General features: G+C 46.2%; 1 protein-coding gene and 1 long non-coding RNA gene across 5 annotated transcripts; one reads left to right on the top strand and one right to left on the bottom strand.

The window, feature by feature from the left end:
* Window positions 1-8,114: 8,114 nt before the first annotated feature.
* LOC146194377 (uncharacterized) lies at window positions 8,115-9,821 on the bottom strand. The gene is made up of 4 exons (XR_014705444.1): window positions 9,738-9,821; window positions 9,426-9,521; window positions 8,764-8,919; window positions 8,115-8,157 (listed from the first exon to the last, which is right to left on the bottom strand). It is a non-coding gene; the product is annotated as an uncharacterized LOC146194377 (long non-coding RNA).
* Window positions 9,822-40,473: 30,652 nt separating this feature from the next.
* Nab2 (Nuclear polyadenosine RNA-binding 2) lies at window positions 40,474-130,332 on the top strand. 4 transcript variants are annotated; one of them, XM_084597385.1, is made up of 21 exons: window positions 40,474-40,686; window positions 44,174-44,216; window positions 53,838-53,952; window positions 55,395-55,435; window positions 59,184-59,399; window positions 60,836-60,987; window positions 71,870-72,030; window positions 73,954-74,057; window positions 80,409-80,543; window positions 84,966-85,013; window positions 87,181-87,228; window positions 92,613-92,729; window positions 92,869-92,913; window positions 98,002-98,110; window positions 105,125-105,354; window positions 110,564-110,711; window positions 112,621-112,757; window positions 120,925-121,004; window positions 125,478-125,599; window positions 126,786-126,845; window positions 130,158-130,332. In XM_084597385.1, the coding sequence occupies exons 1-20, from the start codon at window positions 40,654-40,656 to the stop codon at window positions 126,799-126,801; spliced, it is 2,100 nt and encodes a 699-aa protein (XP_084453511.1). In that variant the 5' UTR covers window positions 40,474-40,653; the 3' UTR covers window positions 126,802-126,845; window positions 130,158-130,332. The 4 variants fall into 4 exon arrangements, with proteins under 4 accessions (XP_084453511.1, XP_084453510.1, XP_084453509.1 ...); XM_084597384.1 differs by having other exon boundaries at window positions 87,178-87,228; XM_084597383.1 differs by having other exon boundaries at window positions 87,175-87,228.
* Window positions 130,333-144,179: the final 13,847 nt, after the last annotated feature.

The raw sequence follows: 144,179 nt of genomic DNA, 5'->3' as shown, positions 1-144,179 counted from the left end.
ACAAAAAATGCCGATTTTATTTCATTTTGCAATATGCAGGACGTCACAGCTAACATCGACTTCCGATCGATATTATCGGTATTATTTCAATCGGTGCCAGTTTAACTTGATTTTTAAATGCTTGTATCATAACCATCTTGCCATGTCGCGAACAATTGTTTTATTGATAGAATAGTTAATTATGTTCTCTTTGATTGTGCTGATTGTGAAGAATAATGTTATTGGAGTAAGCATAATTTTCTGCGGTTTAATACATGGTTTGCTATAATTATACTCATTTGTCTTGGCACAGTACGCGTGGTCTTTGTGCCGTTACCGAAGCTGAGATGAAAACGCGTTATAGCTCCAAACTGCTGCTAGAGCACGTAAGACAGCACGCTTCTTCTTTTTTTTTTTTTTTTATATATACAGCCGCGAAGCACCAGACTTTCACCGCTGCAGGAAGGGCAGCCACCAACTCCGCATATTTTTTTTTTTTCCTTGCAGGTGAAAAAAAAAAAAAAAAAGGCACTCTGACGTAAAGTCACAAGGGAGCGGCGAGGCCCCGCCCGAACAGGTTTCACGGTGTCCGGCGCCCCTTTCTGTTAGAACATCGCGTCGCTCCAACCGTCGTGCGGTGTCTCCCGCCGGTGCCGCTGCGACGGAGAGGAGCACCGGCTGTGAGAATGAGACCTTACTAACAGCCGGTTTTTCCCTCCTCCGTCGCCTCCGTCGCGCCGGCGTTTGACGGAGGAGGTAGAGAGATTTAGCTTACTGGAGACGTATGACGTTTACCGGAGACGTACAGACGTAGACGTATCGGACGCCTACTGTGCATGCGTGCAAATTGATGTAGGCGTATTCGGCTGACACCGGGCAAAACACGTTTTAGCTGTACGTATCGCCCATACGTCGAACGTATCGGCAGACGTACATGCAGATGATGATGATGGCTATCCAATAAAAAAGATAGAAGCTATTTGTAATAAATACTTCAAATAATGTTACAAAAATGTCACATGCAGATCCCCCGAAGTCATCATGTTAGCGTGTTAGTAGTGCTTTGAATAATTATTAATTTGAGCTCACTTTTAACCACTTTGCCCCCTGCAGCAAGCCTGAACAGTCCGAGCATAATTGCATTAAATCCGTTTGTTTTGGTGCTCGCATGGAGGAAGGAAACAACTGCTCGTGTTTGCTGGTGTTCGGTCGTGTGCTAGAGTTTGCTCTTGCTATCGGTGCAACCTGCCCACGTTACGTTACATCATGCCGCCAGCGTCCTTCACCCTTCACGAAAGGCAGCTTTTAAGCACCCTATCATGGGATGAAATTACCAGTACTCCCCGAAATTGGGTGGCCGGCGCCGTGGGGTTTTTGAAAATTGAAAACTTGAAAAAAAAAATATATTTACAGTAATATACAGGAAATGGGCCTCGGGCGAAAAGCTACAACGATAGCTTGAGAGATGCCCGAGGCCCAGTAATGGCACAGCAAAAATGCGTGTGACATTAAGGCGAAGATATACATACTATATAACATGAAAATTATCAAGCACAGAAAGAGCACATATATACAAATGAAACAGCAAGTGAAAAACCAGCACAGTAATTTAACGGCCCACAATAATGTAACAGTATGCACAAAACATGGCAAAACGTAATGAAAATGAAGTGACTATTCTTATAATAATCTTTAAGGCAAGGAACGGAAAGTACAGAGAAACAGTGCGGAATTGATAAATTATAGCTTAAATTCCTTAATTGAGGCGGTAAATATGTTTGGGTTGCGTATGCTATAAATGAAGTGACTATTCTTATAATAATGTTTAAGGCAAGGAACGGAAAGTACAGAGAAACAGTGCGGAATTGGTAAATTATAGCTTAAATTCCTTAATTGAGGCGGTAAATATGTTTGGGTTGTGTATGCTATAATGATTTAATATGCATGGTAAAGTAAAAAGAAGGCTCTGGTTACCGTATAGTGTCCTCGTTCGAGGAATGTCTCATATTTGTTTACTTCTGGTGTGAAAGGGTTTTTCTTAAGGCTTAAGTCCAGATATATTCTTCAAGAAGTCAGTTAAGCATTAAGGTGACAATTTAAGGCTGTAAAGTAGACGATACTCAAACATGGTATGCACACTATGAATCCTATATTGCGGAAATAATGTTTCCGTGTGGGCAGTGTAGCATGCACCAGCGATCGGTCTAATTGCCTTCTTTTGAAGACCGAGTATGATGTTTAGATTTGTTTTGGATGTTGTGCCCCAAACGAGGTGACAGTATTTTATGTGTGATTGAATTATAGCGTGATAAATAAGGAGCTTATGCTTTGGGGAAATCTCGTTACGCAGTCTCGAGAGGAAACCAACAGATCTAGTAAGCTTGCTTTCAATATACATTATATGGTCAGACCACCTCATGAGAGAGTCGAATACAACACCGAGCGATTTGAACTTGTCTACAATTTCAATAATGTTATTTTCTAGATGCAGAGTATTGTTTACTGTGATATCCAGGCTAAGTCGACGAAAAAAGACTGCTTTGGTCTTGGCAGAGTTAACTACCAAACCATTAGCTGTGGACCATTTGTGGAGAGCACAAAGAACCAGATTTGCACTATTAATTAGTTCATCGGCAGAAGATCCCCTAAGAAAACAACTTGTGTCGTTAACGTACTGAATACAACTTCTATGATAAGCTATGCTCGCAAGGTCATTAGCATAGACATTAAAGAGGAACGGTCCAAGACGACTACCTTGCGGGACACCACATTCAATGAAAAGAGAGCTAGACTTGTGATTATCGACCGAAACGACCTGCTGGCGCATGTTTAAATAAGAACGAAAGAGTTGGAGGGGAAGACCACCATAGCTTTCAAGTTTACAGAGTAGTGTTTCATGCTTAAGAAGGTCGAAAGCTTTTGTAAAGTCGATGAAACTACCAAGCGTCATACTTTTAGCTTCGATATTATTTAAAATTATTTCTCTTGTAAGAGTAAAGCAGATTCCATGGACTTGCACTTTCGAAATCCAAACGACTGGCATTTATTAGGGCATGTTTAGAAAAGAACCCATCGATTCTCTCGAGCATTACTTTTTCAAGCGCCTTTGAAAAAACAGGGAGAATAGAAATTGGCCTATAGTTTGTCATCTTGTTTCTATCGCCTCCTTTTAAAATAACAGTTACATTTGCATATTTCATTCGTGCAGGAAATATTTTTGATGTGAGCGACAAGGTAAAGATGTAGCTTAAGCATGGTGCTAAGTGATCCGCAACAAATTCAACTGTTTTAATTTGGAAGCCATCAAAATTGGTGCAAACTTGTAGCTTTTAGGTTCATTATAACGCTAAAAACTTCCTCGCGGGTCGTTAAATGAAAAGCAAAAGTCTCTAAACCTGTATTTTGGAGAAACCGAAGAGCTTCGACCGCGGAACCACTCGGTCTAAAGCTTGTGGAGAAGTCATTGAATTTTTCTGCCTGCCAGCAAAGAGTGGGAATAGGGCAAGCCATCGATCAAAGCTGACCTAAGTGCGTATTTTTATTTTTGTTCAGAAACGATTCATTTAAAAGTTTCCAAAATGATTTCGGACCTTTCCTGCTAGTGAGGATACGCTGTACTGATAGGCAGCTTTAGATCTTCGCAGTTCGTTAGGTAACTTGTTGCGGTATTTTTTGAAAGCTGTAAGGTACTCAGGGTTCCGAGTGGACATAAAGCGTTTGAAGAACCTAGACTTATGATTCATCATTTTGACGTGTTGGAGTCACCAAAGGTTTACGGAGTTTGATTTGTTTGATTTCCAGGGAAAACACTTATTGTAAATGTCTTTCAAAGTACTTAAAAAGAGCTCATAAGATTCATCAACAGAAGAACAGGCAAGAACACAGTTCCATTCCGCAACGCGCACAGATTCGCGAAACCCTTCCCCTTGTCCTGCCAAGCGCCCAGCAGCAGTTCCTCCGACAGAGGCCTCTTGTCTAAACGTTTCAAGGAAGCGGCTAGCACACTTCTTTCGCGCGCATACGCTGGGCACACCAATAATATATGGTCCACAGTATCTGGGAAGCCACAAGTTGAACATTCCGGCGTATCCATCCGTCCAATTAAATGTAAGTATTTGTGCGTGAAAGCCACGTTTAAGCGGTCTGTAGTAAGCATGCTGATGACGCGGAATATCACACGGAACATAAAATTTTAATGTAGTAAGCTGCTGTAGCATTATTCATACAACTCGTAAGAAGGCACGTCGTGTCCGCTCTTGAAAAAAATTGGAGGACGCTTAAGCTTCGCCTTCAAGAGTAGAACGCGATAGCGTTATTGCACCTCGTTCGCACCGCCCAGCGCTACCGGCACTGGTATAGACGGCGTCGCTTCCATCACACGCGTCTCAAGAGCGAGCGCGCAAGGCCCTGCAATACAACACCCGTCGACCTGCCAAGGAGTGTAAGACAATGCGCTACGGCGCAGCAATCACTGATGAGGCGCCCCGCGTCGACTTTGCACTCACGAATCACGCGGTGAGCACCGAGCAACGCAGCGTTCGGCACGGCAACGAAACGTGTGCCTGAGCAAGCGGAACTATAGCGGAACGAACCAAAGAACTCGGTGTCTCGGAGGGAGAAAGCCGGGCAGCGACGCGCCATGAAGGCGGACGCGATCATGGGGCTGACGCCTTGATGGGATCGTCCTCTATCTCGCTTGGGAGCACCACGCAGAAGCATGATTCCTCGGAAGCAGCTCGGCACACATCGCATGGGACGCTTTCCCAGCAGAAGCGCTACGGCGCAGCGATCAAGTCAGAGGCGTCCGGCATCAGACGCTGCACCCAGCAATCGCGCTGTGAGCGGAAAGAGGAGCCGCTTCGCCTAAACACCACTGTTCGAGTGACGCACGCTGGATGTTGGAAGGGGAGAGAGCGAGAAAACTTGTTAAACGCAAGGGTATTGGGGCATCCTCGCACCGGTACCCGCGCGGCCCGAAGGGCAGAAGCGGGTGAGCGAAGATAGTGATCTAAAAAAAGGAAAGACGCTTGATTCTACAACCCGTGATGGTGCACGGCGAAACGTCAGGGGCGAGGGGCGCACCACGTGTCGGGGCAGCGCCGCACATTGCGAGGAGGGGTTCTTCTGTGTTTGCCGCAAGATGGCTCTGCATGTGCGCAGAGCGCAGAAGAAATGTAGTGGAAACGTACTTCGCTACTCGTGTAACTGCGACTTCTGTAAGTAACATGCTCATAATTACCGATATACACCGCAGTATAACGTTCTACGGCACGTTTCTAAGGCAACACCGCATTCACTAGAAGCGCTTTTGTACCGCTTTCAAGCATCGAACTCGTGGCTGTGTGGTAGCGTCTCCATCTCACATTCCGGAGACCCTAGTTCGATTCCCAACCAGCCGATCTTGGAAGTTGCTTTTTATTTATGAAGTGCATGACGGGATTTATCGCTCACGGCCAACGCCGCCGACGCCGACGACACCGGCTTTTCTGCGACACGAGCTCCTTAACGCTGTAGCGTTAAAAGGCACAGCTGTTTGGAGGCCATTTGGAGGCCAAGGGGAGGATATTTTTGCAGATCCTGAACGCGCAATCACGTAACACGTGAACAGTGAGGCTGCCAGCAAAATATAAAAATAAAAGATATAGAACAGGCAACAAGCGAGGGCTAGAAGGCGGCCCCTCCAGCTCGGACCTGGAGGCTTAGCGTGCCCTGGTCCAGAGCTCGGGTAGCGGGGGCGGCCAATGGCGTCTCTGAATAGGGTCTGCCACTCAGCTCCACAACCTCTCTTTCAAAAGTTTTCGGTTCCTCCTCCTAGCCTCTTGTCGGCGTTCGTTGCAGTGGTACATATAATTGGTTGTATATGTGTGTTGTTTCGATGGTACACCATCGCTCTTGCGTGGCGTTCCTTGGCGCGATGTTTTCTCCTCCTCCTCCCAGCCTCTTGTCGGCGTTCGTTGCAGTGCTACATATAATTATAATTGGTTTACAGGAAAGGTAACACTTTCTCCGGCAAGTGTTGTTTCGATGGTACACCATCGCTCTTGCGTGGCATTCCTTGGCGCGATGTTTTCTCCTCCTCCTCCTCCCAGCCTCTTGTCGGCGTTCGTTGCAGTGCTACATATAATTATAATTGGTTTACAGGAAAGGTAAGGCGCAGTATCTATCACACTTTCTCCGGCAAGTGTTGTTTCGATGGTACACCATCGCTCTTGCATGGCGTTCCTTGGCGCGCGTTCATGTGCGGCGTTGCAGATGGCAGGGACGCATCCCGCCTCGGCCAATCAGAACACCGCAAAAGCGGGACACACTTTGTCCACGACAGCATGAGCCGTTGGCTTTCGCCTTAAAAGCACTCTTGTACACGCCGCACCCGCGCACGTAAATCCCTGCGGGCTGGCACGCGACGCAAACACGCATCCACACTGGGTAGAGTTCGGCACTTGGTGGCGACTCTGCTCGAGAAAAAAAGGGTAGAGGGGTAGGTATGGTGATACAGCAGGGAACAAATTGGTAAAGAATTAAGTAGGCGCTTAGATGATAGCCTGTTCTTGCTTACGCACTGCATCGAAATATCTAGAGTGGAAAATAGACCTTTGTATTTGGCCTTCCTGGACATAAACGGGGCGTACGACAACGTAAGCAGGGAGCTCCTGTGGAACATATTGTAACATGAAATGGTTTTAATACAGGTGAACTTCCTATGAAGGACGGACGCACACGGCTCAGAAAAATTTGGAGGACGCTTAAGCTTCGCCTTCAAGAGTGGAACGCGATAGCGTTATTGCACCTCGTCGAGAAAACTTATTAAACCCAAGGGTATTGGGGCATCCTCGCACCGGTACCCGCGCGGCCCGAAGGGGAGAAGCGGGTGAGCGAAGATAGTGATCTAAAGAAAGGAAAGACTTGATTCTACAACCTGTGAGGGTGCACGGCGAAACGTCAGGGGCGAGTGGCGCGCCACGTGTCGGGGCAGCGCCGCACATTGCGAGGAGGGGTTCTGTGTTTGCCGCAAGATGGCTCTGCATGTGCGCAGAGCGCAGAAGAAATGTAGCGGAAACGTACTTCGCTACTCGTGTAACTGCGACTTCTGTAAGTAACATTTTCATAATTACCGATATTAGCCCCGAGAAGTTTGAGTGGCGCACTCTGGCGGTCAGCCCGACGTGACGTCACGGCAAGGACTGCCTGCGCCGATGGCTCTGGCTTCTCCGGGTTGCCGCGTAGCTTCGAATCTGCGGCCTCGGTAGTTCTCATAACAACAGCGTTATGAACAACGCAGACAGCACCCATCGAGTGTCAGGCAAAAAAAAAATATTTAATCATGATTCCTCTTGCTTTCAAAACAAGAAACATGGGCTCGTCGCGGTGAGCGCAAGTCTCGCCGTGACGGGCGCAGCTGGTGCCGTCGCCGCGGCAGGAGCCTTTCGAGTGTCGTCCCTTGAAACTGATGATGTGCGTGGAGTCACTATCTTCATGATTGTATTACGAATGTAATACAACCATGAAGATAGGTCTATATGCCTGCGACGCGATAAATTTGTACCGTTTTGCTGTGGACCTTGCTTAGAGCGCGCATTATGGACTGCGCGCTGTGAAATTTGTGCACGGATTTTTATTTAAAAGAGGCTACTGATTAAAACTTTATTAGAATCATCTTACCTGTCGAGCATTTTTGAGAAGCAATTACGCATGATTTGCCAAGAGCAAAGTGCATTTTGATGGCCAGAATTATGAATTATTAACCATGTCATAAACATTTCCGTCATTCCGTTCGCCTCTGCCTATTGCGCCGCTGCCGTGCGCGCATGGGATGTCTTGGAGGCACTGCTAATTTGCAAATTTCTTTCCAGTCTCCCTTTCACTGAGGAGCATAAATTCCTATGAGGACAAAGCGTGCGAAACAAGTCGCTGCCTTAGTGAAGCAGAGAAACCACTTTCATCAATGATTTTTGCAACCGTTATTAGCTGTTTTTGCTTGAAGATGTAATTCGCGCTGAGCTGAATCCCAGCGTCCTTGAAAAGCTTCTGAACCTTCACGGTAACTCCTGAAAAAAAAAAAAGCGCAAGCTCTGTCAAAAAAAAAAAAAACAGCTGCAGGTGAAACAGGCAAACAGTGTATAAAACTGTATTACATACCTTCAGAACTTCCTGTGCGTTGGTTAGCGCTGTGTGTTGGTCCTTGAGAAAAAAAAAACGACAGAATTATTATGCCATCTAAACCACTCTTTACAGATACAGAGATATCACTAAATTTCCGTCACGCATTGAAAACTTTTTCGTTTTGTTAAATACTACAAACAGCTCATTAAATCCATATGTGAAGAGGATGAAAAATGGGTCTTGTTTAAACAGGTCAGTCCTTCTCTGTTCTTAGGGTAACATTATGCTTAGAGTGATAAGGTTGAAATGCAGTATTTTCATGTACATTTTGTGACGTGGCTAGATAAAAGAATATTCCTCGTGTATCTACGGATGACTTGTGGTTTCATTACTTCATTTTTATGTTGTAACAAGCTCTCCACTCGAATTAACTGCAGTAATATAGAGATTGTTTAAGATATTAATTGTTTGTTTTGATCAAGAGTAGTGGTGAGGAAGCAAAAGCTGATAATTTATCACGATTCTAGTTTACTCATGTATTTCAGTTTCATGATCAGAACTAAAGGCAATGCGGGATATATAAATGTTTTTCTTTTTCCTGAATGCTTGATAAAAATCATGCACGACAATTTGAATCATCACAAAGGAATAGTGGCCGCATAGTGTATCCATAGGTAAACATACCGTCTCAATCTATAACTTCCACCTCCTCTTCTAGTCGTGCAGCATCGTCCATGAGAACGGCGCTCGAATTTTCACTACTGTCCCCATTCTTGTGTGTTGTCAAAGCCTCTGCGTGTGCGCAGAACTGGTACGACTTTGCGGGAACGCCTCTTTCACCTGGAATCAGATAGAGTGATTCAGGCTACAACCTCAAAAAACACTGAAACAAGGCCTTAACGAAGTTTGGGCATTACCTCAGAAAAGCGCAGAGCAGCTGCACATCACGTGCACTTTAAAGCCACGCTTGTTGCATAGCACACAAGTCTGAGACGTAGCTAAGGCAGGGCTTCACGGAGCCCGGAAAAAAACATTCCCTATCACAACCCTTACTGAAGTGCTGTTTTTAGGGACGCGTTGCATTGAATCTGCGCCCCATGTCTTGGAAAATTTGGAAAATATCAGCATTCAAACAAAAAGACCAGCACAGCTGTGCGGGCTGTGTCAAATTTCGCGGCATGAATGAACACGAGAACACCACTGCCGTGAGACACATTTTAAACAAAAACTTAAGCAGGGTCCCAGTTGACTCAGCTTGGACATTCCGCTACTGAGCAAAATGTCTGAGCACTCACTGACACAAAGATCGAGGAAACGAAAGTTTGAGCAATGGCTGATTTACTTACGCCGTCGCTTCGTCGATCCCGGGAGCGATCGCCTTGCATCGCTAGGAAGGTTGACGGATGGAACAGCGTCTGGCAATAGCTTTCTGTTCTTGTACACTGATAATTAAAAAAAAAAAAAAGACTAGTTGACGCCCGTAAAAGCGTCGCTACACGTACGGCTCACCTATTATCTTGTACACCGGCTACACAAAGTCTTCCTTTTTGAAGTGCTTACTGCACACTAGTGGCAATGCCGACGTTTGCTTCCCCATTCTTAACTTTAACAATCTAACCTCCTTCATTTGAACAACTTTGGGTAAAGTGGAAGCTTACACCGGCTTTCTTCCGTGATTTTCACTGCGCACTGAGCCGGCATCGGCCGGGAGGCTAGCAGCAGCCCGGCTGGCGGAGTCCTTGCCGTGACGTCAGACTGCGGCGATCGCAGCGGCGCCAGTGTTCGCTCTCGGGGCTAATACACTGCAGTATAACGTTCTACAGCATGTTTCTAAGGCAACACCGCATTCACTAGAAGCGCTTTTCTACCGCTTTCAAGCATCGAACTCGTGGCTGAGAGTTCGATGCTTGAAAGCGGTAGAAAGTAGTAGAAAGCGGTAGCAAAGTCGTATCTCGGCGGCGGACAACGACCACATCAAAGCAGCGTTCAACGCCCATTACCAAACCCTCTTCGCATCCCACACGGTAGACGCTATCACTTTTAAGAATAAGTTTCTGGCGACGATACCGCGTCTGGACGATGAAGTGAAAGAGAGATTAGAACTAAAGATAACTGAAACAGAAGTGGAGCACGCTATTGACAGTTTAAATGCCGGTAAATCGCCGGGACCGGATGGGTTCAGCGCGGGTTTTTACAAAGAATTTAAGTACGAAATCACACCTATTTTGAACGCAATTTATAACGATGCCTACACAGTAAATGCCCTGCCTCCGTCATATGGGTCATCCCACACCGTACTCATTCCTAAAACTGATGAAATAGACAAATTACGCCTGGTAACATCTTACAGACCCATAGCACTTACAAACGTTGAATATAAAATTTTTATGAAGGTTTTGGCCCGAAGGTTGCAAACGGTTATTAAGGATATAGTAGGACCACACCAAACGTGTGGGATAAAAGGGAGGTCAATAGTGACCAACATTCAAAAGGCGCGAAGTGTCCTTGAGTGTTGTGATGACTGGGATGGTCGGGTCGCCATGCTTCAGATCGACCTCGAAAAAGCATTCGACTGCGTCGATCACGAAATTTTGTTTTCCCTTTTAGAACATGTGAATGTTGGTTCAGTTATATATAAGGGTGTGGCCCTGGCGTACCGTAACTGCACGGCGAGAGTGATTATTAATAAGAGTCTGGGAGCCCCCATTCGACTGCAGCGTTCGGTGCGACAGGGCTGTCCCCTCAGACCTCTTTTGTTTTGCATTTATATTGAAACATTGTGCATGAAACTTATGAATAATGTCAACATTAGTGCGTTTAGGTTACAAGCAGCCGAAGTGAAGCTGCTCGCGTATGCAGACGACATCGTTATTTTTACGGTTGACCAGGGGAGTATCACCGAGGCTGTCAAATGTATCCGTGAGTTCTCTCAAGTTACCGGTAGCGGGGTGAACTGGGCCAAGTGCCTTGGGCTCTGGCATGGACAGTGGCCGTCGAAACCAGATCGCTTTGCCAATGTTACGTGGACAGACACACCGACCAAGTACTTGGGCGTCGAGCTGGATGCCTACCGCGAAAGCGAGCATTATTGGAAAGGGCAAATGACCGAACTACGGGAGAGAGCCGAGAAGTGGAAAGGCGCCAACATGTCGATTTTTGCCAGAGCTACTGTATGCAATCTTTTTTTTATCAGCAAACTTTGGTTTGCAATGCAAGTTTTGAGTTGTTCGCGCGTAAACGTACAGAAGTTACACAGGATTTTCGCCGTTTTTGTTTGGGCAGGTAAATGGGAACGCTGCAGCAGGACGAATTTGTTCCGTCGGGTAAAAGACGGCGGTTTGGGACTCGGCCATCGGTTTTTACGGCAGGTGGTCAACCGGTTTTTGTTTTTTCGGGATGCTTCGGACCCTTTCTTACGCACCGTCTGCCAAGTTAGGCTACGGCGCCTACTGCCGGAGTTTGTTGTCTCCACCGAAGAAGCTACGGGTGGGATTTTTGGTTATTACAGGGAGGTCGTCGCTAGTGTAAGATTTCTTTCAGTGCGTTTTTCTAATGAATATTTGTCCACTGTAAAACGAAAAAATCTGTATCGCGATTTATGTGACATTGTTTTGCCACAACCCTTGTACAGAACCTTATACAGTGGAGGTCCGGGCAGAGATGTCTTGAAGAGAGTAAAGAAAATGCAGGTGTCGCCAGGAGCTAAGACATTTTTCTTTAAATTACACACCGGAACATTATCAGTAAAGAAGTTTTTGGAGGAAAGGGATTTTTTTTTACCGTGGGGGGCGCACTGTTTAATCTGCAAGCAGCCGGAAACAATAGACCATGTTTTTTTGCATTGTTGGGAAGGGGTTTATTTCTGGGATGTTTTGCAACGTACGATAAAGAAAGAATTTCCACTAGACTCCCACGGCATCCGGTATTTAAGCATTGATAATGAAGATGGCGTCCCGTATGATTTAATCATGCTCATGGGCCTCCACTCTATATGGCGCTCCAGAATGGCGGGCTATCACTGCGACAGGGATGCTCGACCCGCTAGAATATACTTTCGAGAAAGTGTGAATTGGTTTATTGCCATACAGAAAGTGGCTGCTGAACCTCCCGAATGGCTCTCAAGGGTAGAGCCTTTGCTGTCGTTGCGGGAGTTTTAATGTACTTAGACGAAGCCAGCCTGACATTGGCTGATGATGACCTTCCAATATGTACTTTGTTTTGTGTTATTCGTGTTGTGTTCTTGTGAAATGGTATGAACCAAAGCCAGGAAATAAAGAAAAAAAAAAGAACTCGTGGCTGAGTGGTAGCATCTCCGTCTCACACTCTGGAGACCCTGGTTCGATTCCCACCCAGCCCATCTTGGAACTTGCTTTTTATTTATGAAGTGCATGTTTATGAAGTGCATGCCGGGATTTATCGCTCACTGGACGCCGACGACACCGGCTTTTCTGCGACACGAGCTCCTTAACGCTGCCGCGTTAAAACCCGGATCAGTCTGCACGCGCCTCGCTTCCTCCGCCTCTTCTTCTGCTGCTTCTGCAGCTTGTCAGTGCGCCGCTACGTGGCGTAACAATTCCCCCCGGGCTAAAACCCCTTGATACTTTGAAAGTTACGCCAACGATTGAACTTTGCCGCCGCCGCGCTACCTCCTCGCCTCCTCCTCGCCCCTTGCGCGCCCCTTCGCTGAAGGCCGGCTCTCCGCCCGATTTCCTGAGCGACGATTGGTCTCCCTGCCGTTGCCATTGGAAACCGACGCGCGTCCGGCGTTTTCCTTGTGTTTTCTTTTTCCTTCGCGCCATTTTTCCCCCAGTCTCGGCGAGCGAATATTGCGCGCTGTGCTTTTATTGCAGCGTGCAAGCTCTATGCCGTGCTGTTGCGCGTACAACTGCAGCAAGCGACCTGAAGATGGTTATGCGGTATTCATGATATCTCAAGGCAAGCGTGACGGCTCGCGCACGAGTCAATGGATTCACAAGATTAGTCGAAAGACGTTTATTCCTAGAAACAACAGAGTTGTTTGCGACGTCGAGTGCCTTTCTCACTCCCCGTAATAACGCGTCACCTGACGCTGCGTTTTTTATTCCTGCTTGCTGCTCAATATTTTTGCGGCGGCAGCATGTTCATTGTATAAAAATAAGGTTGTCCTCTGCAGCATGCTGAATATTCTGCGAGGCTCCAAGGCTCCATCATTTAACACGCTTCGACTTCTGTACAGTGAGAAACAGGGCGCTATAATCTGCTTTTTGCTGTCAGAAATAACTGGAAAATTACAGTCTCTCGATTGCATTTGTCGCGATTATGCTAGGATCCCTGGCCTCCTTCACTAAAAATCAAAATTCGGGCTTGTAGAGGAGCTAGCCTTTCCAGCTTTTACTTGTAGTGTGCGTCGGTTACTCGGGAGCATTGAATGCTGGCCCTGAAAAACTGTTTGGCAAGTAAACCCAAGGTATTGCGGGTAATCTGCACTAGTTAGGTCGTATGGCATTTTTTTTTCAATTCTTGAATGTGTCTTGCCATGCTTCGACGCACGCGTGGGTTAAAAAATATGCGTTCGTTTTATCAGGGATACGGCCAATGTGCAGTAGGTGTTCATATGATCACACACTTCTCTTTGACCATGACTACAAGGCGTTGGCAGGTTACCTTCGCTTTGAAAGCTGGAGCTCTAAAAGCGCGATTCCGCGTATTCATTTATTGCGAGAAAAGTTATCCCATCGATGTCAAATCAGCCGGAATCATTGCATCAATTTTCTGTATTTACGAAACTTAAACAATCAATGATGATTATAGTTATTATGTAAAAATAGGGGAACATTTTGCGAGCAACAATTCTTAACACTGTAACATATTACTCATTTCAATTGTATGCAAGATTTTTTTTTTCACCTAGCCTGAGTAATTATCTCATCGCTCTATGTTCTAGCTACATTTCACTGAAGACCAGTTTGAGCCGCCAATATTACACGAACTCGAAAAAAAAAAACAACAGACCAAACGCAGTTCCATCAATTTTCTCTCACCGACCTGTCCTGAAGTAAAGGAAGCCTCCTCGACAGAGACATGAACCTCGCGCTGATAGTAGTCAGTTATTTCTGTGGCTTGCTCTTTTCCCACCTCCATTTATGAGAAAACAAGAAAGTATACGAATTAAAAGTCAATGTATAGTTGTCTCGTCAGATATTATGAGATAATAGAGATATGACTGACAACGTAAGTCAATGAAAATTGAAGTATATCAATGGGTCATGGGACGGCATCAGATTAAATAGTGATGGTTATGAATAGTGATAAGTAATGATGGTGACTGTTACGGATAATAATAGTAAATTATAGTAATAGGCCCGGATAGTGAGGTGATAGTGTTCGTTGCGGATAGTGACAGTTACGATAGGTCTCTGGCATTAGTAGATATAGTGATAGATAGGATAGCGATAGTTAATGAATTGGCAGTTATATGCTTTCTCATTTCCGCACGTTGAAGACCTATGTGCACCTTGTAATTTTTTTATTTGATTGTTGCGTTCAATGAAATCAAGCTCTTTTACACAGCGCATGAGACCACAGCATGCTTGCCCCAGAACTTCAGTGTATCGGCAATAGGGCCCACCACTTATCCCAGTGTACCCTGCTGTCTTTTAACCACACGCGAAGTCAGTGAGTGGCCGCGTACTCATAAAATTATTTAATCCCTCCATCAGCATCATATCAAGACTGCCGTGGCTAACCTGTTCCTTGCCTCGAAGCAGCAAGGAGCAGCTCAAAATTTCGTTTTATACGAAATTAACTAATGAACGCAGATTATCGCGGATCGCTAACTAGCACAGTGCCATTACACTTGGCCTAAGCTTTCCAACGGTATACGGTTCGGTGTTGCAGCTAAAATTTAGATTTTAATTGCAATTTACTAACTATCAATTAATTTGGCCCAGTAATTGATTGAAATACATGTACAATTAACCAATAATCCAATATCATGGTTGATCACGTGACATATACTATGCTTAGAGAGATAGCTTGACAGTAGCGAAATAGACTAAGTCCTGCTTTAACCTTCTCTAATCTTGAAGCTCAAAGCACCAGCCTGGATCGTTTTCTGAAGTTTTACCGCGGTGACAGATTTCACGCTCTAAAAAAACAAACATAAGGTCAGAGGCAGTACTAGATTAAGTGCACAAAGTAAAACCTTATCATGAGACTTAAAAAGTGTCTGTAGCACAGAACTCGCCTGAAAGCTTTGTTTATCAGTATTCCCCATTCAAACAGTTCTAAGAAGAAACCAATCAATTCATGAACTTTACTTTCGGCATTCTCAATGCTTTTCTCTCAATTTTTCAAAAATTTTGTGCACTCCTGGAGCGCAGACCTGGCCCGAAAGCTCGCGCTTCACTCACTGCTGCGGCCGGCCGGCGGGCGTCAAGGAGGAAAAGCGTGTCGTGCGCAGCGCTCGCCGCCGCCGCGCGAGGAGAATCGAGGAGGAAAGCGCGGCGCGGAGGAGAGTGTCGCTACTTTCAAATTATCAAGGGACTTTACCCCGGGCAAGCGACTCGTCCTCTAGAAAATTAGTTAGATCGAAGATGGCAGCGCTTCAGGCGACCCACGTGAACAACTTGTCTCTTGCGGGATCGGCGGTTATCCGTCGTGACTTTGGCGATAACGTAATTCACGTCATTCAGTCCTTCCACCTTCATTCCTACCTTCCTCCCTTCCCTTACGGCGCGGTTCAGGTATCCACAGAGCAAGTGTGACAGATATTGCGCCTTTCCCTTCCTGTGAATCAATTATCTATCAGTTGGTCCAGCACTACGAAGGGTCCGTCGCACTTGCAGAGAAACTTCTCATACAATCCTCGCTTGCGAATAGGTGTCCAAAGCCAGACGTAGTCTCCAGAGGAGTAAGCCACTGCACGACGATGCAGATCGTAGTTTCTTTCGAGCGGCTTTGAGAAGCTAGTGTGCGTAAGCGGGCTATACGACGGGCCTCTACGGCACGGCATAGTATCTGGGAAACAGATGCATCGTCGTTGGGGGAAAATGGGAAGATGGTATCTAAGGAAACTTGGGGAGTTCTTGCATAGAGTAAATAGAAAGGAGAATAGCTGGTAACTTCATGATTTGCAGTGCTATAAGCGTACGTCGCATACGGTAGCACTGAATCCCAGTTGCGATGGTCAGACGAGACGTACATGGACAGCATGGTTGTCAAGGAGCGGTTGGTGCGCTCGGTGAGACCGTTGGTCTGCAGATGGTACGGTGTCGAGTGTCGGTAGTGTTAACCACAAACTCGGAGCATTTCTTCCACGAAATCAGCAGTGAATGGCCGACCACGAACATTTGTAATACCACGAGGTGCGCCATGGCGAAGAATAACGGAAGGCAAAAGAAACGACGAAACATCAGCAGCCTTTGCGGTAGTGGGTGCAGCGGTCTCCGCGTATCTGGTAAGATAGTCAAAGCAGACGATAACCCAGCGGCAGCCCTCTACAGTCTTTGGGAAAGGACCGAGCAGGTCAATTCCAATCTTTTCAAAAGGTGAGGTAGGTTACTTGACTGGTTGTAAAGGTCCGGCCAGCGTGGTGGTGCGTGCCTTAAGTCGTTGGCATTTTTCACATATCGCAACGTATTGCTTGGTGGTCTTATACATTTGTGGCCAATAAAAACACTGGCGAATTCTTTGCAGGGTACGACAGAAGCCTAGATGTCCAGAGGTAATATCATCGTGCATGGCATGCAAAACTCGTGCACGGAGACTTTTTGGGACGACCAAAAGGAGGGCAGCACCGTCAATTCAGTAGTTCTTGAACAAAACACCATCTTCGATAGTAAACTCCACTGACTCTGCTCTTCCTTCTGCCTCTTGTATAAGAGGCCGTAAGGACCGGTCGTTGCATTGTTCTCGCCTAAAGGTCGCCATACTAGGAAACGTCGACGCGATTGAGGCCCGTCGAAGCCGTCTTCATCGTTAACGGAAGTCGGCAATGGGTGCCGTGACAAGCAGTCTGCATCACTGTGATGTCGTCCACTCTTGTACGTGACACCAAAGTTGTATTCTTGTAGGCGTAATGCCCAGCGCGTCAGACGACCAGATGGATCGCGAAGTCCGATGAGCCAACATGGTGAATGGTGGTCAGTAACTATGGTGAAGTCGCGTCCATATAGGTATGGTCGAAACTTGTGCACAGCGAACACAATTGCGAGACACTCCAATTTGGTAACTGTGTAGTTCCGTTCACATTTTGTCAACGTGCGGCTGGCATATGCAACAACGTGTTCAGCCCCACTATGCAGCTGCACAAGGACCGCCCCAAAACCGACGCCACTGGCGTCAGTGCAGACCTCCGTCACAGCAGAAGGGTCGAAGTGGCGCAGCAGCGGTACTGAAGTTAGAGACGACTTGAGCAGATTGAAAGAGGATTCGCACTCTGTGGGTGCACACAAATGGCGAATCATTGTGCAGTAGGGAAATAAGGGGGTGGGCAAGTTGCGTAAAACCAGCAATGAAGCGACGAAAATAAGAAGAGAGGCAAAGAAAGCTCCGAAGACTTTTCAGGGTGCGTGGAGTTTCAAAGTCGCGTACTGCAGCAATCTTCTGCGGACCCGGCCTGATACCATCCTCATTGACGAGGAACCCAAGAACTAAAGTTTGTCGCTCTCCAAAATGGCACTTCTTCAAATTCAAAATCAGGCCCGCTTTGCCAATGCATTCAATAACTTTATGGAGCCTCCCATTGTGCTCTTGGAAGGTCTTTCCAAAAATAATAACATCATCAAGGTAACACATGCATATTTCCTATTAGAGGTCACGAAGGATAGTGTTCATAAATCGCTTGAACGTCGCGGGAGCGTTCATAATCCAAAGGGCATTACATTAAATTCGTATAACCATCTGGTGTTACAAAAGCAGTCTTCTCACGGTCGGATGGATGTAGAGGAATTTGCCAATAGCCTGATCGCAAATCCACAGAGGAGAGATATGACGCCGAATGCAGACAGTCCACAGCGTCATCAATGAGAGGTAACGGGTATACGCCTTTCTTTGTTACCGCATTCAGTCGACGGTAGTCCACACAAAATCGCCAAGAATTGTCTTTTTTTTCGCATCAGGATCACAGGTGCGGCCCACGGACTGAAAGATTCTCGGATGATTCCTTTGTGCAGCATTTCGTCCACCTGTTCTTGAATTATCTTGCGCTCTGCCGGGGAGACTCTGTAAGGTTTCTGGCGAATGGGTGCGCTTCCTGTGTTAATTTTGTGCTGCAGCCGAGAAGCTGGGAAATGGCTACCCGATCCATTTGAGGCAGTCGAACACTTGGGCATGAGTTGTCAAAATGTCTTGCAGAATACGACGTTCACTAGATGGGAGCGATTTGTTGACCATGCCCTCAAACTCAGCACAATATCCAGACTTGTCTTTCGCGGCTCCTCTGCAATCGGAAGTAATTCCAACGGTATGAGTCACATAATTCTCAAATCTCGCGAGTGTCAAACCAGAAGAAAGAAGAACAGGCTCTTCTGACACAACCCAGAGGTATGCGCGACCATCCTCCGCCTCCACGATGGAGCGTGGCACCAAAATATTTTTTTTCGCTCCATTCGAGACATCTTGCTCGACGACTATTGAATGTTTACCTATGAAGGATTGAGATGACTTCACAGGGAGAAACGTCGCCGTCATCGCAGGCAGCAGCACATCTTCCTTCAAGGCGAGAACTCCTTGATGACTCGGAGACATGTTATCTACTAATACGGGAATATTGTTCGGCTGCAAACAGATTTCACCGGCATTAAAGTCTAAAGTCGCACCATACTCGCGCAAAAAGTCAACACCCAAGATAATGTCATGCGTGGAACGTCTCAATACAACGAATTCTGTCCTATAGCACTCGTCACAAAACGGAACTAAAGTTCCTATAACTAAAGTGTCCTATAGCACTCGTCACAAAACGGAACTAAAGTTCCTATAACTAAAGTGTCCTATAGCACAGGCAAAACGGAACTAAAGTTTCACCCCAACTCCAGAAAATGTAGTGTTTTTGTCCCACACAAACATAACTTTCTGTCGAAGGCGTTTCTTAAATGAAAGGCTCATAACTGACACAGCGGCACCAGTGTCTACCAAAGCATCCGTTTTAACATTGTCTACACACACTGACACTTTGTTCTTTGGCATGACGATAGGTAGAGGTATGCGTGAAATTGACCGTCCGGCGACTTTACCTCCATCGGTCGCACCACCTAGTTTCCCAGCGGTGGAGAAACAAAGCGGAGGCATGGGGATGGCGAACGGGGTCGTCGCTGCGGTGGGGGAGTGATGCTGTGATCGGACACAGGGGAGTCATTCCGTGCATGGCGTTGAGGGGAAGAGGGCCGATAGAAGGTAGCGGGTGGCTGCTGCTCCCACTGGGCATCATTCGTGAAGCGCGGTGCTCGTTGGACAGGGGGTCGGGAAATTTGACGACGCGGGAAAAAGCGGAAGATATGTCCGCTGCCCCCACAGCCGTGACATACAGGTGGCTGGCGGCTCTGGTAGTTCACTTCAGGGTCCCTTCGAGGCCGAGATCGGGCGACAGAAGCGCGACGAGGAGCAACACGAGGCACTTCATCCGGATGGGCTGGACGCTGCTGAAAATAAGGGTGCGATATTGGTTGCAGAGTCCGCTCCACGCCGTTGTTGTAAGATGGTTCGCCGTTATTTTGTGCAACCCACGGCGTGCGTTGTTCCCATGTTGATACGGACCTCGATGTCGGGTGGTAGGGTACATTGAAATTTGTAAGTTGCCGCTGAATATCCAGCTCCTCGCGTATAATGCTCCTGACCATAGAAGCGATGTCTTCAGCCTCCGGAATGCCGATACCGGCAACAGTTGTCACATTTGAAAGACGGCCAAATTTGGGCGCTATCCGACGTGCCTTTAACGCCTGAAATGCCCGGCACTGCTTGATGACATCTGCAACTGTGGCAAGGGTGTCCCACGAAATAAGGAAGTTGTACACATCCTCAGCAATCCCCTTGAGAAGTTGCCCTACCCCTTCTTCTTCTCACATCTGCCGGTTTACAACGCGACAAAGTTTCAATATTTCTTCGATATAACATGTGCATGTCTCACCGGGCAGCTGGGCTCTATGGGAAAGCTGATGCTCAGCGCGTTCCTTCTTCGCAAAGGTATCCCCAAAGGACTTCGTAATTTCTTCAATAAATCAGTCCCGGGTCGTCAGAATTTCTTCGTGGTTATCAAACCAGAGCCGTGCCGGCGAGGAAGAAAACAACATTGTACAGACGTGCGATTGAGTTCCATCGGTAGTACTTGCTGCATCTTTCGTAATGTCGGAGCCATTCCTCAACGTCGTCTTCGGGCTCACCGTGGAACTTACGCGGCTCTCGCTGGTGGGGAAAGGCCGTCGTCTCTTCAGGTCGCTGTTCATGAGTCTGCGTCGTGCGGGTGGTAGCCATTGAAAGGTACCGTTGAGGATATAAAGGTGGCAAACCCATGCTGCACGACGGCTGCGACGAGGTACTGGCGGATCCACAACGTTTTTACCCAGCGCCTAGCCCCAAATGTAACAGATGAAATGGTTTTAATACAGGTGAACTTCGTATGAAGGACGGACGCACACGGCTCAGAAAAATCCGGATCAGTCTGCACGCGCCTCGTTTCTTCCGCCTCTTCTTCTGCTGCTTCTGCAGCTTGTCAGTGCGCCGCTACACGGCGTAACAATATTGAAAGAAGAAGGTATCGGTTATGAGATAATAGGGTTTCTACAGGAAATATACCGGGATAACAAAGTAGAAATTACATTGGAAGGGATAAGAAGTACGGAAGATGTCAAAGTATGCAAAGGCCAAAGTATGATTTGGCCGTCTTTCAAATTTGACACAAGACTGTCCTCTATCACCGCTGCTGTTCATGCTTTATTTGATAAACCTGGAACGGAGGATACAAGACAGTGGCCTAGGTTTAAACCTGGCATACAGATTAGGTGGAAAGGCGGTAGAGCAGCGCCTCCCCGGTTTGATGTATGCAGACGATGTTGTGCTGCTAGCTGAGAGTCTGGAAGAATTGTAAACTCTAGTTAAGTATTGCGGAGACGAAGTCGACACTCTAGGCTTCAGTTTTAGCGCCGTTAATTCGGGTCTGATGATTTTCAATGGCTCAACTGATCAGGGTCTTAAATTACAAGGCCATGAAAAACCCAGAGTAGCAGAATATAAATATCTGGGGGTATGGGTAAACGAAAGATTGGCATACATTGGAAAGCATGAGCAATCACTTAAGGCCAAAGGTCGAAGAAATGCCGGGATAATGAAGCCTAGGGCATTGTGGGGATACAACAGGTATGAGGTTTTGAGGGGTATTTGGAAAGGAATTATGGTGCCCAGACTTACTTTCGGAAATGCGGTTTTATGTCTAAAATCAGAGGTACAGTCGACATTAGAAATAAATCAGATCCGTTGGACGATTAGCACTAGGTTCTCACGGCAAAACTACAAATGAGGCGATACAGGGAGATATGGGCTGGGCATCTTTCGAAGTACGGGAAGCTCAGAGTAAAATATTATGTGAGGAACGCCTGAGAAAATTGGGAAGTAATAGATGGGCAGCTAAAGTATTTAAATACCTGTACTTAAAAAGCGTTGACTCACAATGGAGGAAAAGTACTAGGAAACTAACTAGTAAGTATGCTAGTCACAAGGACGGAGAAATAAAGAGCATTAAGCAACAGGTGAAAAACACAGAAGGTAAAAATTGGATAAATTCGATGGAAAAGAAACAGAGTGTGGAATTATACCAAAAGTGGAAAATACAGATCAGGAAGGAAGCTTTCTTTGATAACTCAAGAGGCAGTGCCCTGCTTTTTGAAGCTAGATCCCGGTGCCTTAGAACACGCAACTACAAAAAGAAATTTAACAATGAAGATGACGCGTGTGCTGTATGTGGTAACTCCAGTGAAACAATTGACCATATTATACTCGAATGTAAAGGTATGCATCCGGAAGTTGATGCAGGCGCAGTCACTGTTCCTGAAGCTCTGGGGTTTAGAGATACCAGTGGCCGGGTGAATAAACCGGCGGTGGAAACTATCAAAAAACGACTGAAAGATTTGTGGCTTTAAAGCAGAGAGGTGACATAATGTTAGTAATTTAGAAACAAAAATTTAATAAATAGAATGATGGCTTAGTTAACCAATCTAAATCAATTATTAAGATATAGGGAGAAAAATGAGCATGCTAGCTACTGCTACCACCCCGTTTCAAAGGGGACGCTCCTATATTCCATCCATTCCATCCATCGAGGGGGAGGATATTAACGCGGTAGCGTTAAAGGCCCCCTTGTCGCAGAAAAGTCGGTGTCGTCGTCGGCGGCCGTCGTCCCGCGTCGTCCGGCGTTGGCCGTGAGCGAAAAATCCCAGAGGCATTGATAAATAAAAACGATTAGGAAAAATAGCCGACCTGAAGAATCGAACGTGGGCCTCCGGGATGCGAGACGAGCGAGAGGAGCACGGTAACCACTCCGCCATGTCAGCTAGATGGCTTGAAATGGACAAAGGTGCGTCTATTGATTGCGGTGTTGTCTCAGAAATGTCCCTTAGAGAAGCGTATTGTGGCGTATAATGATAATTATGAGCATGTATATTATAGAATTACAGAACACGCAGTTAAGCGAGTGGCAAATTACTTTTCCGCTGTAGTTCCTCTTCGCTTGGCGTGCACGTAGCGCCATCATGCGTGTGGCGCACGGAATAAGATAGACAGGGCATGGCCTCCGAGATCTTCATCGCGCCGACTAGGATCGGCAACGATGTTGCCGACGAACTACGACTGCAACTTGAGGCCCGCGCGTTTCGGCAAGGTGGCTGGCAGCGCTTCTACGTTCCGGAAGGATTAATGAATAAAAATGAGTATAGCAAAAAGCGCGACAAGCAAATGAGTAGACGGTGCGAACGGGGCGCGATAACGCTATCGCGTTCCATTCTTAAAGGCGAACCTTAAGCGTCCTCCATATTTTTTTTTTGTGGACCCTGAAAGCGCTATCACGTAACACAAAAGTGACGTAGAGCTACGCCACTTCTGCGTGTCCTATCGACGCTTTCTCTTTTTATTGTTATTCTATTGGGGTAGTGAGAAAAGCGCTAGGTTGGAGCGCGGCTTCGAGCGGGAGGAGTGAAAGCATCATAGCCGTCCGCACTCAACAGCACGCACGCTTTCTTCTGTATTTTTCCCCTATTACTGGGGAAAGGTTGAAAGGAGGGGCGCGTGTTTTCAAACGAGTGACGGCTTGGAGCTGCCGGAGGGCCTGCAGATTACCAATTCGGAACAGTGGGAGGCCGTAGTGCTTAGCTCTGATCCAGGCCGGCAGCACGCCATCACGGCCTGGGCCTAGGAGGTCGTCGAGCGCCATCGAGCGGCGACCACCCCTGGGGAGGCTTGAGGAGTAGCGTCCTCCTCATTTAGACACATTACTAGTCGTAAAGGCTATGGGTCCAACCAACTGTCCGTGTACAGTTTTTTAGAACAAATAAAGAAAATAAAGGCAAAAAAAAAAAGAACACATCAATTTCTACTCAATAAAGATTTCTGCTCCTCCTCCTCGGCAATGCAGTATGCACGCCTGCTGCCTTTCTTCACTATTTTTCCCTAGCTGTGAAGTATGGGCTGGTTTGGCTTGAGCGGCTGCGGAGGCATTGGTGAAGATTTCCTGTGCGCGTGTACTTGGTTCCATCGGCCGCTTTTGCACCTTAAAAGTTAGGCCGCAATTTTTTTTTTTTTTTTTTTTGTACGCAAACTTGCCATAAGGCATATTATATAAACTCATGTAAATGGTTTTCCGTGAGGAACCGGAGCAGGCTCCCGCTCTTAGCGTTGTCGGTGAGCCATTTAGAAAAGTCATCTTCCCTTGTTGTGGTTAGACCCACTTCGCGCAGAATCTGTGTCCTTGATTCCCTTGTCCCTGCACAAGTCCATAGCAGGTGGCGAACATCCACTTCTGCAGCTGGTGTGGAACACTTTGGGCATGTGGTTGGTCCGATTTCAGCTTGCGATTCCCATCGGCATTTTACCGACGGGGTAAGGGCCGCCCCAGCTCTTATCCTTCTAAGGGAAACCTCCTCCAATCTCGTTAAGTTACGAGGGAGTGGGAATGTACACGGGGGAATGAGGGCACGTGTACTTTTCCTTAAAGAGGATGCTAAAATGGAAACAGCGGAGCGGGCATCGAAAGGGAGCCTGGTGGGGGGCGCATTAGTGTGTGGAACTTCGTGTGTGAGGTGGTCAACTTTTCTCTGCTCAGCGTTCTCAGCATTGTCTTGTGTCCAATGTATCTGGATGCTTATCTTCGTTTTTTTATTGAGTGCGTGGATTTCCTGGGTAACAAATAGCGTCTTCGTCACTTTCTTTAGTTGTTTTATGGCGGCTAAGGAGTCTGTATAGATGTGGGCTTCTGTTATCGAATCTATTTTATTTAGGCCGCAATTATGTGAAACTACATATATATACATATATGTGTGTGTGTGTGTGTGTGTGTGTGTGTGTGTGTGTGTGTGTGTGTGTGTGTGTGTGTGTGTGTGTGTGTGTGTGTGTGTGTGTGTGTGTGTGTGTGTGTGTGTGTGTGTGTGTGTGTGTGTGTGTGTGTGTGTGTGTGTGTGTGTGTGTGTGTGTGTGTGTGTGTGTGTGTGTGTGTGTGTGTGTGTGTGTGTGTGTGACGTAAAATTGTTTGTCCATAAGCTAATTATCTTGTATAATTTCACAGCTTAATTCAACACATCAACGTTTACGCGCAAGATGCTCTCGTGCAGCTAAAGTTATTTGGTTTTTGACACTACAAAACTGCATGTTTGTGGGCGCGCGTGTGTGCAAATGGTGGTGGTGATAAAACATTTATTGTGGGAACCAGAGTACATTACAAGATTGAGGTGGTTCCTGATCCCGGCTGGTGTCTGTCAGGCCGTGCCTGGCAGCGACCGCTTCAGCCCAGTTCACCAGCATCTTTAGCGCTGCTGGGTCCGAGCTGGAGACCGCGATCTCCCAACCCTCTTGGCCTGTGAGGCCCCGTTGAGGCGGTGGCTTGAAATCTTCGCATAGAAACATTGTGATTGAAGGTGGCTCTAGGTGCGCCACATAGAGAGCATGTTAGGTCGTACCGGCCAGTGTGTGTCAAGGCCAATCAAGCTGGGGAGGAAAAGATTTGGCTTGTAGCTGTCGCCAGATTATTTGATGGAGTTTTGATAGGGAGGTGTGAGGTAGGGGATATAAGAGTCGTTGTTCTCGGTAGTGAACATATGTCATGATAGGTGAGAAGTCTGTCCCGTGTGCTTCCCCAGTATTCGGTATGCCCCGCTCGGTTGACGCGCGCTCGAGCAGTTGAGTGGGCTGCCTCATTACCGGGGTTGCCTGCCAGACGATGTGAATGGGTCGGGGAGCTGTGAAACCAGAGGTTAAGATTTCATGGGCGATTGGGTGTATTTTCCCTCTTGCGAAATTTTGAATGGCCGGTTTAGAATCGCTGAAAATGAGTGTGGCACTGGAAGAGGAGATGGCTAGCGCTATAGCTGCCTCTTCGGCTTCGGTCGACGTTCTTGCTTTGACAGAGGCAGAAACTGTGATTGAAGTTATAATAAATCACACTGATGACATATGCCGTGAGGTAATTGTATTCTGCCGCGTCTACGTAGGTAGCTTCGGTGCAGTCGCGTGGGCTTTCTGTAACGCCTTGGTTCAAGCTTCTCGTCGTGGCTTGTGGTGAGCAGGGCGCATATATTTAGGTAGGGGTTGTACGGTAAGGTTGTCCTGGATGTGTTGAGGCTCTAGGTGGCTGTTTTCAGTGGATGGACCAGATGATTGGAGTTTTAGCGCTGCGAGATTGAACCTGCCCGTCTCTGTGGAGGAGAGTCTGTTGAAATGGGCAGTACGATGAGCTTCCTCTAGTTCTTGGATTGTGTTGTATACTCCCGTGTTTAGGAGGCGTGTAGTAGGAGTTTGCTTCGGGAGGTGAAGTGCTGTTTTGTATGCCTAACGAATGAGTGCGTCCACTTTCTCCGTTTCTGCCTTTGTAAGATAGAGACGGGAGTGAATAGACCATTCGACTGATGACGAATGCCTGTTCGAGGCGCCGGAGGTTGTACTCTCGCATGCCTCTGTGCCTGTTCGCTATTCGTTTGATGAGTCTGATAGTTTGATGGGTGGTGATAGTAAGTTTCAGGATAGTTTCTGTGTTGAGTCCATTGTTTTGCAGGAACATTCCCAGAACTCGAAGTTTGCTAACCTCGGGTAATTGGAGCCCATCTATGGTTATGTGTATGGAGGCATGTTTTTGCTTGGTAAGGCGGGGATTTGGGCGGAGAAACAGGAGTTCGGATTTGGTGGGGGAGCACGCTAGGCCGATCGATGCTGCGTGCGTTGCCACTACGTCCGCTCCTGCTTGAAGAGTGTCCTCTATGTTTCCTACGTTTCCCGTGGTCGTACACAGGGCAATGCCGTCCGCATAGAAGGTGTGCGATGGGGGTTTGGAATTTGTGTTAGTTTGAGGACCATCGGGATGAGGGTGATGTTAATAGTAGGGGGGAGAGGACTGATCCCTAGGGTGCTCTGCGATTGTCTAGAGAGAAAGAGGGGGAGAGGACTGATCCCTGGGGTGCTCCGCGATTCTCTAGAGAGAAAGCGGGGGATTCTATAGGACCGAGGTTGAGTTCCGCAGTGCGGTCGCGGAGAAAGGCTTTCATATATGAGTGGGTGCGTTCTCCTACCTCTAGGCTAAAGAGGGCGTCAAGGTATAATAAAAATTGCTTTGGTGAGGCCCTAAGCCAGTGTAGCTCTCGTGCGGTCTCGATGCTGCGGATGTAGAATTTCTTCGGAAATTTGAAGCATGATGTCTTGTGTGGATAACCAAGATTCTTTGTTGGGCGAGTTGGTAAACATCCATTATTAATTTTAACAGCGCGAACAAGAAGACACAGGACAAGATAAAAGGAAGCCACAGTACAAGCGCTGACTCACAACTATGCCCAGCCTTTACTCTAAAGCCCAGATAAAAACAAATATAACGAAAACTAAACAATCACGTGAAACAAACCCTGGGTTCACCTGCTGCACAAAAAGTCACTCAAAAAAGGCATCTCTGCTTGAAACAGCGAGAGAAGTCTTGCTGACACACTTATTGTCCGTTGAAAAAAAAATACGATTCAGCTATCTCTCTCGTCATCTTTTCTTTGTGGCGATACAAAACCCTAACCTCGTCAAACACAGGAGTACACTTGTTCTTCTTCATTGTTTCACATGAGTGCCAATGTGACATAAGGACAAATAGGACGCTGTATAACAAAAGAGACTACTGAACACCGGAACAACTTGGAAAGTGGCAAGGACAAAACATTTCTGGTCTTACATTGCCATTCATGTGAAACAATGAAGAAGGAGGACGCAACGCCAACACCTTGGCTCTCGGACGATGGTGTCCTGTCATTTTGCCACTTCGCCTTCGTGGCCGCTCCTGATGTCGCAGAGCTGCCCGCGGAAGCGGTGCGGTGGCGAATTCGTGGCTGATGATTCTGTGATTTTTGAATTTTGGGGAGGGACGCGTTCTAGGGGGGGGGGGGGGGGGGGGGGGGGGGGGGGGGAGCGGGGGGGGGGGGAGTGGCTGCGGCCTGCCTCGCTTCCTACGGGTGACGGGAGTGAACTCTTCGTCTTCGGATTGGTCGAGGCTGCCGCTTGTCTGCCTCTCTGATTGGTCGGCTGCGTCCTGCGTAGGCGCCTCGTGCTGCGGGCTCTCGACCAATGGTGGCGCTTGCTGCTCGACAGGGTCAGCGGAGCCATGGTGGTCGCTCCGAGGAGCAGTGGAGATCGACGCGGCAGATGCACTCACCGGGACTGCGTCGCTGATGGTAGTCTCCACATAGTCCACGGTGCCCTCCGGCGGCCGCTTGGAAGACAACGTGTCGGCCGGCTCGCTGGCAGCAGGCTGGGCGGGTGACGGCAAAGCTGCGGCTGCAGCGGCCACCACCATGGCATGCTTGGCCACGGACGCGAACGTCCGCGCACCACACTTGATCAGCGCGTGGTCCGCGCCGCACTGAGGGCAGGGGAGGGCACATGAAGCGTGGCCGAAGGCCCCGCAGCGCGCGCACAAGGGGACGTCGCACGTAGCTCGCACGTGGTCGCGAGCGCCGCAGCGCCGGCAAACACATGCGACCCCCTCGTACTCGCACTGCAAGGTGAACTCGGCCACCTACAGGAAGTTCGGCAGCTCGCCGCAGGTCCATCTTCACGCGGCGGTTGCCGCTCGGGATGCCCTCAAACTCCGGCACGAACGTGGTGATGGACTCCACGGGCCCGTACCGCTCCAGCGCCTCCCACAGCTCCTTCACGTCCAGGTCGTTCGGGAATCCAAACACACACACACAGTTGTGCTAAGCTTGTCGCGGCTCCTCGCACGGTCACAACCGGGTCCGAGAGGAAAGCTTGCACCGCCCTCTTATTCTTCAAAGAGATTTCAAAGCGGCCCGAATGAAGCGCTAGCCGCATGAGGCGAAGGCTGAGGGCAGCCAAAACATTGCCGTTCGTCGCTGTAGGTCGCTCGGTTTCTGGGTTTTTAGAAAATGTCGCCTGTCGCCCAGAAGCAGCTCGCGAGGCAGCCAATCGCAGAAGGCTTTGGGGTGCTCAAGTTCTGTTCTGGCTTTTTTGTTTGTTTTTGCGCGCGAAGTTGGCTTTCCTAGTCCGGTTCGGGCGAAGAACCTGGTACCTGCACGCTCTGAATTCGTCTGATGAGTGCATCGAGACAATTCAGTAAAAGCTTGTAAGGGTAGTAAATAAGAAAAAAAAAAGGATAGTGGGGCTATATATTGTTAATTTTCGAAAGGAGCAGGAAAAAGTCACTGCAGGAGAGCACCGCTGCGCTACTACACATAAATTTCATCAGTGTTATATCGTTACTTCATTCTGTTTAGTGCTAGAAATGGAATATAGCGTGATTGCACATCCCCTTGACCGAATGACAAAGCGGCGGTAACAGAGCAACGCTGAAAACGCGCCTCTCTGTCGCTGAGCCCCGTCGCTCCGTGAGGTATGCACCAGCAACAACTACAGGCGGCGGCGTCGCGCGACGGATCGCTAGGGGTTGTCGCCTCATGCGGTTACCGCTTGAAAATCTTGAACACCTCCAATCTCTGACTTACTGAAGCGTTTTACAAGCTCCTTGCTTATCTCGGCGTTGTTCACCCCCTTCGGGACGCGGCCGAAAAAGGTGAACGGGCGCAATGTAAGCTGCGGCGGGGCCATCACTACAGCTTGCGAGTGGCCTCGCTAGCGCTATACCTAGCCTAACCACGTGCGGGCCATAGCAGCGGCAGACTCGCCGCAGAGGCAGACTCATTACTTATGGAAATGCCCACATCCCATTCGCGTTCCTCTTGTCAAACACCCGACCCCCTCCTCCTGGGAGGCTGCCCTTCTAATCGCGCAACCTGCAGATCAGTGTTGGCTGGTCGAGCGCGCTAAGCTAGAAGGAACAGCTAGCCAAAGGGCTCCTGGACTAAGAGGTCCTCCTGGGAGCGTTTACATTTTTTTTTATTTAAACAAAGTTTTTTCCTCCTCCTCCTCCCGTTCTCACTCGCAAGCGGCATCAGTCAGTCGCTGCTATCTGTTCGTCGCGCAACGTTCCTATGGGCGCGCTGCCTCCCACAACCTCCTGATGACTTAATTGCTCTCTTCATTTCTCCGACCACAAAGTTTTTTTCGTGGCAGCCAAGAACTGTTAGTGGAGTGTTTCTTGAAGGAATACCTGTGAAATGTTTTTGAAAAAGTTGTCTGTAATTGTACATACGCGTGTCTTGCTCGAAATCTTTGCCTCAATCTATCGAAAGGGTGAAACAGCTGATGAGCTGCGCTCAAATTTCGCATTAGGAAGTAACGTAATCGTTGGCAATTTTTTGAGCTTGCTAATTGTCGCGTTACTCAGCCTACGATTAATATTTCACCGAAACATCGTGATTACAAAACTGTTTTATGGTCACTGCACTTTTCGTCAAAATGTTTTGAAAAAGAATTTAACGATGAAACACGCGCAAGATAAATGGAAAGCTTTCTATCGCATCGATTCGCTCTGGCATCATATAATACAGGTTCGACGTCAATACTGATTTATATGCAGTTCCGACGATACTACAAACTATATCATAGCTGTGTAAAAGCGAACCCAGTGACGGACGTACGGCGGCTGTCCGCTGGGCGTACAGATCCGACCATCCGTTTTCGTATACGTACGCTGCGTACGGCCTCATTCTCACAGCCGGTGCTCCTCTCCGTCGCGGCGGCACCGGCGGGGGACACCGCACGACGGATGGAGCGGCGCGATGTTCAAACATGAAGGGCCGCCGGACGCCGTCAAACCTGTTCGGGCGGGGCTTCGCCGCTCCCACGCGACTCTACGTCAGAGCGTTTTTTTTTCCTCCTGCGAAAAGAAAAAAAAAAAAACATGCGGAGGGCGGCTGCCCTCCCTGCAGCGGTGGAAGTCATGTGCTCCGCGTCTGTACGAAAAAAAAAAAAAAAAAGAAGCGTGCTGTCTCACCTGCTCTAACAGCAGTTTGGAGCTAGAACGCGTTTTCATCTCAGCTTCGGTAATGGTACAAACACCACGCGCACTGCGCCAAAGCAAATGAGTATAATTATAGCAACCATGTATTAAACCGCAGAAAATTATGATCACTTCAATAACATTATTCTTCACAATCAGCGCAATTATTCTTCTCAGTCAGCACAATCACAGAAAGCATAATGAACTATTCTATCAATAAACGAATTGTTCACGACAGCATGGCAATATGGTTTTGATACAGGCATTAAAAGTCAAGTAGAATGGCACCGACTGAAATAATATTTCACGCAAATCTGTCGGAAGTCGAGGTTAGCTGTGCCGTCCTGCATATTGCAAAATTAAATAAAATCGGCATTTTTTGTTAGCCTCTTGTGCTTTGGGGCTGGAAGGCATTGCCATCTTAGCTTCAGTAGCTGTACGCAACTCCACAGTTTACTGCAAAGCGCCGCGCGTACAGCACGGAAGCAAATGGGTACGAATATAAGCAGCGAGTACTAAAACGTGGTGTAAATGCGCACTCTAGTTATATTACTCTTGATAAGCAGTTTCGTCTCAACTTTCATAAAAGGGGTTCTCTGTCTGGGGCAGGTAGGCTGCGGCCTTTTCTTGCATTTTTTTTCCCCTATTGGTATGGTTTTTCTTTATTTCTTTCCTAAGACCTCCTCCCATTCATGTTTTCTTGCCGCGCCATTCATCCACTGTTTGCTTTTTTTTTTCTCTTTTCTTTGTTCCGTTTTCTCCTCTGCTCCTTTCCTCACCTCACCCATTACATCTTTTCTTTTCCTTCACCTGTGCGGCAGTCATTTTGACTTCTTCGCCTGCCTAGCCAATAGATTTTCCGCCCGTCCGAATCTTTACTGTCCCGAACCTTGTTTGCTACGCCGTACTTGTTTTTGTTTCTGGTTGTGTCTATATAATGGATTTTAGCTCAAATTATGAGCCACATGCTTTATATGATTTAAGTTTGCCAAGCAGCTGTTCTGCGTTTGGATCGGCTTAGGTTTGCGAGAAAAACTACCCGCTTAACTGTTTGCAACGAGGTATCGTTTGCGTAGCTCCGGAATGGAAGTGAGTGAAATTCCAAATCTACTTTTTGAGAATAGTACTGTTACTTCAGCACCCCTGATAAAAAAAGAAAATCCCCGTCTCTTATATTCCACATTTAGTGTCGCGACTTCTCGCAGCAGTTCGGAGTTGGAACGCCTTCTTATCTCAGCCTCAGTACAAACACCGCGCGTACTACGAAACAACAAATGGGTGCGAATATATTCATTCTGTTATTTTGTGCAAAAAAACACGACACAAAAGAAACGCGGTAGACAGGACAAGCTCTTGTCCTGTCTACCTCGTTTCTTTTGTGTCGTGTTTTTTGCGCAAAATAACAGAATGCTTAGGCACCAACTAGCCTGCAAAAGCGCACTCGCAAGTTGTACGAATATATATCAAGGCAGTATCCAAGCTCAGCATAAATGCGCACTCCTATAATATTTATAATATAATTAATGGCAGTCAGCGAAATCGAAGTCTATAGGAACATATATAATAACTCTGTCATCAATAAAGGAATGGGTCGCCAGAACTTGCAAGATTTCTTTTGATAAACCCATTCAAATATACAACTGAAACATCCTAAGGTTTTGCAGGAGGTCATGTTTAGCTGCGACACCCGGTGCATTGAGAAATGAAAAAAAAAAGGAACAGCATTTGCTGTCTCTTGTCAGCGCGCGCTTCGCGGGACACCAGAGAGGAGAGCAACCCCCGCTTTTTCTCTCTCTCTCTCTCTCTCTCTGTGCTCGCGCACAGCCGTCTGCATGCGAGCCCGCGATGGCCGCGCGGCCGCTCCGCCGGCGCTCGCTTGGTCGCGACACGCAAGCCGTGACGTAGTGTCACGTGAGAGAAGCGAGCGCGCTCACTGGTCCGTCTTTCGTGGGGCGGAGTCCGCCGCTCGCCGGACCGGCGGCGCCTTGGAGCTAAACTCCACGGCGCCGGCCACCCGATTTCGGGGAGTACTGGCACCATTAACTCCCCTTCTCGGGCGAGCGCCGGCGCGACGGAGGCGACGGAGGAGAGAAAAACCGGCTGTGAGAATGAGGCCTACGCCGGAACTCCGGCGGACGTCCGAACTCAGCCGCCGAGTTGTGGCCGAGTTCGGTCGTCCGTCGTCGGTCAGTGGTCGTCTGGGATCACTTCTGCGGACAACACCTGAACCGCGCCTTAAGAGCAGGGAGGAAGATTGGAGCGAAAGCGGAAAGAGAAAATTTGCCATTTACATATTTTAGCAAGCACGTGCGTGTCCCGTGACACATATGATATGACACATGGGATAAAATCGGAAGTGTACAAATACGTTTTGCCGCGAACGCATCAGAAATTAACTTCATAATAAATAATATTTGGTTCTCAGGAAGGAAAAGGCGCAGTATCTGTCACAATTGTTTCTGTGGACACCTGACCGCGCCGTAAGGTAAGGGAGGAAGGTAGGAGTGAAAGTGGAGAGAAAGAGAAGCAGGTAGTTGTGGGCTACAGAGTAATTTGACCACCTAGTGATCTTTAAAGTGCGCTTACATCGCACAGTACGCAGACGCCTTTGACCTGAGGAGGAGGAGGAGGAAAAACTTTATTTAGCCCTATATTGGCGGCTTTTGGGACGTCTTCAGAGATGTCTGCTTGTTGAATCCACAAGTCTTCTCCGTCGACCTCGTCCACTTCTGCACAATGGTCAGTTTCTCTCAGTCCAGGGCTCCGCTGGCTACTGCCGCCCGTTGGGCTCTCTGTACCAGACCTTGCTGGTCTTCGCAGCGGTCGCTGGACAGCATGGTCTCCCATTGCTCCGTACTCGGGTTTCGAATTTTGGGGACCACATGTAAGTTTTGACAGGCCCATGTGATGTGATATAGTTTATCATCGTGATGTGATAAAGTGATGTGATGCGGTTTTTCATCGCACCACGGACATCTGTCCGCGTATATGGTAGGGTGCATTTTGTTTAGTATGTGAAGGTTTGGGTATGAACCCGTATGTAATTGTCTCCATATGACAGCTTCCTCTCTGGTGAGAGAACTGTGCGGTGGGGGATATCGCATTCTTCTTCCTCTATAGTTTTCTAGTATGGCCGAGTATGCCTTAGGTGCTGGCAAAAGTTCCGTGGACTCGTCGGATGCTCGGAAAGCAGTGTATGCTCGAGCTATTCTGTCGGCCTCTTGGTTCCCTGCCACCCCCATGTGCCCCGGTACCCACATAATTTTGTGTCTGGTCTTGTTTCCTGCGTGGTTTTTAATTCTGTCGCTCGCTTCGAGGAGTATACAGAGCGCGTGACGACCAATCCTACCATTCATGAAATTTCGACAGGCTGTTTGAGAGTCCGTGAGTATTGTTAGCGACCGCCCAGTTCTATAGCCCTAGCTCTGCCACCGCTAGAGCAACGGCTACTTCCTCGGCCTCTGCTACTGTGCAGTGTCGGATAGAAGCGCTTGTCACTTCGCGTAGAGACGAATCGACCACCGTGGCCACTGCAATTTTGTTGTCCTCCTCTCGAGGACGTGTCTGGATACACGGTCGTGTCTTGAGGAGCGTATGTTTTTTTTTAATAAAATCGCCCCTTGCTTCCCTTCTACCTTGGTGGAGGTTAGGCTCCATGTTTCTCGGGATTGAAGCTACCCTGAGGGATTTGCGAAGTTCGTCGGGGATCGTTTCCGTCCTCGCTATTTCTCGCATTTGCTCACAGTATCCGAGTCTCTGTAAGAGCGCTCTTCCAGTCGTTGTCTGCAGCAGCCTGAGTTTTTGCGACTCAAGCTGAGCCTCGCGTAGTTCTTCGAATGTGTTTTGCAATCCAAGCGCCATGAGCTTCTCTGTAGACGTGTTGCGCTGTAATCGGAGCGCCGTCTTATACGCTTTGCGTAGCAGGGCATCTGCTTGTTGTATTTCACTCTTGTTGAGGCACTGGTAGGGCAGGGTGTACATAATTCGGCTCACTACCAGGCTTCTAACTAGTTTTAGTGTGTCCTCTTCGCGCATGCCATGCCGCCTGTTGGTGATGCGGATGATCATGCGTGTCACTTGTATCGTTGTTGTTTTGAGCTTGGTAAAAGTGTTACTACTGCGTTGGTTCGATTGAACCCACATACCTAATATTCTTATTGTTGTCTTTTCCGGGATGGGCATTCCTTCCAGGTAGATGTTGAGTTTCAGGTCCTCACTGGTTGGGACGGTCCGGTTTTGTTTGCCTCTCCACAGTCGAAGCAGTTCCGATTTCTCGGTCGAGCATGCGAGCACGTGCATGCGAGTCCTCTTTCTTCGAGATATTTCTGTACTCAGGAGATCGCTTCCTGTAGTTTTTCTCCCTTCTTCCCGAGGGAACCGGTGTTCGTCCAGACTGTTTTGTCGTCTGCGTATGGCGTGCCTGATGCCTTCGATCTTCTCTAGTTTTCGTGCTAGACCTATCATAGCTATATTGAAGAGGATAGGTGAGATGACTGATCCTTGGGGTGTTCCTTTGTTTGGCGCGTGAATTTTGTTCGATCGAAGGTCTCCCATGCCCATGGTTGCAGTTCTATCTGACAGGAAGGTTTTGACGTACCCGTGGATTCTGCGTCCGCAGTCCAGGTCGTCTAGGCCTCTAAGGATCGCTTCGTGACTGACGTTATCAAATGCTCCCTTGATGTCGAGGGCCATTATGACATTTTCACCCGTTCGGGGTACGTTGCAGAGCACATCTTTTATTTGAAGCAGCACGTCCTGCGTCGAGAGTTTTGCTCTGAAGACGAACATGGTATGGGGTACATGGTCATTATCTTCCATGAAATTTTGAAGTCTAAGCATCACCACCCGCTCTTAAAGCTTGCCGAGGCACGACGTGAGCGAGATGGGCCTGAGATTTTCATTTTGGAGCTGTTTGCCAGGTTTTGGAATCATAATTACTTCGGCGTACGTTTCCAGTCTTCGGGAACCGTATCCGCCTCCCAGTGTTTGTTTAGAAAGCTTACGAACTCCTTGTATGAGGTCGTCACTTAGGTTTCGGATCAGGGCGTTGTCGATTCTGTCGGCTGCTGCTTCCGTGTTTCTGGTCGTATTCCTCATGGCCGCGTAAACTTCTTCCACAGTTATTGGGCGGTCGAGTCCCTCGTTTTCGGCTCCGCGATAGGTTCCAATTGGTATCGTGAGGGGTTGTGATCACCGAAACATTTTTTTCGTGCCTTCTCTAAAAGGTCGGTGTCCGAACCCTCGAAGGAGTGGATGAATCTGTGGATGCTTTTATTGTTTTCTGATTTTGTTTTGGTCGGATCGATTAGTGCTCTTAGGCGATTCCATGTTCTGGCCGTACCTGTCGCTGAATTGTTCCCAATTTTGTCTCGCGAGTTGCGCTGCGTATTCTTCAGCTTTTGCCGTAACTTCTGCTATCTTTAGTTTTAGTTTCCTGTTGTGTTTTTGCTTCCGCCATTTTTTGGTGAGACTGCGTCTGGCTTCCCATAGTCGCAGAAGGTGCCCGTCTACTTCGGGCGTTGTTGTTGTTCGTCTTACACTTTTTGTGCATTTGTCTCGCGTTTCTGTCAACATGCCGCTCCATTATTCTAGTGATTGGATGCCGCCTTCAGATTTTTTGCCAGCCCCGCGGAACGCGTTCCAGTCCGTGAGTTTTGCGTCCGATCCGGCATCTTACCCTTTCCGATGCTATTCGCGTCCGGAGGATAAAGTGATCGCTGCCTAGGTTTTCCATCATGTTTTCCCACTGTGAGTCCCTGCTCTTCCTTACGAACGTGAGGTCCGGGCAAGTGTCCGTGCTCACACTATTACGATTCTCGTGGGGGTCGCGATTAGCCTGCAGCCAAAATATTCAGCTACCTCCAATAATGTTCTTCCCTTGATATCTTGTTTCCGCGGTATCCCCAACTTCTGTCCATGGCGTTGAAATCTCCTACGACAATGAGTGCATTTTCTTTGCTTGTGCGCTCCTTGGAAGAGTTCGAAGAATTTGGCTTTTCTTTGTCTTCGCGGGCTGTACGCGTTCAGTACGAATGTCTTCCCTTTCGCTTTTTCGGAATAATTTCGACAAGCGCGTGCTCGATGTCTGTGTCGGCAATGATATCGTGCCTGACTGCGGTGATGGCTTTGGTGACTAGAACGGCTGCTTTACCTCCGTTTTGGCTCTCGTAAACATCGTACCCTTGTAAAGAGGGCCTGGTTCCAGTCTCTTGGAGCGCAATATCACATCGGGGGGTGGTGTAAGCTATGTGTTTATATACCGTAAAATGAGGTTACTTTGTGACTGCAGGGGTTACTTTGTGACACGCGCTCGGTTTTCTGTATTTTACATCTCGCGCCATGACCAGGCGCTGCCGAAAAGCTACGAGCCACTCAACAAGCTCGCCTGATATGCCGTGCCACCTACCGGCAGCCGGCCGAAGTTCCCGCGCTCCAGAGCCACAGAGACGTCGACAGGTTGAATCGTGTTTAAGCGCCCATCTGGTGAAGCACCGTAAACTTTGTGTGCTCGACCCGTCCGCATGAGAAAACCAGTGAAAACAGCTATGTACTTCTGATTGCTAATATCTAGGCTAAAATAAACTGTAATATAAATTTAATCAAGTCATGTTTGTATAAGGTTGTAGAAAGGAAACTGAAATATTATACTTCGCGGGGTAACTTTGTGACACGCCAACAAAGAAGCCAGCAGGACGGGAAAAGCGACAACCGGAAAGAAGGGCAGCTCTTCCTCCGGTATCAGAGCTAGACGACCTAGGAAGAGGTCTTCTCTTGAGCACGACCGCGCAGAAGAAAGCAGTGACAGCGAATCGTCTTCAGATGGTCAGCATGGAGACAACAAAAAGTGGTCGCAAGGAGATACAAGTGATTCCGTGGTACTGTCCGGAAGTCTTGACAACCTATCGGAAACGGACACTCCTACCACTTCCGTGGTTCCAAATACTAGCAACGTCCCGAGGGTCCACGGTACGGTTTTCGTAGAAAGCACCTTCAAGGGGGATGACTTTGTCGTAGTAAACTTCGAAGGACGACTTTTCTCGGGAAGAGTGACGGAAGTGAAACCTGAGGGGTACATCGTCAGCACTATGGAGAGGACCAAAAAGAATTGGAGATGGCCGGACCACGAGGACGCTATTTTGTACTCAAAATAAGAAATTTTGTACACAATTGAATATCTAGGCCAGTAGGCAACCGATGCATCTTTGAAGTAAAAGATCTTGATTGAGGAGCTACATGTATCAATCATTTGTAATACAATTCTAACGCTGCCGGAGCAGAAACCAATTGTAGACAACGCAAATAAACTTTTGATGGGGTAACTTTATGTCAGCCCTTTTTTTCCCAATCATATTCAGCCAAAACCAACGTTGTCACAAAGTTGCCCCACACGGCGGGGCAACTTTGTGACAGCTTTTAACCTGAATGTTGCCGTTTGTATTAAAGATGCGGATTTGTAGAACATACCGTCGTGTGAGGGAAGACTTTAGCAGGGTTATGCCACTATTCATTCGTCTTTATGTTGATAATTGTTCAGCGAGAGAATGAAAACGTATGAAATCTGTCACAAAGTAACCCCATTTTACGGTATTGTTTTAGTAGGGCCTGTTTTTTGCGGTAGCCTCTGCAGTTCCATTGCCAAATTTCTAAGTTTTCTTGGTCTTGCTGACGCGTCTTGGTCATGCATTTACGTGTTAACGCTGGACTGTTGTACGCTCTTTCCCTAATGTTTTCGTTAGGTATGTCTTTGTTTTCGAAAAGCACTTTGTGTTTCTGAGATCTGCCCCTGAAATTGGGCTTGCATATATATTTGAGATTGAATTTGCCGCATCATATCCTGCATCATCTGTTGCATTCGTGTTTCAAGTTCTCCATTGCTGGATGCTTGTGGCTGTCTTGGAAGGGCTCTAGTGATTTCAAGCTCCCGCTGTTGTGCCTGTAGTGTTTTGTTAGTTCCTCGACCTTGCGTTCGAGCTCATTTTGTTTGAGTCGAACGAGTTCAAGCACGCGTCTGAGTGCAGCGCTGCTCGCGTCTTTAGCTTCTTTGACAGGAATATTTTTGTTGTTTGTATTGTCACGTTGTGGTGACAAGGCCGTTGACACCAAAAAGAAGACACAGGCTTGATGGGACTGAAATTAACTTTTTATTGGGCTGACTTGCGCCCGCAAATTTAAAGAACTAAGCAACTCGATCGGCGGCGGCGATAGCAACAAACGTGCTGCTTTGTCTTGTCCACCTGCTTTGACAGCCTGGAGTGAAACTGTTAGAGTACATTTTTGAACATTTAACGCGTTTCTGAAGGCGTTGCTTTCAACTACGGGGCCCACAAAAAGCAGCTGAATGTCAAAAGCCGCCTAGGTAGGCTTTCTAGCAAGACAGCGGTGTAGCATGGTAAAACGCTCCGCCGGTCCATCGCTGGCGCCGCTCATTTGAAAGGTGAACTGTTCAAACTTATAGCTACTGACCACACCTGAAACACTGAATTGTGCATGGTCAAGGCAGAATTTTTCTAACACTGAGCACCGGTAGCTATCGATTTCGCACCCAATATTATGGAAATCCGTCCTCTCTCCGATCATTGATACGTCCACGCGGTTGAATATTTATGCGCCTAGGGGTAGGCCAGCTGTGGGAACATGGATGCGTGGTGGTAGCAACGATCACTAGCATGGCACACTCTGCAAAATTCCAAGAGTCAGATTCTGCAACCAAATGTGCAGTGTACATTTTCTACCGCGTACCTAAGTCCGGCGACACATGCATATTTCCCGCTCGTTTCAAAGCTGTGCGGCCGTTCAGTCGGGTCATGCTAACCTCGAGCATGTGGGAGTTTAAACTACATGTACGCAAAATTCAACGACAAGAAAAAGATGCAGGCTGAACACTTGTCTAGTCTTCCCCTAAATATCAAACAAATTGCTGTTCGTAGGAAATTCGGATCATTCGCGCTTCCGGCTTTCCGGCTATGCACTCATGTATTGCGGTGCAGCAGGTCTTCGCCTCGACGAGTCGACGTGCAGCTCGCCGCAGTAGCAGCGAAGGCATCTGTCGGCACGTCTTTTACCATGGCTTTGAGGTAGAATTTAAACGAAGAATTTAACTAGAAATATCCTGTTTCCTCTGTCTGCATGTGAGGAACAAGCATATTGCCATTTCACATACAGCGTATATATACATACTTTGGACGGCCGAATATGTTCTGCACGGCGCGGTGTGTTTGTGTTGTGCCGGCGCTCGATCTTTGGAGGTCGATGCAGGACCTAAGACAGCGTAAATGCTAGGAATAGCTCGCTTGCATTACGGGCAGATCGAGGTGATAGTTTAGTGCGAAGCGAAAGCTGCCCGTGAATGTGCGTATCTCGATGCCAGCTGGCGGAGTGCAGTACGTCGCATCGCCTGCAGCTATGTGCGTGACAAGCGATGCTTGCCGTACACAATACTGAGTAAAGAGCGTGATCTATGTTAGAACGAATGAACTCTTCGTAGCACCTCATCGGGAGTCGCGGATAATAGCGTAGCAAGCGGAATGCGAACATACGCGTTTGACGTGCATATAGCCATAAGTCTGTATATCGACGTCCGTCGTATCTTTTCGAGAATCGAATGGTTACGTCGAACGTACCTTTAGACACTTCGATAAATCAATCAAAAATGTGGAGAAGGTTAGGTTCGAATTAGATATTTTCAAGTGCGCAAAGTGTTCATGCTCTTGAGACGGCTGCCTCAGCATGCAGTGATAATTTTCCCAGAGACTCAGAAATTCTACGCCATGTGGTGTGCGCCCACGGTGGATTCATACCGTGCCATACATAGTGCCATAGAACTATAATAGAACTAGAACTTTGTTACGCCAAGGTAGCCAGACACCGCCTCATTCATCTGGCAACCACGATTGTTTGCGCTGCTGTTGGTGCTGTTGGCTCCTGTGAATCTGTGGTCGGTTGTCGTGTGACTGTGCTCCTTGTGATGTTACTTTATTCGTCATCTGGAAGACGGTGCAGCTGCTAATATCTTCACTGACATGGACGGGAACGAGGTCACCCAAAAGATACGGGTAAGCCTGAGGTCTGCTCCCCTCCGATCGGTTAACCGTGGCGGGTTAAAGTCGGCTGCTTTGTGCGTGCGTGCCCCAGTTGCCCGCTCCATAAACCAACTGGTTCAGGAACCTACGTCTGTCGGCGTTTGATTCGTGACCAGCGACAGAAATATATATTTAATTACGATCCGCGCTAACGAGCAGCACTGAATAACAACAGGGCTTGGGGCTCTCTACGTATGTTTTGTGCCGAGTGCCTGTACAGCGGTGCCTCGTCCAACGTCTTCGGAACTTACTGGGTCGTTACTGGGGCTGTTTTCTTAGGGGTCTAATAAAAGCCGCAACTTCATATATGTCGTAAACTTGGCGTGGTGGCCTCTTCACTTTGTTATTTGTCGTGTAAGTTATTGGTAAATAGGACCTAGTGAAACGCCAGGTAAACTCCTGTGGATGCCTTGAATATCTCTTCGTCCTTCTTCCTTCCCAATTCAGCGTTTCAATTGCGCAGCTGCTACGGATCTTTAAGCGCTAGATCGATGTACTTATGATCCTCAACTTATCATTTTCGCTTTTGGTAGCTCGAAAACCTTTGCTGCGTTTTTTTCACATGAGGTCAGATCTTGCAGAATGCATGAATCGAAAGATGGGAGATCAAGTGAAGAAAAAGCGTGCCTGCTGATAGACAAGTGTGGATCCCAAACTGTGGCGCACGTAACAAGCTACGCCACTGGTTGTTATGAGTAAACAGAGTACTTATGATGCAGTCAGTTATGGTTCTTAGTTGTACACTCTTCCATATGTGTCACTTCTGCTATTGTCAGGAACTTAAGGGTGTTCAAGGCAGGTACTTTATTGTTAAAAAGGCTGTTCATTACTTTTTTTTTTTCCAGCTACGACAAGACAATGCTCTTTGGAAAATGACCATGGAGCAGCGAGTTAGAGCTGTCTTAGATTACTAAAACTGGCAGTGCTGAAGGAGTTCGGTTGATCGCTCTGCTAGGCTCTTTTGTGGGGCTGCTTCTGGCAGAGGCGTATCTAGGGAGGAAGGAGGTACTTTGCTCCTAAAGCAAGAAATAGACTACAGGAAGGCCCACAGATGTCTTTCTTCTTTGCAAATGTTTTAAAGCTGAAGAAGAAAAATGCATTCTGGTGGCAGCTGTTTTTCACTGTAACTGGTTCTTTCCTGAACTGCTGTCCATAAATCGGCCCACTTTGTTTTTATCTTTTTGTTCCTATGAATAATGCAGATTCCTTTATTGCAGTGGCAGAAAAGTGATAACATCCTTATGCCATGTCTCTGTGCGTGGTGTAATAACAGGCTTTTTGAAGAATTCGCACGGTCAGCTACTGTGCATAGTGAAACCTTTTCCACCATGGTTGCACAACCCTTCCTTGGGACAGATATAGGGTGCAAAAATAGGAAAATGATAAAACCAGAGTAACTAATGCAATGGTGCAGTGTACAAAGCGTGTCTGCTCGGTCGTGTTGCATTTCTTCCACCTGTTTTATTGTGTATATTGTGGTGAAGTGTTCAAGCAGTGCTATGCCTAACTGCTGCTTGGTGGTTGTGTCAAACCTGCAGAAGGTGAACTTGGTGCAGATATTTTGTAGGAAAATATTGGAGCATAAATGCACCAGTGTTTTGCTGAATGGTTGTTGCATAGTTTGAATATGTGTTCCAGAACGGTTGCTTGGCGGGCTAGTTGGTTCATATCTAAGTTGGTTCATATCTATAATTGAGGCGGTAAACATAGCTCGTACAGAGGAAAGGTGTGTAAGCATGCCATCAGTTGCACTAACCAAGAAAGCACTGAAGTTTCTGGATCGATGGTGATTAGGGCCTTGTCCTATCGCCTATGCCTTTCATGCTGATTGCTTTTCCTGCTCTTTCCTGCTGAAGCTTCAAATGTGTATAAATGCGTGGAATATCAGAGAAATAAATAGTTGGAAGTCAGCGCTCTTTTCACTCGGTCTGTCGTCGTCCCTTCTAGTGGTTCGCGCTGCAATACAAGTTAGTTGAACATGTGGTTTAGTCGAACTGGTGCTTTCCTGCAGTCAATGACATCATGGACATTCAAGAGGCTCTCTGAACTACAGGTGCTGCATAGTTGACCGCATGAACAATAGGGAACACGGAAAAAGGATGTCCACACCAGTGATGTCCGAACACTAAACATTAAGTGCTAGTGTGACATATAAAAAAAGGCCTTTCAGGACCCACCAAAAAAGAGTGGAGAAAGATTGGTATGGGGTGGTTCTGTGTTCTGTATTGTGCATGTGATCAACTATACAGCACCAGCAGTTCAGAGAATTGGGTCACCAACTAGCCCGCATGCAAGTTTTTCTGAGTATTCGTTCAAGAGATGCCTCATATTTTGAATGAATTGCTGGGGCCTTCAAGTTTAAATAATTGAGACTTGACTGCAGCCACGTTCGCACTTGATGTGTTGTAATTAAGTGCGCTGGTCTGATTTTAGTGGAGCTTTTCGAAAATGCAGATACTTGCACCGCACTGTACATGCGCTGCTGCACTAGACAGATACTCAGATACTAAAAACCTGATCCATTTGGTCCTTCAATGTCACTACATCAGTTCATATACCTACACGCTAGTGGCAGTAAATTAACTCAGATTCGGTTGAAAAAAGATGGCCTTATGTTTTATTTTGTTCTGCCAGTATTTTATCTTTTTAACCCTTTCCAGTCTTTCCTTGGTGGGACCGAAAAGTGCTTCCATTACCTCACAATACTGAATGTTTAATGTTTTGGAGTCCCCTTGATTAAGTGAGTTATTTGAGACATTCTGCAGGAATTTTACATTTTTCTAAGCCTGCCTGTTATTATACTGATGCTATCTGGGACTCCATGTCGCATGTTTTAGACCTTGCATTAAGGTGTTTAAACCTTTTTTTGTTTTTTTAGTACAACTGAAATTTGGCATTCCCTTCAAGATGTCACTGTTGCTTTTCAAGGAGTTCTCAGATTCTGCTGATTGTTTGCCATCTGTTTTTAATTAGTGCTTCGTTTTGAGCTGTCATGGGATGACTACATGCAGAGCTGCTGTCTTTTCAGTTACCCATGTGATAATCTGCTTTTTGTTCGACTCTTAAGCATTCGTGATTTGATAGTCACCTTCCATGAAAGCTCATTTCTGTTGAAGCTATGTACAGGCATTCTCAGTATGTCCCACTATGTGCTTGCACAGATTGCCAATGTTCAGCCTTGCTCTGCTCTTCTGATTGGCTGCTGTGGGCACATCTTAAGAGCATTCCTACTGGACTTACAGTGCTGTGTACTGAGCTCTTGCCACACCTTGTAATTTGTAATTAATGCTGAGTGGGTCAGTATCTTGTTGGGAGGCTTGAAGCGGCATAGTTTTCATTTCATGTGACTTGAATTTTTAAAATGCTGAAGACAAGAAAAGAGCACCCCGAAGTTTGACCTACATATGTGAACTATTGTTGAGATGATTTGTGATTGCATTTAATGCTCTTTCCCTGTCAGGCTGCCATCAAGACAAAGTTGGTGGAGCTGGGTGCTTACGTGGGTGAGTGAACTGCAGGACAGCATTGAGATTAAAAGCTGTAGAAAATGTTAGTTACTAAAAGCGAATTTTCCTCTGCTAACCTGGCACCAAAACTGCATGTCTGTCGTGTGGCCACAGAGTAGAAAAATGTTCCTGAAAGGTCAACGATGAAAGCATTGCGGGATCATTGCGAACAAATTTGAGTCTGCCTGCACTGATGCACAAATGCATTCTGCAACATCACTGGCCAATCTCATTAGTAAACTGCACACTCCAGAGGTCAGAGAGGCTATGCTGTTCACTTCAAAATGATGGTCACAGAGTTCTTTTATTTCTTAATTTCATACATTTGTGTGATACGAAGTGGTAGGAGGAGTTTTAAATGCAATTCCCTTGGCTGTAAATGCTGTTGAGCAAGCACCAGCATACCCAGGAAGGACTGTAGAACGACCTATTAACAAAACCTGGATGGAAGATACTGGGGGAAACTCTACATATTCGGATAGAATTCCGTTACTGCAGCCTGGGAGTGAAGAGTGCTGCAGCTAGCTAGCTTCAGTGGCGTGCGTAAAAAAAAAAAAAAAAGACAGAGAGAGATGGCCTTAGCGCCAGCATTGTTTGTTATTCTTATCCTGAAAGCAGCCGATGGTATGGTGGTACCTATGTATAAGTGGTGTTTTCAGGACAGTGGCCTGTCTGTCATTATAGAAAACCATCATCTGCTCACATGGGCAGTGTTCAGTTTTGCTCGTGAAGTCCCTTTAATGGTGGGACGAGAGGGCTAGTTACGGCTGCATCTCGCTTCCTTTACTGCGCCTGTGGTGGTGAAGGCAAAAGACAATGTGATGGCACTTCCCCTGTCATCTTTAGCCTTCACCACTTTTACTGTTTGCCAAGATTGCTGCTGAGAAATATGTGCATGGAAATGTTTCTCACACCATAAACAGACGGAGAGGCGATAATGTTAAAAGCCAGTAGCACTCGTGGTTGCCTCTACAAAAGGGGTCAACAGTAAAAAGCATTCATTCTGAGTGCTCGGTTCTGTGCTTGGTGCATTTTCGTGTTACTTGTTCCATAGCTTGTGATCTTATGCTGAAGAATTTGCATTTTTGTGATGGGACAGTGTTTTCAAGTCTTCCAGTCAAGAGTGGCTGAATGTAATATTTTTCCTAGTGTGGTGCAAGCTTCGTCTGATTGCTGGGGGCAGCATCTAAAATATTAGCTAATCATCGCTCTGTAAGCCTCCAAATTATCTGAGTCTTACTAAATAGGAAAGAAATGTACTGATTACTGCACACTTCTGCAGCATTGACTTAGACATTCCAATGCTACACTGTGTTTTTTTTTTGTGCTTAAACCTTGTGCATGTGTTGGTTGGTAACGCCTCAGTGATGCAGGATTCTGCTGTAGGGTGGTAATGGAACCACTGACCATCCAAAAAGTGGCATGACCAAAAAGGATCATAGCACATGATTGCTGGACTTTTTGTAGAGATAAGCAGTTCTTTGGACTGCACAGAGTGCTGCAAAATAGTGCACAATTATTATTTTTTTTACATTTTGCATCATTTGGTCTAATAAAAAAGTGTTCAGCCTGCTGCAACCTCATCCTCTGCCTTTTGCCTGTTATTGCAGAATTCTTGCAAAAATTGAAAGTATTGCTAGTCGCTATTATACGATCATAAGTTCAGTTCAGTCGTGTCCAGCTCTTCGATGATCATAAAGCAGTGCAAAAAAAAACAAAAAAAAAAAGGCGAGCGAGAAGAGAGGACACCTGCCAGCTGTAAACTGAATGATTAATTCAAGCAAAGCATATGCATGCTCAGAATGTCCCCCCAAACCACGTGCACACGTGTTCCGAGAAGAAAAACCTAACTGACAATAACTCAAGGTTATGCTGTCAAATACTGCATACATGAACGACAACAGCCATGTGCCTATGCTTATGTCACGATTTTTGTGTATATGGTAAGCATTTTTCAGTTCTTCTGTGAATTGATTTTTGGGCATAAACATCAAGAGAATCAACGGAAGATAATTGACAGTGTCAATTAACAAGGGAATGGAAAGGAGCTTTCTATTATTTTATTATTTACAGGATACTGCCGGCCTCAGTTTGAGGCCTTAGGCAGGAGTGGGCATATCAATAATATGTCAAGAAAACGAACATAGAGAAAAACATCGCAAGAATTTAAGTGAGAAGAAGAGACGAAATCCAGCAATAATAATAGTAACGAAAAGTAAAGCGCGACAAAAACAACAAGGCGTGTACACAGCAGCATGATACAACCACGCATGTTCAGTCACTTGAGCAAGATACGAAATGTACAAACAATGAAAACAATCATGCATATGAAGCACTCAAGGCATTGCGCACAACGACACAATGGTAATTCTATTTTGCTTCAATACTGTTAAGCAGTATTGAAGTATCTACAAGCAGTCAATACTGTTAAGCAGTATTGAAGCAGTATCTACAAGGATCGTGACGTGTATAATGCTCCATCTGTTAATTCTCTTGATGTATAAGCATAGAAATCAATTGGTAGTAGAAGTGAAAGAAGGTGCCTTATCCATAAAAATTGTGACACGTGCATAATAAGCAACCTGACTCTGTATCTTGACAACCATGAATGGTTGTAACTGTTATGCTTGTATCTGGGGACACATTAACTTGGTTGCAGGGCCATTCCATGCACATGTGCTCTGCCAAATAAATCACTCATTTGGCAGTCAGCACTCGTCCTGTCTTTTTGCTTGCCCGCTGTGTTTTGGCACTGTTTTACAATCTGACAGTCATCCCTCTTCAATTAAGGGACACCTTTATTGAGTCTGTTCTTAATATTTTGCATATACATGTGACTTTTTTCTGCCACCACCATTTCTGCTGTTACTGTAGCATACAACACGATTACCCCTGCATTTAAAAGGCACTGGACTATTGCACTGGCAATGAACATTAAATTTTTTTGTTAACTGTGGATAGGCAGCTGATGACTTACAGCACTGGTGAGGCTACTCACATACAAGTTGGATATTTTATGGAAACAAAGAAGACAGCTTTTGCGTTGTTGGGGTATGAATTTAAATTTCATCCCAGGTGGTCTGCTGCTGCTCTACTGTGGCACATCTCTCAAGGCACCCTTCATTTTTTAGTGCTTAGGGAGTAGTTTATTTCACTGTACACAAGTTAGGCGAGTAAGGTAAACTGTAGCAGCAACATCTCGACGGTATTTCAGGAGGCACATACTTCATGAAAACATCAGTGCCCTGACAAATTGGTTCGTGGCAATCTAGGCTTGGCTAGCAAAACCTGTGCGCCTATAAGCATCTAAATTTTGCCATTTCAGAGCTGCAAACTTTTTTGGAAACCATCACGTTGCTCAGCTAGGGTGGAATTGCCCTTTAGCTTGCATTAAATAAGAGGAACTGGAATTTGGCCACTGTATGAAACCATTTGCAGGCTCTGTTCTTCCAACGGGTTGCCTGTGGTTCCAGACTATGGAACACTTCAGCCAAAGAGGAAGTTTCAGCGTGTTAGCTCTACTCAGTTCATTTGCGAGTTTCGTGTCATTGCGCACTACTCCTATAGCTAGTACTTCATGTGTTCAAAAGGTGGCGCCACATACTCGTGTGCCGTAGAGTTACTATATAAGCTTTGCCAGAGTTCCGCGTTCCCTTTTTTTTTTTTTCACCACCAAGCAACTGTGTAGCACCGTGAAGCCAACCCTACAGGCATCCCGGTTGAATTGCATCATCCGTCGTGAGTACGGCGTGCCGCGCTGTGTGCGAGCTGTTGGGACGATGACTTGTTTCGATTAGGATATCCAAAGTATTTCCTTTTCAACTTTTTTCAGTCTGGCTGATTGGCTCCTGCAAAGATATACAGCTTCACTGCACAACTTTGTTGCTTATACGGTACCTTCGCGCAACTCTGGCAAAGCCTATATAGTAACTCTGGTGTGCCGTAGGGTGCCTGGATGCTCGTGCTTCCGCTCAAGGTGAAGGCAGCTGATTCGTCTGCTTCGGCGGCCGCCATTCTTTTGCCCACCGCATGCAGGTTTCGTTCTCGTGGGAAAGGGCTGCTCGCTTCTCGCTTACCGCGGGCGCTTAAATTAAGAAAAATAAGGAGTCCTGAGGTGCGCTTTTGTTTTACATGAGAATAGGATACTAAGTTTTGTTGTAGAGTGTTCTGCTTTCAAAAACGGGGCTAGCAGCCAGCATCAAGGCGTCGACGGTAACAAGGAAAGCGAGTATGCAAGATATGTGCCAGTGATGTCAGTGAAGCTTCTCTAGAATCTGTCGCTATAGTTCAAAACCTATGCACTGACCCCATGGGTACGTCGAAACAGAGCTCCACCTCAACATAAATTTGCATCGTCAGCTAGCTTACTCACACCAAGCGCCCGTCCTCCTAGAGAAGCGGAGGAAAAATTGCTGAAAACATTTGTTTATTGAGGTTTGCGATACATTACGATGAAAGGAACCATTACTAAGCAGGGGAGCTTGTGATAAAAAGTTTTGAGCCACTTTCAAGATGGGTTAAATCTCGATGACGGTCATGTCAAGGCATATTCTGCATACCACCGCGGGTATTGGTAGACCCGTTGGTGTTGTCCTTCCTGCGCAGGTTAAATCTCCGGGTAATGCTATCTATTGTGTCGGTGGGAGAATTTGAAAATTTATTTTGCACCACACCTTTCTCTATTAAAAGCACTTAATTTTGTTCACTTCTTTTGTAGTTAATTTCAAACTACCAAGTTTATTAGAATTTTTAACGCATTCTGGGATTTCTGTCCAAGCTTGTTTGGCATTCTTTTTTAAATTTTTATCTTGTCTTTTGTCTTCGAAATGAGCCTACAGATGCATTTGTTATTGGAATTAGCTTCGCATTTCCTGCTCCGGAATGAAAACAATGAACACAGCACGCAAGAAAACGAATTAGTCGAAATATATCAGTCAAATTACTCGAATGAGTGCCTCAATCTGCACATAACATATCCTGCTTATCTCGTTCACTGACTTAATGCGGCATCACAAAACGAAGTGCTGGGTTGACTGGAAAAAGAAAAATAAATAATCAAAATATTAGGCGAATAACTTGAATGAATGCCTCAATTTGCACGTAACAACATATTCTTCTAATCTCATTTACTGAACTAATGCGGCGTTATGGGACGCAGCATCGAGCTAACAGGTAGCGAAAGCTACCCAACGCAGCATATGTGTCAAAAACTAAAAACATTGTGATTGAAATAATTCGTAGTGGTTCCTAAATGACCGAAATGCACAGTAATTGCCACAGCTTATGTGCCCTCGCTTGTTCTGGTTCTCTGTGCCTTGATTCAATGTTTGGGTGCCAGCCGCGGTTCGCTGACAAGTGCCTTGTAAATGCAATTATTTTCTAATGAAAAGAAATGGCGAAAGCACATTTGGTACGCAATCTCGAGCGAAAACATTGTGTCATGCAATTTCGGATGCGAATTGGCAGGAGGCAGGCAATGGCTGGTTTGGCACTGAAGCATGACATTTTTTTTATGCCAGGCAAGAAAAAATAGTGCGGAAAGTATATGTGACCAATACTAATGTAGTACTGCATTTAGCTGGCTAAACGCAAAAGTGATAAATCTCAACAAAAACAACACTGAAACAACATGTTGCACTTGCACTACAGACTAGTTCGTCGGTTGCCACTTGTCATGCTTGATTCGGATCAGCCACAGAAGCCTTCTGTTCAGTCTCTAGGAAAATGGAATACCTTCCAACCATTTCTCGCATGGTTGGAGCACTGAGGGACGCAATCCAGGCACTGCACGCCGATGAAAGCCATGCAAACGCAGGCACGCAGGAGTGACGCCCGAACCACAACAGAGCGGCGAGGTCGATGTGGGAAAAGTGATGGTTTAGGTGGCATCGAGTTGTTCAAAGGGTGACTTCACCATGAGCGGGGGCATGCACATCGAGGCACCCTAGTGTACTAACCGCTTGTTATTTCATCTCGCGTTGCTCAGCAAAGATTGTCGTTATCATATGCCCAAGCACGAAGTACCATACTATTGGCTCAGCCGACAACCCCTCGTGCAATAATGCAACACAGTCTCGTGCTGTGTTGTAAACATCATCTTCATCAAGTTTCATTAGTGCTGCTCCTTCATTTAGCCTAGCTTGATAGGCCATACCCATATGTAATCTCACTAAAGACAGACCACAGTCATGCTAGACTGGTTGCCCAGACCGTTGAACAACGAGAAGCCAGACTAGCCTGTTGCCGAAAAGCTTGCCCGGCATGGAAGCGAACCAAGACGGAAAAGCAGCAGCAGCGACTGTGGCTGATGGCTGACGCACATGAAACTTGGTTCAAGGATAGTTGAACCTCAACAACTTTTTTTTAAAATTTGGTAGAAGCTTTCGGGTGTTTATATCCAAACACATTTTCTTTTCTTTTTTGTAAGTATTTCGTACGGATGGACTACCATTTTTTTTTTTTATGACATGATGTAGCATTCCTGTCTGGTCAAAAGTCACTTGGAATTCATCTTCTCCTTTTTGTCAGCTGAGCATTCACTTTGTCAGTAATTAACACACGTCTATTGCCCACAATTGCTCAGTGGTTAAGGCACTTATCTCGTGGACATGAGTTCGATCTTGGACATTGCAACCCCCGTTTTGATGGAAGGCAAGTGCAAGGCGCCCATGTACTGTATGATGTCAGTGCACGCTAAAATATCCCAGGTGATCAAAGTTTCTAGATTGCTCCACTATGGCGTGCGTTCCTCATAGTCTAGGTCACTTTGGAGCATTAAAGCCTATGAACTAAAGCAAACACAGTCATTAATTACCGTTGGATCAATTATAACAGGTCTGAATCGCACTAGAAATGTGTTCATTAGTAAAAATTTGTCATGGAAATAAATTTAAAACCATAGGCCAAAGGTGTCAACCTTGATTTCTAAAAGATCAGTTGCATTATGCAGTGGAGAAACATGCTTAAACAAGCAGCTGTCCTAAGCGGATGGTGGCAGTGAACAACACCATGCTAATGTTTGGCGATAAGTTGGCGCTAATGACTGTGACATTGTAACTAGCGTGGTGAGGCGCCAACTTGCAAGTTGGGGCCTCTTATTTTGCACTTGCACATAATTAGATAGCAGAGCAGTATGTCAAAATAAGCAACAGTGCGACTTAATCTAACGGCACATCAACTCGCCACACTCCCTGGCTCCTCCACTTCATTACTGTGCTCATAAGTACATGATTGAATATGAAATTTGTGTCAAGTTGGGGTTTTTGGTGCATAAGCAATTAAGGCTATCATGTGCCAGGAATAAGTATGAAATTTGTGACACTATTCATTGTGCAGCATTCAGGTTGGGGTCGTACCATTTAGCATCCATGTGCTAGTCATGTTGAAGGCTAGTTTCCGATAGGAATTCGAACTGATGACATGCATACCTTGGATTGCATGCCACTGGTTATTGTGAGTGCAGGTGTCCACTGAGAAGTGAAACAGATACTGTGCCTTCCCTTTCCCAAAGAACCAAGCCAATTAAACCCAAAGAACCAAGCCAATTAAAAATACCTTGCCAAACTCCGTGCCACTCTGTCAGTGCCAAATCGCTAAGCAAGAACTTGCCAAACAGGGCATTCGAGCATCTTGTTTAGTTTAAGCAGAGTTAAACTGTGACTAATTTTACATGCTAGCGTATATAGTTGGTTCTGCGGAAAGGGCACGTTGTTGCCATGACTTGGCATTGCGCCAGCAGTCACAAAATGTGCCAGAAAAACGCACATTTATTTTATTTTATTTATTTATTTGAAAATACTGCAGCCCCTCAAGGGGCTATAGCAGGAGTGGGTACAAAAATGTGGAACAATTCCACGCATACAAAAGTACATACAAGCATTACAAATATAAACGCTAGAAAAACAACATACAATGCTACGACTCAATTGCCGACGCAAAATCAGAGATTGATAGTGCACGAATGTTGCCATCCAAAGAATTCCAACACTCCACAGTGCGCGGAATTCCAACACTCCACATTATCCCGTCAACTCTCAGGCAGTGCCTGAGCATCTCCCAAGATTTTTTCCTCTTCTTTCGCTTATGCAATTCTTACAAGGAGGCGGATAGCTGCTGCGTGCATAGGTAGAATACTGACCTGTCGTATGCTAAAACCAAATTTCAGTAATTTTGACTCGGTATGCCTTTGTCTTTTTTTTTTTTTTTCTTTTCGGTTTAAACTGAAGAGTTAAACCCCTTAAAGGGGCGCCGTGACGTTTGCCAGACCACTAAATTCCAGCTGACCTCTAGGTTCTTTACACCATCCCGATGCCCCAAAGCCCAATCATAACGACGAAATCATAGCGCATAATATTTTAATCCGGTTTTATAATCAGTGCTTTGGCGCCGATGTGAGCAACACAGTACGGCAAAGTTCGTTAAGGGATATGACGTTTCCTTTTCGCTTGGGCCACTCAGGCACTGCTTCACTGATTGGTCCAGCACGCACATTAGATTTTGCAATCGAGTGTTCTTCAATTTACTGTGCAGAAAATAAATAAAAGGTGTTTTAGTTCCGCGTATGTTCTTGAAGGTGCTTGTAAAGATAGCTTCACTTCCGCGGGCTCCTCAAATCCCAAGGTAGCCGAGAACGTTCGAATCTCGGAGGTCGGCAAAATCGCTAGACAGTCGAAAATCACGTGGCTGATTGTTTCTGCCAACGCTCCACAGATGGCGCGAGTTGCAGCGAGATCGCTGCAACTCGTGCTGCGGACTCGACTGTGGCGAGTCCGCAGCACTCCACGGCGGGCCTCCGTGAGCCGCCCACTGCCCAGGGAGTTGTCATATAGTTGTTCCCGGCAGATGACCTCCTTGCTGGCCCTGTACATGTACGTGATAGGCTTTGCCTTGGCTGCTGTACACCACTCCTCCGTCTCCGCCTTCGCATTCTCGTTCTCGAATTTTCACACAGGTAGCGCTCGAGTGATCCACGGCAGCACCAGCAATAAACGCCGGAGAAATGCCAAAACGGCATTCCGGCGAGTCTCGCCATAATGGCGAAATCGTCAGCGTAAACAAGGGCTGGAATGCGAGACCCGACACGTCAGCAGTCATGGTACACACGTGGTTGCTGTTACCATGGTAACAAAGCTGTCAAAAAGAGTGGCTACAGGTTGAGTTGGACAGGCAACCATGGTGGATAGCTTCCGAAATATCAGCAAAAAGCTGCGTTTCTCATAGGTTCCGCCCAAGTTGGGCGCTGGACGAGCGAAATGGGAGAGGAGCTCCCTCTCACACCAGCTCAGACGCGCTTTTTTTTTTCTTGTATTTAGAACTTTATAAACCGAATAACTCTTGTTTTCGTGCGCCGATTTTTGTAATTCTTTTTGAACTGACATCGGCACGATGCAAAGAACCTAGAGGTTGGCTGGAATTTGCGGCCTGATGAACGTCACTGTGTCCCTTTCATACAGTTTGCGTACAGTATAATGTTCTGTAGTTTTTCTGTCAGCATTTCTCCCTCAATCAAATCATAGATTTCATTGTGTCACTACTGTTATAGTATCATTTTCTGGGTGGGATGACAAATCGCTTTGGGTTGTTCGGGAACTTTAATGGTCATCGTTGATCCCTCTGCAGACGATGAGCTCCCCGACTACATCATGGTGATGATCGCCAACAAGAAGACCAAGGAGCAGATGACGCAGGACCTGTCACTGTTCCTTGGTGACAGCACAGTCAGTTTCACCTCCTGGTACGACGTTGGTTTTGTTTTGTTCTTTCTGCTATCTCGCCATGGGCTATACGTAGGCGCAAAACGCATTTTAGACTGTCAGTTCAAAAACTGCATCACTCAAGTCTGTTGTATGCAATACTGAACCCCCTTGTGTTATTCCTATTATGCTTTTCTTTTTTTGATTTCTGCTTGTTCAGCTCTTGTGCATCTTTTTATGTTGTGAATGTCAATTTGTTTTGGTAGTTGCATGAATAGTTTGATGTTACAGCTTACTGTGGGATTTGTTTATCTGCATATTGCATACTAGTAATTCTCGTAGTGGTCCCAATGCAGTCATTGATATGATAGCTTGCTTTGTATAGCATGTGCTGTCAGTTGCATCACAAAGCCATAATGAAGCTGCATACTAATAATAATCTTTTGGAGGGAAGACTACCAGTATTATTATCAGCACTTGCCTCGTGTGCTCAGGAAGTAAGCACAGGACGTTGGCTCTCATGAGAGGCTGAAAAGTGCCACAAAATATCTACTAGGGGCATGCGAATATTTCAGATTTCGAATGTCAATTAAATATGTAATTTATTCAGTTCATATTTGTATTCAAGATTTGATGTTCGGAATTTTCCGAAGATTCGAAAATGTACACAGGAAATTTTCAAAATCACTGCAGTTTAACTGCACTGCATGCTTCACTGCAATGTTGACTGTGTGGACTGTGTAATGAAGCACCCTCAAAATGTGACAGGGCAGAGGGACCCAAGAGTGCCTTCCGGACATTGCGTTTGACGAAACTGGGAGAAAATGTTCTCATTTGGTTTCATCTCTGATGCAGACCCCTCTTGCAGGTGTTCATTAGATAAAATTACCATGATGAAGACAATATTTGGTAGTGTTTTTAAGCTCATTCGAGCTTTTGGCTAATTGAAAAACTTTATTCTGGTCCTTTCAAAGGCAAATTAATGAGTGTTTACTGTATTCAGTAGTGATATGACAACTGCACCCGGTTTTATGTAGGGCCTCCCTATACAAAAAACTGTTATACGGAATCCTGTATACCAGTTTTCTAGTAATTCTCTGCAATTCTAGTAATTCCTTTTGTCTTTTTGCAAATGCCGCTTAACTTTCTGAGATAAGATGAACAATGTTTGTTTGTTTTTTTTATTTTTTTTTAGTTTTCCTTTTCTTTTTGTTCACTGCTGAGATATTTGATATTCAAAAACATTTTTTCACTATTCATATTATAAATTCATATTTGAAAATTTCAATATTTGCACACCCCTAGTACCTATAGATTAGGAAGTTGTTGGCATAAATCATGCCACAAAAATACCTGTGGACATTATTTCATCGGCGCAGGCTGACATATATGTGTATGGACACAGCCAGTGTACGAAAACTTCCTGAGTGCACGATCATGGTTTTGTTTCATGACGTCTACTGCTGTTTTTACACGGTTCCAGGCTGCAGGGAGTACTGGACCACCTCCAGACCATTGCCACAGGTGAGGTGCAACAAGTCTGTTGCTCTGTTTGCCGATCGGGTTTCACCAGTTGAAACTGTGACTACTGTATGCCACTGTTGCCGCTTAGCGGACTGTTTCGTGCTGGCAGTTGCTTTTGTGGACAAGTGGTAGGTGAGCAGCGTGGCGGGCCCGTCCAATGCAGATTTTAATTCAGCTGACAAATGGTGGTGTGGCTACTTAAAAAATGGTGGAGCTGAAATTTATTATTTTAAAACACTGCAGCCAAAGCATTTAGCCCATGCAGCAAATGCATTACAAAATAACAATGAGAAAAAATATTCAGTGAGGTCACAAGTTCAGCACTCGGTAACCAAAACAGATGCTTTCTGAGAGCCTGACCAAAATCAGGAGATTGAAAAATCCAGCCTGAAAGACAGTTGTAAGCAGAATTGATGAGAAAGAACTGTGATGAAATGCTTTGGTCCTTGCAAAAATTGGCTCTTAAGAAATGACTGCCATACCAGTGTGCATGTCTTTGCAGCTTATTAATGGTTCTGGCCCAAGATGTGCTTAGTTTATTTTTTGAAAGGCTTCGCATGAACATCAATTAGCACATGTTTCTACATACTTAAACAGTTGGATTTGATTTTACTGCTTTAGGGGAATTTTTAACATGTCTCTACAGTATGCACAACTGCCACATGACTGGAAGTACAGTAAAATCATTCCCGTGCCGAAAACAGGTAGTAACTCACTCCTTGTGTCATATAGGCCCATTTCACTGCTTTGTACATACACTAAAATGCTTGAGCACATCATATACAAGCACGTCTCAGTTTTCGTCAAAGAAAATCAGGTTATTATTGACGCACAGCACGGTTTCTGCAAAGGACTGTCAACTGTAACACAACTGCTAGAAACAGTTCATGACCTTGCATCTGCTCTAGATAGGCAAGGCCACATTTTTGACTTTGAAAAAGCCTTTGATCGCATATCCCATAAATAGCTACTTCCTAAGTTAAAGCCAATCCTTAAGAATGACAAGTTGTATTGAAGCATATCTATCTTATATAGATGCCAGGCTGTCAGCAGCGACAATGTGGTTTCCAATTTTCCACCACTTGAGTCTGGCGTCCCGCAGGGCTCAGTTTTCTGGCTGCTCCTGTTCTTGGCCTTCATTACAAATATCACTGCTGACATGGCAGTGAAAATAAAGCTTTTTGCAGATGACTGTATAATCTGCCCTAAGATATCCACTTCTCATGACCAGGTAACCTTAAATTATGCGCTCGCTAAATTACAGACCTGGCAAATGACCATTAGCACTAACAAAAACTTGCAATGACTGTAACTCGAAAGAAAGCACCACTAACCTTTAGATACCAAATCGGAAACCATTATCTTGCAACAGTGTCAAGTTTTAAGTACCTGGGAATCATAATCACACCTGACCTTAGTTCAAACCAGCACATAGACTATATTAAAAATAATGCAGTGCAGCTACTGGGATATCTAAGAAGAACCCTCGGAAAGTTCCCGCCTGAAATAAAACTACTAGTATACAAAACTTACGTTAAACTGATTTACGTTAAACCGAGCCAATGTATCGGACCCCTTAACAAAAGCAAACAGCAAAACTAGAAAATGTTCAGCGCAAATCCGCGAGGTTTATTTATAACTTCTATAGTTGGCACATGTCTCCGACCTGTCTCTTGCAAAGTGCTATCTTAGAAACACTGGAATCACGCCAATACCATGAAAGACCAAAGTTTTCTTATCTACTGCACAATGACAAAACACGAATGGACAAAAATCAATACATTCAACCCACAAGTGCGCATACTGTTCGATCATTCCATAGCAAAAAGGTCAAGGATTTCACGTGTAAAACCAACGTGTTCAAGAACTCTTTTTTTTTCCCTGGACGACACGTAACTGGAATGCACTGGATACCCAAACTGTTGAAAGCTCCACTCTTGATGCGTTCACAGACGCACTCTCGAGTATAAATCAAAATGTATTGTAATCTGCAGTGAACCTGTTATACCCCATATCCACCATTTACACCCTTGACACATTTTTTTTTTCCCAGTCACAATGCAGCACTGTAAAAAGAACCATGCGAATTTTGTCTTGGTTCATCTGTTATCTTGATGTGCACTCTCTTTCCATATGTACACATTCTGTGTGATCATGGCCACCCACTCCTGCCCAAGACCTTGCATAAGGTTGGCAGTACTTGTAAAATAAAAGAATAAATAAATAAATATAGCCTCCTATAGTTTTAATATACCTCATCACTTTTCTTTGCATTGTCTCAGGCTAATACCTTTTTTTGCATGCAGGTCTAGTAAGACTGAAGCATGCTAATTTTGATATAGAAATGCTCATTAGGGGGTTAATAGGACGATTGGTAAGTGGTTCACTGCTTGCTAAGTCTGTCACTTGGGATGCACACAAGAAGGTGTGCCATTTTGTTGCCTTTGATTTTTCTCTGTCCTTTTGATTGTGTGATGCAATTTGCAGCTGTGTGGGAAGTCAGCGAAGGAGATCGAGGGCTCTTAAACAGAACCCATTTCTGAGTGCGTTGTTGACACACATCCTTTTCTTTTTTGAATGAGCAGAGTGGCAGGAATGGTGCTTGGATGCAGAGCACCAACCTTAAATCTTCAAAACATTTTATTTTTTTCTGACCAATAAGAGTTGCAAGTTTGTGGGAATCGGTTCTAGAGTGAAAAAAGCGCTGCTCATATCGTTATGTTAGCACAGAGACTCGTACAATGGGTGCAATTTGAAGGCCAAGTGAGCCTGCCCCTAGCGGGAGTAAGGCACTTTCCCGAGCGTAGCACCACCATGATTGTAATGCGTGGGCCACTTACGCTGGCTTGGGGCAGCAAGAAAGAATGATTTGAACATAGAAACTGTGGCTGCATAGGATCCAAATCTTAAAGCGACGCTGCTAGAGGCCTAGTCTTGCAGAACATCTGACATTGTCGATGATATGAGCAAACAGTCATTGGCATGGGTTTGGCATGTGACATGGCTGGATACTAATTGGTCAGTGGGTTGTGCGATGAGCCAAGACATGGCAGGAGCTGCCAACTCTGGCTTCTCCTTTGAGTTGGATGGGTGGGATTGGAATCAATGCATCCTTCCAGGACCCTTGGGTGAGGGGTAAGACACGCTACCCTTAGTACAGCTGGGTTAAAGGGGGCTCTATGGGCACATATGCAGGGGAGGATTATATAATAGAGACACCAATTATTGGACTAAAGATTAAGCAGATAACAGTGCATATAGGTCAATGAGGACCCACAAAAAGAGCAGCAGACGGGAGGGAGCCAATGATGCTGCAGATATCTTCAAAGGCAGAGCTTAACGTGTCCCCCTAATTTTTTTTAGTTTGAGCTTACTGGTCATACTGGACTGCAAGGCAGTTCCAATATGTAGTTGAGGACAGGCAGAAAAGCAGTCAATACAGGTTTCACAGTGCTGGGATGAGATGTTATGGTGCACTCATACATGACTTTGTCCAGGTCCACTTGGAGGTGTTTTCCTGCCATCATCTTCATTTCCTTTTGCTCCTTTATTTTGTGTTTATGCTTGTGTCCTGCTATCAGCTGGGTCACAGCTTTGTCTACCAATGACGTCCTTTGATTGCAGTAAAGTGCCGGTAGTTCCAGTGCCCATCCTCTTGGTTGTCTTTCTGCGTGGGCATTTGAGTAGATAGATATTATTGCTACCCCTGCCTCATTGCTGCTGCTGTGCCTTCATTTTCCCCACACAGAAGCCAAGCAGCGTAGCAAGGAACAGCATGTCCCCCTGCCAGCAGGGGAGCCCGTGCGTCCCATCCCGCCCCCACACCTGGACTTGGCCAAGCAGCAGGAGGTGCCTGTGGCCACTCTGACCAACATAGCTGTGGCACCTCCGTATCGGGAGGAGGAGCCCTCTCTGCCTGAGTACAATGATGAGGTGCTTGCCCTCAAGGCTGACCCTGAGCCAGGTGAGTAAGGGGTGCTCTCGAGAAGGGACAAACTGTGATGGGGCTTGTCTGGGCATCTCAATAGGGGCCCCAGTCAAGGCCACATGACTCGGTGCTCTACAACCTTTTCTACAAGTGGGGTTGTAGGCATGGAGCCAAAAATGCACTTTCTCTTTCACAACGAAATAAATTCCCTAATCATACTTATCACTTGTTTTTAGTATATTCTTGGTAAATTACAATCCCAATGATATGAACACCATTGATACAAGTTGGAATGACTTGAATTTGTACGATTCCCCAGCCAGGGTGCATTGGATTGCCGAGACTTTCTGCCATTATCACAGACACCATTTTGTGCCATCCCTCTTTGCTTAATTCCTTCGTCCTAGGACAACTTGCCTGTGCACCACCACGTATCATCCCACAGACCAATGGAGTGTTCGAACGATTCCACACCACCTAAAGGAGACACTCACTGCCCATGAGTCGCCCACGTAGTGGGTTCAGTGCCTGCCCATCACCCTACTCGGTATACGCTGCACCTCCAAACAAGACGTCTGCTGCTTCACAGCTCAGCTTGTTTATCGAACCTCCTTACTCCTCCCTACTGATTTCTTCCACCTTTTACCTTCTCCTCCCCACCCCGCCAACTAAATACATCTGCTGTGCAAAATGTTCCGCAAGTGTTGACCTTAACCACCGCACCCTGGACCAACTGGCCACACTTGGATTTCATGGGTGCTTAAGAATGCTGCTCATGTTTTTGTGCTGCACAACTTCCACCACTGCCCTTTTCAGCCCGGTACCGTAACCTCCCGCCCCTGCTTGTCTCTCTACCACTATTTCTGCACCTCGACACACATGACACTTTTGTCACTTGTTGCTCTGCTCTTTGCTTGGTGGGGAGCCACTTAACAGCGCCCTTACTAGATCATGAGAAGGATGGGAGAAAAAGACCTGAGTGCTTGGTCTCCAGGCTGGCTCGGAAGTAAAACAACAACAAAAAAAAAAAAAAAAAAAAAGCTTTTGGTGGAGTCCACATTTGACTGGATTCGGATTCTGTCTCCCTCGACAACGTCAACAAGGCAACAGTGTGCAGTGGCATGTCACCATAATTGGTTGCAAGAAGCAATTTTTAAAAATGATGTGGAAATTGCCGACATTAAAGTGTTTTTAGATTTGAACCATAAACTCATAAAAATCATCTTTACTGATTTTGTGTAACCACCTTTTCAAGGTCCCTTAATACTTGTTCAGCCCTGGAACCTCATAGGTAGTCTTATATAAACATCAAGCTGCTACAAATCCATGTTTAGCTCTCGAGTTGGTGCTGCGTCACATTATTTGGCAGCGACTTGATGAATGGCTTCTTTTGCATACCACTGCCGCCACCCCTGTGGCAGCCGGCATTCTTAAAAGTCCTTTGACGTGCTGTTGTTGTCTTGGTGACTTAGATGACGACCTGGCGGATGACCTGCGAGCCATGGCGGAACAGGCACCACCCACCCGGCACACGGCGGCGGTCACCGGTAGCAGCAGCATCTCCCTGGTGCGGCCCATCCCCAGAGTGATTGCCCCCGAGCGTGCACGGATGTCACCAGCTAGGGTTTGTTGAAGCTACCTGTTCTCCTGGTGGTTTATTGTAAAGTTCCAAACAGTGTGGCAGCCTCATTTAATGCAGCCTATGTCGTTTTAGCAAAACTGATTTCCAAAAGCTGTTCCTTTTTCACTGTCAGAATTGTAGAAGGACTCTTTGCAATCCAACTCGAAAATGAGGTCAACACATCTTCCCTCTGCTGGTCATGGTCTTTCAAAACCATGGCACCAATCTCTGCAAGCTTCACGGTTAGGCCTGGCAAGCCCATTCATGTAGCTGTAGCCTGTGAACGAGCTTACTGTGGTTTCTTGCGAGACAGCATCCCACTTCTTGGCCTCAAAGTCCAGCATGTCTTGCGGGAATGGTTGAACAATAAAAATGGCCAATGGGTGGCACTGGAATGAAAAAAAAAAACGAAGCTATAAAATTTATTTCACAGCCTGCAATGGGAAAAGGGAGGGCACTTAGCTGGTAAGTAGTGCATGGAAATTCAAGGGGGAAAAAGGGAGGTGGGGCACTTTCATGATGTGGGGCGAATTGCACTAGTGGCAAATTTTGCTGCAGTAGTGTTTCACGTCTGTGATGGGGCCTGCATTGTCACGGCTTTGTTTAATTGTGTGACTCAGCATCTCTACAGCCAGATGGCAACTGGCATCGCACTCAGTTTGGGCCATAGTTCTCAAACTGAGCTCTACATACCTCCAGGAGTTTCATGGTGTGCCTTTTTTGTCCCCTGAATGCATAAATTAGTGCGGGTCTTGGTGACCACATTTCCTTGGCCACTTTTATTATGTAATCAATTGTAGTGTTTGTCATGCCTCTGAATGCCTTTTTCTGAACATATTGTTACGGGGATGTACTTAATGTAACGGCACTGCGATGGGCTGAACTCGACGCTAAGACATCAGTAGCCGTGCAGTATCCACTCTGTCTGCGTCGTCCTCTTTTTCAACGCTTCGTAGTGCCCGCGTTCCTCGGTTGTCGTCTTTGTCAGTGAGCACATCACTTTGGTCCCGCGTTTCCCGGTACCACTACCCCCCTCGGCAAAAGGCAATGTCCCGGTGCGTGTTAGGTGTGCGGTGTGGAAGGCGAGTAATATGGCTTGAGGCGGGCGACATGTACGATTTCGGAAGTGGGTGTAGCAGTCGGTGACTTTGGGTGGAGCGGTGCAATCTCATAGGTCACATCGGTCACTGGTCGTAGTACATGGTAAGAACCTGTGTAGTGGGGCAGAAGTTTTTGACACAACCCCACACGATGGCACGGAAGCCAGAGCAATACCAGAGATCCGGGAGGATAGTGCATATCGCGGTGGTGAGTGTCGTAGCGGCGTTCTTGAGCTTCTTGAGAGATGGTGAGATTGTGACGAGTAATCTGGCGAGCAGCGTCGGCTCGGGCGATGGTATCGCGGGCATAGCTTGTGACGGGGTCAGCGGCGGGAAGCAAAGTGTCGAAGGGCAGTAAGGGGTCTCTTCCAAAGAGAAGATAGAATGGAGAGTACCCAGCAGTGTCATGACGCGAAGAGTTATATGCAAAGGTGACAAATGGCAGACTAATATCCCAGTCGCGATGACTGTCGGATACGTACATTGCGAGCATGTTGGTGAGTGTGCGGTTAATACGCTCCATAAGGCCGTTCGTCTGAGGGTGATACGCAGTGGTGAACTTGTGCCGAATGGAGCAAGAACGAAGTATTTCCTCAACAACTCGGGAAAGGAAACAGTGGCCACGGTCGGTAAGTAGTTGGCGGGGAGCACCATGGTGAAGTATGACGTCGTACAAAAGGAAGTCAGCAACGTCTGTGACGCAGCTGATTGGAATGGCGCGAGTGATTACGTACCGCGTGGCATAATCGGTGGCCACAGCGATCCATTTGTTTCCTGACAAGGACTTGGGAAAGGGCCCTAGGAGGTCAAGGCCAACACAAGAAAATGGCTCAGTCGGATAGCAATCGGCTGCAGGTGTCCAGGTGGTAGCACAGGGGGTTTCTTCCGGCGTTGACAGAGGTCGCAAGCGGCTACATTGGACAGAACGGTAGAGTCCAGGCCAGAAGAAACGCCGGCGCACGCGGTCGTATGTGCGTGAGAGGTCAAGATGACCAGCTGTAGGGGCGTCGTGCATTTGTTCGAGAACGGCAGAGCGTAGGTGTTGGGGAACGACCAGCAAGTGCTCAGCGCCATCAGGTCGCATGTTGCGGCGGTATAGCGTATTCTCATGAAGGAAGAACAGGGCGAGGGAAGAGTCACGGCTGTGTGTGCGGAGGCGGTCGGTAGGAGAACTGAGGGTTGGGTCCAAGCGCGGTTCGTCAGCTATGTGGGAAAAGTCCGATGTAGAGAAGACACAGGGGTCCGACTCATGGTCAGTAGAGGAAGGGGGATCGACGGGATAACCGGACAGACAGTCTGCATCCTGGTGGAGCCGATCGGATTTGTATACAACGGAAAAGGTATACTCCTGCAAGCGCAGTGCTCAGCGGCCGAGGCGGCCAGCAGGATCCTTGAGGGAAGAGAGCCAACATAAGGCGTGGTGATCGGTAATCCGCCTTTTGCGGGAGGATGTGGCGCCATCATGCGGGAGCGGGCAAGAAACACATTGGACGGCAGTGTAGCAGACGACGCGAAAGCGCACCATACGAAATGGCCACGCCAACGCAGGTAAAAAGTGAAAGCTTCCGCTCTTTTTTGGCCTCGGGGCGGAAGGTAGTGACAGTGATTGCAGTAGATCATGTTCACGCAGTATGGGGGATTGTAGAGCGTTTTCACAATCCACTCATAACACACGTACGCATATACTATCTTCGTATTGTAAGAGCGTGTAGCGCGGGCCGTGTTCGACGTCACAGAATGAGACGCTCTCAGTGTGCAGGTTTTTGGCAGACAGGAGAGTGCGGGGGCAGAGAGAGAGAGGGATCTCAAAGGGCAAAGCAGCCAGGGGTTTGTTGATGCTGCAGAGCTAGGTGGAATCGTCTCCTGTGACTTTGAGCGGCGCATATGCGCGGGGTGTCTTGAGTTACCGAGCACAATGCGGTCACCGCGGCGCCGACATGGTGCAATGGGCGTCGCTTTCTCCTCGCATCATCTACAAACGTGCAGCTATAGGATTTCATCTACGAAGCTCGGCAGAGAGCCACATATACACATCCTCTGAAAAGGGCGTTGTCCCGGCCGGAATGCACACCTGCAGGAAACGAGCGGCATTTTTCTGGCAATGGATGATTCAGCGCTGTAGCCGGTTTCTGCCCTCAGGAGTCAGAACGGATGTGGTCGCAGTGGTGAAAAGGTTCTCGGTGCACAGAGAATGGTCATTCTGTTGTGAAAGGATCCACAATGTTCCTTTCTGCCTCCGCCGCGATTTCTGCGGAATCAACAACTTGGTGACACATGTGCATCTCCTACATATCGGATGCGCATCTCAGTCAGGAACCAACCCTGTTCTACGTCCAGAGCGATCCACTCTGCAAGTGAACGAGCATGAACCTTCCAGGAGACTCATTTATTGTGCCGGGCGGTTTCCTTGCCGTTGCAAACAGTTGGACGAAGACGACGATTATCAAGCTCCCTAACGAAGTGCATCTGATTGCGTACACCAAAGGAAGAAAATCCGGATGCTTTGGCGTGCACGAAGGCGAGCCTTTAATTAAAAAAAAAGAAGTACTGTGCGTCGTGCAAGAGTGTCAAGTGCGTCATATGCTCCGAGCTGCAAAAACCCAGATACTGCAGGTATGTATGCATCTAGACGAAATATGCATGATGAAAAGTACCTACTGGAGTTTTCACCCAGGCTGTAATGCACCAGTGATAGCTGCAATGAGGATTTCTTCGGTGCGTGATTGCTTTAGTTGCGCCGTGGCCTGAAGGCGATGCATTTTGTTGTTTCTTTTTTTTATGTGCGAAGGGGCCGGGTAGCGCAGATATCACAGGTGGCTGTGCGCGCTAGACCGTAATATTTAGCATGTTTTATCACGACTGCCGCCTGACTAAAAAGAAAATATTCGGCGTTTGTTGTGATGCACGGCTGTTTGCGAGCCGAGTGGTTGAGCTGGTCATGAGGCTCGCGAACGGCAGTGTATTAAAACGCCGTATTTTTTTTCTTGTTAGTGAGGTGGCAGTCACGATAAAAACGTGCTAAATATTACGGCCTAGCGCACACAGCCGCCTGTGATATCTAAGCTACCTAGCGCCGAACAAATGCTCATTGTGGCTATCACTGGTGGGTTACAGGCTTGGTGCAAACTCCGGTAGATACTTTTCATCATGCACATTTCCTTTAGATGCATACATACCTATAACGAAGTGTTTTTCGCACAGTCGAGAGTATGCAGTTGGTTGCTAAGGTCGGTCATTCACATCTGACGCTTGGTGGCCCTAATTCAAGCATCACGTCGTTGTTGGTTGCGGCTCGCCGAAGGAAACCTGAAAAACCGCGTCTTGCATCTTTGCACGCAACCGTACGCGGCAGATGTGGTTGGCATCGCTTTGCCAAGCCTGCGACCGCCACCGTGCCGCTCGGTGCCGCCAGCCCCCGTGCACTGGTGGCGCCGAGAAACGTCGTCGACACCGTCCAGTGCGCTTCCATCGGTTGCCGCTACGACTTCGCGCATGCGCAGAAAACTCGCACATAAGGCGGATTACAGTGAAGGGTCGGCCAAACAAGTAGGGTTTGAATTTTCCAACGGCCCAAACGAGAGCCAGGCACTCCCGTTCCGTAATAGAAGAGTTCTGTTCTGCTGATGACAGGAGACGACTGGCGTAGGCAATCACGCAGTGTTGGCCGCGTTGTCGCTGTGCAAGAATGGCACCAATCCTGTGGCCACTGGCGTCGGTGAGAAGTTCCGTCGGGGTAGACGGGTTGAAATGGGCCAACACAGGAGATTGGTGAGAACAGCGATGAGGCAGAAGAATGTGTTAGCCTGCTCTGGTTCCCATGAGAAAGGAACGCTTTTCTTCAGCAGATTGGTGAGAGGACGAGCAACAGCGGCAAAGTTTGGGACGAACCGGCGAAAATAAGAGCACAGTCTGATAAAGCTGCGGACATCACGGGGTGAACGGGGAGATGGAAAAGCACTGACAGCGCGAACTTTGTCGGGATCGGGTTGCACGCCGGTGGCATTCACCAAATGGCCAAGCACTTTAAGTTCGCGGCGACCAAAACTGCACTTCTTTGAGTTCAGTTGAAGTCCGGCACTGCGGAAAAGTGCCAAGATGGAAGAAAGGTGACGAAGATGGCTTTCGAACGAGGGTGAGAAGACAATCACGTCATCCAAGTAACATAGACAAGTCGTCCATTTGAAGCCGTGGAGTAAGGAGTCCATCATTTGTTCAAATGTAGCAGGGTCATTGCAAAGTCCAAAAGGCATAACCTTAAATTGGTAAAGTCCATCGGATGTGACAAACTGAAGTTCAGGATAGGAAGGTAGGTGCTGTTCTGTGTAACGCGTACGATGAGATGAGGAAGAACGATGTTGCAGTTAAGAAAGACCTCGGTGATAGGGCAAGCAACATAGTCACCGTCAGGCACAGGCGGGAAAGGTGACAGAGGTAGGTAAACAGAGTCAGGGGGCAGGGGTGCAGATGGAGGATGTTCTGAGCAGACAGGTATGTCCAAACGAAGAAGGCCGCTGGAGCAGTTGATGAGGGCAGAGTGGGCCGTTAAAAAGTCAAGGCCGAGGATCACTTTGTGAGGGCACTGGTTGAGGACGGTGAACTAAACAGGGATGTGATGACCGGCAAGGGTGACTCGGGCAGTGCACAGCCCAGTGACGGCATCAGTACTGCCATCGGCAACACGAATGGTGGGCGAAGCGGCGGGGGTCTGTACTTTCTGTACTGTAATTCCCGTAACAATATGTTGTGCATGAAGGGCCACTGAGGTTCCCAGAACCCCTGCAGTGCATTTCCTCATTGTGTGGGTGTCCCGGTATCCCTTTCTCACTTGCATCTACAGTGCATAGTTTGCTTCTTTTGATAAACTGCCGCGGAAAATGTACCGAAAAGGATGAATTGCAGTTTCTCAGCCAAGACATTATGTAAAGCACCTGATGCTCAGTGCAGCGGTTCTCAATCCCTGTAGCCTTGATGAGTTTGAAAAGGGGGTGAGGAGACCTGTTTCTTACCACATGATAAGTATGCAAAAAAAAAAAAGAATGCGTAGATGCATGGCCACATAATGAGTGCACAAATTCGGGCAATGCTTTCCGACTCCATAGTGAAACTCTCTGCTGTAGTCATTTACAGTGGGATTAGTCCCAAAATAATGGCTTTAGAAAGCAGGTGAGGGCACTCACGGTACCCAGGAAGTGTTCTGGAGAGCCCAAATTTGGAGCCTCCGATTCCCCATTATTCTGAGGCACCCAGTCAGAAATGACCATTTGGGTTTCCCAAAGATATTGTTATACCATGCTAGCATTCAGCAAGTGAAAAACGAAGTGTCGGGGGTTTGACGAAGACGACGTTGAGTACAGATATAATGAACATGCATATTACAAATTATTGAATATATCGAACTGTTCCGAAATTATTTTGACAAACACATGTATTTAACTTCCCTTAGCGAATGCGGTTCGGCATAAAAGGAATATTACGAACTTCGCGACGCCAAGCACTACCTCACTTTATTAGCAGGAGGCAGGCTTCGTTGCACTACATGTGTGTTGTGCGGTGCAGCAAACGTTCAGGACTACCTCGCTGGCGCTGACAGCGCCACAAATGCCACGACGGCGTTGGGAGTTGACGGCCAAAGGTAATCTCGGAGGCCATAAAAAATCGTTCGCATCTCACAATCGCTGACAGCGCCGCTTCAGCAGCGGCAGCAGCGGCGCGATCGAATGTTGCTTTTGCCTTTTTGGTTTTTGCGTCTTTCGCGTTTTTAGTGTTAGCAGCGGCGTGGCAGCTTGGCCGTCGTGTCGCGTGTGGTGCACGGGTGTGCATAGTGCTGTGATGGCGGTGAACGTGAAAAAAAAAGAGCAGCACTGACATTAAAGACCAAGCTCAAGATAAAATCAGGGCCTTCAAGGCAGTTTACAAGAGGAGACTGATTGACACTCTTCTCGTGAAGCTTGTTATGAAGCAGGACTTGAAGATCGACTTGCTGGGAGCATTGAAGCGGCATCGGACAGCGTGAAAGGCGAAACGATTGCCAACTACTTTCGGCACGCAGGTTTTGTTCCAGCAGAGGCCTGTGCATCAAGTGACGATGGGGACGATCCCGACGAAGCAGAAGCAGAGCTCCGCGCGCTCGATGAGCCTGGAACGATTTTTCGCGTTTTGTTGGTGACATGCCCGCAACAATGACTGTAGAGGACTTTGTAGGCGGCGACGACATTGCGGCGACCACGGCTGTACTGGCGGACGCCGAAATCGCTGTGGAAGTTTCTGAACATCCCGCAGACGAAGCTCAGGCTGACCCTGCAGACGAGAACATTCCGACTTCACAAGAAGCGCTTGCTGCTTTGGATTTACTGCGCCGCCACTGCAGTGCTATTGAGAGCAATGGGTTTGCCCTTGTTGAGTGTTTGCAAACTGTGGAACAGGGCGTGATACGGAACGCGATCAACACAAAAAAGCAGGCCGCGATAACACAGCTCTTTGCACGTAAATAAATGGACGTGACCCAAGTAGGCACCCTCCGAGTTGCTGTGCCTTCTCTGATTGAATTTCACTGCTCTTGCTTGTATTTTCTACGAAATTTTATATTACGAATTATGGATAGAGCGAACTATTTTCCGATTTTTTTAACTGTTCGTTTAACTGTTTAACGAGGTTTCACTGTATGTATTATTAATATAAACATACAGTGACTTGGTAAGTCACTGTATGTAGTTGAACATTTAACGGTGCCCATCGATTCCAGAGTGGTGTTGCCCACTGGTGCATGATTTCCACTCGTAACATCTTTGGTGGAGGTGAAATAATCGATCCCGCACAACAAGCTGGATCTCTTCAGTGGACGCCACATCGATACCATCACCATGTCTACAGACGCCTCCCCCTCTACAGCCGTCACCCTAGCTGTCGTCATGGCTCAACCCCGGGACCCGGGCACCTTCTGCGGGACCGAGAACTGGTCGGCCCTCTACGAGCGAGTAAGCAAGCACAACCGCTGGGATGCAATGCTCATGCTGGCAAATCTCATATTTTATTTAACCGGAACCGCTCGTGTCTGGTTTGAAATGCACGAAGACGAACTGACATCTTGGGACGTATGCAAACAAAAGCTTCACAACCTCTTCGGCAAACCTATTGGACACCACCTTGCTGCCAAGAAAGGCCTGGCATCTCACACCCAAACTTCGTCCGAATCCTATATTTCCTACATACAAGACGTCCTATCCCTGTGCCGAAAAGTCGGCTCGGCCATGACTGAGGAAGACAAAGTGGGCCACATACTAAAGGGTGTAGCCGACGACGCTTTCTACCTCCTCTTGTGCAAGGATTGTTCCCCTGTTGACTGTTCTTCATGTGTGCCGGTGCTTCAAGCAGGCAAAACGCATATGTCATCGTTCTGACCACTTGCTGAACACAGCTGCTAGCTCATCCTGTACTGACCGGCCTACTCTTCGTCAGCCGTCCAACCAGACTAGCTTGACCCGTATCGTCCGCCGCGAATTCGAAGCCATGGCTCCCGCTGTTTCCTCGTCGCAGCTGATGGACAACACCCTACCTACGGAATTCTTCATCCAGGCTGTTGTTCGCCAGGAGGTTGCTAATATGGGCATCTCTATAGGCCATGTCCCGAACACCATCGACTCCAACTCAGCCCCTCCTGTGATTGCTGCTGCCTCTAACCGCAGCTTCTTGCCTCAATACCACTACTGCAATCCCAATGACTGGCATACCGCTGACGATCGCCCAATCTGCTTCACTTGTTCCCGTGTTGGCCATATCTCCCATCACTGCCGCAACCACTGGCACTTGCCGTTACACCCATTCTACAGTGCTGTCTCTGCACCAGGACGTTCCTCGCCCCAACCTGACCCGCCCCATGCTGATCTTGTACCACCTGTTCGTGCAGCCGGTCGCCTTCCCTGCAAGCACGACGTTCCCACTCTCCTCTTTCTTGTCGTAATTCTTCACCGTCCTATGCCAGCCGTTTCTCGGAAAACTAGACGATGCAGCTCCCGGAGATGACACTGCATTCACAGCCCGGAGTGAAAAGCCTCTGTTGACCTTTGCTCCACCCTCATCGAAGTCCTTGTGGATGGTGTTCCTGTCTCTGCCCTTATTGACACTGGTACCCAACTCTCTGTTCTCAGTTCGTCATTTTGTCGTCATCCTGAAGAAAGTCCTGACGCCAGCAGTTTTGCCTACCATTCGCGTCGCCAGTGGCAGCCCTGCTGCCGTGCTTGGCATGTGTACCGCCAGGTTATGGCGGCATTCTTGAAGCACGGTGAATAAGACTGGTGTGTGACAACCAGCAATGGTTACGCGTAACACTCCACTCGTAACAATATCATTGCTGTGCTTATTTGCATCTGCAGGCAGAACACAGAGGCCATTTCCAGATGCCTCCAACTAACCTTGTCCTCTACAAAATAAAATGAAGGTCAAATAGTATTGCTTGCCATGGTGGCTCCGTGGTTAGGGCACTTGACTGCTGAACTCAGGGATGTGGGTTTGATCCCAGCCACAGCAGCCACTTTTTGACTATGTACTGTGCAATGGCATTGTCCGATGTCACCATCAGCCTGACTACATCCATTGCAGGGCAAAGGTCCTTCCATATTCCTCCAATTCACCCAGTCCCGTGCTAGCTGCACTCATTTCAAATCCCCGTGAACTTCCTAATCTCATCCACCCGCCTAACTTTCTGCTGCCCTCTGCTACACTTGCCACCCCTAGCAATCCAGTCTGTCACTCTCAGGTAGATAACCGGTTATCGTGCCTTCTCAGTACATGACCTTTCTTCTTGATTTCTACTAGAATGTCATTAGCTTGCATTCCCTGATCGAGTCGGCATGCTTCTTGTCTCTTAACATTACACCTACCATTTTCCGTTCCATAGCTCTTGGCGTGGTCCTCGATATAGTAAATTGAATTCTTTTGTAAGCCTCCACATTTCTGCCCCATAAATAAGTACCGGTATGATACAGTTGTTCTATACTTTCCTCTTGAGCTCCGCTATGGTAGCACATCGGTTAGGGCGCTCAAATACTGTACCCAGGGATACAGGGTTGAATCCTGGCCACAGCAGCCACTTTTTGATGGAGGCAAAAAGCAAGGTGTGTGTGTACTGTGCGATGTCACTGCACATAGAAAAACCCGAGCTGGTTGAAAATTCCGGAGCCCTCCTCTGAGGCATCTCTCACAGTCTGAGTTGCTTTGGGATGTTAGTCCCCATAAACCAGCCAACCTTTCTTCTTGAGCGATATTACCAACCTACCAATAATGATCTCATAGTACTTTCCTCCAACCCAATCTCATTCTTCTAGGTATTCCCCTTTCGTGATCCATATCTATTGCTATTACCTGTCCCAAGTAGAGATATTCCCGTACTACTTCCAATATCTCACTCCTTATCACAAACAGCTGCTCCTTTCCAAGGCTGTGCATTGTCAGTGCATGTTTATAGAACTCCAGGCTGTGAAAGTTGCCAGAGCCATCCACTATGGCATTCGTCACAGCCTGAGCCACTTCGGGACTTTAAACCCTGGAAACCACACCAAACAAATAATTGGAATAAATTAGGTTCCAGTTGATTCTAATTTGGTTTTGTAGTTGATATGGGCTGGTTGTTTATTGCTTGTAGTCGGTACATTGCAATGACAAGGGAACCGAGGAAATGGACGAGAGGATCCGTTTCTTCATCTTTGTGTGCGCCTTTTCTTTTTTTACAGCAAGGCACCATTAAGGAATAATTGCAGGGATGTTGAGAGTGATTGTTTGAGGTCTTGCAGGAGCGCCCTCCCACCAAGAAGTCGGTGGTGGCTGTGGCAGCTGCAGTGGTGCGCCGCAAGCCGCACTTCCTGAGCGAGGCAGAGGACGATGACGAGGAGTACGACCCTAGCAACCCTTCGGTTGGATCCATCGCCAGCGTGGTCAAGGTGTCTGAGAGGAGGTGAGTTGGCTCCAAGGCCTCTGTGCCTGATTGAGGAAATGCCCGAAGCCCTCAACTCTTGTTAAGAAAAAGTCGAGTACAGTAGAATCTCGCTGATATGAATCTCACCAGGTCACAGGAATATATTTGCCTTAGCCAAAATTTGTATTTTCCAAATTAACCCTAACTAGCTGGTGGCTCAGTGGCTAAGATGCTTGGCTACTACAGTCAAATCTCAATATAACGAATCCCGCGGGGCCGCAAAAAACCATTTGTTATTTTGAATTATCGTTGTAATGAAAAATCTGCGATTATAAGCAAGTGGTCAAACCTAGGTATGAAAATGACGTTCCTTGGCAGTAGGCAAGCGTATAGACAAGCAAAGCCTCAAGTGAAAATGTTGCACTTACTCATTTTACTCCAAAGCCGATTTATTTGAAGAAATCAATTATTTTCTTCTGCCGCGTGCAGCAAACACGACCGCGCACTACATTACACCACTACAGCACATACACCTTCCACTTTCCGGAACACCTCATCGCATGCGTGATTGCACCGAGCGATGAAAGTACTGACTTTGTCCATATGAAAAAAGAAAAAAAAAAAAAAAAAACATCAGAGTTCGCTATGACCCCATCTTCAATGCTCCCTGAAGTTTGAAAATCTTGTCTCGGTCTTTCTAAATAATCGCGGCAGTCGATGGGGCATTGCTAGCTGTCTGTAGAGGCCAAATCGCTTTTTCCCTGCGTTGATTTCTTGCAGTGAAAGCAGCTGCATTCATATCTTCTTGGCACTTCGCTGGCTAATATCATCGCCAATCTCACACAAACTTTGCAATAAGATAATCTGCGGCGAAAAAAAAAAATGCCGCCCCACACGCGCGAATGCAGGAATGACCGACCCACGTACGGCACACAGCACAGGAAGAAAAAAATGTAGGCAGCTAGGACTGCTGGCTACTGCGTAATAAACCATAGCTACAGCCCACGGACCATACACACAGATGTCTCACGCGACTTGCAAGCTGCGGCGGTGTTCATTTTAGCCGAAGTCATAACACTGATGTTCCAAAATTATAGAAGAAATAAAATTCTGAAATATACGGTATTTTGAAATTCGTAATTCTGAAATAGTTTTACATTGAAAACATAGCAAATCTGCCGGGGATTCTTAAAAAATTCATCAATTTAAAAAACTCGTTAAAAGTGGTGTCCGTAGCAACGAGATTTCACTGTATACAAACTTCCCAGGTTTGAACCCGACCTCGGTGGTCGCGTTTCAGTGGAGGCGAAACACAAAGGCCTTCATGCGCTGTCAATGCACAGAACACCAGGTGGTTGATATTACTCCAAAGGCTACTTACGTATGTACACACACATGCACGCACACACAACAAAAGCTGTGCGAACGCCAAGTTTTGGCTGCGAAATGAATTTGAGAATTAGTAAATCTTAGTAAAAAAAATATTTCTTATACGGAGAAGTGAAACAACTGATGGAATCTGTTGTGAAACATGAGCAGAAAAAAAAAAACAAATTTATTATAAATCTACAAATATCAAAATTTTGAACAGAAAGTGAATGCAACGGATAAGAATTTGTTTGCAAATCAAATAAAGTATTTTTGATTTGTGTCTACAGTTAGAGCAGATAGTTGAAAATAAAGATAAACTTTTTTCAACAAAATACTGTTGAGGAAAAACACTGGTATTGCAAACACTGCCCTGTCAGTAGAAAAATTTTTCCTCTTTGAGCCCATGCATTAATTAAATGAGGAAGCAAGGTCATTGTAGCCAGAAAATGTTGTTCCTGAGCATATTATACATTTTTCCCTCCCTGTTGGGGAAGAACTGCATACTGAGCATCCTGACAGCAGCTTACGCTTATCAGACATTTCACTTGGGCATGCTTCACTGTCTCCCTCTCCTCCTTGGTGGCCTCCCAGATCGAGTGTCCCAGAGAGTATGCAGGCCAACAAGCTGCTCCTGCTCAAGGCCATGAAGGCGGCCCACCAGTCCGTCTCCAGCAACACGTCTCGGCGGAACCCCTGTGAGTGGCAGCCCACCTTATCTCATCTCTTGCTTTGCAGTGGGTGCATGTGTGTATGAAAACGTCCTTCAGGACTGTGACCCAGGAAAACAACGCTTAGTATGCGCAGCAGTTGTAGGTCTGTATGCATCCTTCTCTCCCAATGCTCCAGTAGCACCCTGCACGTGAATTGTGGGCTGGTTTCATAAGCCATATTTAGAAATTAAAAATGTGACATACTCTGATGAAAGCATGTTCTAATGAAGTGCTCATACTATTTATGTCTACAAATATATTCGGGCTCTAAATTTAGTGAGCAATTTTGTGGGCAGTATCTTTATGTGCATCTGCTACACAGCTGCATTGACATGGTATTTGCAGGAGTGGCATCGCAGTTGAGTGTGCTTCAATTATGACACACACCGCTGTCTTGAGGGATGGTTCTGCGATGTAACTAGGGATCTCTTCCTGGCTCGGATTATAATCATAGGGTTGTGCGAATATTCGAAATTTCGAATTTGAATCGAATATTTTTTTTGTTCTATTCGTATTTGTATTTGAAAAACTGATATAAGAAATTTCTGAATATTCGAAAATTACCAAATAGTACAGCAAAAATTTTCGAACTCACCTTAGTTTCCCCACACTTCATGCTTCACTGCAATGCTTGATTATGTGGCCTGTGCAATGTAGAATCCCCGAATCGCGACGGGCCGTTGTTGAAGAAAGGCCTTCCTGTTTGTGAAGAGGGCCTTCCCAACAATTAGCGCGAAGCAAAGCACTTGGTGAAATGAGGAAAAAACATCGCTTTTACATTGGCTTCATTTCAAATGTAAACATCTATCATACAAACGTCCATCAGATAAAATTACATGGAAGCAAATGGTTTTTGACACCTTTTTCAGGCCCATTGGATGATTTGAGCTTCCAGCTAATTCAGACATCATTTTGGTTCCTGAAGGCGGAATACGCGAGAGATTGCTTATACTCAGCAGCGATATTTCCTGCAGGCCCTTCCTGTGCAAATAACTGGTATATACGGAATCTTGTATAAAATTTATACTAGATTATTAAGTAGGGTATACACTTTTGTGCAGTTCTAGTTTAATTTTGTCTGCAAATACCATGTGAATTCTGAAGTAATCAAGAGAAACAGTGCTTGCTATTTTTCAAGTTTGTATTTTTTCACTCATCAGATATTCAATATTTGATTCGAGACTCTCAGGCATTTTTTTCCCTCGTTTTTATTTGGTTCTTATTCAAAAATTTCATTATTTGCACATCCCTACAATTAGGATGTGGCCCCTGGTAGGCGTTAGTGTGCCTGTGGCTGCTGTCCCCTAGTGGCCAGAGGTGTTTCGAGAGCTGCTGGGCTGTGGGTAGCAAGTGTGCCATGTTTCCTTTACTAACCAGAGGAAAGTCCTCCCATTCCATGATGTCACAACCTCACTGTATTACATTGGGACAGAAGGGGGCAGTTTGTTTACTAAAGAGCAGCTTTGTAGAATTTTTTAGTATTCAGAGCTTATTATCACATTATAGTATTTTTTAGACCTCCTTGCATTTGTCCTAGAATAGCTTTTTTTAAAACGAGGTAAAAAACACGTTTTAATATAGCAGAAACCGGGAAACCAAAACTGGATTTCACACGAAGTATGGTACCATGATAGATAATGGTGCATCGTTGCATGTACTGTTACAAAACCTCTCTTCCTTCATATTGTATCACTTAACTGGTAACTGATGCCCAGACGAAGACAAGCCCACTTGTCGAAACGTTGGCTCATCTGCGACCTGAGGCGTACCCTATTTACCCTTGTTCGGTTCTTCTTTTTTATACCGTGCAAACCATCTTCTTCCTTTCGTTCTAACTGGTGCCTGTAATGGACAGCATTGATCATTACTCATCTGAGATGAAAAGAGCAAAGCTCAAAATTTTTTGCTTCGGCAACAACAAAGCAAATGCTCGCAGGTGTGCAGATCATGGTATCGCATAAGCGAGATAGCCGTAGAGGTCTCTCCAATCGAGACCACAAAATTGGAAATTTAAATTGATGTGAAAGCCCATATATTTGCATATACAGTCGAACCAGGATAATATCGAACTCGAAGGGGATTGCGAAATAGTTCGATATATCGATAATTTGATATACAGAAATCGGCTTGAGACGCCACTTGTGATCGTGAAAAATGATACTGTATTTGCCGCGTAGTCAACCAACTTGCATAATGAACCCACCTCCCACTTTTGCCCCCGCGAATTTAAAAAAAAAAAAAGAAAGAAAAAAAAAAAAAGAAACGTTTGGTGGCACGTCCCTCCGTTTCGACCGCTGTAGCAGTGATAACATTAAGGAGTGTTTATCTTTTGACTGGCTTTTGATAGATCCTGCAGTGGCAGGGAGCGAGGTCAACTCAGCAGAGTGCCCGTGATGGCTTGATTGCACAAGCCTGGTTCGATGTATCACGCCGCGCTTGGGGCGGGCGTAGTTCACTGCCACAGAATCATTGGAAAGCGTGATATAGCTGCAAATGCCGTTTTAAGTGAACAGTGCTAAAAGTCGTCATGATCGCAGCTGACCATGTGCTATCGTTGATTCATAGATGTAAAAATAGACGATTCAGAAAAAAAAAAGAACTGTGCCGCATGTTTAGCACAAGTAAGGATGACTCTCGCAAAAGAAAAAAAAACAATTGGTGCTTCTTAATGTCCGCAGCTGCCATAGCATATGCTACGCCGTACGTTCAGCACGATGGCAAAAATGAATGACTCCCGCAAAAGAAAAAGAAAAGAAAGAACGGCTGCCGTCAGCCGTCGCGCACAGAGCGTTCACGACACACAGTGGAGAAAGCGTCTGCCACGGGCTGAGCTGGCTCATCCGCACATGCGTAGTGCATGCTGTTGCGAACGAAGGCTGGGAAAGAGAGAGGAAGGGGAGAGATAAAGCTAGGCAGAAGAGTGTGCACACGCTTGCACTTCACTTTATCGCGTTTTTTCGCTCTCCCGAACACCACGGCTGCATTGGTTCTTTCTCGTTCCTTCACGCACATGGCTAGCAAACGTCACATGCTGCCGCGATCGCCGCAAATGAGCGCGCCTTTGGGAAAAGGGTGCGGCGCTGCCCTAGACCAGCCGTCACTGAACTGTCCCCTCTCATTCCTTCCGCGCATGGTTAGAAAACGTCACGCGGCAAACGGCAGAGGGTGATGTGATCGTCTTTGGGGAAGGCGCACCGTTCAATGCGTGATGCGGAGTTCGATATATCGAACGACCGGTGAAATTTAGTTCGATATACGACGCAGCTTTCCTATACTTTACAAGGGATTTTCAAGGGAATATTCCGTGAGTTCGATATAACCAAAATTTGAAATATCCGGGTTCGATATACAGTCGAACCAGGATATATCGAACTCTAATGGGATCGCGAAATAGTTTGATATATTGATAATTCGATATACAGAAATCGGCTTGTGACGGCACTTACAATGCGAAAAAATGATATCGTATTTGTCGCATAATCAACTTACTCGCATAATGAACCCACCCTTCACTTTTGCACTCGAGAATTTGGAGAAAAAAAAAGCGTTAAGGCCAGCTCGCTCACATGGAAGTGATTAAGCGGCAGTGACAGAGCAAAATGTTTCCAACTTGTTGGAACTGTGTTCCTCTGCCATTCAAGCCACCGCGGAAGCTCAAAACAAGGTTTCTTTGTCGCCGTGGCAGAAATCGCCAGAGTTTTCGCTTGCATGACGCACTCCGTTTGGGTCGTCTCATCCACAGCTCATTTCTTGGCAGCGTGCCAAGATGCTGCGCAGCGATAAGGGCATGGCGTGTTTATCTTTTGATAGCTCCTGCAGTGACGGGGAGCGAACTTGTCAGAGTGCCCGTGATGGCTTGATTGCACAAGCATGGTTTGATTTATCACGCTGCGCTTGGGGCGGGCGTAGTCCACTGCCACAAAATCATTGGAAAGCGTGAGACAGTAGCTGCAAATGCTGTTTGAAACAATAAATGCTAAAAGCCGGTGTCATGATCGCAGCTGACCGCGTGTTTTCGTTGATTCATACATGCAAGGATAGACGACTCCCGCAAAAAAAAAAAAAAAAATCCCGCTTCGTAACGCTATATCTTACACTACGCCGTGCATAAAGCACAACGATAAAAATAGACAACATTCGCAAAAAAAAAAAAAATATATCTGCCGCTTCCGCAGGCGCCATAGCCACGTCAGCCGCCGCGCGCAGAGGATTCGCAACACACGTACCCTGGAGAAAGCGTTCAACGTTCTGTCTGAAAACGGGCTGAGCTGGCTTGTCGCATGCGTAGCGCGTGCTACTGCGAATGAAGTCCGAGAAAGAGGAAGGAGAGAAATAGCTCGGCAAAAGGATGGGCACACCCTTGCGCTTCGCTCTGTCGCGTTTTTCCCCTCTCGTTCCCACCAGTTCTCTCTGGTTCATTCACGTGCACAGGGCTTGCAAACGTCACGTGCTGGCGCTCAGGAAACGATAACCGCAAATGCGCGCTCCTTTAAGGAATGGGCGCGGCGCTGCCCTAGCCGAACTGTTCCCTCTCATTACTTCCGCGCGTGGCTTGAAAAGTCACGCGGCAAACGGCCGAGGGTGATGCGATCATCTTTGGGAAAGGCACACTTTCCAGTGCGTGGTGCGGAGTTCGATATATCAAACGACTGGTGAAATTGAGTTCGATATATGACGCGGCTTTCCTATACTTTTACATGGGATTTTCAAGGGAATATTCCGTGAGTTCGATATATCCGGGTTCGACTGTATCTGGGTTCAACTGTAATAAGAGGTGTAATTTCAGAATAGTAAAAATGGAAAAAGAAAAACTTTCATCCACATAATTTGAATGAAGAAAGCTTCATTTCAGAATTTCCTTTAAAAAAAGAAAAAGAAAAACCTGCATTTGATGGTTGCCTGCGAGGCCTACACGCTCTGCGCTTGCGTGCTCAAGTTTATTCCATGCCAGGCGTCGAAAAGGGTCATGCACCTCCATGTGCCTGGGACTGGTTCATGCTCTTCTCGCGTCGAGATACTACTTGATCAGAGAATTTCATGCCACATAGGGAAGAACAGCTCATATTTGCTCTTGTAGTCTCAGAAGCCATGCTGGCCTGTGGTTGTAGACCGGTGCACCACTTCCATTCCAGCTTGTGCGCAAGACAACAACGCACAAGCTGCTGGCTATCATGTGCCTTGCTCGTACCTTTTCATGTCTCACACTGCGCACAGCAGCGCAGCATGCGCACAAAGGAAGTTTTCTCGGATTCGGGGCTTTAGCAATTGTCGTGCAGTCCAAGGGATCGTCTTTTAATGGTCCCTTGCCAGATACATCTTGCCATTGGAACCCTTCTTCAGTGTCAATGAACATGTTTTTTCTGTGTTTCTTAAAAGGAGCAACCAACAAGCTCCTTGGGAATGCTGTAGGGCGTGGTCACTGTGACTTTAGAGAGGCCCATTTTAGCTGTCCAGTGGCAGTAGCTGCAGGTTATCTCTCTGCTTATCCAGTCCAACAGTATGGTGCTTGGAGCTTTTGGCAGCTGTGATTACTTCGCTTTCAAAAATGCTGCTTGCTGCTTTTGCACTCCTGGCATCACACAAAGTGTGTTCATCCTGTGTGTTGTGAGGCCAGCATGCTGACATGGCACTGAAACAAACTAACGGAACAGTCAGCTGATGCCACCATTAGACAGCTCACACTGGAATCTTGATACTGATATCACTGAATAATGAGACCAGAATTTAGACTGAAAATTGTTCGGATGTGCATATACAGGAAGGCGGAAACCTCACACGAAAAAAATGTGGAAAAATCTCGTATTATGTGCTGGTTTTTAAGGTAATTTGCAATTCAACAAGATGCTGCCTAGCTGCGAGATATGGTGCAATATATCAGAGGACTCTAGTGAACTCACTGCAATAATTTCAGTAATATGCATGGAGGTGACAAACACTGGAGTTGCCCTTTGAGAGAGCAGATGGCTGATCACAGAAGGGCAGTCAACTGCAAAGAGACTAGACATGGGCATTGAGACCTCATGGAAAACATGTGGCCTTTACATAGGGGCAGGCTTTGGACAGTGCAGTACACACGGAAAGACAGACTGAGGATCAACACTTGGATCATTGGGACTGTGCTCGGTTTCACTGAAGGCCCCCGAAAGCCAGTGCTTCCTGACCTAGCACTGTGATCAAGGTGCCATGGAGCTTGTCTAATTTTTAGATGTCGGTGGTTTGAGTGTGCATCGTACTTGATTCTTTGAAAGTGAAAGGCAAACATGACGATGCCCAGGAAAGTGTTGCTTGTGCACTCTGAGCTCCTCTTTTCCAACCATTCGCATTGCACAACTGCAGCAGCCCGAGTGGAACCTTACCAGCCGACGCCCCTCCGCGAGCTGGGCTCCAAGCGGCGGAGACCCATCAGCAGCCGGCTAGGCTCTTCCGCAAGACCAGAGGACATTGACGAGGAGGACCCCGCACCCCCTGCCAGTGAGTGTCAACAGGGGGAGGGGTTCTGTGAGTAGGCACCATGTTCGGTTCGGTAACTCTGGTTTCTTTTGGTTTGGCTGTGACATCAGTAGTGAGCGAAGCGACAGGAGCTGATGGGGAAGGGAGGTGCCAGTCACTTGCACAGCCAGTCTGGTTGCTGTCTGCTGCTACCACTAGGCACACTGCCCATGCCACAGCCTTGTCACGGGGACCACACTACATCAGTCTGTTGGGAAAATGCCAGACAGTCCAGAGACAGCAATAGCCATGACAGAGCTCATCACGCATCCCAAATAGGTTGTCATGCTGGATCATCTATCAGCATCGGGCACCGGTTCATCAGTGCAACAAGAGCATGAGGCATGTTTGATTAAACGAAGGCGTGGCTCAATGGCCGTGATGATAAAGTGGCTATTCTGCACAGACTACAATAGACTCACGAGATTTCAGATTCACAATCCATAATTATTGTTAATTCAAGCAAAGCTGAAATTTTTTGTTGACCCGCTTGCAATGTTTGTTAAGGCTCTGTGGGGAACATCAGTCTTCATGCATGCATCCCTGATACGTCTGAGAGGTTTTATTTGCTTACTTGATAGTCATCCATCAACCTGCTATCCCTACTATTACAGCTGCATGAGGGAATGGGCAGAAATAATTTCCCCCCATTTGCAAACAGCAATATCTGCTGTTAAACCTCGTTACAAGAGACAAAGCTACAAGAGACACTCAGTTATAACAGACATTTGAAAAGGGTTTGGTTGGTTTTCCTATGTTCACCACATTAACAACATCGCTTACAAGAGACATTCTGTTACTAAGGGCAGCTTCTTAGGTCACTGGAGTGAATTCTTTACTATTTAGAAGAGACACAACCCAAAATGTTCATGCAGCGCGACTGACGTACCAATTCGTTGCGCTGCTCTTTTTATCCCTTTGGCTACATTTTGTTATGTTTTGCAGCTGGATGTCACACCTCGCACGGTTGCCACTATTGTCTCACTGCACCGAGATTTCAGCCGTTCTGCTTCTATAATTGCAGCCGCACTCCTGCACTGCCTGTCGAGCTGAATTTACGTTGGGTTGGATTTTTGTCCCAGCTTTCGTGGCGCTTTGTGCGTCGGTAGTCGCAGGGGTTGGACTGCGGAGGTGCTGCCATGTTTGCAGTTTTCGACGATTCATCCGCTATAGGTTCGCATCAGACACAAACTCAAATGTCTACAAGTCACGCTGCAGTGAGCGAAAAGTTTAGTTAAAGCAAAAAAAAGCAAGCACAATATTTATTACGTTTATGTTGGATCTAAAACTCAATCAATATTAGGCGTGCTACAACCTCCAGACGCCGCGTTCACTCATCACTATCACCATCATCACCAAAACACTACACAAGCAAAAGCCAGCATCTTTTCTCATGCCCTCGCCACCATGTCATGGGTACAACATAGTACTTACGGCTGGCATTTTGCGACAACATTCTTCGAACCTGGCGTGAGGCTCACATGGCGAGCGATGTCAACGAAACGAAAACAGATTTCTCTTCTGGACAAGCCTGAAATCATCAGTGATGTGGACTCTGGACTTCTGTACAGAGTCCACATCACTGCGAATGACAGTCTCAGACAAGTTTGGACTTTTCCAAAAGACTGTTAATATCATTATGGAAAACCGTGACGCAGTCATTAAACAACAGCTGGATGGCGGACTTACGGCGAAGCGAATTAAACTTTGGGGGGCGACCTATCCAAAGGTGGAGGAAGCTGTAGTGTTGTGGTTGCGAGACGTACTTGCAAAGAACATTTCAGTGCACGGTGTGTTGCTCCACAAAAGTGCTGAAAGAAGCACAGTGCAGTGCTTCTCGATTGTGCCGACTTGAAGTGCAGTGAAGGGTGGTTAGATAGCTTCAAAGTGTGGAACGGCTTCTCATTCAAGTGCATGATGGGAGAAAGTGTTGCAGTTGACACAGAATGCGTGTCCTCATGGAAAGATTGTCAACTTGCTCAGCTACTTCATGGTTACAGCCCCGACAATATGTTCAACGCGGACGAGAGCGGTTTGTCCTACAAAATGAGGCCACGGCGGGAAGCGGTCAAAGGAGTGCATCAGCGTCCTTTTTTGTTGCAATATGTCAGGATCTGAGAAGGAGCGTCTCCTTGTGATTGGGAAGTCGAAACGACCTCGTTGTTTCAGCCACTTGCATCACATTCCCATCACATATGAAGCAAACCAGAATGCATGGATGAAATCTAGCATTATCAATTCCTGGCTGCAAAAATTTGATCAGAAGATTGAAACCCAGAATCGTGATGTACTTTTGTTTGTGGATAATGCTTTTTGACACACCAAGGTCCCTATGCTCAAAGCCACCAAAGTTATTTTTTCCTTCCAAACTCCGCATCCCATCTTCAACCAATAAATCAAGGGATTGTGCACTCTGTCAAGTCACAGTACAGAACAAGGCTAGCAGAATGTCTGTTGTTCAACATGCATCAGGACTGCACATACTGATATATGAAGTTTGCCGTCCAGGTGATTTTTGCTGTCTGAAATGGCTTGAGAAGTGAAGTAGTGAAAAACTGCTTCAGAAAAGCAGGTTTCAAATATGGTGACATGTTGGAAGAGGGGCTCGATGTGGATCCCGAGGCAACATTCCTTGAAGATGAAGCTTAGGCGATCATCCAAGAGTCTTCAAAGGTCCCAGAATCTTTTGAGGAGTTCGTATCTGCAGATGGTGGACCTCGTGTGCTCCGAAGAGCTTACAGACCATGCAATCGTTGCACAAGTAAATGGTACATGTGCCACAGAGGATGTACCAAAGGAGAAGGAAGATGACAACGAGGACATTACAGGGGAAAAGGTGTCAACATTTGAGGCTGACGAGCATCTAAAGCACTTCAAAGGTGCTGTGAGCAGCAAGGTGGGCTGCAAAGTGGAGTGCCTTACCTCCAAAAGTTGGGAAGAAAGCTGATGCACTCTGCGCTGACAAAAAGGCAAACTTCTATGAAGGACTTCCTCAATACGTCATGAACATTTCCTCTTAAAGTATGTTTAAATGCACTTTATGCTGATGTGCAGTAAGATGATCTAGTCCTGTCCCTCGATGTTTTTAGAATTTTTGGTTACAAGAGACCCTGGCTACGAGAGACAACTTTCTCGAGATCCTTGAGTGTCTCTTGTAACGAGGTTTTACTTTTATAATTATATGGTCGCCTTCAAAGAACAATCTTCGCAGCATCAGCAGTGTCCTTCACTGCTTGTAATGATCATGAAACTGCCGCCGAAGTGTGATTTGTGGACAAGAGCGGCTGTCAGGGGCGTCACCGCTGATCGAGGTGTCACGAGCAGCGGGCCGCTCCGGCGGCGTATGATACGGTTGCACCCAAGACACTTTCATTCACGCCCATTCAGTTATTTTCTCCTCTTATTACTTTAAGCAAAATTGATCTTGATTTTCAGTATCTGTTGCAGGTCCATAACGGTAGTCTGCCTGATGCTTATATGTGAAAAGCACTGCTGGCAGAGCCTCAGCTTAATCCTCAACTGTGATCATCTAGCTATAGTATGGGGACTTTTCATGCTTATAATGCGACACTGAAACCGTGCAGAAAGGTGTGGTGTGTGCTTTAACCTGCATCATACACGTTACTCTTGCGTAGTGCATGGTAAACCAACGGCTGTGTTAGCAGGTGGTGCACACTAGATTCGCGCTGTGCTTGGGTTGTTCGTCCAGCTTGTGTACTTGCCTGTCCTGGCCACAGCTTTAACTAGCAAAAGCAGTGTCAAACAATCGTAGCAACAACAGAGTCATGCATGAGAAGTAAAAGCGGTCTGAAACTTAAAACCAAAAATAAAAATAAAAGACATTCGTAGCAACAGCAGCATCAAACATGCGAAGCAAAAGCAGTCAGAAACCTAAAACAACAAAAAGGAAAACAAAATTAACAGCCCACCAAGAAAACAACAGATGACCGCTAGAAAAGCAGGGTAAGAAGTTGTTTGAAACTGCTTTTGCTAAGAGGTGGCCCTTTTTTTCGTTTCTAATTTGCTTTATCAGAATCTGTTAGTTTATCTGCAGGGGTTAAAGGTTTCTTGTCTGTTATCCTGGTGTAGCCGCTTATTTTCCATGTGTTCGGTTTGGAGAAATAATTACGATGAGCCTCATGCTTGAGTTGAATTAATAAACAGTTGGTAGTGTGCGCATGTGGTGTCCCTTTCCTGTTAGTGTTCTTGTCGCCTTTCATTTTATCACTTCTATTAACCGAATCAAAATCTTGGGGTCCCTTTGCATTTCACGTGGAGCAGCGACTAAAAATGCCGCCCAGGGCAGCTACTAGCACCCTCCTGTCACAGCTCATCTTGGGTGTCTGCAAATCCAGTGTAGTACATTCCGCTAACTGCATTTCTTCCCCAACTTCCCTCATGCAGAACGACCTGGTGGTGTCTCTATCAAGGATAGGCTGGGCAGGCGCCAAGGTGAGTTGGCACCAGTTCACACTCGGCGTAAAAGGCAGTGCCGTTACGTTAATTGAATGTTGTTTTAGGCCAAATTACGGCGGTCCTAGAAATTGCCCAGCGACTGTCATGCGGGTCGCTACAGTTGAATATCAATGTAACAAACTTCAGTGTAACAAAATTGTCAATGTAAGGTTAAAATTTGGTTTTCAAAACTTGGGTCCACAAAACATCACCTATTTTCGGCTTCAATTTAATGGAGTATTAGCTTACTTTCAGTGAAGTGGAATTTCCTTGCTTGCTCGAAACGAGCCTGATGAAAAATTGTAACACAAGATCAGACAGTCGAGTGGGGCAGATACCAAAGCACCAGCTGGAAAGGAGATGCAGATCACGTGGCAGATGTAAATATATGCATGCAAAGGGGGGAGCACTGCGTGCTGCACCATTTGGGACAGTACAGGTGACGGCGAACATTGTGCTGGCCGAATCCACTGAGCAGCACTAGCGTCTGCACAACACACAGTCAGCAAGGCCAGACACAGCTGATACCGCCTTCACAAAACAGTCAAACCCGGTTATATCGAACCCGGATATATCGAACTCACGGAATATCTCCTTGAAAATCCCATGTAAAAGTATAGGAAAGCCGCGTCATATATCGAACTCAATTTCACCGGTCGTTCGATATATCGAACTCCGCACCACGCACTGGAAAGTGTGCCTTCCCCAAAGACGATCGCATCACCCTTGGCCGTTTGCCACGTGATGTTTTCAAGCCACGCGCGGCAGGAATGAGAGGGGACAGTTCTGGACAGCGCCGCGCCCATTCCCCAAAGGCGCTCGCATCTGCAGTTATCGTTTCCTCCCGCGCGCCAACACATGACGTTTGCAAGCCATGTGCGTGGGTCTGTCCATTCTTTTGCCGAGCTATCTCTCTCCTTCAGCACGCGCTACGCATGCGCCAAGCCAGCTCAGCCCGTTTTCAGACAGACGTTGGACGCTTTCTCCAGCGTGTGTTGCGAACCCTTTGCCCACGGCGGCTGACGTGGCTATGGTGCCTGCGAACGTTAAGAAGCAGGAGCTCTCTGGTTTTTGCGAGAGTCATCCATTCTTATCGTTGTGCTGTACGCGCGACATAGCGTAAGATATGGCGGCTACGGACGTTAAGAAGCGGCAGGGTTTTTTTTTTCTTTCTTTTTTTTTTTTTTTTTTTTTTTTTGCGGGAGCCGTTTATCTTTGCATGTATGAATCAACGGAAGCACGCGGTCTGCTGCTGCGATCAGGACGCCCGCTCCAAGCGCGGCGTGATGCAATCAAGCCATCACGGGCACTCTGCCAAGTTCGCGCCCCGCCACTGGAGGAGCTATAAAAAGATAAACGCGCCCTGACGTAGCATCTTGGCACGCTGCCAAGAAATGAGCTGTGGATGTGACGGCCGAAACGGAGTGACGCGCGCCATCCACATGCAAGCGAAAACGCTCGCGATTTCTTCCGCAGCGACACAGAAGCCTTGTATTGAGCTGTCGTGGTGGCTCGAGCGGCAAGAGGGACGCAGTACCAACAAGTTTGAAATTTTTCGCTCTGTCGCTGCCGCTCGTCGCTGAGATCGCTCAATCGCTTGCATGTGAGCGAGCTGGTCTTAACACATTTTTTTTTTTTTCAAATTCTCGGGTGCAAAAGTGGAGGATGGGTTCATTATGCGAGTGGGTTGATTACGCGACACATGTGGTATCGTTTTTTGGCATCGTAAGTGCCGTCACAAGCCGATATTTGTATATCGAACTATTTCGCGATCCCCTTCGAGTTCGATATATCCGGGTTCGACTGTATGTCGCAGTTTTGCCCAAAACAGGCGCGACATGCAGCCCTTGTAGTTCAGAAGGATAACAATGAAGGTTAAATCAAAACTATATGGGTGCGTTGTCCCAATCAGTCACATGGTCTATTTTCACCACAGTTAAAGACTTTGCCTATTAATAGTCTGCGAAATGTTGTGGAGGATTCTTGGCATGCCAGGAGACAAATGTCAAAATTGTAAAATTTCAGTTTTACAAAGTAAACAGCGAATTTTACTGACTTTGGTGCATAAAGTACAAGCTTCCAACCTTGCAATCCGCTCTGTACACCGAGTGACACGAAGGGTGCAATGCTTGCTCTCTTTCTCTTATTTTTCTTGCAGCAGCAGCAGCAACATCGGCAGAAGAGCCCTCGCTACCCACAGACGTGGAGCGGGGTGAGCCTAGTCTTTCTGTATTTATTCATTTGGCATCCTGGGTAAATTGTGGGGTCTAGGAGTTGGTTGACGCAGTGTTGGACTTGTCTGTTTAGTGTATGTATCAAATCATAAAGACGAGTGATTTGAAACAATGCATTATTGTCAGGGCCCTGTGTATATTGGATTTTAAGCTCAGTGCAGAGTAAAGGGGCATTTTGGAAGTGATTGCATGCGTCCTCACACAAGCTTAAGTGTCCTCATGATTTTGTCTGTGGTAAGGCTTGGGAAAAAGTGCTTTGAGTTTTGATTTTTCAGAGTGTATCTGCTGGTCTGCCTTGAAAGTGGTGCAATACTGTATCTGAAACGTTTTCATGTATTTTGATTTTCTTCCTGTAGTGTGCTGACGACGTTGAGGGCCTCGAGGTTTCCGGGAGTAGAAATCCTGTCAGCTACATTGCGATGTGGATTTAATAGTTCGTTTGAACGTCTAGCGCTGCCAGTAATTCGGGCAGAGCAGGGTCGAATTGCCAGCCGCAGGGCACAGCTTCAGCACGAGAGATGGGCGCCGGAGCCAAGCGATGGTGATGGCGATGCCGCAGCATTTTCCGTTCTTTGTCTTCTTTACATTTCCCCCACGTGAAGAAGTCGCCATCCTGGCGACTCAGGGAGAAGAGACGACCAGAGGGTTGTAATATGGCTTGAGGCGGCTAACGTGGACAATCTCGCGGCCGCGACGGCGGTGGTCGGAAGAAGGGGTGACTGGCTCGATGACGTAGTTCACAGGGGATGTGCGTTCCAAGACGCGATAAGGTCCGTGGTATTTGGTGTCTAGTTTGTTGGTGGCAGGAACGCATAGCCAAACGAAGCTGTCGGCCTGGAACGTGGGAGCAGGAGTATCGGTATCATGCTGATCTTTGCGATAGCCTTGAGTGTTGGAGGTAAACGTGCGGGCTAGCTGACGGCATTCCTCGGCCTTCTGTACAATGTCTGACAAAGCACTGTACTCAGAGGCATCTGGATGGTATGGCAAAATTGTGTCCAGAGTACATGATGGTTCACGGCCGTATAAGAGGAAGAAGGGCGAAAAACCAGTTGTTGCTTGGGTGGCAGTGTTGTACGCGAACGTTACGAATGGCAGTACTTGGTCCCAGTTCGAGCTTCCAGATTCAGATGTAACATACATTGCGAGCATGTCCCCAAGCGTACGGTTGAAGCGCTCCGTGAGGCCATTTGTTTGCGGGTGGTACGCAGTTGTAGCTCGATGTATCGATTTACAAGACGACAGGAGCTCTTGGACTACTTTGGAAAGAAAGACACGACCTCTATCACTCAGTAGCTCGCGGGGGGCGCCGTGTCGAAGAATGAAGTGGTGCAGAAGAAAATGGGCTACCTCTCGAGCTGTCGCCGCGGGAAGTGCAGCAGTCTCGGCGTAACGGGTCAGGTGGTCGACGGCGACGATGACCCATCGATTACCAGCGGCACTGCAAGGTAGCGGACCATAGAGGTCGATTCCCACGCGATCAAACGGGCGAGCTGGACACGGTAAAGGCTGAAGAGGGCCAGCAGGGTGGCGAGAAATCTTGCGTTGTTGACAGGCGGTACAAGAGCGAATGTAGCGACGTACGAAATTGTACATTCCCCGCCAGTAGTACCTTTGACGAATTCGATCATATGTTTTGAGGACGCCGGCATGAGCGCTTTGCGGGTCACTATGATGGTGGGCACAAACCTCGGAGCGGAGGTGGCGCGGAATGACAAGAAGCCACGTTCTGCCGTCTGAGTTGTAGTTCCTTCGGTAGAGAAGGCCTTCCCGAATGGCGAAATGGGAGGCCTGTCGGCGGAGTGCCCGAGGATGCGTAGCCGCGGAAGTAGTGCCAAGGATATCTAGCAGGTTAGAAACCCAAGGATCTTGTCGTTGCTCGAAAGGCATATCCTCAATGGTGAGTGCTGACAAGAGTGTTTGAGGAGGGAACGATGAGTTAGGCGAGCACACCGGTGACCGAGAAAGAGCGTCGGCGTCAGAGTGCTTGCGGCCAGAGCGGTACACTACACGGATGTCGTATTCCTGAAGCCTGAGAGCCCAGCGCCCGAGACGGCCAGACGGATCCTTGAGAGACGCGAGCCAGCAGAGAGCGTGATGATCTGTAACTACCTCGAAGGAGTGGCCGTATAAGTAAGGGCGGAACTTCGTTACAGCCCACACGATTGCTAAGCACTCCTTTTCGGTAACGGAGTAGTTGGACTCGGCTTTGGTGAGAGCACGGCTGGCGTAGGCGACAACGTATTCGGAGAAGCCAGGCTTGCGCTGGGCGAGGACGGCGCCGAGGCCGACACCACTGGCATCGGTGTGAAGTTCTGTAGGTGCAGTAGGGTCGTAATGGCGAAGGATTGGCGGTGACGTTAGAACATTGCGCAGTGTCGCGAATGCATCATCGCAGGCTGGCGACCAAGAGGAGAGGTTAGGGGTGCCTTTCAAGAGCTGTGTAAGGGGGGCTATGATGGTTGCGAAATTCCGAACAAAACGACGAAAGTACGAGCAGAGGCCCACGAAGCTTCGCAGTTGTTTCAAAGTGGTCGGTTTCGGAAAGTCAGCGACGGCGCGCAGCTTCTCAGGATCAGGCAGAACTCCATCTTTACACACAACATGTCCGAGTATTGTGAGCTGGCGGGCACCAAAGCGGCACTTTTTGAGGTTCAGTTGAAGACCGGCGCGGGTTAGGCAGGTGAAGACCTGGCGAAGTCGAGTCAGGTGGGTCGGGAAGTCGGTTGAAAAGACGACGATATCATCAAGGTAGCATAAACAGATGTTCCATTTCAGGCCGCGCAGTACAGTGTCCATCATTCTTTCAAATGTGGCTGGGGCGTTACAGAGTCCGAATGGCATAACATTAAATTCGTATAGTCCGTCTGGAGTAATAAAGGCGGTCTTAGGACGATCCGCCTCTGCCATGGGCACCTGCCAATACCCGGAGCGTAAATCGAGTGAGGAAAAGAATTCTGCGCCTTGCAAGCAGTCTAGGGCATCGTCGATTCGTGGGAGGGGGTACACATCACGACGAGTGATTTTGTTGAGACGGCGATAATCAACACAAAATCGTATGGAGCCATCCTTCTTTTTAACTAGGACCACAGGAGACGACCATGGGCTACAGGATTCTCTAATTATTCCGCGTTGGAGCATGTCATCGACTTGTTGGGCAATAACACGGCGCTCAGTCGGCGACACACGATACGGCCGCTGATGGAGAGGTGGATGAGCGCCAGTGTCGATGAGGTGGGAAATGGTCGTCGTGCGGCCCAAGGAAGATTGCGGGATGTCGAAGGAGGAGCGGAATTGGTGTAGAAGGTCAAGAAGTTGCTCGCGGTGGCGCGGCTCTAGAGCGCTGTCCACAGAATGGTCAAAAAGGTCCCGCTGTAGCGGATCGGAAGCCACACGAGTTGGGGTCAAGGCGTCAACTTGGCAAACAGGGAATGACACATCATCAAAGGCGAACAGAAGGTCCACGGGCTCGATGCGGCCAAGGCACTCCCCTTCGATCAACATAGCGGGAGACGCAAGAGGATTGGCTACCAGAAGTGTGCTAGCGCCGTTGTTCATGTCAAGGACGGCAAACGGCAGCGGTAAGTGGCGGCGGCGGCAGACAACGTTAGAGGGCACAAAGAGGACTGTCGCGGCGGTGGTAAAAGAGGCAGTGAGGGGAACCAGAACAGCGCTTCCGGGTGGGATGGTTGTATCATGAGCTACGAGGAGTTTGGTCGCAAAAAGAGGACACGGCTCGTGGAACAGGGCATCAGACGGTGCATCACTCGATTCAATGAGCTCTACTTGAGGACTGGCGCAGTCAATGATAGCATGATGCTGGGACAGGAAATCCCAGCCGAGAATGACGTCATGAGAACATGTGGGGAGAACGACGAATTCGATGATGTACAAGGCTGCAGCAATGACGACGCGAGCAGTGCAGATAGCTGTCGGCTGTATACTGTGAGCGGATGCGGTACGAAGCGATAGTCCCTCGAGAGGCGTAGTCACTTTTCGGAGGGAGCGGCAGAGTTTTTGGCTGATAACTGATACAGCGGCACCGGTGTCGACGAGCGCAAGAGTATGAACACCTTCAACGATGACAGCAGTAACATTCGCGGGATTAAGACGAGGACTTTGAAATTCTGTCGAATACGCAGTTCGTGCCTCGCGAACTGCGGCGGTTAGTTTTCCGGCTGAGTAGCGGGTCGTCGGCGCATTGGCGAAATGGAGCGGCGACGTGGTGATGGCGAACGACGAGGCAGGAAGTCCGGAGGGTCAGGGGATGCTGTTGGATGGCCAAGCGATGGTGATGGCGATGCCGCAGCATTTTCCGTTCTTTGTCTTCTTTACAACATGATGATTTCATAGCTCCGTGTTGTATCTTTTTTTGATACAGTCGAACCTCGCTATAATGAACATCGATATTGCGAATTATTGGATAAAAACACAATTTTTCAATCAATCTAATTGCTCGCGTGCCGTGTTATTTAACGATGGCAACAAAAACTACCACGAACGGCCAATGGCCTCCGAGATCACACCTCCGCGCGCGGTGATCTTGGTGGTCATGAACGGCCAGGGCCAGACTCGAGTGTCGCCGCCGCCACCACTGCTCGAGTCTGGTCATGCAATGGCTGACAGGCATGTCACTGGCATGTCATCACCATCGTCTCGTCATGCCATGAGCCCCTGCCGTGCCTCTTTTTCGGTGACCGACCCGTGCTCATGCACGCTACACTCCCTGAATCCGTTGGCTCCGTCATGCAAATTGTGCACACAGGCAACATCCCTTCTTAATATTCATTTTTGCTCTGCAACACAGAACGAAAAGCAAGATTTTATGTTTTTACCAAGCTTTTAATTAAAAAATTGTGGGTTTTTGCCCCTTTGTGTTGTCCACATTACTGCGCATTTTGTTTCGTTTTATTAGCAAACTTATTTATAGGAATTTGGACGTGCACTTTTATAACAAATATTTTTATTAGCGAACTTATTCACAGGAATTTGGGCGCGCACTTTTATCATGAATATCATTATATGACAAATTCTCGTGCCCCGTACTACTTCGTTATAACGAGGTTCGACTGTATTTGCTAAGTGCCCTCATAAGTTGAGAGGAGAGCTGTAACTAGGCCTGTTAGCAAGATGAAAACTAGTCGGCCGATGTCAGCGCGTAAATGTATATACCACATGGAGTACATAGAAGCAATGTGGTATGTGCTTCTGTTCTACGCTGCAGGATTGAGCTGCTAGTAACGGGCACTGTAGTGATTGGTGGTCTGCTTTTGTTGGCTTGACCTGTGGTCAGCGCTACATTTTAAGTCGACAAGAGGAATGCTTGAGTGTCAACTGGTAGCCTCCTCTTCTGCCTATGCAGGGCTGCCGAGGGCGTCACGCATTGTGGGGGCCATTGTGCCCGAGGTGAGGGGGGATGGTACCAGCAGGGCCGGCACCAGGGAAAAGGCAGTAGCAGCAGCAGACACTGAGGAGGCAGGTGAGTGGAAAGGGCACCCCAGTGCCTGCTTTTCGTGTGCACTGGCTTGTCGATTCTGATGTTATTTTGTGTGCTGCACTTTGGCCCCCAGTCTTGCAGCCATTTATTGGAACCGGTTCTGATGTCTTGCTTCCCGCAGTGACCGATGGCGACAGCCAGAGCATGGAGCCAGAGGAGGACTCAGGTGAGTGTAGGCCAAGTTGCAAATTATGGCAGTTATGGAATTACTGCTATTAAATTGCTTTAATTTCATTACTTCATTTGAGGTAATTTGTAATCAAATGAATTACTATAGGGCAGTAATTTTGCAGCAAAAGTAATTAATTTTTGAAATTATTTTTACTAGAATACACATTTGCTATTTGTATAAACGAAACAATGTATGCGCGGTAGGACACCCAAAAAGCAAAAAATGAAGTGCTGAAAGCTTGGCCAGCTAGGAGGGCGTAACATGTAGGCTCCCTAGGACCAGCAGAACGGACCAACAGGAAGGGGTAGGAATAAGTAGATCTGTGGGAAGGTAGTGCGCAGAAAAGGAATCACGGGACAGGCATTGTCCCGTCCTCTCTTCTCTCGTGATTGTCATTTTTTGCACACTACCTTCCCATCACAATGAACCAACTTTCCCAACAATGTATCCGGATGAGTACAACTGTGTGTCTGAGACCACTGAGGGGCCACCGAAGAGGGCAGATAATCCAAGGCGAAGTTTAAAACTAGTCAGGAGCTCGCGGTTGTTGTATCGTGAAGGAGACAGTACGCAGCTATTGACTGCTGTTCAGCCGTTCTGTATTATTTTCTCTTTCCTCGCTCGCTCTGTGTGTGCGCATGCAATAAAAAACGCTTCATCATTATCATATTTCTCCCCGCACATTAAAAAAAAATGCTGGCAAATGCTTAGAGATCCTCTAATGCATCACATAGTCGTTGAATCTTGCTGGAAGTCTCTTCACGTGCACTTCTGCGGGGCACAGGAAGAGGACTAGACGTTGCTACTGCTGCGGTACATGTGTGTTGAGGAGGGTCCTTTGTTGGTTCTATATTTTGGGAAGAGCACGAGGGAGAGGAAGTGTCCGGGCTAACATCAGCAGTATGGGTGTTAGGCGAGGTTGGGCTCTGTGGTGTTGTAGAGGTTGAACTTTGGTCCACGTTTCCAGGACGTGAACTGGTCGGCCCTCGAATGCAGTCTGTTGGCAGCAAAATGTCGGCGAAAAGAGCCGCTGGAGCTGAGGATGAAGTTTGGCGCTGCACGACTGCTTGACTAACAGGCGAAAATTTGGATGAGTGCCACACACGTCCATTATCCAGCATATACGAGGCAGGACAACGTTGCTCTAGAATTCTTCGAGGCTTCGAAAACCGAGCAGCCAGCTTGCCTCATACAATCGAATTGCGAACTCTCACATAGTTTCCAGTTTGAAAGTCCTGGTGCCTGGCTCCACTCTGCTGATCTGCATAACATTTGTACTTGGCTTGCTTCTCCTCTAGCTGCTGGCGTAAGGGCTTAAGCGCTCTTGTAGGATCTATCGAGAAACACTGATCCGGCAGGCCCACGACATTAAGTCTTGTGCGAGGCAACCAGCTATGAAGCAGGATGAAGCAATTCCTGTCGTGGCATGTGGCATACAGTGGCAGACACCGAGGTAGTCGATGGTGGCTGTGCGTAAGTTACATCGCTCGCACAGATCCAGCTGAACTTATGCCTTAAAAACCCTATTAAATTGCTCCACAAGTTCATTGACTTGAGAGTGGTGAACCGAGGAGTAGCTGTGACATATTCCCCGTTCGTGAAGTAAAGTTTGCAGATCCGAGGATGAAAATTGTGTCCATGATCTGACACAACCGATGACGACTATATTTGTCCTATTGCCAGGGGTGTGAAACTCCCTATACCTCCCAGCAGCCATGAATTACAGACACTTACAGACGCTAGCTCCAAACTCCCCATTATAGCGGGAGGGGACGCTTAAAAAATGGACTTGACGGGGGAGGCCGTATAGCGGAGCGGTCCAAAAAAAACGGTGCGCTGAAGGGGGTGTTGGTAGCGTGCGCTTGCGTCCAGGAGAAAGCTCTGCCCGTGGATTTTCTACCGCATCATCGTTCTGCCGCGGCGCGACCGGCTCGCGGCAGGAACAGTGTGACGGAAAGAAAAACCACAAACATAGCGCTCTCGAAGGCGCAGGCGCTCAAGAGCAAGCGTACCCGACCGCAGCAAGAAATAGCACAGAGAACAGCAGATATTGTTTCCTTTTTTTATTAACTGCACGTGCAACAGAAAATAAAAAGATGCGACGAGGTATCCCTCACACATACACACACATACACTTTACATAACCAAAAGTTTACAGTAGTGTTCTGTGTTCTGCGCTAACATTGTAATCTTGCATGCTTGCTTTATCGCTACAACAGAACCCAGTTTGCCGGCACTGCTTCTGTCAGCATGTGTACAGTTGATATGAAATTAAATAAATGATGCACATATTCATTCTACGCTTTCCATACCATCAAAGCAATGTAGAAACATGGAGCAAATACCTGCGTTACTAGTTACCTAGTGGTTGGTATTTGATGCAAGTAATCTCATGGGCTATACATAACCAACATGCATGATTAAAAATTTACACTACCCTTCCTGGAAGAACCGTCTTCTTCGAAACGCACTTACGTCTTTCCACAGCACATGAAGGTAACAAGTTCAACAACACGAACCACAGCAGATATCGCAATGGCCAGCACAATCAGCAGATGAGATGGGCCCATGGAACTGGAGCTGCACGCAGACAAGTCTCTCATCTCACGAAGGGGCGAAGAGCCAGCAGGAATGAGATGCACAGAGTAAAAAAACCGCGACGAAAAATCGCGACTTTGGCCGATAAGCCAACACGCAAAGAATTCATAGCTCCAGGCTATGCAGACGACCGACGCAGACGACGGTTCTAATTCAAAACGAGCGAAGTCATAACGGTTGCAGCGGTTCACGCGAGAACGAAGCAAGCCACGCAGCGGAGTCGGCGGCGCCGTCAGTGCGAGTGGAATATTTAGGCGCGAGGGAGAAATCCTCCTCCCAGCTTTTTCTTTCCTCCTTTCGCATCCGCTTGCGAGAATTAGACGGGACGGAAGTGCCGCTGACTTTCCGCGGCCCGCTATTGCTTCTATTTGCAATTTCTGAGACCAGATGGCAGTATTCATCCATGTTGTGCCATTTTTCTCTCTTTTTTATTTTTTTCCCTCCTCTACGACCCGCGCGCGAAACTTGGCTGCCTCTGTGCCGCAAGAGAAGGACAGTGGGCGTAAAATAAAGTGTTTTGATGACTCCTCTTCAGACGGCAGCTCTTTAGAGCTTTGCTCGGAAACAGAATGTGACGTGTTTTCATCTGAGGACTCTGACGACGATTCTGCAGACGGAACGGAGGACTTTACGACTGCCCATGGTGGTTCTGTGTCGATGTTTCAAATCCACCTGCTGCCCCGCCGCGTTTCCCATGTACTCAAACGCCTAGAATAATCGTTGCACTGCCTGGCACTGATAATTGGTTTGATTTTTTTTTTTTTTTATGAGATGCTTTTTCGCAAGACAGGTGTGCTATTCAGTGAAGCCAACTTTAGGCAATGTTTTTTTTTTGTTTTCTTTTTTTTGCAATTTTTGAAGTAAAGAAACCCCTTGCAGTTGAAAGAATGGCATTGTTTTATTCAGAAAAAAAAAAAAGTTTTGTGAACTGAACGAAAAAACTTCCGGTATATTTGGTACAATTTTTGTTTATGGTATAGAAAGTGGCAAATGTCTTTAAACCCCAGTAAAACAGTATGTGTGACAATCACACATAAACGCCAGCCGTTTGATGCAAGAAAACAAACTGAATCAGATAACAGAATATACATACCTGGGAGTGACTATTACTTGAGACCTCGTTTGAACACACACATACATAACATTGTCGCCAAAGCAAACAAAAGATTGGAATTGATTAGGCGGTCACTTGAGTCTGCTACACAGTATACTAACTTACGGCTTATAAGATGCTAGTACGCCCCATAACGGAATATGCGTTTGAGGTGTGGGATCCCCCCACTCAAACACTTACAACCGAACTGGAGCGAGTGCAGCGACATGCTCTTCGCTTTACCTATTCTCGCTTCTGAAAACAAGATCCAGTAACCCCACTTCACATTTTAGCAAACTTGCGCCCTCTTCAGCATCGAGGGAAACAAAAAAAAAAACTCATTCTTTTCTATAAGATTATGAACAACATAGTGCACATCGATAAGCAGCAATACATAAGTGAAGCCACTTCATGTATCACTCGGGGTAAACATTGCAGGCATGTAAAAAAACAGAAGTTTCCTAAGCACTGCTACCAGCATTCTTTATTCCTATCCGCAGCTAAAGACTGGAACAAACTACCAGAATATGTAGTGCTCGCATCAAGTGTAGATATGTTCGCTACTCGTATTCATGTATTGCTAGTCTAGTGACTGATATAATGCACTTTGCATTTGTGCTAAACATGGTCTTTTAACATTGTTCTTTGTTTGGTTGCATTGAGATTTTCATGCATGTTTGTTTGTTGCGAACAGATCAGTTCCATTTTTTGAAGTGTTAAAACTTGGCACTGAATGGACGGTGCTTGTGTTTTGTTTATTGTGTTCCCGCTTTGTAGTCTGTACTACCCTTATATCACTCCTATCTTGGTCCTGACCGGACTGATAGTATCTCAAATAAATAAATAAACTAGTTGCCGCAGGAAAACAGGCAGAAATGCCCATGGCACTAACATTGCCGGGTCGGGGTTGATTCTTGGGACCACTGAAGAAATAAATACTAACCTGCTGCTTTGGGTAGCAAGCCTCTGGCTTCGCTGCTCATTTACATCTTGAGCGCAGTGAAAATGATGGGCGTTCAATCGTGCATCTATTTTCGTTCTGTTGCCACTGTTTTGTCTTTGCAACGGTGCGAGCTGCTGGAAGGAAAAGGGAGGAGATAGTTGTCAGGGACGAAATTTGGCAGGAAGACAACAGAAGAATGTGTACATCGGGATGTCTGGAGAGAGGCTGCTCTTTCATTCACTCTGTTTTGTTAGATTTAGTATGCGTGAAATTTTGCACAATTTTATAGGAGAGTCATCAGTAATGTAATCTAATTCTTTTTCGAAGCTAACTTTGCTATGTATGCCAATTTGCATGCATTTAAGTACGTATTTGTGGAACACAGTTTGCGAACCCTTGCGCTAAGGCACGCCTGATGGTGGGCCTCCACCTGCCCTTTTCCCTGCAGACCTGCTGGAGCTGGAGGTGGCGCGGGAAGAGGTGCACTCAGTGGTGAGGGACGCCACGCCCACCTCTACGCCCAAGCGCCAGAGTGGGCCCGACGACTTGACGGGGATGTGAGTAGGCACTGTTTTCTTATTATGCCTAGTGGTTCTTCTGTGGTGCTAGCAATTGCAGGCAGCCACAGAAGCAGTCAGGACGCGCAGGGGTCAGTGCACCTCGAAAACTGCCAAAAGTCTGTAAAGTATTATTGGTCGCATTAAAACCTCGATACCCGCATTCCCCACACATTAAAGAATACAGTATGTATGCCAAAATCTATCTCAATGTGACCGAAACGAGTGCATGAAATTTGTGCACGAAATCTGCGTTTGGCCTTAAATAAGGAGCTGTGAAAAACGTAATTGAAGGTTGTAAAATGGTCTAGTGGAAAAGCTTGGTTTTGCTGGTGAAAATTCTTTTTTTATTTTTACTTCCTGGGAGTGTTAAGTGATGAGCCATCCTAGGGAGGAGAAAAGGGCTTACCGGCTTGCACAACCTTATACTGCAGGCGGCGCTGTGCTTTGACATACTTTGACACATTACACGCTTGAAAATGGGTCACATCTGCACCTCTCATAGCCAGCGCAAGGGTTTTAATGCGTTTTTTTTTTTATATATATATAAGTTCCCAGTCATTTCTGGCCCTGGTTTTATCTGTGAAATAGAAATGATCAAGGTTGCTCAAAAAGTCGCGACAGCAAAACTTATTCCTTCCTAAGAAAATTTACCCTTTTTGACGCACGTATCCCATTAATAGATTTTTACAAGCAAAAGTATGTGAGTTACTTTTCTGTTGAACTATAGTATTTGGAGTCTGACATTGCAGCATTGAAGAACATTTCTTGCTAGTTTGTCTTACAGGATGTCACATTCCTCATGGCGTCCAAGCTCAGCACGCAGCAAGAAAGTGCACACGGGGTGCTGCAAAGCATGTTGTGCTCACCTTTGCTTGACTGACCTGATCTCATCGACCAGAACAGACTGTGCAGAAGAATCTCGATTATACTATTGCGAGCTACTATATATTAATCTTTATTTGTAGCTGCTGACAGCTGCTGGCACGGGGCCTTATCACTTTGCTTGTATCGCACAGAACAATCTTGTGCTGTTTGTTCACATTCCTTGTCGCCAAAACACGACTTTATCACTTTGTTTATAGCACAGGATGTGTCATGATGTATCTTGAATGATTCCAGCAAAGCTTGATGGCTTCCAAAGGGTTCCATGTTATTCTAGCTTCCTTTGTCAGTTTAAGCAGACATTTCTTCACAGAGTTTAAATTGAGTGTTGCCGAATGCAGTAGGCATTTGTAGTTTGGTGACTGATGAGCATGCTTGCCACTGTTGCTGCCGCCGAGTAGCTTAATTCTTTTGCTGATGCAAGTCAGCTCAATGAAGAGTTTATTTCTGTGCAACCTCCACCACCGTGTGTGATATTACGATCACAGTTGATATGAATTCATAGTATTCCCCAGCAAGAGGGCATGGCTTTGGGTGCTCAGGACAATCTTTCACATTACTGCGGGTGGTACGAATGAGTGAACCGTGGCCATGCCTTTGAGTACTGCTTTGGTGTAGCTTACGTGTAGCTTAGTGGTTGGTTGCACTCGACTGTGAGTAAATTCTGTCATCCATAAGGTTATCCACATGAATGAATTTCCTATGCTGCTGCATATGTATTTTTGTTTGTTTATGTATTGGATGACAAGAAATTGGATTATATTGCCAGAAACTATTGCAGAGGTGGGACAGCTATGCCACAAGCTATAAACCGGTCAAAATTGTGCTGTGCTATGCCCAGAGGCCGACTTCTTTGTACAGGAAAACCTCATTAATTCGAAGTCTTTAGGACCAGAAGGAATGTTCGAATTAACCAGGTTTTCAAATTAACCGAACACCGGAAAAAATCTGGACCAGGCAGACATTTCATTGTGAGAACATGCTGGGTGTACACCCCCCTCTTCTTACCACCTAACTGTCATCAAAGAAAACACGCTGTCAGCTGTGATCAAAACGTCAGTTTTTTTTGCATCGTTCGCTCAACGAGGTGTTTGCTGCTATCACACGTTCAAATGATTTTGTGGCAGTGGACACACCACAGTTGAGGTATGATAAAGTGAACATGCTCAAAACCAAACTTATGCAATAGGGCGAGCTGAGCAACTATTTTTGCGATCACGTGTGAGTGGTGATGAGGCGAAGAAGACATGCCATTGATGTCATCATGTACGATTGTTACCATGCAAGGTGTACGGAAGGTTGGGAGGATGGCACGGCTGAAAATATGGCACAGGGGCACTCCTGTGGTCGTTTTACTGAAACTGATTCTAGTTTATATGCAATTACAGGACAAAAAAGAAAGGATGGCACAAACAAAAGTGCTGGAGCCAGCCCTCTAAACTAAGCGTTTTGTTTTGTGACCTGAATGGTGCATCTTGCAGCATAGTTTCGTTTGCACACCTTCTCTTTGTGACAGCATAAGAATGCGTTTGGCGGCTTGCAGTGTGGCAAACCAGGTATGCGGCACCAGAGCAGCCTGTATCACAGCGATCAATGCTTAAGAGACAGCATTCCAAAGGTGTCATGAGGAACATGCAAAAAGGTTTTGGGGACTGCTCAGTGTGTTTTCCGAGGTGATTGCACTTTACAGCACGACGGCGTGCCATTGGGGGCACATTATTATGTCCTTTTTAGGAGTTCTTGTAGTATGTCCCAAAAGAACACAGCATCACGGCACAAAATAAAGCAACTTCAACACAGCTGGGTTGAGGGATGTGCATTGGGGTGTGCGAGTGCATAAATTGGGTTGTGGCATGTTGCACGGCATCACCTGTGTGAACCGCGCCAATTGCTGGCTAATACAGTCGAACCCGGTTATATCGAACCCGGATATATCGAATTTTGGTTATATCGAACTCGTGGAATATCCCCTTGAAAATCCCATGTAAAAGTATAGGAAAGCCATGTCATATATCGAACTCAATTTCACCGGTCGTTCGATATATCGAACTCCGCACCACGCACTGGAAAGTGGGCCTTCCCCAAAGGCGATCGCATCACCCTTGGCCGCTTGCCGCGTGACGTTTTCAAGGGCGGCGGTTGCTCTGAGCAGCACCGCGCCCATTCCCCAAAGGCGCGCGCATCTGCAGTTATCGTTTCTCGCGCGCCAGCACATGACGTTTGCAAGCCATGTGCGTGGGTGTGCCCATTCTTTTGCCGAGCTATCTTTCCTTCAGCACACGCTACGCATGCACCAAGCCAGCTCAGCCCGTTTCCAGACAGACGTTGGACGCTTTAGCATGTGTTGCGAACCCCCTGCGCGCGGCGGCTGACGTGGCTCTCTCTCTCTCTCTCTCTCTCTCTCTTTTTTTTGCTAGAGTCATTCATTTTTATCGGCGTGCTATGGCGACTGCGGATGTTAAGAAGCGGCAGGGCTTTTTTTTTCTTTTGGTGGGAGTCGTTTATTCTTGCATGTATGAATCAACGAAAGCACACGCTCAACTGCTGCGATCATGATGCCCGCCTCAAGCGCGGCGTGATAAATCGAACCAGGCTTGCGCAATCAGCCATCACGGGCACTCTGCCAAGTTCGCTCCCGGTCACCGCAGGAGCTAACAAAAGATAAACGCGCCCTGACGTTATCGCCGCGCAGCATCTTGGCACGCTGCCAAGAAATGAGCTGTGGATGAGAGGACCGAAGCGGAGTGACGCGCGCCATCGACATGCAAGCGAAAACGCTCGCGATTTCTGATTTCTGCCGCGGCGACACAGAAACCTTGTTTTGAGCTGCCGCGGTGGCTCGAGCGGCGAGAGGGACGCAGTTCCAAGTTTGAAAAATTTCGCTCTGTCGCTGCCGCATCGTCGCTGAGATCGCTCAATCGCTCGCATGTGAGCGAGCTGGCCTTAATGATTTTTTTTTTTTCAAATTCTCGGGTGCAAAAGTGGAGGGTGGGTATATTAAGTGAGTGGGTTGATTACGCGACAAATGCGGTATAGTTTTTTTGCATCGTAGTGCCGTCACAAGCCGATTTTTGTATATCGAATTATCGATATATCGAACTATTTCGCGATCCCCTTCGAGTTCGATATATCTGGGTTCGACTGTAAGGCGGATTTATGGGGAACAAGGTCATAGCTCTCCCCTGCCCGCTCTGCTCCCTTTGTGAGAAATCTTGCATTTTTAGGCAAGAACAAAATCCAGTAATTACATGGTTCAAATGCGGCCTCCAATCGCAGCTTCAGGAGTGACCCATAATGAACCCCTGTCGGTGGCATGTTCTCCAAATCTGCACAGGCCTGATTTTTATGTATCCAAACATTCTCACGGAAATCGTTCAAGATACGTGGTGACAAATATGCCACCTGTGTGGTTAACTCTGTGGTGTGTTAATTACCTCTACCTCAGTGACATTTTGGAATATTAAGAGTTCAATCAATCAATCAATCAATCAAAGTGATCTTTATTTGTATGCAACGAAAATACATAAAGAGTATTTGGACAGATAGTCATGGGGCTAGATGGTCCTGTACAGAATAAACTTGATCAGGCAGCCTTAATGAGCACACACACAAAAATAAAAATAAAATATAAAACAAACAAACAAACAAACAAAAAGAATCAACACGCACGGAGGAAAATACATTTCAGCAAACAATTAATAGACGAGTAATACAAAACTCAAGCGTACATAAAAAAAAGTGGGGGGGGGATCATGACTCTTCTTGGCTGTTAATAAAGAACATTTTGCAACTCATTTTAAAGTTAACTGCAAGTTTCACATTAATAGGCAACGTGTTCCAATGTTTTGCTCCAGAAAATTGCACTAAACGTTCTCCGTACACATTGTGGCAGGCAGGGAGGTTGAAATTGCGATTTAATGCGTGTCTTGTATTGCGAGATGGTAACAAGAAAATACCAAATGGCAACGGAATACTAGTATTAATGATGTTATTTACCAATACACAGATTTTGTATTTAAGCATGGATTTTAATGAAAGTACTCGATTTTCTAGAAATAAATTATTGTTGCTGCAGTTGGAAGATATGTGATATATTATACACAATGCTCTCTTCTGCCGTCTCTGCAAGAGAAGTAGATAAGTTTTGTACATTTGTTCCCAAGATTCACAGCAGTAGCTGATGTGGCAGTGAAATAACGAAAAATACAGGGAACATAGTATGATGTACGGGAAATACCTTTTCGCCTTGGTAAGTGCGTAGCAGCTGAAAGCTAGCTTTTTAGATAGCTAATCTATCTGCTCTTGCCAGTGCAAGTGTTGGTCAAAGATGATACCAAGGTATTTGAAAGAAGAAACTTGCTGAACACAATCATTGTTTAGAGATATATGAATCATACTAGGGTCAATGTTTCTTCTCTTGGAGTGGAATGCTACATATTTAGTTTTATCTACATTTATTGTTAGTTTATTAGCACGAAACCATTCTTAAACATTAAACAGTTCGGACGTTATCGTGTTTTCTAGGCCCAAGAGTGACTCAGATGTGAACAAAAGAGCAGTGTCATCTGCATACATAAAGACTTTTGAAAATTGAACGGCCTGCGGTAGGTTGTTCACGAAAATAGAAAACAAAACAGGACCCAATACAGATCCTTGCGGGACCCCGCAAGTCACAGGTAGTAGTGTGGAGTGTCTGTCACTCAGCACTACTTTTTGTTTTCTGGCGGAAAGGTAGCTATCAAAGAACTGGAAAGAGGCATTATTAATACCACATGCTTTTAATTTTTCCAATAACTGTGAGTGACAGATGCACTCAAATGCCTTTTTTATGTCGAGGAATATTACTATTGCAATTTGATTTTTGTGAAGAGCAGTGTTAAAATGGTTTGGTTTGGTTTGGTTTGGGGGGTTTTACGTCCCAAAGCAACTCAGGCTATGAGAGACGCCAGTGTTATTATGGTGAGAAAGTGATGTGACAGCAGTGGTTAATCATGTTAATCAAGGTTTGCATATTTGTACTTGAAGTTGTTCCATAATGTCACATTACCGCTACAAAATGATTGGGTATACAGTCGAACCCGGATATATCGAATTTTGGTTATATCGAACTCATGGAATATCCCCTTGAAAATCCCATGTAAAAGTATAGGAAAGCCGTGTCATATTTCGAACTCAGTTTCACCGGTCGTTCGATATATTGAACTCCGCACCACGCACTGGAAAGTGTGCCTTTCCCAAAGACGATCGCATCATCCTCGGCCGTTTGCCGCGTGAGAGGTGTAATGAGAGGAGACAGTTCGGAAGTAATGAGAGTAATGACGGAAGTAATGAGAGGGGACAGTTCGGCTAGGGCAGCGCCGTGCCCATTCCCTAAAGGCGCGCGCATCTGCTGTTATCATTTCCCGCGCGCCAGCACGTGACGTTTGCAAGCCATGTGCGTGAATGAACCGGAGAGAACCGGTGGGAACGAGAGGGGAAAAACGCGACAGAGCAAAGCGCAAGGGTGTGCCCATTCTTTTGCCGAGCTATCTCTCTCCTTCCTCTTTCCCGGCCTTCATTCGCAGTAGCATGCGCTAAGCTTGCGTCAAGCCAGCGCAGCCAGTTTTCAGACAAAACGTCGGACGCTTTCTCCAGGGTACGTGTGTTGCAAACCCTCTGCGCGCGGCGGCTGACATGGCTATGGCACCTGCGGAAGTTAAGCGGCAAATCTATCTATCTTTTTTTTTTTTTTTTGCGAGATTAATCTATTTTTATCGTTGTGCGGTACGCGCGGCGTAGCGTGCATAAGATATGGCGTTACGAAGCGGCTTGCATGTGAGCGAGCTGGCCTTAGTGCTTTTTTTTTTCCAAATTCTCGAGTGCAAAAGTGGAGGGTAGGTTCATTATGCGAGTAAGTTAATTACGCAACAAATACGGTATCGTTTTTTCACATCGTAAGTGCCGTCCCAAGCCGATTTCTGTATATCGAACTATTTTGGGATCCCCTTCGAGTTAGATATATCCGGGTTCGACTGTATTTCTGCCTCATGCCTGCTCCAGAATGCATATTTTTCTACTTCAGGAGACCTGTGTTTAGTTGGACACATGCTTGGTATACCCGTTGGTCAACAAATGGTTTTCTTCTTTCAGCGCACAACGGATGGGTGCATCGGGTGATGCTGCCTCTCCCAAGCAGTGGCCCCGGTTTGTGGTCACCTTGGATGGAGTGGACCCGGCCAGCTTCCAGGGTCGCCGCGAGGTGCTGGCTGCCACCGACCTAGACGAGCTGCCCGATGAGGAGGGAGAGGAAGAGCTGGTACAGCAGAGGCCGTCGGTCAAGACCCGCCTACGTATGCCACTGCCGCGGGTCACCAGTGCCGGTGGGTGGCACACCCAATGTGCATTGGGACACACTTTGCTGGCAAAATGCGGTGCTGTGTGGCTGCAGACAAGGAAGGGTGCAGTCAATTGCTGGTTATGGTTGGAATGTGCACCATTGCTGAGAAATAGCTTAGTGTGCATACATAGATAAAAAGTTTGCTGGAAGTGGCACAAATGCGGTTAAACCAGGTTATAACAAAATTGTAAAATGTCCGTATTCATTATATGCAGTTTTTGCATGAAGACTCAAAAGAATAATGCATAACAAAAACCAGATTAAAAATTGATTGTAAGGGAAACCAGCTTGAAAGCATTTTAGTAAATCTGAAGGCGCAACTGTGGCAGCAGGCTTCATTTCCATCGCAGCTTGTGACACGTGTGCAAGGAGGGGGTGGTGGCGGAGGAGTCAATCTAGGGAGAGTGCGTGTGTTAGTGCCATCGCTGGGTGAGGAGGCGCCTACGTCAATGCGCATGTTCTCACTCGCCCACCACTGTTGTCCAAGGAAACCTACTCTGCCTTGTGCCACTGGTGCTCTCCACTGTTCCTGCTACCGGCGCGCGGGAGCTTGCGAGCAATCGCGTGGTGGCAATAGACTCATACAGCTCCCTTCGTGTCTTTTTTATTGTTCTGTTATTTTTCGCTGCTTTTGAGCAGGAATTATTGTAGTGCTAGATTCAAAAAAGCGAAAGCGGCGAGACTGCTTCGTTTTTCACGTAAATGTATCGTCGGCGCTGAAACATGACGCGTTGTATGAACTGCGGTCGCTCGTTGCTATCGTAGACGTTCCACTTACATCAATTATCGTCATGACACTTGCGGGGTTGTGCCGAATTTTTAGTAATTCAGCACTAGGTAAGAGATAGTCAGCGCCGCAAGCTCGTTATACCAAGGTCAACCGCCACGACATGCTCGTTACATGTAGTTTTGAAATGCATGGCCTTCAATGAGGGCGGCGTTGGGGAATTGAAAAACTTCTTAATATCAAGGAATTCGCTACATGGAGGATCGTTGCGTAGAGGTTTAACTGTAGATCTCGGAAGCTGAAAGGGGATGTTTACGCCTTCTTCGCTGCTCCCACCTGAATGTTTCTGTGGCTGTTTCCACCATAAACCTGACCGCTCCAACAGCAAGACTCAAAGGCCTCTCCCGTGTCACTTCATTTCACCACTGGGTCCAGTGCCATCCACTTTCTTGCCATTATCATCATCATCATCACCACCAGCCTGATTATACCCACTGCAAGGCGAAGACCTCTCCCATATTTCTCCACTTAACCCGGTTCTGTGCTAGCTGCGTCCACTTGACCCCTGCGAACTTCTTAATCTCATCCGCCCACCTAACTTTCTGCCGCCCCCTGCTACGCTTTCCTTCCCTTGGAATCCAGTTTGTTACCCTCAGCGACCATCGGTTATACTCTCTTCGCACTACATGTCCTGCCCATGTCCATTTCTTCTTCTTCTTCTTCTTACCATAAACTTCTTAATCATATCCGCCTACCTAACTTCCTGCCGCCCCCTGTCACGCTTTCCTTTCCTTAGAATCCACTGCCTTCCTCTTGCCTGCTTATTACGCCTTTACAACCTAATGTTACACCTTGAATTTGCACCTGTCATTTCCTTCGGGGTGTTCACGGAGCACCAAATCGCTATATGTACTTGTAGAAGGGTGCCCGAGAGCACTTTTGCCGGACCTTGGCTGCTTTTGACAATAAATTGCTATAATTTGAACTTCAAGGGACTGGGAAGCTCAAACTATCGAATGGCTACTAAAAGACTGGCAGGAAGCTCGAATTATCGAATGGCCCCGCAACGCCTGACAGGAATCGCTTGTATCAAAGTGAATTTTTTTTGTGAAAGAGTAGGCAATAATCACCTGCTTTTCGTTTCCACTTCCATCATGCTTTATTACGTGCACGCTTTCGGGAGTGTAGAAGCTGTACTATTTGAAAATGGGAAGGGCCATCCCAGCACACTGTATAGGGCGACGCGATAGCAGTGGTGCCTCTTCAGCGGCCTGCATTTCGTGTGAGGGGCTTCACTGCGCAGTGTGTGAATGGCAGTTGACAAATGCATAGTCGTGATACTATGAAAGAGCTGATGCGATGTAAGTAGGGAAATGCACAGTGCCACCAATCAACATCTGAAACAACACAACATAGCCGATAGCTGTCATTGCCTCAAGCTGGTGCTAAGGTTGTAAGAGTGAAACCGAAACTAAGTGGTTGGCAAATTCCCAAAGATGCGGCCATGCCAGCCATTTTGCGAACATCAGAGGTATGTGGTCTGGATTAGCAGCATGCAGTTCAAGTTTAAGAAGGGCTATACAATCGCCAACCAATGTTTTGGACCCTGGAAAACCAGGCAATGCGAAAAAAAAAGAATTCGCAGTAAAAAGTCGCTTTATTTAACGCACAGCTTTACATTCCTTCCCCATTTCGGAATTGATGCAGCCTCATGACGAGGCTGCCCTATCACATCGGCATTTCTCTGTCCATATGCCAGTTGCCACACCACTGAGAGGTATATATTTCAAATTATCCATGGTGAAATCAATCCGCGTTCAAATTAACGGGCTTTTTAAACATTGAGGTTTTATGTGTAGAACTGTGCTACTCAGCCAGACCAAGTACTCGTGCAGTTTTAATTATCCAAAAATTTGAATGATTGAAGTTTGAATAAGTGAGCTTTCTCTCTATTCAGTGTGCCATTTGTTGAACATTCCGTTTGTTGCTATGGTTTGCAGCTCCAGTTGTGTTGCCATCAGCATATAGTGCCACTGAAAGAAAGGGAAAATGCTGTCATTCTTCGTCAGTTTTTTAAATGAAGGGGATTGCAGTGCATTCACAATCACATTGACAAAAGAGTGCCTAACAGGTCTGCAGAACATATGGTGACTGGCCAAATGGCAAACATGACTAAAGTTACTGTTTCCAAGGTCTCGCAATCAAACCCCGGCCATGATGGCTGCTTTTAGATGGAGGCGAAACTGAGAAAAATGCTTGCGGCATGTTGTGCAGTCTCTGCACACATTGGAAGAACCCCAAGTGGTCTGAATTCATGTGGAGCCCTCTTATTCATAGCCCATATGCAGTTTTTTACATTTGACTGTGCATGCTTCATGGGTCTTGCGCGTAGCATTGGTATGACTAGGAGAGGAATTAAGCCTGAGAGTGAAATGTTACTTATTGCTAGAAGTGCTTCATTACTCTCGCTAACAGGCAGCACATTGTCATATACATTGTCATGCAGAGTTGACGTGATGGCGTGCATGTTTTTCCGACACATTTACCAACTTTTGGCACAGTGCCAGGTCATGGCAACGACGCCATTTCAGTGGAACCAGCTGTATTTGCTGGTTAGCTAGTGTTCAACTCCACTCGAACTGATTAAGACTTGCGAAAGTACTGTGTGGCATGGTTATGGCAGGTTGGCATTAAGAGTTTGGCAAAGTGTTACAGGTTTTTGGTTGGTTTGGTTTTTGGGGAAAGGAAAGGCACAGTATTTTTCTTGCTTGACACCTGCACTTACAATTAACGCAATGGGCACAATTGGAGATACATGTAGTCTGAATCACTATCGCAGACAAGTCTCCAGCTTGGCTAGGAGATGGAGGCTAAATGGAAAGTGAACTGGTATGATACCACCCTGAACAAAGGTTTGTCCGCTGTCTTGATACAAAAGGTCACGCATGTTTTTGTACGGTGGCAACACTTTTTTGACATGCAGTAACTAGCTGTGTATGCTGTGGCATAACAACTGAGGAGATAGAAGTTATCGTTTCTCTTGAGGTCAGTGGCCATTCGTGGGCACCTGGCATGGAGTGTGTGCTTGGCATTTGTTCACTGATCTCTGGGGTTTGCTTCACCTGGGTCAGCTTTTAGTGACCCTGTTGAAATGAGACTCAAGACATGATAGTCAGCTGTGAAAAGGAAAATGGCAGTTTCGGGAAGAAGAAATGTGCATGGGCATGTAATGCTAAGGCTGACAGACTGCATTTCCAGGGAAGGCAGGTGCAGATCGGGTTGGTGGAAAGTCAGGATACGACAGAGGCCTCTGCTCTGCAGTGGCTGCAGTGGTGATGCTCTCTCATCTTTCCATTTTCTAACTTCTATTGCAGTGCGAACCACAAGAACGGACGACGACAGACAGAGTGAAAAGAGCGCTGACTTCCAACTATTTATTTCTCTGATATGCCACGCATTTATACACATTTGAAGCTTCAGCAGGAAAGAGCAGGAAAAGCAATCAGCATGAAAGGCATAGGCGATAGGACAAGGCCCTTATCACCATTGATCCAGAAACTTCAGCTCTTTCTTGGTTAGTGTGACTGATGGCATGCTTACACACCTTTCCTCTGTACGAGCTGTGTTTACCGCCTCATTTATCTCCCTGACACACTGATCATTGTGTCGAGCAATGATTGTGCTTTTTTGGAACGCAAGCACGCAAGGTTTTCTGCGGCGACGTGTAGACTCATCGCCACAATTACGACAGTGCGTGCAAAGATGGCCCTGGTCACTATTATTTACATTCTTGTTGTGTTCTTTCAATCTAGTATTTATACACCTACCGGTTTGTGCAATGTATTCGCGTCCGCAGGACAACGGAACGCGATATACAACACCTTCGTTGCAAGTGACAAACCGATTCTGGTGTCTAATCATGCACGATTTTTTCTTTTTGCTATAGCACGGGTTAGTTTTCTTGCATAGAACTGGTAGTTTGAGTGGGGCCGAAAACACGTCAACACCTGCGTGCTTTCCAATCTTCTTCAGGTTGTGGGAAGTCTGGTGGATATACGGAATGACTGCTACTCTTTTGCGTGCATCCGGGCCTGTCACGGCATTCTTTTCAGATTGAAGGACTTGTTTCATTTTCTGGAGCAGGCCCTCGGCCGCAGAAACTACAAGGGCCTCCGGGAACCCCGCGTCAGACAGGCGTCTATTTTGCAGGGCTAGAAAATGAAACAAGTCCGGCAATCTGAAAAGAATGCCGTGAAGCTGAAGCTTGAAGCTTCAAATGTGTATAAATGCGCGGCATATCAGAGAAATAAATAGCTGGAAGTCAGCGCTCTTTTCACTCTGTCTGTCGTCGTCCCTTCTTGTGGTTCGCGCTGCAATACAAGTTAGATTTGAACCAACTAGCCTGCCAACCAACTGTTCTGGAATACATTTTCATTTTCCCCTTCTCCCTTACATTTTGGCGCAGAGCTAATGGAGGGCGTGGTTGAGGAAGAGGAGGCCATGGTGGTGGATGATGGGGGGGCTGCTCCCCGCCTGCTCGAGAAGTGCCGCTACTGGCCTGCCTGCAAGAATGGCGACCGCTGCCCCTTCCACCACCCCAGTGTGCCCTGCAAGTGAGTGGCGGTGGCATGCTTTAAGTGTCCGCATGTGTGTCCATGTCAACGCGTCACCATACTCTGCCTGTCAGGAGAGCTTAGACGGTTGAATTAGTCACAATTTCACCATTGCTATATGGGTGTCTACTGACACGGTGTCATGAAAGAAAGAGAATGGTGCTGCTTGGACCTAATTCCAGGAAAAATGCACAAATTTGCTATTATCCATGGCTACATGGAAAAATGTGCGACCTTGGTTGTAATATACTCCCAGTCTTTCCAAAGGTGAGCAATGAGGATAAGAAAACTAAAAGACTGGTAGATATTGACTCCCTCATTGTCATCCCAATTTGTCGATCCAGCTGTTGGAGGCCGACTAAGGAGTAGGTTTTGAGATGGGGGGGGGGGGGAGGGGGAAAGATAGCAGCATGATTAAAAACGACCCTCTGCTTTGTTCCCGTTGAACTCAGAGTAAGTCAGAAAGAAAATAAACATTGTAGTATGAGACCACACTCTGCCCATAAATGTGCCACCTGGCTTGGTCATCTAACTTTTTTATTTTTTGTCTTCTCTGCTGCTGCCTACTCCCCGCCCTCATGGCACAGCATTAGAGGGGAGAGTGGAAGGGAGCCATGCATGGCCGTCTCCAGCCAGACAACGGGAGCCTGAATTCCTAAATTATTTCTAAATTTTTGGCTCACTTTTGAGGACTCATCTGCCTGATGTTTGCTCAGTAACTCTGCTTAACGCACTCACTTTATAAACATGCTCATAACCGCTGCAGGAACCTTTGAAAACTAGCCCGGTCAGGGTAAACTCTGAGGTCTGACAAGTGGCGTGAGAAATTTGATTCAACTCTCATTGACACAGTGCAAAAATCTACTTCATGTGATCCTTGCTTAAGATGAACTTTTGTATTGACCCCGATCTTCAGTGACTGTGTCAGCAGCATTTGCAGAGCGTGTGCGACTTTTTCATAGTACGGGAAGAATTTTAAAAAGCCTCACTTAGGGAAGAAGTTCATCCGAATAGGAAGCTTGTTCGCAAATCTTTGCCTGCATTGTGCACATGGTGCATTCCACACGTTACTCCTGCAAGACAAAACGGTGCGTAGGCACTGAGTGAGCCTACTAATTGATTAGGAGGTTCAACAGTTTTCAACTTATGTGGCGTTAATGAGCGCTGGAGAGGCACGATGAGAGCACTCCCCTCACTAGGCTTTGCTAAATCTAACCCACTTCGCTCAAAGCCACTACTTGCGGTCTAATGCCTAAAGGTACATTGTAGATAGAGTAATCAATAAAATTACAATGCATTTGGTGTCCGTGATGCCTTTGGCAGTGAAACGTGCCATGCAAGAGCAGCACCTAGGCTTCACTTGGTTATGAATGGGAGGGGGCATGGAAAACGTGTGCAAGGGACCTACAGGCTACCCACTGGCATAACCACTTTTACCTTGTTTCGTGATCTCACAGCTTTAGTGTTGCCAATACTAGTAGTTATCCAAGTCTGCATAGCCGATCCTTCTTCATATGGAGAAGGTTATTGTAAGAGAGAGAGTCATTAGGAAAAACAGAACTTGCAGTATATCAGTTCGATAAATGGCTGCATATATAGAATGATCAGACACATTTGAGTTTGATATACTGTGTGACGTTCCCCCATTCTTACGCAGAGTTTTTAGTGTGCTTATCTGTGTGTGTGGTGTAGCCAGTAATTTGATATATCTGGGCTCGACTGTACTTGGATGCAACTTGGATGTTCATGTGAGTTCTTTTTGGGGCACTTCTTATAAGATGAACTAACGATCATGATCCCTTTATGTTGAAATCAAAGGCATTAGAGGCCTTAATAAGCTTTGCATCTTGGCCCTTCCTCTCTTGCCCCTCTTCCATTGCTTTCATTGGTATCTCTGAATCCTGTGCAGGGCATTCCCCAACTGCAAGTTCCGGGACAAGTGCCTCTTCATCCACCCCAACTGCAAGTATGATGCCTTCTGCAAGCGCAAGGACTGCGTCTTCACCCACGCCAGCCGGCGGAACTTCACGGCTCCCACACCACCCGGTGAGCTGTCGTTGTCATTGTTGTTGTCCTAATAACTTGTGGCACATACCCACATAGGGGGATCGGCCAAGAATTGGGTAGCAAAGAAAAGTTTTGAAGTATACTTGCATCAAAAAAAAAAAATTGATTTGAGGGGTAGAGGAAAGGAAACAAAACGAGAAATAAGTGAAATATAAAATGAAAAGTGGTAACACACACGGGAGGTTGACACTGCAATTGTAGAACAAGTGATGTTTAAATATTTAGCAAGGCAAACGATTTTATTCCAGTAAAAAATTTTGCATGGCGGTGAAAACAGACCTGTGACTGTGCCCAAGGATGGTGACGCCAAATGATAACAATGTCGGGGTGCTTAAAGGAGTATAGACACGTACATTTTCTGTTCCGGTATTTTTGCTTTAATCGATCCACAGTGGTTCAAAACAGAGGGGCTGCGACCCAAAAAGCCCCAGCACAGATCAATTAATTTGTTATCAGTGCATTTATCAGGGCCAGTTTCGGTTTCGACCTCTCAGGACACGAGCGCGCGATGACGTCAAAGATACGAGAACGCCACACGAGCGCTCCCTACTGGCAAGGTTGGTGATCGCGTAAACACAAAATCTGATGACGCGTTCGGGTCGCGTTTTTCGTCTGCTTGCTGTCGCACGTGCACGAAAATATCGTCGTCGAGCAGCGCTTCAGCGTAGCATAATTAGTACTGCGACGTTGCTTTGCCCAGTAGCGTGGATGTTACTAACATTGCCGGGCACTTAAATCCCGACCCGCTCGCCTGCGACGAAGCAGGAATCAGCAGCAGCCACGAAAGCTTGATGGGTTGACGCGCAGGAAATGTCAACTGGTAGGAATGTTGAACAAAGGAACCGTGAAGATGCTGCTTTATCAGTCCGGTTGGCCAACGCTGTGAGCCAAGCTGTTCTAAAAAAATGTTTTAGTAATGATGCGATCAGCCACCGTAACCCGTAAGCTCTCCCGATGGCTCCCGTGCTCACGCCTGTTCACGCGCTGATTGGTCCCGACGCGGCAGGCCTGCGTGCCGCCGTCCAAGCATGTGGCGCCATCTGGCGCAGTCAAGGCAATCTGGGTGCGTAAAGCCGTGGCCGCCGCGATCGGCTCCCAAGTCATAGCTGCCTGAGCATCCACTATCGGTAATCTAGCTATCGCAGATCGCTGTTCATTCGCTTACATAGCTATTTGTACAAAGGACTATCAGTCACGATTAAATTGCGAGGATTATTCGGCCAATACGGAGGTCCTGGTAGAAATATTTACAGTGATACAAGCGAACTTTTTTTTCCCGACAGCTGCTGCCCGGTGCGACGCACCTGATGTCAGCTAGCTCCGCTGCTGAAGGCGTCGCGCAAAGCAAGAAATTATTTTACGAGATGGGCTTGCCAGTAAAGCGGCGGTAAACTCCGACGTTTTTTACAGCGTTAGCTCGTTCCGAAGCTCCTTTCGCTGGCGCTTCGATGTGAAACCAGCTAGGGCTAGCGACGTCTAGGGTAGGCGGGGAGCGGCGCAGTATGTTCCCGGCTCGCCATCGACAGGCACCGTTGCCGTAAGCCCTGCACTTGTGCAGGCATGCTGTTGGGGCCTGAGTTTAGCGGGCAGTCTCCATACGTACACCGGTGAGGTAATTGTAACATGCACCAACGAAGAAGCCATCGAGTAAAGCGAGCAGAAGCAGAGTTCTTTCTCAGGGCACGGCCGGAAGCGACGGCGGCGCTGTTCGAGTCTGGCCATGTGTCGTCACTGCTCTTTGCTTTGCCGACTCCACGTCACAGTTGTTTGATGACGTCATGTTGTTTACCTATGTACACGTTTTCGTCACAGAGATGTCGATGCCAATGGTTTTTGAAAAACGGAGTACTTGCCTGGCTTGTTTTTAAAATCAAATTAAAATATCTTCGCGGAAACCTGCGAGGTTGGGATTGCCTGGGGAGCATCTCTGTATAACCAGGAAAGCAATCGTATTCCTTCCGACGCTTCAAAAAATGGTGTCTATACTCCTTTAAACTGAGGCCAAGCTGTTGCAATGGCCTTTCCATCAACTGTCTTCTCAACGTAGTGAAGCGGCGGCAGAACAATAAAAAGTGAACTGATGATTCCTGTTCACCGCAAAATGCGCAGACGGGAGACAGTGCCAAACCAGACCTGTAAAGATAGAAATTTAAAGGTGGGATACGGCATCGCAGCCTTGTTAGAGAAATCTCAAGTTGCCGTGAATGACATAATTTTCTATTCTAAAAATAATTTAGATGCAGGTAGTCATCAGATCTTAGAAGATGTCCATTTTTCATATTTAATAGAACGTTTCTCCGAAACCTCGCTGCGGTGATGTACGCTGTGGCCGGAAGGATTTTTGCCAAACTATCAGCATATTCATTTAAAGTCATATTGCTGTGGCCTGGTACCCATACCATATGTACAATTTTCAAATGTCTAGGGGTCAGGGAGAGAAAGGTTTTTACTATTGCAGAATCCACCGACGAAGAGAGGGATGAACACAAGGATAGAGAGTTGGAAATTGCAGCCACTTTAGAAAAAGAGGAGTCTAATTTCTGTAAAGCGAGTACCACCGCCAAAAACTCCTCTTCGAAAATTGGGGTGAAGTCTGGAAGCCGGACAGAAAAGGACCAGTCTAAATGCGGACAATATATACCCACACCCGCCTTTTCATTACCTTGAGATGCGTCAGTAGCTACTACTAAACTAGCAGAAAGGCTTCTTAAATGATCTTCTAATAATCCGTTTAGAATAACGGATGATAAGTCTTTAGCATTATTCGGGAATATGTCATCAAAGACAATTTCAACAGATGAACCAATGGTTTGTATGGGTAAAATACTAGGAAGGGAAACATTTAAAGGGTCCAGCAAATGTTTGATCATAACAACCTGCGGGGTGTGAAATTTAGGCCAATGGACACCGAAAAAGGAGGTCGGTTGACAGCAAAAATTAGACATAGATCGGTGACACTCTGATTCATATATCCTTAGGTGCGCCTGAACAGTTAGAATTTGTAATCTATATATCAAGGGAGGAATCCGGGCTTCAAGGTAGAGCACATTGTTGGCAACAAATTTTGGAAGTCCAAGACACAACCGAAGCGCTTCTCGCTCCAAGAGAACAAGCGGTCGAATTTTATAAGCTGCTGAACCAGAAAACAAGATTGAACCTAACTCTAAAATTGGACGCACATACATAACATAAACCATTAAAAGCACATCTCTCCGCATTCCAGACCAGGGACGACTAATTCGGCGCAACATGCCCACGGCCCGAGCCCCTTTCGTAGCAATATGGTTAATGTGGGGCTGCCATGAAAGATTATCATCATAAGTGACCCCTAAATACTTTAATGATTTAACCTGTGGTATTATTTGTTGCTGATACATTACAAATAGACTTACAGAATCTTTTATATTGAATACGAGGACCGCGCTTTTGTTCACATTTAATGTGAGACGCAAACCACACAACCAATTCTCAATAGAGTTTAGGTACGTTTTCAAGCGGAGATGCAGTTTGCAAAAAACGCAATATCATCTGCATATACGTAAGTGCGAACGTCATGATTAACTGGTATTGAGCTGAGTAGTATGTTGAAAAGGACTGGTGAGAGGACTGCTCCTTGCGGCACTCCCCTGGCTTGCTTATATCTGCCAGAATGAACGCCATTTAATGCACAGTAAAACTCTCGGTTTTGGAGGAATGCAGATATCCAGGCTACTAAATAATGTGGAAACTGAAGAAAATTTAATTTTTTTTTATTTATTTATTTTTTATTTTTTTTGCAATAGAATGCTATGTTCAGCGCTATCATAGGCTTTGGCTATATCTAGCAATATCAAGGCAGCATGCATTTTTTGGCGCTGCGCTAAAAGAACCCGACTCTCGAGGTCAGCACGCGCATTCCAGATGGAACAATTTTGACAGAAACCAATGTGACAAAGACTGAGGATATTTTTTTTATTCATGAAGTCCGAAATACGTATAAGTATGACTCAATTAATTTTACAATGTTTGATGTTAATGCAATTAGTCTAATATTATCAATGGACAAGGCACCGCCTTTATTCTTAAGTAAAGGAATTATTTTGGCAAGTTTCCATTCTGGGTGTATCCAAGCATGTTTGATGGAATAATTTACTAGCTCTAATAACGTCTCAGGTGACTCGTCAAAAAGAATTTTTAACATTTTTGAAGTTACATTATCAGGACCGGGAGCAGCGGCTGGTGATCTCATAACTATAGGAGAAAGCTCAGAAATGGAAATTGAGGATCATAATTAACTGGATCCATTGGCATTGCAGATATCGGGCATGAAGGAAGTGTAGACGGGAAACGCTTCTCCAGTCCTTTGGCAATTGTTTCAATTGTGTCTATATTACTTCATGGGGTCATGAGCATGGGTGTGGCTGTTGGTAGTTGGCAGTTGGCAGTTGGCAGGGCAAACAAAAGCTCTTGGCCGGTCTAAGGTGCAATTAGCAAGAGAGCTTCTTGAGGTGTCATTCATCCATAGATTAGGAACCGATAAGTGCGTAAGTGAAACGTCGGTTCTGTTGAAAAAGGAAGCCTCGTTTTTAAATGCTGTGTAAGTTTTTTTTGTATGCTTCCGGTATTCTTTATTTTTTCTGTTTTATCTGCCTTTGGGTGGCCCTAGATTATCTTGGTTCAGTTTGGATTATATTTCCAGTCATGCAAATTTAGTGCTTTATAGAGCATGCACACATATTTTTACTCGAGTTCGCATATTATCCCCTTCCAATTTCAGTTGTAAGTTAGCGCTCGTCCTGTGTGCCTATCTTGTCCTTGTCTGTTCCGCGCTAAGCCTCCCAGTAATCATGTCTTACCAACTAGCCCAGAACTCTACTTTGCCCTTCTGGGTGTTCATGCAGAAACTGTATATATAACAAAATCCTGCACACAACAAGAAATTGGACTTTTGTTTGCTTTTTTGTTTTGTTTTTTCAGTTTTGTTATGACCAAGTTTAACTCTGCCTCATGCAAGTTTATGCTGCCTGTATGCTTGAAGTAACAGAGTCCGTAGACATTCTGCCTGCGGATCTATGGTCGTTTTAATGTTCACTGTGACCGCTGCTTTGTTGTTTTCACTTAAACTAAGCAAACATTCATTCAAGTGGGCTCAAAGGTAGCTGCTTTTAAGGTAGAATTGACTTGGCTATGAGCAGGGCTGTCCATTAGAGAAGCATTCAGTTCAGTTCAGTCGTTCAGTCATGTCCGACTCTTCGTGACCCTACGGACCATATCACGCCACGCTTTCCGGTCTCTCACTATCTTCCTAACATCACATAACTTCATCTGCAGCGCCTCGAGGATGCCATCTAACCATTGCGTTCGCTGCCTACCCCTTCTCCGGTGACCCTCAACCTTTCCCAACATCAAATCTTTCTCCAGCGACTCCTCTCTTCTCATCAGATGACCAAATTAGCTAAGCTTTAACTTTAGAATTTGACCCTCCAATGAGCAGTCAGGGTTTATGGTTGACAATATCGACTGATTTGATCTTCTGGCACAGAAGCATTAAAGGGACACTAAAGAGAAAAATGAAGTGGGTTTGCATTGATAGAATGCCAGTTCCTGGTTACAAAAAGGCCACTCTTACTGAAAATAGAGCTGTCATAAGGTAGCAAAGAGGAAGAACAGGAATACATGTATCGCCGCCACAGCTGAAACGGCCGAGGCTCGCAGCTACAAATCACATGGCGCGCAAGGAATCCTGGAGGCAGACAAATGCGAATTATGTTGACTGTTTGAATGAGGTAGTCGGTTTTGTCTCGAATATGATAACACATTTTTATGATACTTAAACGACGGGAAAAAGACAACATAAATGCTGCAAGGCAGATATAAAAATATACTTGGCTGCGCTACAGGTGTCCACTTCAGTTTTGGTTATGTTCTGGATCAGGCACTTCATGCATGCTCGGACAGTTTGCCTTGGGCCTGCGGCGCCTGAAATATGAGCTTGGAGCAGCAGATGCCCCTACCCTAAGTGCGTATCGAATTAAGATCATGACTTGGCACGCACCTGTGAAGTATTCTCCGCTCCCCGCGCATTAGCAATCACGAAGTCTCCTCATGCGTCATAGTATGCGTCATCCTACCCTACTACGTAGTAGGAGAAAACAGTTCGAATTCGACCGGCGGGAACAAAAAAAACTCAACTTCTTATCGCAATCAGTTCAGTTCAGTTCAGTCGTTCAGTCGTGTCCGACTCTTCGTGACCCTATGGACCATGTCACGCCACGCTTTCCGGTCTCTCACTATCTTCCTAACATTACATAACTTCATCTGCAGTGCCTCGAGGCAGTAGTGCCTCGGTGCATAGACTTGGATAACTGTTATGTTGAAAGGTGACCTTGGATTCGAAGTGAAATCATTCGATCGTTTTTGGTGTTGTACCCTAGCACTGCTTTGCCCATTCTTCTGTTTACTATGAGAGCGGCCCCATTCCTTCTCTTGGATTCGTGCCCACAATAAAAGACACAATGGTCGCCGGAGTTAAATTCTCCCATTCCGGTCCACTTGAGCTCAATGTTCAATCTGTCCATTTCTCGCTTTACGATATCCAGTTTACCTTGCGTCAGAGATCTTACATTCCATGTTGCTATGTGATACATCTCCTTGCAACACCGGACTTTCCGGTCGCTTACCGACACATCCACAACTGAGCGTCCTTTTGGCTTTAGCCCTGCCGCTTCATTCGTCCTGGAGCTACTAGGAATCGCCCTTTGTTCATCCCCAGTAACATGTGGGACGCCTTCCAACCTGGGGGGCTCATCTTCCGGCGCCATATCATTAATGATATCGCAATATCTCGGCAATAATCGTTCTTTTGCTGCTGGATATGCAGCGACTGTGTCACCAAATGCCGTTTATTCAATTTTGATAGCATATTTGGGTGTCTTTAGTGTCCCTTTAAGGTCCATTCGACTCAGTTGCACTTGTTCCGTAAAGTTCTGTGGTTGTGCCGCAAACGTACAGCGTCAGTTCCGCCATTCCAACAGTTCAAAAGCAGCATTGGCGGCGCTGGTTGCTTTCTAAACGAATGGCAGAGTGCAAGTCTCGGCATCTGCTAGCCATGTGGTCAGCTATGTGCCGTTCACGTTCACATCAACCGATTTCAAAATCCTCTATAACGTGTACAATATTCAAATAGCAAATGAAAACAAAGCATTGCCATGAACCAGCCTCGATGTACGTGGCTTGCACATACTTGTAATAAATAAACGATGAAGTGACTAAAGTTATTCCAACCAGGAAGGTGCCTGAGTTCGTTAACAAAACAGCTACGCATACCATCTGAAGAAACGCGGGTTATATTTGGTGTGTATGATCGTGTGCGGTTTGCATTATTTGAGGTGCACATGGCGACGCGTGCACTTAATGTGATGTGCTTTTTCAAGATCCTCATGTTGTTTGGGAATCGGGAGTTTTGGCATGGTTGATGTGAGGAGCATACACAGTCTACAGTATTCATTCATTCATGAATGTGTTGCACAAGCATTTACAAGCCGACTACGTTATTCATGCAGTGGGCTAGTTAACTGTGTATGCCGCTCACATCAGCCGTCACAAACATCCCGAATAAGGTGATGAATTTTCAGATATAGCGCATTGCAGTGCGGTGTTGCCATGAACCAGCCTCGATGCATGTGCACCAATTGTAAGAAACGCACACATCTTTTACTGGTCACAGTTGAAATGATACAAGTCAGCATGCATGCATGTGTTAATTTGTTTTTTAGACGTGGTGTAAAGTATGAGTCACCGTTTCTTTGGCGAAGTCGGGCACTGTTCTCGTTGACCAGTTGTTTCTTTGTTGGTTATCACAACATGCAAGCCATCGTCTGCATCATTTTGGCAATCACCACTGAGGAGGTGCAGAGCTTTTCCGAACTTGTCATGAACTGGACCTGCACCATCTCTTCTGCACTTAATGAAACAAGCAGCATCGTACAGGGAGCGCCATGTTGCACCGCTGAAACGAATGGCGAAGTGCAGCACCACAGGAACCAGTTCACATAGTGGAGATGAATAGAATGGACCTGTAGCTATCAGTGCAGCATTCACTGCTGTGGTCACGGTGTAGTGTACTTGCCCTGAAACACTGTCACCTTTCCTTCTCTCGTTCTGCCAGTGGTGTCTTCGCCATCGGTGCAACAGTGCAAGTTCTTCCCACACTGCACCAACATCAAGTGCCCTTTCTTTCACCCAAAGGTGAGCACCATGCGAAAAGCGAGTCTTTTAATCAAAACTATTTTTCTGATGGTCAAATTTTCTTAGATTTTGAGCCATTCATTTTGCAAGCACAGTGCTGTTTTTGGGAGGATTGTTGCCTTACTGCTAGATGCCAGATGAAAAACATCTCTGCTTGTATAGTATCAAACATTTGCTCCCTGGACTGATTGCTTGATAAGGACCAGTGGTGGTGTAGAGGTAGAACATCCACCTCACATGCAAGAGGTCCATATCTAGTTACCGCCAAATTCTCTACCAGATAAAAAAACAAAAAAACAATTCCGCGTGTCGATGGAATTGCATAAACAGGTTTGGGGTGCGTCCTGAGGCCAGTTGAGCACCTCCTGCAATGCACTCCCCCAACAGGAGTCGGCCACCCTGGTGCAGTAATTGGCCACAACCTCCTATGATTAATCCTACAAAACCCCGGCCCTCAGTCACCAGCTCCTGCAGAGCAACTGACCACGGCGGCGGTCAGACCTGTGCCGCAGCAGGGGGTGCTAAGAAGTTTTGGCTCCTGACACGCCGCCATTGGAAACTGAGCCTGGCAACGTTTAATGCTAGAACCTAGCTAGGGAGGCTAGTTTAGGAATGCTGTTAGAGGAACTAGAGGGTATGCAATGGGTTATCATAGGGCGTAGTGAGGCTGGAGGTCCAATAACAAGAAGGCATATTGTACTGAAGGACGGGCATGTACTGTGCTATAGAGGTTTACCGGAGAGGCGGGAACTAGGAGTAGGTTTCCTTGTCGATAAAGATATAGCTGGTACTATAGAGGAATTCTATAGCATTAATGAGAAGGTGGCAGGCATCATGGTCAAGCTTAATAAGTGGTATAAACTAAAGATTGTACAGGCCTATGCACCTACATGTAGTCATGATGACCAGGCAGTTGAAAGCTTCTATGAAGATGTAGAATCGACAATGCGCAAAAAAAAGACAGTATACGGTACTAATGGGCGAATTCAGTGCTAAGGTAGGGAAAAAGCAGGCGGGAGACCAGACCAGGCAGTGGGTGACTGTGGCATTGGTTCTAGGAACAGCAGAGGGGAGTTACTAGTTGAGTTTGCAGACTACAATAACTTATACTAATCATGAATACCTTATTCAGCAAATGGAAGAACTGGAAGTGGACATGGAGAAGTCCTTACGGGGAGGCCAAAAATCACACTGTGTTCTAACCCCGCCATTATGCAGGATTTAGAGGTAATCGGGAAGGTGCGATGCAGTGACCACAGGATGGTAAGGTCTCGAATTAGTCCAAATCTGATGAGGGAACAAAACAGATAAGAAAGAAGTCCATTATCGAATTAGCGGTGAAGGGGAGGGCAGTAGAGTTCAGGATCTCACTACAGAATAGATATTCAGTTCTAACCGAGGATGACGACATTAGCCTAGAAACAACGAACAATAATTTCACAGGTATCATTACTGAGTGTGCGTAGAAGTAGGCGGTAGGATGGTTAGAACGGATACAAGTAAGCTGTCTAAGGAGACAAAAGATTTGATTAAGAAACGCCAAAGTATGAAAGCTTCCAAATCAGCAGACCATATAAAACTGGCAGAGATATCAAAGCTAATCAATAAGCATAAAGGGAAATACAAACATGGAGAAAATTAAGCATGCTGTAAAGAACGGGGGAAGCCTTAAAGCGGTGAAGAAGAAATTGAGCATAGGCAAAGATGGGATGTATGCGCTAAGGGATAAGGCGGGCAATGTCTTCACGAATATTGACAAGATAGTCAAAGTAGCTGAGGAGTTCTATACTGATCTGTACAGTAACCAAAGTAGTCGGGACGATAATGAGATTGGCAGTAATGAAAAGCAGTCAGACGTTCCGCCAGTGGCAAAGGACGAGGTTAAGAGGGCTTTAGAAACTGTGAAAAGGGGGAAAGCAGCTGGAGGGGATCAGGTAACTGCAGATTTGTTGAAGGACAAGGGGGGGGGGGGATGTCGTGCTAGGAAAACTAGCAACCCTGTACTATACGCAATGCCTGGTGTCATCGATGGTTCTGGAACCATGGAAGAATGCAAACATTATCTTAATTCATAAGAAAGGGACACCAAGGACATGAAAAATTACAGATTAATCATCTTACTGTCCGTTACGTATAAGGTATTTACTAAGGTACCAATCGCTAATAGAATCAGGACAACCTTAGACTTCAATCAAGCAAAGGATCAAGCAGGTTTTCAGAATGGGTACTTTACTATCGATCATGTCTATACCATCAACCAGGTGATAGAAAAATGCTCAGAATATAACCAGCCCTCATATATGGCATTCATTGATTATGAAAAAGCATTTGACTCAGTTGAAACCTCGGTGGTCATGCAGGCATTGCGAAATCATGATGTAGACAAGCTGTATGTGAAAGTACTGGAAGATATATATAGTAGCTGCACAGCAACCATAGTTCTTCATAAAGAAAGCCATAAAATTCCTATAAAGAATGGTGTTAGGCAAAGAGACACAATCTCCCCAGTACTATTCACAGCTTGCTTAGAAGAAGTATTCAGAGACTTGGAATGGGAGCAGTTAGAGATTAGGGTAGATGGAGAATACCTCAGTAATCTGAATTTTGCTGGCGACATTGCCGTGCTAAGTAACTCAGGGAATGAACTGCAAAGAATGATTGATGACCTAGACAGCAATAGCAGAAAGGTAGGCTTGAGAACCATAATGTTGAAGACTAAGGTAATGTTCAAATGCCTCGGGAATAGATAGATGGGTTTATTGAAAGGAAAGGCAGACGAGTTGGCCAGAATGATTAAAATCTGGCGTGCTACTCTGCACTGGGGAAGGGGAGAAAAAGAGGAATATGATGGGTGATGATGTGGAAGAAAGCATATGAAAATGTATACAGACACGGCAACTTGCTTTACAAGCGCGAGTCAAGTCCGGTGGTGCACAAAAACCCGCAAAGAGCCCATACTGCCTGGACGTTCTTCCCCTTGTCCTGGCAAGCCTCGGAAAGGAACAGCAGTTTGTTTGGTAGTGAAGCACTGGATGTATACTTTGGTTCATACATCAGGTGCAACGCAGCGAAAGCTGTGCAATTAGTCTGCAAGAAAAAAAAAACGAGGCGTACCACTATGTGCTCCTTTTTTGGCCAAGTGATTTCTGCAGAAACGGACTCTATTCCGCTCATACACGTTTGCAATAACTTGCTTTGCTTGCCTCGACATCTTCGCAGTGCTGATCTCATAGAAAAAAATGTGCTCCAAAGAGACAGTTGCGGTCGCTGCGTTGCGCAGAGCGGAGGGCAATGCTGGCAGGGTTGCGGGGCATCGAAAATGTGACACGAACAAACGACAAGCAAAGCATACAAATTCACCAAATCGGATCTTTTCTCCCTAAAAAGGTGCTTTTTATGGAGTTGATGGCAAATGTGAAATGTATTAAGCTTACAGACAAAGCAACTATTATTTCCTCTCATCAAGAGCAAGCACTGTTTTTCATTGCGGATGCGGTGAACTCAAACACGAGTTCTAGCTTTGAGAGTGTTGCACCTGATGTATGAAACGGAGTATAGTAGGCGAATATGTCTACCTAGAGCAGGTTGTAACCGCAGATACAGATCATGGAAGGGAAATAACGAGGAGAATATGATTGGGATGGAGCGCATTTGGCAAGTACTCGCAGATAAGGACCAGCAGCTTACCGATATCGTTAAAGAGGAAAGTATACAACAGTTGCATATTACCTTTAGTCACCTACGGGGCTGAAACGTAAAGGCTAACGAAAAGGGTACTGCTTAATTTGAGGACAATGCAGAAAGCTATGGAATGAAACATGGTAGGGGTAACATTAAGAAATAGGAAGCGGGAAGAGTGGGTCAGAGAAATAACTCAAATTACTGACATCATCATCATCAGCAGCAGCCAGATTATACCCACTCCTTTCAGATAGGAGGGTGATATCTGAATCAACCGGCCAGGGCCCTTTCATTCTGATTCAGACACATTACCCTTAGGCATTGGAAGCATATGTTGCAGATTTATGCAGGAATCTGCCAGAGGAACCAGGAGGAGGAAGACAAAAGTTCGAGACTGGGGATTAAGTGCCATGTTAAGAGATTAAGTGCCATGTTGCCGTATAGGCAAACATCAAGACAGCCGGGGATTAAACTCAACCAGAGGCAGCCTGGTGTCTGCCCTCCTTCTTCTATAGCATGTTCATATGGCTTGGTTCAGAGGGGCTTTATAGACTATTTTATGACCTTCGGAGAAACCAGTTTGACTGGGCTGTTAAGAGGGGGTGTTGTCAACTCTTTCTTTTGCTACGGAAGCAGCCCGGCACCCCAATATGGCAGCACCCTTCCGTAAAATCGTCTATATGTCAGGTTTAAGTGTACTCCATAATTTTTTGTAGAAGTGCCATACAGGGTGGGGAGAGGTGAGTGTGATAACCTTTGACGTTCTCAAATGGTGCCCTGCTCTGTCTGCAGCCGTGCAAGTTTGGAGTGGCATGCCAGTCATCTTCGTGCCCGTACACTCACCCTGAGGGCGGGTGTGTGCCACCACCCAGCAAGCTCAAGTGGATCTCGGCCTCCGCCAGCAGCAAGGCAGGGTGCGTGACAATACTCTCTCCCTCTCTCTTTTCTTTTTTTCTTTTCTCGCTGTTCTTTTTTCGGGGGAAGGCAGGGGAGAAGGGGGGAGGGGGGGGGGGGGTACGGCAGCATTATTGCAGTGTTGTGCTAAGCATAGGAAACCACCACCACCCTTAATGATGTGGAACTATGCTGTCACCAGTGCTGGGGTTTGTTTGGTGCAGTCTAGAGGTGTGCGAATATTGAAATTCTTGCATACGAATATGGGAAAAAAAATGCCTTCGAATATCGAATATTTGATCAGTGAAAAAAGAAAAAAAAGAAAGGTGGGAAATTAAAGTAGCAAACACTGTTTGGCTTGTTTATCTGTTTGCGTACTTAATGCTGCATTCATCTTTGTGCCCTCCCTGCACTTTCTTGCATAGGCCAGCCAGTTTTTGGGGTGCGGTGAAGACCACCAGCACAATGCAGCATTAAGCACGCAAACAGATTTGTCCTGTGCAAAACGGGGGTAGTTTATAAAATACCCCTGTCCTATGGCAAAAGCTACATTGGACAAACTGGACGTTGTATAAACGTCAGACTTCAGGAGCACCATGCAGGAGTTAGCGCATTGGCGGGAGGGGGGCATGTGGCTGACCATCGTCGCCACCGTTGTGGTTGCACGCCTCGGTTCTGCAAGATGATAATCCTAAAAAGTTTGCGTCAAAACTTAGTAGAGAAGTGTACGAGGCCTATTGTATTAAGAAGGAATCTGGCTCATGTGTCAGCAAAACCTCGGTCAACTTATCAGATAAAGAGTTCGCATATCTAGATAGCATGATGTCCCATACACGCCTGTGCACCAGAGTGACGTGATGATCGTTTATTAAGTTTTAGTCTGATTGTGATGATTGTATAAAATGTGACGCACCGTGGTAATAAAATAGTTGATGTTCTGCGCTTTGTCCCATCACCTTCTTCTCTGTACCTTGTCTTTTTGCGCGGTTTCATGATGCATTCCAATACTATTGGCAGGCCCCCCTTTGTCTCTGCCAGAGGCAATGTGGAAGTGTGCTCTACCCTGATGTTAATGTGGAAATGCTAGTTTTTGACTGAAAACATTGTGGTAAAACCTAGCTAATGGGAATTGTTGACACCTTACGCTGGTTATTGGAGCTGTTAGCCGCGAATTGAATGCATTGTTTCTGCGCCTTTGTCCTCCAGGGAGACGGTGGCATGAAGCACGGGTCATCAAGGCTTGCCTGTTTTGCTGCAGTTGATGAGGTGAGAGTCCGACGATGAAATTACTGCATGCATCCACTGTGGAAGCTCCGTCTTGCTACCCAGATGTTTTCTTGCAAGCTGCAGTGAGAAGGCAACCTTTGCACTGGCATTTGTGCACTGTTCAGGACATAAAAGATGTGCGGGAATTTCAGGTGGCTAAAGAGAGGAATAAGAGATTTAAATGGAGATGTTGTTTTGAGCAAACATTTATTTCTTGATGACCTTTCTGAGCATATGGTGTTGTGGTGCTAACAATGCTGTCCGCTACAAATGGGCAGACAAGCATGGCAAGCAGATCCAGTGATTTTCTATGGCAACCGTTGAGTGTATGTTGCTATGGCTAATGACGTCATTCACATTAATGACATCAAGAAAGAGCTAAGGCAATCAGAGCGAGGGCACACGCAATTTCGATGCTTGGCTTGAATGATCCTACTACTGTATGTCTCGGGACACTAAAACATTGCTTGCATGTGAAGTTGCTGGGCATAGCAGTGCAAAGCAGAATGGTATTTATTGTCTAGTGTAAGTCTCCACTGTGTAAAGCAAAGTAGCTTAGTGTAAAGTAGTATAAAGTAGTGTAAAGCATTTAAGCAAAGTAGCTTAAATGTGGAAGTAAGTAGCACGGCTTCCTTAGCGTGCAACATTTTGAGACATTTTTTGAAATAGGCATGGGCAGGACATGTAGCTCGAAGAAAGGACAACTGATGGTCGCTTAAGGCGACAAACTGGCAGAAAATCAGGTGGGCGGATGAGGTTAAGAAGTTTACAGAGGTCAAGTGGGTGCAGCTCGCACAGGGCCGGGTTAATTGGAGGAATATGGCAGAGGCCTTCGCCCTGCATCGTATAGTCGGGCTGAGGATGATGATGATGATGATGTATCGAAAATATGTATCTTCTAACAGGGTGGAAATTTGGGATGGTTGGTGCATGACCTATGGCTAAAAACAGCGCTAACATGAGACTAAGCAGAGAGAGGGGACATGAGGGGCACAAGCAATGTCGTGTCCCCTCTGTCTGCTTCATCTCGTGTTAGCGCTGTTTTTAGCCACAGATCATGTATCTGCTACATTGTTGTTTTCAGTGGCAGTTGCCTGAAAGTGTAAAACATTTCCAGTCCTAGGTACACACGGTATTGCTCATCGCATTAAAATTATAGCTGTGCGAATTGCAAAATTTCGGGTGTGAAGCAAGTTTGACTTTGAAATTCAAACTGAGTGAAAACCAAATATTTTTCAAATAACTACCAAGTTACAGATTAAAGCTTTAGAGCATGGCCACAGAAAAAAAATTATTACAGGTCTGTGAATATCAAAAGTTTTGGCAGCAGAGTGTATACAAATAAGGAAAATTGGTTGCAAATGGCACATTTTCAAATATTCACCCACCATGAGCATAGTTTGTTATGGCTGTTGGGAGGCAGTGCAAATCGAATTGAATGGCATGTAATATTGCATGCCCCTATTGAGCAGTTCTCGAGGGCAACATTAGTGTTAGCCTTGCGGCGGCGTTTTTGTAGCTGGGCCGTAAGTGCCTTCATCTGAGAGCACATGCCTCCACCACTCAGAAATATCTGCGCAGTGGCTGTAGAATACAGTAAAAACTCAATTGCAGTGCGCTTTCATTTTAACTAGACCCCATTCTCTAGAAAATCTGTCATCGTCTGGCAGGTGGCAGGTGACATGGCCAGGCAGTCGTCTCGTTGTGTGATGTCACGAGAGCACATAACCTGACAGTCTGTGCCATCTCGGGCTTTGAAATAGTTTTGGTTTGGTTTGTGGGATTTAACGTCGCAAAGCGACTGAGGCTATGAGAGACGCCGTAGTAGAGGACTCCGGAAATTTCGACCACCTGGGGATCTTTAACGTGCGCTGACATCGCACAGCACACAGACGCCTCTTCGTTTCGCCTCCATCGAAACGCAGCCGCCGAGGTCGGGTTCGAACCCAGGTATTCCGGACAGTAGTCGGGCGTCTTACCACTGCACCACCCCGGCAGGGCGGGTGAGATTGGAATGCAGCCTTTCAGGGCCCTTGGATGCAGAGTTATATGCGCTGCCCCACGCAGGCATGTTCGTACGGCATGGTTAAAGCATGCATGGATGGTTAAAGCGTTCATTGATGTCGATATAAGATGGTCTTTCACATAAACAACTGTATGCTAACGGCTATGTGTGGGATTTTAGGGGTACAAAAAGAATACTGATTAGGTATATCCACAATGAGGATCCACAAGGGAGCCACAGATTCCCATCTGTCCCATCCCTTGTGTCACATCCTTAAAAGTGGAGTTCAGGCCCCCTAATTTTTACCTCTCATAGATGGACTTCCATTTTGCCATTCCATAGACTTGTTTTATAGTAGGGACATCTTCAATAAAAAATATTGCTGTTGCAAAGATCATGTGGTGACAACGATGGACGGAGTGATAACATTGCAGCACCAGTGCAGTCTAGGATTGCAAGTTAACCAATTGAGAGAAGCGGCTTAATCACCGTAAGGTGCAAGCAGTAGCGCCTTTTTGATGACCTTGAGGAATAAAATATGTATGTCACACACGGGCGTAGAGTAAACCTGGCTGTGAAGGAAGGGGAAGGCAGTGTTGACTACTGAAAAAGTGAAGAGAGTAAAAATTCAGCGAGGAGTGGGGAATGGAAATAGAAGACACTGGCTGCAAAAAGCGGAGGCGTGAAAACACCGTGTGGGCAGTTCTAGTGGAGCAGACTTATTGCAGTTTTCTCGACTGTTGCCTCCTTGATGACATTGAGGCCATGCATGCATACCTTTTGTTTTCACATGGAATCAAGCTGGTTTTCTATTCATAAGACGCAAAATGGCAGTGAAAATGCTGCAACTGAAAATAGTTACCACATGAGGAGATGATAAGATGAAGATGGAAGATAAGGTAGATGCTTAGCAAAGTTGGCTAGACATTTACATACTGCTTCTTGTCTTAGTCTTATGCACTGCACTGAGAAAGATGTCTCTGAATTTTCCTTTTACCAGCTGCCACTGTATACATGTTTAGCAATAAGTAAAATTATCAGACAGGATCCTCGGAGCCATGCCATCACCAGCAACTGCCTGACTGAAAACACTGATATATGAAGGTTTTTGATGTCCCCAGTTACTTCACTGTGGAGTGGTCCTACCACTGAGTGCCATCGTATCCCTACACTGACACAGTTGCCTTTTGATTTGATATGAGCTCAAGGGCGTCTTAAATGCCCACGCGACACAAGTAAAAGATGCTTGCTGATCATTTCTCAACCTGCAACATTCTTCTCAAGGACTGTATTCATCTTTGTTGCAGCCTTCCCCGAGGTGGATCATGAGCGTTGTCATGGTGTTCGTCCATAGCAGAGCACTGCACCATCCCATCAACGTTAAACGTTTTGCACCACATGTAAATAAATACAAGTTTCACAGAAAAGCTCATGAAAAAAAACAAGTTTAAATAAAAATGGAACATGAGTTTTGAACATTTACCCTGGTGTTTTGTGTCCTCCTTCAACCCATGCATTTGCTTTGTGGCAACTGCTGCCTGGTAGGTTGCTACCACAAGAAGCCCCACAGAAGTCGCCCTAACGTTAACGATAATGACACTCTCCAGTCAGACCTCAATTTGGTGTCAGACTGGTGCAATGCATGGAATATGGAATTAAACATTAATAAATGTAAAGCTTTGCGTGTTTCTCGTGCATCTAACGCTCTTCCTTCATATTATCTTAATGGCACTCCTCTTGACTGGGTAAAAACATACGAGTATCTAGGTATTCATGTCACTCAAAATTTAACATGGTGTATTCATATTGACTACGTTATTAATAACGCTAACCGCATGTTAGGATACATACGTCGGAATTTCTCTGCCGCTCCCTCATCTCTTAAGCTTTTACTGTATAAAACACTTATACGTCCTAAACTTGAATACGCATCATCAATATGGGACCCTACACATGAAAACCTCATATATTACCTGGAACTAGTCCAAAATAATTCCGTCCGCTTCATTGTTTCAAATTACAATCGTACGGCAAGCATCACAGCCATGAAATCTAACGTTTCACTCACACCGTTACAATCTCGCCGTAAAATTGGTCGCCTAACGCTATTTCACAAGCTATATCATCACGTTGCGCTTCACGACTGTTTCATATCACCCCCAGAATACATTTCACATCGCATCGATCACCGCCACAAGGTTGGCATCCGAACATGCCACACCAAATCTTCTTTTCAGTCATATCTTCCCCGCACATCTGTGGAATGGAACCGCCTTCCCCCCCGATATTGCAGCCATTTCAGATAACAAAACCTTTCACGACGCAATAGCTAATGTTTATTCTGAAGGAATTTGATCATATGTTATATCTGTTTCCACTGTGTTGTGTACATTGATTTTATGTTATTTACGCTTTGTGAATGTTGTTTGTTTTATTCTGGAGGAATTTTATTTTATTTTGTACTACTTGTTTTCACTGTATTATATTCATTGCTCTGTATCATAATTACCCACTCCCCTCTGTAATGCCTTTGGCCCTGAGGGTACAATAAATAAATAAATTAAATATTTCAGTATGTAATGGTGATATGCGTGCATTTTTGTTGTGCATGCGTGTACACACTCACTCATTCACTCTCTTTCTCTTTAGAAAAGCTGCAAAATTGTGTTATGCAAGATAGAAATGGGCATGATATTCGGTTTAGAATTGTCCTTCCATTTCACTTGACAAAATTTTCAGCCCTAGTGAAATAACAGATAAAAATGTGATGTGCCAGAGCAGTTTGCAATCAAGAGGAGGTTGGTTGTGCATTGGAAATCTCTGCAGCCTCTGTTTCAGTGAGGTTTCATGCCATAATCAAAGATTCCTTCAGTATGAGCACCCATTTTGTCATGTACAACTTGAAAACAATGCCATTTTGAAAAAATAAAAACAATAATTTCGTTACTAATTACGTTCTCTCAATCGTCAGCAAATGCCATTTAGGGCAAGTTGGACACCTTAAATTGTTTGAAAAAGAAAGTCTCACATGGAGCACCACTTCTATGAATATCTAAACTGGCCAATTAGGCTTAATGGTTCAGAAACATTTGCATACATTTTATAATTGCCACCACTTTCTTCCTTGCTTGCACTGTGGCCTCTAATGCCTGTCGTTTTCCCTTTCCACAGGGAAAAAGAATACTAGAAGTGTATGAATACCCTAACTTTTGAATACGAATCAGGAATATATTATTCGATTCACGTATGTGAAAACATATTCGAGTTCCTAATACACTGAAAATCTAATTCGCCGCAGTTTCACCGCAATGCTTAGCCGCATGTACTGTGAACAATGCAATGGGGCCATTCTATGCAGGACTTTCACTTTTGTGCAGAGGACCTTCTCAACAATGTGCACAAAGTGAAGCACTTGACAAAACCACAAAAATGTTCTCACTTCGGTTTTATCTCAAATGCAGATAATTCAGGTAGGTGTTCAAATAAAACTAGATGAAAACGGCTATTGGCAGTTTTTTCAGGCCTATTCGAGCTTTTGGTTAATTCACTTTTTTTTTTAATCTCTTTAAGGCCGAATTATGAGAGCTTGCTGTATTCAGCAGTGGCACGACACAGCTTACAGGTCCCTCGTGCAAAAATTTGGTATAGATTAGTCGAACCCGGATAATTTGAATTTTGGTTATATCGAACTCCCGAATATCATTTTGAAAATCCCAGGTCCGTTCGTTTCATCTGCACTATGTAAACTGATTCACAGGGTGCTGCACTTCGCCATTCGTTTCAGTGATGCAACATGGCGCCCTCTGCACCACGCCGTTCGTTTCAAAAAGTGCAGATGTCGTGCCGGTCGCGTTCACGAAAAGTTCAGCAGAACTGTGCACTTCCTCAGCGGTCGCCGGTCAGTGCCGAAATGGTGCAGCTGCAGCAGCCGCATGAAAGCAGATGACAGCTTGCACGGCGATGACCTGCGTGTTGTGATAAACAGTGAAGCGACCCTAGTTAAATTTCACTCGTCAACAAGAGCGGTGCCCGTGTTCGCCAAAGAAACAACGACGCGTACTTCAAACCATGCGCCTAACAAGTAAGCACGTGCATGTCTTATAGTTCATGCTGATATCGTGATCGAAACTGCTTGCGCTTCGTGCCAGCTGCTGCATATGGTGCACATACATTGAGGCTGGTTCTTGACAACGCTTCATTGCGATGTGCTATCTGAAAATTGATCTTATTCAGCATGCTGGTGCCGGTTGATGTGAGTGGCAATATAATTCACAGCTAGGCGAACACATGAATGCGGTCGGCTTTTGTACATGTATGCATCGCATATTCGTTGAATGAATTAATCTGATCGCCTATGCCGCTCAGATCAACGGAGCGAATCAAAACATGAAGATTTTCAAATAGCACATCACATTAAGTACGTCTTGTGAAAATGCATGTGTGTGTGTGTGTGTGTTTGTGCACCTTGCGGCAGCTGGCGATCGAAGGGCACATGGTCATGACTGAAGTATATAATCAGCATGAAATCACACCACATGCGTGCGTCTACTTCTTGTGAGTACGCGTAGCCATTGCCTTGGCGAACTCGATCGTGTTCTCGTTGACTAGTGCCATTTATTACAACGCACAGGCCAAAAGCATCGGGGCTGGATAGGCAAAACTTCGTTGTCATGTGTTGTTTGAAAATTCATCAAGTTAACTGGGGTGTTGGCGTTTATTGGCGACGCCAAGGCTAGCAGACGGCCCGGCCTGCAGCTCTGCCATTATTTAGAAGCAGCTGATGCCGATGCTGCATCTGAACTGCTAGAACTGGCGCTGCACGCTTGCGGCACTGCCGCAGAACTTTACGGAACTGGTGCAAAGAGTGCAGCTGAATCTACCAGACCTCCCATGTAAAAGTACAGGAAAGCTGCGTCGTATATCGAACTCCAATTTCACCGGTCGTTCGATATATCGAACTCCGCACCGCGCACTGGAAGGCGCCTTCCCCAAAGACGATCGCGTCACTCTCGGCTGTTTCCCGCGCGACGTTTTCAAGCCACGCGCGGAAGGACTCTTCTTCGCAGCACTGCGAAAGGCAGAAGCACCCAGGTCCAATCAGGATCACGCGCATGCATGCAGGAACTACGCGCCTCTCGCAGGGGTGAAAGTAGTATGGTGGTTAGAACAGTACACGGCTGGTCTCGAGGGAGAACGCTCTTCTCTTACGGCCTCTCCAATGGGGTCAGTTTTCGCCGCCCACCGCGCCTCGGTGGGGTCGCCACCGCCCCACTGCTGCTCCTCCGCTACAGCCGTTCACATGCAAGGGAAACGCGCGCGCTCTTAGCTCCGCCCGCGTCAATTGCAACCGGCACGTCCTGACATTTTTCCCCTTATGGCTTATACAAAGGCCATAATCAGCATCGAACATTTATCGTGTACGAGGAATAAATACAGGCAACAATCCGCTCATTCACACGCGCCTTCGTCAGTGCGGCCGTGCACGGTCGAATGAATTAAGCTTCGGGTACACTTCAACATTTTTTGCCCCTAAGTTGTGTACAAAAATAAATTTACCAGGCTATGAAATGTGCCTTTGAATGTTGTGAGCAGGTGTAGCGCGACCTGACGTGAGTGCATGCATGTGAACTGTCGGGTGGAAATTCTGTCAACCCCTACCGTTTTCGTTTAGGTAAAAAGAGGCACCGGCGAAAATTCATGGCGCGCCTGAGATTCAGAGTTAAGAACAAAAATTTACTCATATAGTTAGTTCAGTTCAGTTCAGTCGTTCAGTCGTGTCCGACTCTTCGTGACCCTATGGACCATATCACGCCACGCTTTCCGGTCTCTCACTATCTTCCTAACATCACATAACTTCATCTGCAGTGCCTTGAGGATGCCATCTAACCATCGCGTTCGCTGACTACCCCTTCTCCGGTGACCTTCAACCTTTCCCAACATCAGATCTTTCTCCAGCGACTCCTCTCTTCTCATCAGATGACCAAAGTAGCTGAGCTTTAACTTTAGAATTTGACCCTCCAATGAGCAGTCAGGGTTTATGGTCGACAATATCGACTGATTTGATCTTCTGGCAGTCCAAGGAACTCTCAAGAGTCTTCGCCAGCACCACAATTCAAATGCGTCAATTCTTCGGCGGTCAGCCTTTTTCACAGTCCAACTCTCGCATCCATACATCACAACTGGAAAGACCATAGCACGAGTTGGCAGACTAATGTCTCTGCTCTTTACTAGGCGGTCAAGGCTAACCATTGCTCTCTTTCCCAGAAGCAGGCGTCTCCTAATTTTATGGCTGCAGTCTCCTTCCGAGGTAATCTTGTAGCCCAAGAAGAGAAAATCTGTCACAGCTTCCACTTCTTGTCCCTTGATGCTCCAGGACTTGATAGGGCAAGACGCCAAGATCTTTGTCTTTTTAATGTTCAGTTTAAGTCCAAACTTCTCACTCTCTTGTACGCGCATCAGAAGTCTCTTGAGTTCCACTTCACTTTCTGCCATTAAAGTGGTATCATCCGCATATCTAAGGTTGTTGATACGTTTTCCAGCAATCTTCACTCCAGCTGAAGACTCGTCCAGACCGGCCTTCCTCATGATGCACTCTGCATATAGGTTAAATAGGCAGGGCGACAGTATGCAGCCTTGCCTCACTCCTTTCTCAATCAGAAACCAACCAGTAAGACCATGCCCAGTTCTAACTGTGGCCTCTTGCCCTTCACACAGGTTCCTGAGGCGACAGATGAGGTGAATTGGAACTCCCATCTCTTGGAGAGCTTGCCACAATCTGCTGTGATCTACGCAGTCAAACGCTTTCACATAATCAATAAAGCAGAAGTAGATGGGTTTCTGGAACTCTCTTGCTTTTTCCATGATCCAGCGAAGGTTGGTAATTTGGTCTCTAGTTCCTCTGCCCTTGCGAAACCCAGATTGCACATTCGGAAGCTCCCGATCCACATACTGCTGCAGCCTTCCTTGGAGGATTTTCAACATAACCTTGCTAGCATGCGAAATAAGCGCGATCGTGCGGTAGTTGGAACAATCTTTGGCACTGCCTTTCTTTGGAATGGGGATGTAAACTGACCTCCTCCAATCCTGTGGCCACTGCAGGGTTGTCCAAATCTTCTGACATAATGTATGCAGAATGTTAACAGCGTCATGGTTGAGGTTTTGAAGCAACCCAGCTGGAATGCCATCAATTCCGCTAGCTTTGTTCTTAGCAAGGCTGGCTAAGGCCCATTCAACTTCACTCTTCAGGATGCCCGGCTCGAGATCAGTAACCACAACCGTCTTATGTTGGGTTTGCATATTCGGGTCCTTCTTGTACAGTTCTTCTGTGTATTCCTGCCACCTCTTCTTTATCTCTGAGGCTTCAGTGAGGTCCTTGCCTCGTTTGTCCTTTATCACGCCCAGCTTTGCACAGAAGCTTTCTTTGATATCTTTGATTGTCTTATACAGAGCTCTTGTGTTCCTTAATTGGCGGTCGTCCTCAACTGCTTGGCACTGTATGTTCAGGAAGGCATTCTTATCTCTTCTTGCTATTTTCTGAAAATCCGCATTGAGAACCTTGTATCTTTCTCTTTCCCCCATTACTTTTGCCATCCTCCTTTCCTCAGCTATTTGCAAAGCCTCTTCAGATAACCAGTTTGCTTTCTTGCATTTCTTTTGCTTTGGAACTACCTTAGTAGCAACTTCTTGTATTATATCACGAACATCAGTCCACATCTTTTCGGGCACTTTGTCTTCTAGATCTAATTCTTGAAATCGATTCCTGACTTCCACAGCATATTCTAATGGAATTTGATCCAGATCATACCTGAAAGGCCTTCTAGTTTTCTGTGTTTTCCTCAATCGAAGTTTAATTTTGGCAACAAGAAGCTGATAAGCGGTGCCACAATCGGCCCCAGGCCTTGTTTTTACTGCTTGTATAGCGCTTCTCCATCTCTGCCGGCAAAGAATATAATCGATCTGATTCCTGTACAGACTGTCCGGTGAAGTCCATCTGTACAGGCGCCTCTGGTGCTGTTTAAGATGAGTATTCGCTATGGTCAGGTTGTTTTCTTGACAAAACTCTCCTAGCCTCTGCCCAGCTTTATTTGGCTCACCAAGACCGAACTTGCCTGTAATTCCGGATATTTCCTCACTCCCGACCTTAGCATTCCAGTCTCCTATGAGAAAAACGACGTCTGATGATGGGGTGCGGTCTAAAAGGCATTGTAGGTCCGCATAAAATCTCTCAACGTCAGCTTCTTCAGCAGTAGTGGTCGGTGCATAGACTTGGATAACTGTTATGTCGAAAGGGTGACCTTGGATCCGAAGTGAAATTATTCGGTCGTTTTTGGGGTTGTACCCTAGCACTGCTTTGCCCATTCTTCTGTTTACTATGAGAGCGACCCCATTCCTTCTCTTGGATTCGTGCCCACAATAAAAGACATAATGGTCGCCGGAGTTAAATTCTCCCATTCCGGTCCACTTGAGCTCGCTGATACCCAAGATATCAATGTTCAATCTGTTCATTTCTCGCTTGACGACATCCAGTTTACCTTGTGTCATAGATCTTACATTCCATGTTGCTATGTGATATATCTCCTTGCAACATCGGACTTTCTGGTCACTTCCCGACACATCCACAACTGAGCGTCCTTTTGGCTTTAGCCCAGCCACTTCATTCGTCCTGGAGCTACTAGAAATCGCCCTTTGTTCATCCCCAGTAACATGTGGGACACCTTCCAACCTGGGGGGCTCATCTTCCGGCGCCATATCATTAAAGGTATTGTGACTGGCCATAGGGTTTTCTTGGCAGGAAATACTGGAGTGGGTTGCCATTGCCTCCTCCAGTGAATAACATTTTGTCAGAACTCTCTGGTGTGACCTGTCTATCTTGGGTGGCCCTACACAGCAGAGCTCACGACTTCATCGAGTTTCGCAAGCCCCTCCGCCACGACAAGGCAATGATCCATTTCAAAACATATCAGTCGGTTGAAAGACCGAAATTGTATATGTAGTCTCGCGACTAATTTTAATCAAGGAAATGGGCATAAACAGTTAAGCAGAATTGAAAGGAGCGGCAAACAATAAAAAAATTGTCCTTCAAAGTTACACATTGCACTACATATTCATCAATTCATCAAAATGCGACCTGCGTCTAGAAAATTCTCAAAATCTTCCTGCGCGGCTTGATAAGTTGGCCTCTCGTTCTTCTCTGTCACTTTCCTGGTATAATTAATTGAAAAGAATTCTGACAAATTTTTCAAATATCAAAAGAAGCGGACCTAATAACATGGCTGTTGTCAATTCCTTTCGGGCAACTCAGTGCTCAATTCTGAAGTGCTGACTGAATCAGGATCTTAAGTATACTTCGAGACCATTTGTATGTAGTAGGTGCACGGCAGCTTTTAAAAAAAAAAGCTTGTCCAATGGGACAAAAAGCTCTGGTCTCGGATAATGCAGTCCACTAGAATATAGTCCTCATAGAAGAGTGTTCTACATGGGGCTGCTGCTTTCGCTAGTTTCAAGAAGAATAGCGCAAGCGTCACACCCGAAGTTGATTAACTTAATATATCCATCAACGCAAGGTAAGCCAGAATATGTGACAGTGGGAAATGGGATGGTATGAGATGCCATCACTTCCTTCAGTGCCTCGGTTACTGATTGTGGCACACCAGAAATGATTTTTTTTTTTTTGGCATCGACGCAAGGTGCCTTGATTTTGCTCCAAGATATGAAACGTCCGTCTTGATAATGTAGTCAAGTGCCGCTAGCTGTTACGGCCCTCGCATCTAGCATATGTCATTCCCTTCCGCACATTAGCCTTGCTTTCCTGAAGAGAACCTCGATGGGTTGCTATATAGGGCTTGAAATGAGCCTTCAGTGAGAGTGTCCTTCTTTAACGCTTTATAAGTTTCTTGCATACTTTCGATATAGCAGATGAACTCATCTGTAAGTCACCGCATCGAGTATCACTACTTCCAGCACAAATGGTGTTGTGAATATCAAACCATTTTTGATTTTTTTCACTATAAGCTTAAAATCATGTAAAAATTTCATTAAATAACTTTTATTTGAAAAATTAAAATAATGTTTATAATCGAGCTAGGCTGCCCATCGCCTCGCTCAAGATGTATACACCCAAGCGGCCATAGAAACCCCGCTACCCGGAGACGACCCCCTCATCACCTACAAGGAGCTCTCTGAAGCTCCCAGACTAAACAGAAGGATCTATCCACCACCAGATAGGTCCCTAATACCCTCAGAATACAGGGCCTGGCGAAAATTTCAGGCCAATCGTTTCTTTCCTCGTGTTACTCTACATAATGAGTTGACAGGCGACCCAGAGGCTTGCAATCTCTGCAACATACCTCTGAGTCAAATCACCTAACTTGGCAATGCCCGGATTCTCCGGGAGCTAAAGAAACTGATCCCCTTGATCAAATTACCTGGTAGTCTTACATCCGCATCCCAAATGTGGATGAACAAAAGATCGTCCTACGCCTGGCGGAGGAGGCTTACTCCAAGACCTTCTTTGCAGCAGCAAGGAGATCCTCCCCCTGGCTGAGCCCCTGCCCCGAGGTCCATGTCTGTGTAAATAAAGTCTTCTCACTCACTCACGCAGTTCCAACAAGTTGGAAAGTTTTCACTCGGATAGTTGCTGAATTCACTCAATCGCTTGCATGTGAACTGGCCTTACCCAGTAAAAAAAAATACAATGGGTCCACTGGGAATTTCCCAACTGAAATGAATTGGTCAAAAACCAATTGTTTTTGCCACCCATTGTGCCCGACCATTTGATATGAATTGGTGCTTCCAATTTTAAATAATTGGTCACCCAAGAAGACCAAATGGTTCACCAGTTGAACTCAAATGGCATTCCCATTGATCCCAAATGGTTTGAACTCACATAGATAAAAAAAAAAAAATGGAGATGCAATTCTAATGTTTTCTGTTGAGAAGTTACAGGGGAGCCGACCTTTATGCAAGTGGAATGAAATTACAAGCTTTTACAGAAATCATGAGACAGCATGCATCACACACACGGAAATAACACAGATTCAATGTATATATCCACAGGATACTTTGCAGACTAATTATATACTCCACTTGTTGAACAGTGCTGTTGGGATCAGTAACACATCTCTGTTATTCAGAGTTAACACGATAAAATCAATAAGATTAAGCGGCATATACTTATAAGAAATCAAAAAATCTTCACTGTTGTCTCTTTATAGCGGTATTTATATATGTGCACATCTCAGTCAAGGATATCGCGAACTTGACTTTCCCAATTTGGAATGTTTCCTTAGGACCAATTAGAACCAATGGGAAGCCCAGTGGGAAGCCCAATTGGTTTCAATTGGGCATCCCAATTAGCTCCCAATGGGTTTATTCAATCCCAATTGAGATGCCCCATTGGTTTCTTCACTCGCAATTGGGACGCCCAAAGGTTTCTTCATTCCCAATTAGGAGTGAAGAAATCAAATGGGCATCCCTACTGGGAGTGAAGAAACCAGTTGGGTTGAACTGTACCCATTGGACCAACCATATGGGATTGGCAGAACCAATTCAATCTGACATCGTCACAATTCGACCCATTGATATTTTTTGACTGGGTAACGCTTTTCTTTTAAAATTCTTGGGGACAAAAATGGAGGCTGGGTTCATTATGCGAGTGGGCATGATTACACGACAAATACGATATAATTTTTCTTGATTGCAAGCGATGTCTCAAGAAGATTTCTGTATATTGAATTATCGATATATTGAACTATTTCGTGATCCCCTTCGAGTTTGATACCTATATCCGGGTTCAACTATCAAATTTATACTGGATTTTTTAGTAGTGTACACTTCTGTGCAATTCTTAGTTTTTGTTTGCAAATGCCATGTGAATTCTGAATAAGGCAAACCACATCATTGTATTTTTCATTTTTTTTCCACTGATTAGATATTCAATATATTCTTTGCGGCTGGTGTCATCGACAGTACCGGAACCATGGAAGAATGCAAACATTATCCTCATTCATAAAAAAGGAGACTTCTAAGGACCTTAAACATCACAGACCAATCAGCTGACTGTCTGTTACGTATAAGGTATTTACTAAGATAATCGCTAATAAAATCAGGACAACCTTAGACTGCAATCAAGCAAAGGATCAAGCAGGTCTATCGATCATATCCATACCTTCAACCAGGTGATAGAAAAATGCTCGTAATATAACCAGCCCTTATACATAGCATTCATTGATTACGAAAAAGCATTTGACTCAGTTGAAACCTCGGCGGTGATGCAGGCATTGCGAAATCAAGGGGTAGACGAGCCGTACGTGAAAGTGCTGGAAAATATATATATATAGTGGCTGCACAGCAACCATAGTTCTACATAAAGAAAGTAACAAAATTCCCACAAGGAAAGGTGTTAGGCAAGGAGACACAATCTCCCCAGTACTATTAACAGCTTGCTTAGGGGAAGTATTCAATGACTTGGAATGGGAGCAGTTAGGGATAAGGGTAGATGGAGAATACCTCAGTAATCTGCGATTTGCTGATGACATTGCCTTGCTAAGTAACTCGGGGGATGAACTGAAAATAATGATTGATGACCTATACAGGAAAAGTAGAAAGGTAGGCTTAAAAATCAATATGCCTAAGACTAAGGTAATGTTCAACAGCATCGGAAAAGAACAGCAGTTTACGTTATAGGTAGCGAAACACTGGAAGTAGTAGGTGAATATGTCTACTTAGGACAGGTAGTAACCGCAGATCCGGACCATGAGAAGGAAATAAGAATCAGATTAGGATGGAGCGCATTTGGCAAGCACTCGCAGATTATGACTAGCAATTTACTGATATCGCTCAAGAGGAAAGTATACAACAGCTGCATCTTACCTGTACTCACCTATGGGGCTGAAACGTGGAGGCTAACCAAGAGGGTTCTATTTAAGTTGAGGACAACTCAGAGGGCTATGGAACGAAAAATGGTAGGGGTAACATTAAGAGACTGCCAGAAGATCAAATCAGTCGATATTGTCGACCATAAACCCTGACTGCTCATTGGAGGGTCAAATTCTAAAGTTAAAGCTCAGCTACTTTGGTCATCTGATGAGAAGAGAGGAGTCGCTGGAGAAAGATTTGATGTTGGGAAAGGTTGAGGGTCGCCGGAGAAGGGGCAGGCAGCGAACGCGATGGTTAGATGGCATCCTCGAGGCACTGCAGATGAAGTTATGTGATGTTAGGAAGATAGTAAGAGACCGGAAAGCGTGGCGTGACATGGTCCATAGGGTCACGAAGAGTCGGACACGACTGAACGACTGAACTGAACTGAACATTAAGAGATAGGAAGCGTGCAGAGTGGGTCAGAGAAATAACTCAAGTTACTGACATTCTCGTGGAAATTAATAAATGGGCATGGGCAGGACATGTAGTGCGAAGAGAGAATAACCGATGGTCGCTTAGGACAACAAAATGGATTCCAAGGGAAGGAAAGCGTAGCAGGGGGCGGCAGAAAGTTAGGTGGGCGGATGAGGTTAAGAAGTTCGCAGGGTTCAAGTGGATGCAGCTAGCACAGAACCGGGCTGATTGGAGAAATATGGGAGAGGCCTTTGCCCTGCAGTGGGTATAGTCAGGCTGATGATGATGATGATGATATTCTTTGCAATATTTGAAGGCATTTTTTTCCTATATTCATATTTGAAAATTTCAATATGTGCACACCCCTAGAAAATACCCTGTAATGGTGAAGCTGCTTCTGTTGTCTACTGGAATAGCATTGCAAGTACTCTGCATTATTGCACTTTGCTCGGAGATAACTTTCTGTTGCTATGACATGCACCAGCTCCCATGCAGAATATTGTCTGTGTAGAAACTTTGCGGATTGAGCTCTGAAATATTATATTACGGATTGGAGTCATTACATCAAGTTAGTATTATAGTAGTAAGTAGTATAGAGCATTTTAACGTTAGTAGAATACGCTGTGTCCCACTTGTCTGGAATTTCATTAAATGTGCATTATCCGGGTCTGCTTCATCCAAGAAATTTAGAACAAACTATGGCACTGTCTAGCAACACATGCTAAAAGCACATCATAAGGAATGTGAAATAACTTTTTCCTGAGCGTACAAAATACTGTACATAAAAAACATGACAAGCTCTCACGAATATTGTGCGCTTAGAAAAACTGAATATTTTCCAGATGGGCCACGTGGTGTGCTACACTGATAATGACGGCATTTGGCCATAAGAGGCCACTGAGGTGAATTTTATGCATATTTCAAGACAGAATTAAAATTGCAAATCCTCGTTTCTTGGATAATGGATTGCTAAATCTATACACTATAAGTCAAGACCTGTTCATGAGTACCATAAAATCGCAGCACTTTTTGGTTTTGTCCCTTTAAAGTAAGGGCCTCGGACCAACTTTGTCAAACGCTTGCTTCCCTTTCACGCACAAAATCGCAAAGTTGGAACAAACCTGAAGCATTCCAGGTGCCAATTGATGACTGATGTACATTGTTGCCATTTGCAAAGAGCAGTGGCACGTGCATGAACACGAATGGACAGGCAGTACAGCAAGTTGATTGATCTGCCCTGCATATGAAGTCGGCCGACAAATAATCATCATGTGACACATTCTGTGCTCTTTTGCCACTTCTGTTGTCAAACTGTTCTGATTTGCATGGTGCTGCCATGACTGGGACCAGGGATGTATGTTGAGAGAGTATCTGTGCTGAAGTTCAGCCAGGTGCCCCCCCCCCCTTATCTGCACATGCAGAAACACTTCCAACCTGCTCAAGGACAGCATTGTTGCGCTTTAAGTTGATCTCATCCTATACCTGCGAGGTCAACTTAATACGAGGCCAGCTGTGTCCACTGATGCAAATGTGCACAGATGGCGATTCAGTTCCATGCACGGTTCTGCTAGGCATCACTCGCAATGACTGGCTGCTTTGCTAAACTCTTTTAATTACTTGGTTCTTCAATAGGATAAATAAGCCCATACAAACAATTCTCCATATGCAAGACAGCTGCTTCGAAAAACTGCTCGCCATTTCGTGAGCCTGCTTCAAGCCTCCACTGTCCATCCTACTTGTACACAGCATGGTGGCAGACTGCACCTGTGACCTTGCACCTGCTATCCAGATGCAGCATCGAAACAGCAGCTGCTGTACTGGGGGCAAAGCAGCAAAAGAAGCAGGTCAACTGAAAACTCGAAGCATCAGGCCTACTAGAATCATTTCGTTAGCGGTAAAAAACAGACACAAAGAACACGACACACAAGGGACACCCGCTAGATTCCAGCAAGCCATTACCAACTAGCCCAACTTGAAGTTGTAACGAAATCGCACCT

Source organism: Amblyomma maculatum, chromosome 3 (genome assembly GCF_055883805.1).
Source record: "Amblyomma maculatum isolate TAMU_Amacu chromosome 3, ASM5588380v1, whole genome shotgun sequence".
In the NCBI taxonomy this organism is placed as follows: Eukaryota; Metazoa; Arthropoda; class Arachnida; order Ixodida; family Ixodidae; genus Amblyomma; species Amblyomma maculatum.
The sequence above is the reverse complement of the archived record's forward strand: the minus strand, read 5'-3'. Positions and strand labels throughout refer to the sequence as shown.

Bases quoted from the DNA above. Each gene is read 5' to 3' on its own strand.
- Nab2 (XM_084597383.1), top strand. From the start codon at position 40,654: ATGGACGGGAACGAGGTCACCCAAAAGATACGG. The intron at 44,217-53,837 runs GTGAGTGAACTG...ATCCCTCTGCAG, and splicing joins GGAGCTGGGTGCTTACGTGG to ACGATGAGCTCCCCGACTAC. The intron at 55,436-59,183 runs GTGAGGTGCAAC...TTCCCCACACAG, and splicing joins CCTCCAGACCATTGCCACAG to AAGCCAAGCAGCGTAGCAAG.